The following is a 144,179-nucleotide window of genomic DNA, read 5'->3' as shown; positions in this document are numbered from 1 at the left end:
GAAACAAAAAGACCGTGGCGTACTGATTGCTGTTTACAGTTCACTGAAATGTGTTCGGCGCAACGACATAGAAAGTGTACTGGAGTCAATTTGGCTTGAAGTCAGCCTAGCGCATTGAAAAAAAAATTGTTAGTTGGAACTTTCTATGGTACCGTCGAATACTTCCCGTCTTGTTAATGAGGTCATCTCTTCTATTGCATAGCAGTGCAGAGTAATTGTTCTTGGCAATCTCAATACATCCGGAATTGATTGGGACATATTTCGATATTCCCATCCCAATCATTACATAGAGTGCAAGTGCAGCCTGTTGTTGGACTTTCTCTCCTTCTGTTTCCTTCAGCAGCATAACTTAATTCAGCAGCACCACAACTTCTTAGACTTTTGCCTCTCTAATGCACAAATTATGGATGTCTTTCCTTGTGACATTTCCCTTGTGCGTCCCAGTAAGTTTCACCTGTCGCTAAAGATAACTGCCTCCGCGTCAGCCCTGAGGCAGAGCTGTTCATTAATGAATCCTCTCACTTTGCTTTTAAGCGAGGTGATGTTGGTTTACGTGATTTCTTGTTTACCACCGATTGGTCACTGCTCACCGATAAAACCAACCGCGTCAGCCCTGAGGCAGAGCTGTTCATTAATGAATCCTCTCACTTTGCTTTTAAGCGAGGTGATGTTGGTTTACGTGATTTCTTGTCTACCACCGATTGGTCACTGCTCACCGATAAAACCAACGTTTATGACCAATAGATCAGTTTACGGAGCTTGTATTGAGCAGTATTCATAAATACGTTCCCCAGTACAGACTTAAACGCGTTAAATATCCTCACTGGTTCTCATCGCAGCTTATAACTGCCCTGAAGTATAAATACCGCGCACACAGTAAACCCAGAAGACCTGCGCCTAATGAGTGGAGATAAGAACTGCACTTGACTCGAAGTCTCTGCAAACTTCTGTATAAGAGGGATCAGGACTTATATATTGCATATTTTGAAAAGTGCGCCTTGCACCGGCCGGCGGAATTTTGGAAGTATACCTGCAAGAGCTCTAGTAAAATGTGGAGAGTGTTTTCGCCTGCTCGACTCTAGAGGAGCACAAGTCCAAGCAGTTGCGGGATGTTTTGCTGGCCATTTCTCATCCTTATGTAAAGTTTCAATATTAAACGCTTCTGTCAGTCAGCAGCACACGACGTACGGTTACTACATCTAGTGCTGTGTTATTTTATGAAGCCTAGCCCAGTACAGCAAGGTCCTGTATCCGAGGAGCCGCGGAAAACAGTGGCTGCAGACCATCAGACCAATGGCTGCAGACCATCTCTCCCAAAAATGGCCGCCTCCTGCGCTGGAGCCTCGCTTTGCAACAATATTCCTTTGAGGTACGTTACAAAAAGGGGAGTCTCAACGGTAACGCCGATGGCTTAAGTCGAAGCCCCTAACGTAGGAATCAGCCTCAAAATTGTTTGTTACTGATGTTTTTCTTCCTGAGGCAGGATTTTTAACATATTGCTTTTGTTTAGTGTTTCAAAGTGATGACATGCTTTCTAGTGCAATTTTCCAATTTGTGGACGTGTTCTGAGTGCTGCTAGACTACTGTAAGGAACTAGGCAGTGGTATAGAAGGGGAAAGAGCCTGGCAGGGCTTAGTGAGGGTTGTGCCGTGCTTGCTGACTGAGCGGTTGAGTTTCAGCGTAGTTCTAACGCTTGCCGGGAACGAGAACAAAAATGTGAACTCTCCCGAAGTCACTTTGCAGTGTCCCGTGCGAACCTGAACGAGAGAACGAGGCCTTCTCTGTGCGCTGCGCTCAAGAAACGTCGAGGGACGCCCGACTTCGGTTATGAGCATCATCGAGCGACATCCCTCCGGACAGCGGATGCAGTCCCCTGACCATCGGGATCTCCTTCCCCCGGCGGGGCGGTCTGTTATGTTTCGCCTACGACGCGCGGTAAAGCCGGCGCGGATGCAACGGACGCCGGGGCTTCGTTCAAAGCGGCAGACATTTTGGCCCGTTCGGCGCCGCCGCTACGCCTCCCTGCCAAGCGCGTCCAGGCATGTTCCAATGCCACGTGTCTTCATGTGCGTGTGTGTGTGTATGTGCATGTTGGTGCCCACGCTTGTCGAAGCGCGGCAGCCGGGGAGAGGAGCTCCCCCAACTGTGAAGCGAGGGGGTCTGACCGGCGCCGACACGACGTATGCGCCACCTTCTCTTCCCATTGTGCCTGACCGGCGCCGACACGACGGCTGCTCCACTTTCTCTTCCCATTGTGCCCGAGCGGCACAGTCACGTGCTCGTCTATAGAGGGGTTCCTTCTTGCCCTCAACTGCGAGAGTATAAAAGCAGCTGCCCCCGGACGCCAAGAAGAGGCTCCGATTTCTTCTGTTGAGTAACGTGCTCTCCCGTCTCTCTACTTCGGTCGACCTGACCGCCAACTCTTTGCGATGTTAGAATAAACAAGTTGTTTTGTTGTTACCAGTCGACTCATGCTTTGCCGGGACCTTCGGATGCTTCCAGTTGTACCCCAGGCCGCCAGGCCAACGCTACCCTTGGGGCTTGCGACCCAGGTGCAACCACGGGCGTCAGCGCCGAGTTCCCAACAACTCGTACCAGCGGTGCGATTACAACAACTGTCTGCCAGCGGTGAGATCGCGACAACGGAGGCCAGCAGCGAAGATATGCGGTTGACTGTATGCTGAGCAGCTCAACGACGATCCGGGAGCAGTGCAACGAGCCCTGTGTGATGACTGGTTGCCTGCAGCGGAACGACTGCGCTGAATACTTGGCTGCGAGGTTTGGTGAGTGCGGGACTTTCTTCTTCTGAGCTTTGCCAGGCTTTTGTTAGTGTCAGAAACAGAGCTGGTAATTGTGGTTGTCGTTGCTGCCGGGTTAGTTTGCGGCAAGACAATAGTAAGCAGTAGAGAAAGCAGCATTCAGAGCAGCCATGGATTTGAAGTCGTTGCGCAAACCGAAATTGTTGGAGCTTGCAAGAGAGTTGGGTCTGGATGTCTCGGACAAACTCAGAAAACCTGAACTGCTAAAGGCTATTCTTGAGTTAGAGGCTGAGGATGACGAGCTGTCGGAATGCCTTGAGACTATTGAGGAGAGGTCAAAAAGACAGGAGCGCGAACTTAAAGAGCAAAAAGAGAAACAGGAGCGCGAACTTAAAGAACAAAAAGAGCGAGAGCAACAAGAGAAAAAAGAAGAGCGCGACCGTCAACACGCTTTGGAAATGAAGCGTCTTGAGGTAGAGATGGAACGCGCTCGTAATGGAAGTCAGGCACACGGTGCAGGAGAACGAGTATTGTTCAAAATGACTGACCTGATGCGGCCGTTTAAGCTTGGAGAGGACATTGGTTTGTTCCTGGTTAACTTTGAGCGAACGTGCGAGAATCAGGGGTTCTCTCGGGAAACGTGGCCACAGCGCTTGCTCACTTTGTTACCCGGCGAGGCGGCCGACGTAGTCGCTCGCTTGAATAGAGAGGAGGCAGAGGATTTCGACAAAGTGAAATCGAGTCTGCTAAAAAAGTACAGGCTGTCAGCAGAGGCTTTCCGTCGGAAGTTTCGGGAAAATGAGAAAGGCAAAAGTGAGTCATATACAGAGTTTGCGTACAGGCTTATGTCAAACATGCAGGAGTGGCTCAAAGAAGAGAAAGCGTTTGGTGACCACGAGAAAGTTCTGCAGTGTTTCGGGCTAGAACAGTTTTATAGTCGGTTACCGGAGAACGTGCGGTACTGGGTCTTGGATAGGCCAGACGTTAGTACAGTGGCTAAAGCCGCCGAGCTAGCCGAGGAGTTTGTGACGCGTCGGGCTCGCGGAGCTAAGGACGGTCAAAAGGGTGAATTTGGCTCCAAGTTTGAGAGGCCAAAGTTCACACCCATGAGAGCCAAGGGGAACACACGTAGTGCGGATGCGAGTGAAAGCAGTGCGACCGAACCTAAGGAGACGGCGGCAGCCGAAGCCGAACGCAGAAAGGGGTTCGAGACGAGGCAAGCGCGCGTTTGTTATACGTGCCAGAAGCCGGGTCACTTTTCGGCGCAGTGTCCGGAAACAAAACCAAAAGTTGTGTTTTTGTCATTATGCAGCACTGACGAGAACATGAAGCTTCTCGAGCCTTACATGCGAGACCTCCTCGTGAACGGGAAAGAGTGCCGAGTGCTTCGCGATTCCGCAGCTACGATGGATGTAGTTCACCCCTCCTACGTAGAACCCCATATGTTCACGGGCGAGTGCGCATGGATCAAGCAAGCCGTGGAAGCTCATAGCGTGTGTCTGCCGGTAGCAAAAGTGCTTATTGAAGGACCTTTCGGAGCGCTTGAGACGGAGGCGGCAGTGTCATCTATGCTGCCCCCCCAGTACCCGTACCTATTTTCGAACAGGTCCGATCACCTCCTGCGCGAGAAGGGGCTTTTGTTTGGTGAGGCTAGCGTTCAGGCCTTAACCAGATCGAAGGTTCGGGAGCTCGCTGCAAAGGCGGTAGTTGCGGCGCCGACGTTGTCCAACAATGAAAAAGGGTCAGAGGCGCAGCAAGCTGATATTCAGAGCACGCCTGAACTGAATAAAATTGAGTCTGTAACGTTAAAGGCACCAGATACTGGAGAGGAAATTCCCGATGCGGGAAAGTTAGAAGAGCTATCTGCAGATTTGCTCATCGCGCCTACGTCAGACGGACTTAATAGGTTGCTAAAAGTCAGCCGGTCGGCTTTGATAGCCGAGCAAAAGAAGGATGGCAGCCTAGAAAACATACGCTGCATTGTCAAGGAAGGCATCGCCAAGAAAAATGCTCGCTTTGTGGAAAGAGGTGGGGTCCTGTACCGGAAGTATCTAGACCGCAGGGGAGTGGAGTTCGATCAGCTGATCGTTCCTCAGTGCTACCGTCAGGATCTGTTGCGCTTGTCGCATGGGGGTTCGTGGTCCGGACACCTAGGAGTTAAGAAAACTAAGGACCGTCTCTTGCAAGAGTACTATTGGCCAGGGTGTTTTCGGGACGCAGACCATTTCGTGAGGACATGTGACACCTGTCAGCGGGTGGGCAAACCAGGGGACAAATCGAGGGCGCCGTTGAGATTGGTACCGATCATTACGGAGCCTTTTAGACGGCTCGTTATTGATACAGTGGGACCTCTGCCGGTAACAGCCACGGGGTACAGACACATTTTGACTGTGATCTGCCCAGCGACAAAGTTCCCTGAAGCAGTGCCGCTTAAAGAACTCAGCTCAGTTGAGATAGTCAATGCACTACTGTCCATATTTGCGCGAGTTGGTTTTCCTGCGGAAATCCAATCAGATCAGGGCACAGTGTTTACTAGCGCTTTGACGACAACTTTTCTCGAAAGGTGTGGGGTAAAGCTGTTACACAGCTCAGTGTACCACCCACAGTCGAATTCCGTTGAGAAGCTCCACTCCGTCATGAAGCGCGTGTTGAGAGCATTGTGTTTTGGACATCAAACTGACTGGGAGCTGTGTCTGCCTGGGGTGATGTTTGCATTACGGACCGCGCCGCATGCGGCTACGGGGTTTTCGCCAGCTGAGCTGGTGTACGGTCGCTCGCTGCGATCTCCGCTTCGCATGCTTCGAGAATCGTGGGAAGGCAGGGGCGACGACCCAGTCGTGGTGGAGTACGTGCTTAAGCTCCTTGAACGCTTAAGAAGGGCACAGGAGTTGCCAGGTGAAGCAATGGCAAAGGCCCAGCAGAGGGCCAAGGTTTATTATGATCGGACCGCCAGGGCCCGTCGTTTTGAGGTGGGCGATGAGGTCATGATATTGCGCACATCGCTAAACAACAAACTAGACGTGCAGTGGGAGGGCCCAGCACGGATTGTTCAAAAACTGTCAGACGTCAACTACGTGGTGAGTCTGCCAGGAAAGCGGAAAGCACAGCAAGTTTACCACTGTAATCTGCTCAAACCTTATAGACAAAGGGAAGCAGTAGTGTGCATGATGGTAAACGTTCCCGAAGAGCTTCCGGGACTAGGCTCAGTGACGAACAGGGAAGACACCGGTCAAGTCATTAGTGACTTAATCAGTAAAGCACCGCTGTCGCCTGAGCAGAAAACCGAACTACACCAGCTCTTACAAGAGTTTCAAGGTCTGTTCTCTGAGAGGCCTGGTAGGACTTCTGTCCTTACTCATGACATAGAACCTACCTCCCCAGAGCCAGTACGATCCAAGGCGTATCGGGTGTCACCCCGCCAGAGCGATATTATGGAGGCTGAGGTAAAGAAAATGCTACAGCTCGGTGTTATTGAGGCAGGTGAGAGTGATTATACCTCCCCTTTGATTTTAGTTGAGGTACCGGGCAAGGAACCTCGTCCTTGCGTCGACTACCGCAGGCTTAATTCCATCACTAAGGATCAAATTTATCCGATCCCTAACATCGAGGAGCGCCTTGAGAAAGTTAGTAGCGCTCAGTTTATTTCCACCCTAGATCTTGTCAGGGGTTATTGGCAGGTTCCACTTACAGAAGAGGCTAGTAGGTATGCGGCGTTCATTTCACCAATGGGAACATTCCGTCCTAAAGTGTTGAGTTTTGGTTTGAAGAACGCGCCATACTGCTTTTCAAGCCTCAGTGTTGCGGGGACAGCAAGAATTCGCTTTACCGTATCTAGACGACGTAGCGATATTCTCCGCATCCTGGTCTGAGCATATGGCACACTTGCGGGCACTATTAACCCGCCTGCGCGAAGCGGGCTTGACAGTCAAGGCTCCTAAGTGCCAGTTAGCACAGGCCGAGGTTGTCTACCTCGGTCACGTGATTGGTCGGGGTCGTCGCCGCCCCTCTGAAATAAAGGTGGCCGCTGTGCGAGACTTCCCGCAACCGCGCACGAAGACCGATATTCGGTCGTTCTTAGGTGTCGCCGGCTACTATCAGAGGTACATCCCCAGGTACTCTGATATCGCGGCTCCCCTGACGGATGCTCTAAGAAAAACAGAGCCCCAAACAGTCGTATGGGACGAGACAAAGGAAAGAGCTTTTAGCGCCCTAAAGAGTGCCCTAACAAGCCAGCCGGTGCCACGATCGCCAGACTATACAAAAGGGTTCGTTGTTCAGTGCGATGCTAGTGAGCGAGGCATGGGCGTTGTACTGTGCCAACGGGAAAATGGAGAAGTAGAACACCCCGTCCTGTATGCTAGTCGTAAGCTGACCAGTCGTGAGCAGGCGTATAGCGCCACCGAGAAAGAGTGTGCGTGTCTCGTGTGGGCCGTTTAGAAATTGTCATGCTATCTAGCCGGCTCGAGGTTTATCTTTGAGACGGATCACTGCCCTCTCCAATGGCTGCAGACCATCTCTCCCAAAAATGGCCGCCTCCTGCGCTGGAGCCTCGCTTTGCAACAATATTCCTTTGAGGTGCGTTACAAAAAGGGGAGTCTCAACGGTAACGCCGATGGCTTAAGTCGAAGCCCCTAACGTAGGAATCAGCCTCAAAATTGTTTGTTACTGATGTTTTTCTTCCTGAGGCAGGATTTTTAACATATTGCTTTTGTTTAGTGTTTCAAAGTGATGACATGCTTTCTAGTGCAATTTTCCAATTTGTGGACGCGTTCTGAGTGCTGCTAGACTACTGTAAGGAACTAGGCAGTGGTATAGAAGGGGAAAGAGCCTGGCAGGGCTTAGTGAGGGTTGTGCCGTGCTTGCTGACTGAGCGGTTGAGTTTCAGCGTAGTTCTAACGCTTGCCGGGAACGAGAACAAAAATCTGAACTCTCCCGAAGTCACTTTGCAGTGTCCCGTGCGAACCTGAACGAGAGAACGAGGCCTTCTCTGTGCGCTGCGCTCAAGAAACGTCGAGGGACGCCCGACTTCGGTTATGAGCATCATCGAGCGACATCCCTCCGGACAGCGGATGCAGTCCCCTGACCATCGGGATCTCCTTCCCTCGGCGGGGCGGTCTGTTACGTTTCGCCTACGACGCGCGGTAAAGCCGGCGCGGATGCAACGGACGCCGGGGCTTCGTTCAAAGCGGCAGACATTTTGGCCCGTTCGGCGCCGCCGCTACGCCTCCCTGCCAAGCGCGTCCAGGCATGTTCCAATGCCACGTGTCTTCATGTGCGTGTGTGTGTGTATGTGCATGTTGGTGCCCACGCTTGTCGAAGCGCGGCAGCCGGGGAGAGGAGCTCCCCCAACTGTGAAGCGAGGGGGTCTGACCGGCGCCGACACGACGTATGCGCCACCTTCTCTTCCCATTGTGCCTGACCGGCGCCGACACGACGGCTGCTCCACCTTCTCTTCCCATTGTTCCCGAGCGGCACAGTCACGTGCTCGTCTATAGAGGGGTTCCTTCTTGCCCTCAACTGCGAGAGTATAAAAGCAGCTGCCCCCGGACGCCAAGAAGAGGCTCCGATTTCTTCTGTTGAGTAACGTGCTCTCCCGTCTCTCTACTTCGGTCGACCTGACCGCCAACTCTTTGCGATGTTAGAATAAACAAGTTGTTTTGTTGTTACCAGTCGACTCATGCTTTGCCGGGACCTTCGGATGCTTCCAGTTGTACCCCAGGCCGCCAGGCCAACGCTACCCTTGGGGCTTGCGACCCAGGTGCAACCACGGGCGTCAGCGCCGAGTTCCCAACAACTCGTGCCAGCGGTGCGATTACAACACCTTCCAAAATGCGGGATACGATCCAAAGAGTGGAATGGTCTAAATTTCAATCTATCATGGAAGAACACTGCGACGCCAATCCATCTTTCGACTTGGAAGACGCAATCAAGAGCGCGGTGCAAGACACTATGCATACTCTCACATGCTCTTCGAAGCTGACGGAATTTGATGTTGAACTAGAACGAGTTCGAGCAATCCGACGACGTGCTGAACGAAGATACCCACGTACGAAGACAATGGACGATTTACGGAACGCCAGACGCACGCAAAAGAAGATCCAGCGCAGGTTAGACAAGCTCGAATCGCAACGTTGGACTGCCTTCTGTGAGTCACTAGGTCCACGCAAGCCTTTATTGCAACTATGGAGAACGGTGCGCGGTCTCCGAACACTCCCCGTACAGCGATTCCCATTCAAGGTTCTTGCCCTCTCTCAAAAGAGATCGGAGATTGACGTGGCAGAGGATTTGTGCGCCAGATTATCCGGCCAACTCCCAGCTACCAACATTCCATCGCCTTCGAGTAGTTGTCCGTCACCATGTGATCCCCACATGGATCTACCACTCTCAATCCACGAACTTAAGGCAGCTTTAGCTTTGTGTAGCCGCACATCCGCGCCAGGACCTGATGGAATTTCCTACCGAGCTCTGTGTCACCCGGGGGAGCGAGCGAGAGGTGTTCTCCTTGAGTTGTAAAATGAATCTTGGAGAGATGGCACGCTACCAATAAGCTGGAAGACAAGTCGCCTTGTTCCACTGCTGAAGCCTGGCAAGTCGCCGTTGGAACTCTCATCATATCGTCCGATCAGTTTGGCGTGGGCAAAGTAATGGAGAGGATGGTCCTGAGACACCTGTAGTGGTACTTGGAGTACCACAACACCTACCCGGATGCCATGGCGGGCTTTCGACGTGGTCGATCATCGATCGATAACGTCGTCGACCTGGTCACCTACATTCAGCATGAGAAATGCCGTAAGCGTCTCTTCGCTTCTTTATTCTTCGACGTTAAAGGGGCGTATGACAACGTTACGCATGAAGCCATCCTCTCTGCTCTTGCAGAGGTAGGAGTGGGTGGTCGGATGTTGCAATGGATACGGAGCTATCTCTCCATGCGATCCTTTTTTGTAAGCACCGAGGAAGGCCATACTTGTCTGCATTATAGCTACCGCGGCGTCCCCCAGGGCGGTGTACTTAGCCCTGTGTTATTTAATCTAACTCTAGTTGCTCTCCTTGAGCACGTGCCAACCACAGTCAGGTTATCAATGTACGCGGATGACATCTGTATATGGACGTCTGCCGTAACACGCCTACAATTGCGAGCGAGTATTCAGTGAGCCGCCACCACAAACAGCTATCTACCTCCGTAATCGGGGCCTGGAAATTTCCTCCGGGAAATGCGCATTAGTGCCATTTACACCCAAATCCATGGCAAACTACAGAGTAATGATAAATGGCCAAATAATACGACGGGTCCGATCGTACAAGTTTATAGGTGTCATAATCGACAGGGACTTGTCATGGAGCCCTGACGTATCATACGTGAAAAAACGGTTGACAGGCATCTGCCACCTGTTCAAGTTTTTCGCTGGCAAGACCTTGGGAATGTCGACAAGTGCCATGATACAACTATACAGGGTGCTTTTTCTAGGATTTCTGCGATACAGCTTGTCAGCAATAGCCAACACAGATAAAACGAATCTACGCACAACAAAGTCTTCAGGCTCAAGCGGTCCGGATCTGTCTAGGCCTACCTCAGAGTGCTTCAACAGTGGCTACGATAGCAATCGCTAGAGACCACCTTGTCAAGACCCACATTGAAATTGAAGTGCTCAGTACCCATATAAGGCATCTAGCCAGGACTCCTCGTAACCACTTAGCCTCTCTACCAGCGGACAGACCATACACATCTTTCAGCCAAACGATAACCGCATATGATGAACCATTGCCAGCTTGTTTCACTCCGGCTGCGAGACCTTCGATTCCTCCATGGTGCCTCGCTCAGCCAAAAATCAACCTCATAATACCTGGCATCTCGAAAAAAGCTGATCTATCATCACCAGCCATTAAACAGCTCACGCTACTATATTTGTACGATAACTACCGTGACTCTACGCATATTTACACTGATGGATCTGTCCTTCCAAACAGCTCCGCGGCGGCAATCGTCATACCAACGAAAGTTAAAAAATCAAATTTAAGACGACCCATGCGACAACATCAACGGAAGCAGAGCTCTCAGCGCTCTTTACTGCCCTTCATTACATTGGTGATGAACCGCCACACAAGTGGAGAATATTCTGGGATTCGAAGGCGGCACTGCAGCCTCTACTGTCACCTTTACGGCTCGGACCGCACGAACAAATAATATTTCACATTACAGAGATGTCACACCTTATAAGTGATGCAGACCATGAAATAACCTTCCAGTGGCTTCCAAGTCAATGCAGGAATATCGGCAATGGACAGGCGGATCAAGCTGCCCGCTCAGCCTATAAGGAGAAGCACCACGTCCCATTTCCACTTTCTAGATCTGACGCAGCACGGAAGCTCTGCCTACTTGCTCGGCAGTGCACCGCGTCGCAATGGAATGAGCCACATTTAAGAAATATGCGACTGTACTCACTGGGTCCCACATTAAGTCTTCGAGGGCCATCACAGCTTCGCCGTGGAAACGCCACGCTTTTATATCGACTGTGGTTGGGCGTTGCCTTTACCAAAGCCTATGCATTCCGCATAGGGAGGACCAACACCGCAACCTGTGACCACTGCGGCTATGAAGAATCGATTGACCATATTTTGTGCGCTTGCCCGCAGTACATTCCACATAGGGAATGCAATCGCCACGAACTTGACCAGCTGGACGACCAACCGCTATCGGAAAAAATAATTTTACGCCATCGAAAGGACCTACCGTCACAGAAGGCCGTGCAAGCACTATTGGGCTTTTTGCGATCTACCGGCCTTTGTGAACGTCTTTAACTGGAACGCCTCTTGTGTGTGTGTGCCTCCGTGTGGGCGTGTTTTTTTTAACGTTTTCCCCTCTGTCCTCTTTCTAACCCCTATCCCCCATCCCCAGTGTAGGGTAGCAAATTAGAGACTGATATCTGGTTAACCTCCCTGCCTTTCCTCTTTATGTCTCCCTTCTATGAAAAAATCGTCAGGGAATGTCTTAGACGCTTGAAGCCTGCCCTATCTTGCGACCCTGATGGCATCCCCTCTGCAATTATAAAAAGCTTACGGCAATATATTTTCCACAGTATTGGCACCTATATTTAATAACTTTCTGAATACTTCCACTTTCCCTCAAATGTGGAAGACTGCCCGTGTTGTTCCTGTTTCTAGTCTGGCCCTAGTTTTGATGTCTCGAATTATCGCTCGATTTCTCTTCTCTGTGCCACGTCTAAATTTTTGAGCTTGCTCTTCCCAACATATTGTATTTCACTGTGAAGAACTCACTGATTCCGAATCAGCATCGATTTGTCACCGGCAACTCCACTATTACATATCTCACAAGCTCCATGACACGGACCTCCACGCCGGTACTTCAAAGGGGGCAGGTTGACACCATTTAGTGTGACCTCATCAAAACTTTTGATGTAGTCAGCCACTCACTGCTTCTGATCAAGCCAAGTCACGTTAGTGTTGACTTGTCAATTATAAATCTCTTGCGCCTTTATCTTCTTGATAGATCATATCATCTTAACGTCAATGACCAAACGTCTTATTTTTTAAATGGCAGCTAGTGGCGTCTCTCAGGTGTCAGTTTAGGCCCACTCTTTCTTTAATTTGTATTAATGACCTTCTTTCCGCTATTCGTAATTCTTCATTCCTTCGATATTCCGATGACATCAAGATTTTTATTGAAATTTATACTGTTGATGATTGTCGCATCCTGCAGTCAGACCTACTTTCTTTTCGAATGCTGTTAAGACCATAGTCATGATTTTCACGTGCGAAACAGCAAGCGCTTCTTTTTCTTAGTCTGTAGATTCTGGGCCATTGTGTAAAGAGTGTGAGATTTATCATCTCCATGCACTCTTTGATACAACCTTAGACTTTTCTACTCACACTAAATGCGATGCAATGCGGGCTATGTGCTCTCAGAGCTCTGTTCGCTGACTATTGAGAGAGTTCAATTCTCCTACGCCATTCAGCAAGCTGTACACTGAAAATGTCTTCAACTTGAATATGCGTCGGTCGTCTGGAATGGCATTCCTAGATTCAATAATGACATTATAGATGGGGTCTATAAAATATTCTAAGCAATTATCATCACCGATTCGCTAACACGGACACTGGACCTTGTTATAGCACTGTTTGATTATTGCCACTGCCCCTACTTCGCAGCCGACGTCAGCGCGCTGGCCTGTTTCTTTTCAAACTCCTTCACGATATCCTTACCTGCCCCAAACTCCTCAGTTATATCATGTTTCGTATTCCGCACAAGATCACCAGACAACATAGACCTTTCCATGTTCCTGCTTGTAATCACCAACACTCAACCGTCCACAGAATAGTCTTTATAACGGTTGTTTTCATTATCTTGATATTTTGATAACTAGCTGTCATCGTTCTTTTCCAAGCTTTGCCTTGTTGTGTATAGTTTCACACATTGTTCAACTACATTTCTCTTCCATTTTCTTTTGTATTTACTTTGCACTTAGTTGTATGCACACTCTTCTTTTCATAATTTTTTTACTGACATTCCGCTGTATTTTTTCTTTTCGTTTTTGGTTTTTAATGTACGCTTAGGGGACCCCCACACAGGCCTTAGTGCTGTTTCTGGGCACGTTATATGATTGATTGATTGATTGATTGATTGATTGCCATTATTACGCTTTGATTTATTTGTGACATATATCCACCCAATTTTCCCTCTACGTCCTCAAGAGTGCAGTTGTCAAAAGCTCTTTACAAGAGCGATTTGTCTTGGGCAGTGATTTATTCCTACTTTGTGACATAAACATTAAGCTGTAAACGTTCGAGAATTTTGTTTATTATTTGCATCTTCCTGAAATTTACACTTGAAAATTATGTGCACTTGTATCGTAAGATATAGCGTGCACTGTGCGCACCCAGTTTATATTGCGGCTTCTACAGCTCCTACAGGAAAATTTTTAACACCGCATCACTGAACTCGAATAATGTTTCTGACATGGGCTACTTCAGCTGGACACTGCGACAAGATTGTTCAGGTTGCATGGCTATAGTCATAAACAAATAAAGAAAACGACACGCAATGCACGAGTGGATTCGAACTCCGTCCTAGCCACTCCGCCTTTTTTCCCCCTTAAATTTAATTTACTAAATGCAATACTGCATGCAGGAACTTCACAAACGCTAGCCAGAAAATCACACATCAACGTTCCGAAAAGGACATAGAAAGCGCTATGCGTAGATAAGGAGAAGGAGAAGACGAAAGACACCGCGCAGAAGAACGGCACAGAACACAAATTTTATGAGCCGGTGAGCCGCCGCTGCAATAGCGGGAGCTAGCAGCTCGTGAGAAGCGAATGACATGATGAGTTGTGTCTGTTGTTACCAGCGCGTCGCAAATGGAACGTTCCCGCCCAGTGTGCGCGGTCGAGGCTTGCCTCGCCGCGCTAGAGCGCGAATACTCAAGCTGAGGGTTGGCTGCGTGAACGTGCACGAACGTCTATACAGACAAAGACGTGTGGCCAGTCCATCGTGTACGTCTTGTGGCTTCTGCGAGACACTTCAGCCCCTTATATTTGAGTGTCTCGCTTTCAGTGCGCAGCGCATGTCGCTAGTGAGAGAGTATCGTCTCCTTGGCCTGCGGTGTACGGCACTCGACGAATGTTTGCACCCCAGTGGTTGTGCGTCTAAACGTGATCAGGCTCATCGTGGTCTACTTACTTTTCTGGTTTGTAGGTTCACGTTTGTAGCGTCGAAACGTTCTGTAGTAGCGTGACTTTCAGTGACCGGCCCTACTATGTGTGATCTGTACTGTGTTCTACTTTATTCTTTAGATTTGTCCTGTTGCTCTTCATTTCCTCTTTCCTCCCCTCCTTCCTATGTTCCATTTCTTGTTGCTGTCACCTCCCTTCTAAAGAGTAGGCAGGCATTGTACCCCTTCCGGTGGCAGTTGCCAGCCTGCTCCTCGCTTTCCTTTTCCAGTTAATTGTATATATGTGTTCAAAACAAGCAATAATAATGCCTCTCCATCTGCTAAAGCTGTTAAAAAGAAGAAGTTCAAACAGGGATGTTAAACAAAAAAGAAAAACTACAAGCATTCTCGCACCCAGAACAATGGTTCCGCCGATACCCTACAGCAGAGAAAAATTCTGTGTTTTGAGAGCGCAGTGACGTTGTTAGCTGCCATGATTGGCTGACGCCGCGTTATGCAACTTACCAATAAACCAGCCCCGAGGTGAAAGAGCAAGAGTTTAAATAGGCGCGCGGTAATATGCGAAAGCCAGGATGGAAAAGAGGAGGAAGAAATAGCAGTGTGTCACGTATAGGATGCAATCGACCAACTTCACCGGGAAGCATGACCTCCACACCTTCTTCATCTTATTCTCGACAAGAGATTGATCCGCACGTATCTGTTTATTTTACTCGAAGCGATAGTCCGCGACAGCGTGTTAGATATGCTGCGCACAAAATTGGGCATCTGGCTAGGCAAGAACTGAGAAAGAATAGTGCACTCGAAGCGCCACGAATGGCTGATGCCGCGCTCTGTTGATGACATCGAATCAACACCAAGCTGAAAGAACTTAAACTAAGCCAGTGGTTTTCTATTAGTGGAAAGCAAGATAGAAAAGAGAAGGAAGAAGAAGCCACACCTCTCCACTTCTCGCCAACAGGCAGCGCCACCACCGAAAAAAAGATCGAGTCGATATTGAAGAAAGGTCATTCTCGATGGCATATTGCTGGTGCAAATCAGCGAATGTTTGCTCAAACCGACAAGACAATGAAGTGCGCGACACTGCGCATAATGTAGCGTAACCTATAGCGCCAGTGCTTCTCATTATGGGCCAAACTGCAATTTTTCTTTATAGGCGAAACGTCTAAAGCACTGTGTCTTGGAAATAAATATAAGTTACTGATCGGCATTTCTGATCACCATGTATTCACTTTTCAACGCCATTTGTTTAGACACCAAAGGTGGTCAACTAAACCAGCAGCTGCTTTTTTGCTGTGACTAATACAAACACACACAACTCCTTAACGCCTACTAACGCTCAGCGTGTAAGATTTGCCAGCGAGATACGATAAAGAGATTAAGAAAGAACGTGCGTACGAGTTGGCCATGACGATATGGCCTTGTAGCCGCTCCAACCCAGTGCGAAAATTACGCACAAAGGAAACGGAAGTGCATGTGATATCGTTGTAGTGCAGAAGCACCACTGCCAAGGAGTAATCTATCAATCGTGATTTAGTTCGCGCCAGCATTCGCAAATATAATAGTGGCGATAATTCGACCATGGTCACTGGCTATACGATTTCGCTAGTTGTCAACACTGCTTTTGGTGGTTTTGATTTTGTTGCGACTTCCTAATGGACAAGCGTAGCGCCGGAGTGCCTCTTGTGAAACGCGTTTCTGCCGCATTTTGAGTCCCGGAATTAATGACGAGATATGAATCTGACACGGCAGTAATAACCGCAAATGCGTCTTGACTATAACCCTGATTGCGCACATAACAAAAAGAAAGTAAAGATCACTGGGTACATTCGGTACGTCTATCTAATTATCGCTTCTACTCTTTCAAGTTCAAAGCATACGCGTCCTAGATGTGGGCGGCGGCTGTGGTAGCTGCAGGCAGATTTATCGTGGTAATCTACGCCAGCGGTGTAACTCCGCACGAGCGCCTTTATCTTTCACTTTGATCAGTGTAAACAAAACGTGCAACGAACGATTAGCATCTCTCCGAAAAAGAAGAAATTCACAAGCAGTTTCCCCGTAAGCTTATGATAGGCGCTTCTGGAAACGCGAAAAGTCACAGGGACGGATGTGAAGGCTTCTTCTCTTGGTATGCTGTCAAGCGCACTTTTTCTCTTTTAGCACGGTTGCACTGACATGACCGAATAAAGCGTTTCGGTTCTTCTGTCTCCTTCTCACTCGAGAAGAAAATATAGTATATACGCCACTTATCCGCCTTTAAATAGCTTGACTGACAAACACGCAGACTTTGTTCTTGTCAAGGATTTGGCGAAAAATCGTCTAAGACTCTGTTCTTATAGCACGTTCTGGGGGCTCCTTCGCGGCAAAGCAGCTTTACTTCTCGGGGCTTTTGTGGCGAAGTCCCAACGAACCTGGTGGGGGAACTAGTAGCTTCTTTCATGGTAGGATCACCATATTGAGCTACAGGTCTCGCAGGACACTCGAGAGTGACAGCATTCCTATTTCTCACCATGACAACGGGAGATGGGATTCACTCAAACTCAAGTGTGGAACCCATTCTTTCGAAAAACTGGCGACCGGTAGTGCATCACTTGTCTCAGTATGGGAAACCTGCGAATTGAGACACATTGTTTCATTTGGGACTGCTCGAAGCTTTATACAGCCGTTGGAAACGCGAGCTATTAAAAGTACTCGTACTTGATTTATTACGACAAGTCTAGCGTAAAGGCAAGCAGATACGATTGAAAAGTAAACTGGTCTCTGTACTACCTAGATTTATTATCCGAAATAGATAAAGTAACAATCCTGCAACGCTGATGGCTCCAACGCAATCTTTTCAAATCTTTTTCTCGCAACGTTTTCCTCTCTTTCCGTGAGGAAAGTTAACTTCTTGTGCCAGTCTTTCGTGCCAACAATGAACAAAATATCATATCGGTCATAGATGTCATGTCGTCTACACTCATCTGCATGCAGATCAGCAACTTGAAGCCACCGCTTTGTTCCAGATACGATGTGAAACATCCCTGAGTAGACCATAAATATGATCGCTTTGGCGCAAACAAGGAAGGACAGAAGGGAACAAGGGGAACGCCAATTTTCGACTGTTTATTCTCTATTGTATCACCTGCAATATATACAAGCAGGCAATTGTGCAACATACAAAACAGCTTCAACCGTGCAACACCCTAATCACAGCCGGCTATCGAAAAACGTTGTTCCTGCATACAAAAGGAATACAAGACGAACCTCGCTCTTTAACATAAAACGCCTCTAACAATTCCCGTGCCGTGGTGTCCCTGCTTCTTCCAAGAATCCGTATCTTGTCCAGTCGTGGCTCACACTGATGTGAATTGCAGTGCTTAGGCAAATGTGCTCCGTCTTTACTTTTCAGTGACAGCTCATGTTCCCGCGCACGCTCATTTACTTACGCATCACCCAGTCTGGCCAACATATGTCTTACCGCAAGACAGTGGAAGCTCATAGACGACTCCGGTAGCTCATTTTGTATACGGCTTGGCATGCTCTTTAAAACAGCCACGTTTCTTGCTCCCATGAGACAGAATGCGTGGACACAGCTGTGCGAGTTCGCGTGGCGCAGAGAATACGACTGGCACCTCGTGTCTGTCGGCAACCTTCTTTAAATTGTGGGTTGCACGGTGCATATAAGGTAAGACCTCCGGCCTCACCGTTCTCGGCGCTTGCTCAGCCTTTCTCCTGTTGGTCACTCTTGAATTTCTGGAGAAGCGACTCGGCAACGGCAGTAATGAGCGCGCGGGGTAACCCAGCGGAACACAGTCGAACCAATTGATTCCTAAAGCTTGCTTGCATTGCGTCAGGGCACGACCGAACAAGAACGGATTCAAGGCAATGTTTAGCAATGGCTCTCTTCCCTGTCTTCGAATGTGCCGACTCATATGCCAGTAATTCCTTTGTTGTCCGAGGCGAATAAAGCCAGCAGGTGTGACCCGTCTGCAAGGTGATGTTAAGATCAAAAATTGCAATGAATTGCAGGAAGGTAACCCGTGAGTAAAAACCATTCCCGCCCCGAAACGTCAAACGGCCGCCAAAACTTCACCAACAGTGGGCTGATATGACGCAATGGATTGTTGCTTTAAAACAATTTAAAAAATCGTCAACATATCTAAACACCTCCAAAACCTCCCCCCCCCCCATTAATATGCAGGTAGGCATGGTCAATAGTAGATAAAAAAACTTACAAAGCACAGGAGCAACACAGGAGCCAATAGAAACATCTTGTCTTTGTACATTACATACGTCATAAAATTTGATGAAGGTGACTTTGAGATAAAACTCGAGAAGATATCAAAAAGCATCAACAGACACACTTGCAGCATACTGGAAGGCAATGGCACCACTCCCGTCGATGCAACTGCTGACACATAAAAACAATTCATTGTGTGGGACACAATAAAACAAATCCTCAACGTCCACGGAAAGCAAGTACCCTATAGATGGATTCGTCTGCGGAAAGTGAGTGACACATGAAGAATTCCCCGTCGCTAACGGGTCATCAACAACAAGTGAATTCTTTAAGGTGCCTCATTAAAAACTGGTTAATTACATTCTGCCAAGTACGGCGTTCACTCGCAATTGTCCTAAACGGAACCCCTGGCTGGGGCGTTTTAGCCGTGAAGAAAACAGAAAGGGCGTTGTTCTTACAAGTTCTAATGGAGCATGCAAGTCTCGTCAGTCCCATATCTTTGTATAGAGCTGCAGCCTTGCTTTTCACTCTTGTTTCGCTGGCTCTTTTCAGCACGAAGTTCTTCTCCACCGCTTGTCTTAGCTTCAGGTTGTGGATATCCGCGGGCATTGCTACAAAGCCACCGCTTTTATCGGCCTTCAGTAGGCACAAGTTGTTGTGCTTGAAGAAGGCCACTATAGCCGCTGTAGGTTCCTTGTGGTGGACAGAAGGCTTGTCGACGGTTGTGGAAAGCGCCTCCACGCCCTCCTGTAAGCAGCGGTCCCTGTGCTCGACGTCTGCTTTCCCGGCAACTCGTCGGCTCATGGCTAACAACCCCTTTTCCAATACACGCGAGATGATGTTCTCCGGAATTCTAACATCTCCCATCACAACAAGGCTATTTTGAGCCGCGCGTGCAGGCCTCTTGGAAATGAGGCGGCGGGCGTACCCGAGCATTTGGTTCCACTTTGCCTCAGTAATGTGGGCTGCTCAGCGTTTAGCGGCACGAAACTTTTGTACAGCCAGCCATGCTGGGTCCAAGCTAAAGCACAGTGCACGAAGCCGGTCATATAATAAGCGCACTTGCCGCCACAGTTCCGGTTTCAAAACCTTGCGCACTCGCTTGGCCTGTCCGAACGAAGGCGTGACATCCCCCAAGAGAGCACTTACCTCTTCTGGTCCTTGGCCTTTTCGCAAATAGAAGGCGAGGACTCTTGCTCTGCAAGTCGAGTCACCAATGAAGTTTATTAGGGTGTCGACATTTGAAGCGTAGCTGTCGCATTTAATAAATGGGCCCACTGTACAAGAAATGTAATCCAGAAGTACATGTTGCTGGGCTAGTCGGTTCATATCGCTTTGGCTCAAACAAGGAAGGAGGGAAAAGAACAAGGGCAGCGCCAACTTTCAACTCTTTGTTATATTCTATCACGTGCAATATATACACGCAGGCGAAAGCGGAACGTAAAAAACAGCTTCAACCGCGCAACATCATAATCACAGCCGGCTATCAAACAGCCTTGTTTCTGCATGCAAAAGTAAAACTGATGTGTGGCTAATACAACATGAATTTCGCTCTTTAATATTAAACGCCTCTAACAATTCCCGTGCCGTGGTGTCCCTGCTTCTTCCAAGAATCCGTATCTTGTCCAGTCGTGGAACGCACTGATGTGAATTGCAGTGCGTAGGCAAATGTGCTCCGTCATTACTTTTCAGTGACAGCTCATGTCCCCTCTTGCTCAGCATGCGCGCTCATAACTGCCGTTGCCGAGTCGCTTCTCCAGTAATTCGAGAGCGACGAACGCAGGACAAGGGCTGAGCAAGCGCAGACAACAGAGAGGCCGGAAGTCTTACCTTATATGCACCGTGTAACCCACAACTTAAAGTAGGTTGCAGACAGACATTGGGTGCCATTCGCATTCGCTGCGCCACGCGAGCTCGCCCCGCAGTGTCCTCACATTCTTCCTGATGGGAAAAACAAACGTGGCTGTCTTAAAGTACATGCTAAACTGCACACAAAATGAGCTACGGAAGTCGTGCGTGAGTTTCCGTTGTCTTGGGGTAAGACATATGTCGGCCAGACTGGGCGATGCGTAAATGAGCGTGGGCGGGAACATGAGCTGTCACTGAAAGGTAAAGACGGAGAACATTTGCCTATCCACTGCAGTTCACATCTGTGTGAGCCACGACTGGACAAGATACGGATTCTTGGAAGAAGCAGGGACACCACGGCACGTGAATTGTTAGAGGCGTTTCATAATGTTACGTAGGAAGAGGCAGATGAAAAGCTATATACAAGTACACTTACAAGAAAATACGCCGCGCTTGGCCAATAGGCAACAGCCCGCGCTAGCCTCTAATCGTCGTGGTCGTCTTCAGACTGCTCGCCTCTTCGTCATCGCCAATACTTTTCCGTAGCAATATTAAAGAACGAGGTTCGTCTTGTATTAGCGACACATCAGTTTTACTTTTGCATGCAGAAACAAGGTTTTTTGATAGCCGGCTGTGATGAGGGTGTTGCGCGGTTGAGGCTGCTTTGTATGTGGCGCATTCGCCTGCGTGTATATATCGCATGTGATAGAATAGAGAATAAACAGTCGAAAGTTGGCACTCGCCTTGTTCCCTTCCGTCTTTCCTTGTTCGCGCCAAAGCGATCACATTTATGATCTACCCAACAATATGAAACGACTAGCCCAGCAACAAGTACTTCTGGATGTGAAATATGGACGTTTAAGATGGTGCGCAGATATACGCGTGACATAGAAAAGTGTGCTTCTCAGTAATTTATTTGAAATTAAGGATAGTATATAATATGCACAACGATATAATGTGCAATCTTGCGGACCGTCTGAAATATGCAGGTTATTCTGGCAACCTGAGTGATGCAACAATGACGCATGTTTTGGTGACTTCACTTGTCACCTTGGCATCAATTATCAACCAAGCCTGTTGATCTTGGCTCGGATTCAGCACCAGACTGTCGCTGAAATAACGCACTGCGCGCACTTAACGCAGTGGGTGGCGAGGTAATCGTTTGCTTCTTTCCTAACCTTGTTCCACCGACCAGTCCGCCTAATGTAAATTTTTCTTTAAAGCAGACGATTGCGATGGACTAACGCCACTTGGCACTAAATGAAGTTGTCGTTTTGCATACTGTGCGACTTGGGAACTTTCGCGAGCACATACGTGTCAACATCAGCAGTCTGGAAAGCTTCTGCAGGGCGGAAAATACAACTTTCACGGTCAGCCGCTACTCTGCGTCCTTAATATGCAAGACCTGATAAATTTACTGATAAGCCGCGAGTTTCTCTATTTTTGAGCAAGTATTGCTTTGTCCTGTTACCGTCTTCCTTCCCTTCTTTGTTGCGCTACATATTATCTTGTTAAATCTATTATTTTTCATTCTTAGTTCCTTTCGCATGATGCGCGCAAGTTGCTTCGTAATTCCTACTGATTCCTCAGCGACGGAAATTACCGTGTGGTAAGGCCATCCAAAAATCTTTTATTGGCCTTTATATTTGAAAAAAAAAACAAAATCGAAACAAAGAAAGTACTGCTTGGCGAATTGAGGCCCGATATCTTCATGACATTCGTAACGCTGACGTTGGTGACGCTGCTTTTTATAAGCTTTGAATGTATTGTAGATGTTTACCTAGCTGTAGCGGCTTCCTAGTCCTCGGCTGACGCCTCCCGAAAATGTGGCCATTAAGAAAAGGTTGTCTTTTGCCTGAAGTTCTTCTGCGTCCGTTGAATGTAAGTTTGTGAATGAGTTGTCAAGGGCCTAAAATGCGTTGAAATCTGCTCAAAGACGTTCATACACCAAAGGGAATGCCAGCCGAGCTTTAGCGTTTATCAAATATATCCTCGGCATCTTGTAGAATAAAATGGGCAGCTTTATCCTCCGAAAGCAAGATTTTGATTTTTCTTTAGATGAATGCTGCCTTCTTACCTTCATACGCAAGACAGTAAGGCCCATGCTATAAATGTATATGGGCCTGCACGTTTCAAGTAAGGCTGACCGCAACACACTTCCTCAAGCTTACTGGCGGAAAGTTGTAGCGCACTTCTGTAGGGTCGATGCTGGAACCTTACGATATCTTGTCCCCGAGTCTGGTAAGATGCAACCTGCGGCTGCTGGACCACACAAGCGCAAGCCTGCGTGTACTCAAAAGAGTGCTATTTTTAGCCCTAAGGACATGCCCCAGTCTTCCCAAGTGCGCATTCACAGTGGAATTTATCATCATGAAGCGTGATCATTCTATTAGAAGTTACGTAGCGACCGACACTCTGGGAAGAGCATATTCGAAACGCTGTCAGGTTATCCTCCCACCACCTTGCCTGTCACAAACACCTTTCAACCACATCATTGCTGCCATTCATGTCTAATACCCACCGAAATACATTCCTGCAGCCAGACCATAATCGAAGAAAGGTGCCTGCGTCCACCTGAAGTGAGCCTTACCATTCCGTGTACCATGAAGAAACCCGAGATGTCAGTTGCTCTCAAACAGGCCACCTTACTACTTATACACGAGATGCCAAACGGCCACCTACCATTTTAAGTTGATTATGTAACCACTGCTTCAAGTTCAGAAGCCGCGGTGGTGATCCCAGCAAGATCTTCCAAAATAGATTTTAAAAGTAGGTTTTTAAACTCATGTATTGTCAAAGACATCTACTGAAACTAGAGTCCTCCACACGGCTCTTCATTTCGCTAATTTAGAGACACCTTCAGAAGCCGCGGTGGTGATCCCAGCAAGATCTTCCAAAATAGATTTTAAAAGTAGGTTTTTAAACTCATGTATTGTCAAAGACATCTACTGAAACTAGAGTCCTCCACACGGCTCTTCATTTCGCTAATTTAGAGACAGCTCACCCATGGTCCATTTTCTGCAACGCCAAAGAAGGTCTAAAGAGTTTACTCCATACTGCGTGACTGATCACAGGTCCCGTTCGCGACAGACATAAGATATATCCACCATCGCGCAGTTGACAAAAGATATGACTGTTGAAGACAGAGACCGACTTCCATCGGATGCGCTTTATTGGCCGAACAGCTAAGATGGCGCTGGCCCCAGACCTCGCATCACGCCCCCGACTTCTCTTTTTACAGTTTTCTACATACTCCCGCGGCCGCGTTACACGTGTGCGCCTCCAGGAGGTAGGGCCGCAGTACAGGAAGTCAGACTTGCTGGACGTTCGACAGTATAGTATCAGGCATGACGCACAATGCCGTACATTCCTAGAAACGTTTTAACGGCACGGACGATCTTCCTGTCAGATGGCGCGTTTATGTCCATGATGATGACGAAATGTTGGGTATGTTAGTTTAGAGACGGCACCAGCTTTTTGTGTTAAGCACAGCTTAGGAACAGGTAGCATTCCTTCTTCCTCCGTTTCCAAAACCGCCGAAGAAGCTCCTCCCGATACAACACTACTCGGGACGGCTGCAGCAGCCGGGGAAGTTGCACGTCGCCGTCCTTCTGAATAGTAAATTAGCCACCTTTGCTCGAAGCCGTCGAGTTGTTGAACTCGGGACTACGGTTCCGAGCACTGTTTCCCAGGTGGTGTTCAGTCTTTTCACTGCGGTGGCGGTAGAAAGAGTGGTGACGACTGTGTCGCGGCACGTTCAGTGTCTCGCGCACTGCGTTCGGCGATGTAACTGGAAAGAATGTACGGCTAATCGCAGAGGTCGGCTTGTATCCGGCGACTGGTCTGTAACGTGAGATATGAGCGCGCTGCGCTTTGACTGCTTTGGCTTCGCGACATACGGTACGGATAGATGGGCGGTTGAGCCACTGGTTTCATGGGTGTCTTTGCCGACTGCAATCTCTGTATTATTCGCGATTCTTGTGATTTCGCTCTCTTCGGAGGCTCTTTGCTGACTTCTTTGTCACACTCGCCCGACACTCGCCGGATATCATTGAACTTACTCTCTTCTTTCATGAACACTCTGTTTTCAGCAATGGTCGATTTCACCACGGGCCTGTAGCTGCTTTTGATGTCCCTATACGAGTGGTCCATCTTGAGGTACCGCGTCGGCAACTCGTCCAGACGTCACGTGGAGTCGTAGTAGATAGACAGGTTGGACACGATTCCAGCTCTGGCTGGAACGAGGCTGAATGGGGTCCTCGACGTTCTCGTCCCGGCGGCAGGAGGCCAAATTGTGTTGCGACTTTCTGATTGCGGACGGAAGTTGAGTCCGTAAACGCGCGCATATACAGCTGAGTTGGCTTCGCAAGCGTTGTTGCCGTCCTCTCGGTCTCGGTGATGCCTACTACATCAAGTCGCCCCGCCTTCATTGTGTCAACACTTTCGTATGCGCCTTGCCTCTTCTGTTCACACCCAAGGAGTAGGGCAGACGTGCTGGTGTTCGAAGCAGGTAAGCCATTGGTGGGCCTCGATGGGTAGACACCTTGCAACATCCAACCATTAGCAGTCTATTGCACAGAGGTCGATGCTTAGGCGTTCTATTCATCCGGTCACTACACCCCAATAGTAGTCCGAGCCTATTAACACACTGATTGTCGGTCTCACCAGATTTCCCTGTGGATGCTCATCAGCAACAGGCATCCTGCGCTCACACAACTGTGAGTGGAGATCTTGCCCGATGGATGGAGTCTTTATTGCACAGAGTTCCGGTACCTGGCGTCTACTGTGATGTCGTGGGAGTCGAAAAGACTGTGCAGTTTAAGCCGGACACTTCGATAGCTGAAATGGGCGGAACATTTAGAAGCGCCAGACGTCAGCACGGAGAGGTCTTCTGTCCCAAGGGAAGACAGGTCGAGCCTTTTGGACACGTCGCGTCGAATGAACGTTCTCTGGCTGCCGGCGTGAAGCAGTAATCGAACTAACACGGAATTGCCCTTTCTGGACGCCCGCACTGTGGCCATTTGCAACAGGACTGCTCCAGACGTAGAACTTCCAGCAGGAGCACTTGTCACTGGTAACTTGTCCCATTTTTTAGTCTGATGGTTCACAAGTGTATCAAGGCTCTCGGCAGACGTTCCGTTTGCTGTCTTGTTGCCACAATGCGCAGGATGCTGAAAGATGATGCTTCGAGCAGTACTTGAGCCACGGCTCGAGTACTTGAGTACGTGGCCCAGTACTTGAGCCACGTAGCGTTGCGGCATACTTTCGTGCGACGTGTCCCTCTCTGCCACGTTTAGAAGAACAGTTCTTGCCAGTGTTGCGTTTCGCCTGCGACGCTCGGTTTTGCCGGCGCGACTGCGGCGGGGCGGCAGACATTTTGGCCCGTTCGGCGTCGCCGCAACGCTCCCCGCCAGGCGTGGTCTGTTGCGTTTCGCCTGCGACGCACGGTTTTGCCGGCGCGACTGCGGCGGGGCGGCAGACATTTTGGCCCGTTCGGCGTCGCCGCAACGCTCCCCGCCAGGCGTTTCCAGGCGTTTCCAGGCATGTTCCGATGCCACGTGTCTTCATGTGCGTGTGTGAGTGTATGTGCCATTGTGCCCGAACCAGGCGATGCGACAGCAGGGGGTCACCCTCTCCTTCCAGTCATTGTGCCCGAACCAGGCGATGCGACAGCAGGGGGTCACCCTCTCCTCCCAGTCTTTGTGCCCGACCGGCGGCAGTGTGCGTCACCTTAGCCCATTGTACAATCACGTGCTCGTCTATTGAGGGGTTCCTTCTTGCCCTCAACTGCGAGAGTATAAAAACAGCTGCCCCCGGACGCCAAAAAGGAGGGCTCCGATTTCTTCTGTTGAGTAAAGTGCTCTCCCGTCTCTCTACTTCGGTCAACCTGACCGCCAACTCTTTGCGATGTTAAAATAAACAAGTTGTTTTGTTGTTACCAGTCGACTCATGCTTTGCCGGGACCTTCGGATGCTTCCAGTTGTACCCCAGGCCGCCAGGCCAACGCTACCCTTGGGGCTTGCGACCCAGGTACAACCACGGGCGTCAGCGCCGAGTTCCCAACAACCGATGCCATCGGTGGGATCCAAACATCTGGTTGGCAGCGGTGAGATCGCCTCCGACTTCAAATAACTGTCTGCCAGCGGTGAGATCGCGACAACGGAGGCCAGCAGCGAAGAGATGCAGTTGACTGTATGCTGAGCAGCTCAACGACGATCCGGGAGCAGTGCAACGAGCCCTGTGTGACGACTGGTTGCCTGCAGCGGAACGACAGCGCGGAATTCCTGCCTGCGAGGTTTGGTGAGTGCGGGACTTTCTTCTTCTGAGCTTTGCCAGGCTTTTGTTAGTGTCAGAAACAGAGCTGGTAATTGTGGTTGTCGTTGCTGCCGGGTTAGTTTGCGGCAAGACAATAGTAAGCAGTAGAGAAAGCAGCATTCAGAGCAGCCTTGGATTTGAAGTCGTTGCGCAAACCGAAATTGTTGGAGCTTGCAAGAGAGTTGGGTCTGGATGTCTCAGACAAACTAAGAAAACCTGAACTGCTAAAGGCTATTCTTGAGTTAGAAGCTGAGGATGACGAGCTGTCGGAATGCCTTGAGACCATTGAAGAGAGGGAGACTGCAAAAAGACAGGAGCGCGAACTTAAAGAACAGAAAGAAAAAGAAGAGCGTGAACGTAAAGAACAGAAAGAGCGAGAGCAACAAGAACGTGACCGTCAACACGCTTTGGAAATGAAGCGTCTTGAGGTAGAGATGGAACGCGCTCGTAATGGAAGTCAGGCACACGGTGCAGGAGAACGCGTATTGTTCAAAATGACTGACCTGATACGGCCGTTTAAGCTTGGAGAGGACATTGGTTTGTTCCTGGTTAACTTTGAGCGAACGTGCGAGAAGCAGGGGTTCTCTCGGGAAACGTGGCCACAGCGCTTGCTCACTTTGTTACCCGGCGAGGCGGCCGACGTAGTCGCTCGCTTGGATAGAGAGGAGGCAGAGGATTTCGACAAAGTAAAATCGAGTCTGCTAAAAAAGTACCGGCTGTCTGCGGAGGCGTTCCGTCGGAAGTTTCGGGAAAATGAGAAAGGCAGAAGTGAGTCATATACAGAGTTTGCGTATAGGCTTATGTCAAACATGCAGGAGTGGCTCAAAGAAGAGAAAGCGTTTGGTGACCACGATAAAGTTCTGCAGTGCTTCGGGCTAGAACAGTTTTATAGTCGGTTACCGGAGAACGTGCGATACTGGGTCTTGGATAGGCCAGACGTTTGTACGGTGGCTAAAGCCGCTGAGCTAGCCGAGGAGTTTGTGACGCGTCGGGCTCGCGGAGCTAAGGACGGTCAAAAGGGTGAATTTGGCTCGAAGTTTGAGAGGCCGAAGTTCACACCCATGAGAGCAAAGGGGAACACGCGTAGTGCGGATGCGAGTGGAAGCAGTGCGACCGAACCTAAGGAGACGGCGGCAGCCGAAGCCGAACGCAGAAAGCGGTTCGAGATGAGGCAAGCGCGCGTTTGTTATACGTGCCAGAAGCCGGGTCACTTTTCGGCGCAGTGTCCGGAAACAACACCAAAAGTTGTGTTTTTTTCAATAGGCAGCACTGACGAGAACATGAAGCTTCTCGAGCCTTACATGCGAGACCTCCTCGTGAACGGGAAAGAGTGCCGAGTGCTTCGCGATTCCGCAGCTACGATGGATGTAGTTCACCCGTCTTATGTAGAACCCCATATGTTCACGGGCGAGTGCGCATGGATCAAGCAAGCCGTGGAAGCTCATAGCGTGTGTCTGCCGGTAGCAAAAGCGCTTATTGAAGGACCTTTCGGAGCGCTTGAGACGGAGGCGGCAGTGTCATCTATGCTGCCCCCCCAGTACCCGTACCTATTTTCAAACAGGTCCGATCACCTCCTGCGCGAGAAGGGGCTTTTGTTTGGTGAAGCTAGTGTTCAGGCCTTAACCAGATCGAAGGTTCGGGAGCTCGCTGCAAAGGCGGTAGTTGCGGGGCCGACGTTATCAAACAACGAAAAAGGGTCAGAGGCGCAGCAAGCTGATATTCAGAGCACGCCCGAACTGAATAAACTTGAGTCTGTAACGTTAAAGGCGCCAGATACTGGAGAGGAAACGCCCGACACGGGAAAGTTAGAAGAGCTATCTACTGATTTGCTCATCGCGCCTACGTCAGACGGACTTGATAGGTTGCTAAAAGTCAGCCGGTCGGCTTTGATAGCCGAGCAAAAGAAGGATGGTAGCCTAGAAAACATACGCTGCAATGTCAAAGAAGGTATCGCCAGGAAAACTGCGCGTTTTGTGGAAAGAGGAGTGGAGTTCGATCAGCTGATCGTTCCTCAATGCTATCGTCAGGATCTGTTGCGCTTGTCGCATGGGGGTTCGTGGTCCGGACACCTTGGAGTTAAGAAAACTAAGGACCGTCTCTTGCAAGAGTACTATTGGCCAGGGTGTTTTCGGGACGCAGACCATTTCGTGAGGACATGTGACACTTGTCAGCGGGTGGGCAAACCAGGGGACAAATCAAGGGCGCCGTTGAAATTGGTACCTATCATTACGGAGCCTTTTAGACGGCTCGTTATTGATACAGTGGGACCTCTGCCGGTAACAGCCACGGGGTACAGACACATTTTGACTGTGATCTGCCCAGCGACAAAGTTCCCTGAAGCAGTGCCGCTTAAAGAACTCAGCTCAGTTGAGATAGTCAATGCACTACTGTCCATATTTGCGCGAGTTGGTTTTCCTGTCGAAATCCAATCAGATCAGGGCACAGTGTTTACTAGCGCTTTGACGACAACTTTTCTCGAAAGGTGTGGGGTAAAGCTGCTACACAGCTCAGTGTACCACCCACAGTCGAATTCCGTTGAGAAGCTCCACTCCGTCATGAAGCGCGTGTTGAGAGCGTTGTGTTTTGAACATCGAACTGACTGGGAGCTGTGTCTGCCTGGGGTGATGTTTGCTTTAAGGACCGCGCCGCATGCGGCTACGGGGTTTTCGCCAGCTGAACTGGTGTACGGTCGCTCGCTTCGATCTCCGCTTCGCATGCTTCGAGAATCGTGGGAAGGTAGGGGCGACGACCCAGTCGTGGTGGAGTACGTGCTTAAGCTCCTCGAACGCTTAAGAAGGGCACAGGAGTTGTCAGGTGAAGCAATGACAAAGGCCCAGCAGAGGGCCAAGGTTTATTATGATCGGACCGCCAGGGCCCGTCGTTTTGAGGTGGGCGATGAGGTCATGATATTGCGCACATCGCTAAACAACAAACTAGACGTGCAGTGGGAGGGCCCAGCACGAATTGTTCAGAAACTGTCGGACGTTAACTACGTGGTAAGTCTGCCAGGAAAGCGGAAAGCACAGCAAGTTTACCACTGTAATCTGCTCAAACCTTATAGACAAAGGGAAGCAGTGGTGTGCATGATGGTAAACGTTCCTGAAGAGCTTCCGGTCGAGCTTCCGGGACTAGGCTCAGTGACGAACAGGGAAGACACCGGTCAAGTCATTAGTGACCTTATCAGTAAAGCACCGCTGTCGCCCGAGCAGAAAACCGAACTACACCAGCTATTACAAGAGTTTCAAGGTCTGTTCTCTGAGAGGCCTGGTAGGACTTCTGTACTTACTCATGATATATAACTTACCTCCCCAGAGCCAGTACGATCCAAGGCGTATCAGGTGTCACCCCGCCAGAGCGATATTATGGAGGCTGAGGTAAAGAAAATGCTACAGCTCGGTGTTATTGAGGCAGGTGAGAGTGATTATACCTCCCGTTTGATTTTAGTTGAGGTACCGGGCAAGGAACCTCGTCCTTGCGTCGACTACCGCAGGCTTAATTCCATCACTAAGGATCAAATTTATCCGATCCCTAACATCGAGGAGCGCCTTGAGAAAGTTAGTAGCGCTCAGTTTATTTCCACCCTAGATCTTGTCAGGGGTTATTGGCAGGTTCCACTTACAGAAGAGGCTAGTAGGTATGCGGCGTTCATTTCACCAATGGGAACATTCCGTCCTAAAGTGTTGAGTTTTGGTTTAAAGAACGCGCCATACTGTTTTTCAAGCCTCATGGATAAAGTGTTGCGGGGACAGCAAGAATTCGCTTTACCGTATCTAGACGACGTAGCGATATTCTCCGCATCCTGGTCTGAGCATATGACACACTTGCGGGCAGTGCTAACCCGCCTGCGCGAAGCGGGCTTGACAGTAAAGGCTCCTAAGTGCCAGTTAGCACAGGCCGAGGTTGTCTACCTCGGTCACGTGATTGGTCAGGGTCGTCGCCGCCCCTCTGAAATAAAAGTGGCCGCTGTGCGAGACTTTCCGCAACCGCGCACAAAGACCGATATTCGGTCGTTCTTAGGTGTCGCCGGCTACTATCAGAGGTACATCCCCAGGTACTCTGATATCGCGGCTCCCCTGACGGATGCTCTAAGAAAAACAGAGCCTCAAACAGTCGTCTGGGACGAGACAAAGGAAAGAGCTTTTAGCGCCCTAAAGAGTGCCCTAACAAACCAGCCTGTGCTACGATCGCCAGACTATACAAAAGGGTTCATTGTTCAGTGCGATGCTAGTGAGCGAGGCATGGGCGTTGTACTGTGCCAACGGGAAAAGGGAGAAGTAGAACACCCCGTCCTGTATGCTAGTCGTAAGCTGACCAGTCGTGAGCAGGCGTATAGCGCCACCGAGAAAGAGTGTGCATGTCTCGTGTGGGCCGTTCAGAAATTGTCATGCTATCTAGCCGGCTCGAGGTTTATCATTGAGACGGATCACTGCCCTCTCCAATGGCTGCAGACCATCTCTCCCAAAAATGGCCGCCTCCTGCGCTGGAGCCTCGCTTTACAACAATATTCCTTTGAGGTGCATTACAAAAAGGGGAGTCTCAACGGTAACGCCGATGGCTTAAGTCGAAGCCCCTAACGTAGGAATCAGCCTAAAAATTGTTTGTTACTAATGTTTTTCTTCCTGAGGCAGGATTTTTTTTAACATATTGCTTTTGTTTAGTGTTTCAAAGTGATGATATGCTTTCTAGTGCAATTTTTCAATTTGTGGACGCGTTCTGAGTGATGCTAGACTACTGTAAGGAACTAGGCAGTGGTATAAAAAGGGGAAAGAGCCTGGCAGGGCTTAGTGAGGGTTGTGCCGTGCTTGCTGACTGAGCGGTTGAGTTTCAGCGTAGTTCTAACGCTTGCCGGGAACGAGAACAAAAATGTGAACTCTCCCGAAGTCACTTTGCAGTGTCCCGTGCGAACCTGAACGAGAGAACGAGGCCTTCTCTCTGCGCTGCGCTCAAGAAACGTCGAGGGACGCCCGACTTCGGTTATGAGCATCATCGAGCGACATCCTTCCGGACAGCGGATGCAGTCCCCTGTCCATCGGGATCTCCTTCCCCCGGCGGGGCGGTCTGTTGCGTTTCGCCTGCGACGCTCGGTTTTGCCGGCGCGACTGCGGCGGGGCGGCAGACATTTTGGCCCGTTCGGCGTCGCCGCAACGCTCCCCGCCAGGCGTGGTCTGTTGCGTTTCGCCTGCGACGCACGGTTTTGCCGGCGCGACTGCGGCGGGGCGGCAGACATTTTGGCCCGTTCGGCGTCGCCGCAACGCTCCCCGCCAGGCGTTTCCAGGCGTTTCCAGGCATGTTCCGATGCCACGTGTCTTCATGTGCGTGTGTGAGTGTATGTGCCATTGTGCCCGAACCAGGCGATGCGACAGCAGGGGGTCACCCTCTCCTTCCAGTCATTGTGCCCGAACCAGGCGATGCGACAGCAGGGGGTCACCCTCTCCTCCCAGTCTTTGTGCCCGACCGGCGGCAGTGTGCGTCACCTTAGCCCATTGTACAATCACGTGCTCGTCTATTGAGGGGTTCCTTCTTGCCCTCAACTGCGAGAGTATAAAAACAGCTGCCCCCGGACGCCAAAAAGGAGGGCTCCGATTTCTTCTGTTGAGTAAAGTGCTCTCCCGTCTCTCTACTTCGGTCAACCTGACCGCCAACTCTTTGCGATGTTAAAATAAACAAGTTGTTTTGTTGTTACCAGTCGACTCATGCTTTGCCGGGACCTTCGGATGCTTCCAGTTGTACCCCAGGCCGCCAGGCCAACGCTACCCTTGGGGCTTGCGACCCAGGTACAACCACGGGCGTCAGCGCCGAGTTCCCAACAACCGATGCCATCGGTGGGATCCAAACACCAGTCAGTCAGCGTGTATTTTCGTCGGCTGACAATGTGACGTGGCACGTGGCAGTCCTTTATGGCGTAGTCACGGTGATCGCATAGTACACAGCAGGCAAGGTCGTCCGATGCAGATGCTGCGGCCAGCGCTTATGCTGACGGTACCTGCGTTGGTAGACCCGTACGGTTAGCATCGCCCGTGTCGCGCGAGTTGTTTTTTCGGTAGGGACCTTGAACGCGAAGCCTGGCTCTCTTTTCTGCTATCGACTTGCACCTGTAGGAACTTCATGACTTTTCGCACCTCCTTTTGTCGCAACCTCGAAACAGCAACGTCGTCGGCTTCAGTCTCCTTCATGCGTTGACGATATAGAATGGCGATATCTTCAGGAAGCGAGCGCATACGGACACGATTAGGTATGGGCGCGTATACTGACGCTGGAGCCCTGAGACTGTCGATTAAGCTTGTACGAAAGTGCACCTCTTTGTAGAACTTCCGCAGCAACGATAAAAAAGAGCGCTCGATGAGCGCGATGGCGAGCAAACATTCGATGTGGTCGTCAACGCCACACTGACACGACGGCAGCATCTATCCCGAAGCATTTTCAGCGCTACCGCGTAGTTCGCTTCTGCCAGGCGCACACCTTCCTTCTCGCTTCGTTGTTGCGGTTAAGTATCATATTTAATACGAAAACTTCTCTATGTCAGACACTTCGCTGTTATTATGGATCGTGGGCTCGTAATGCTTCCGTTAGCCCTACCACTCCCAAAGTTCACCGGAGAAAACGGGTACCTGTAGTTTTGATAGGGGGCAACCTCGTTGTATCAGTGCTCGGGAACTCGCTTGTGTGGCGGGTTCGCTCACAGCGCTCCGGGTGGCGCTGCCTCCGCGCGCGTTGCAGCAGAATTCAGAAGCAAGCGGACCCGGCTCATAATGGTGCGGATCTTGTTGCGGTAATCCAGAGCTACGGTGGCTTCCGCCTCATACTCGCCACCGTCGGGCAATCTTCTCGTTGAGCGCTGCAAGCGCCGAGTCCTTGTCCTGCGAGTCATCCAAAATAACTTGCAGGTCGGACGGCGAAGGATGCTCGACTTGTAGTTGTTCGGTGGCGGACGAGATGAGCTTTATAGCAGCGGCTCGAAGTACGCCTCTGCTGTGTCGCACTCGACCCATCGTCGGTGCAGGATGCCAGTCTTCTACAGGGTTTCGCTTCACGAAAAACTATGCTGTGACATAGATTGACGTCCGCCGGATGCGGTTTATCTATCGAACAGATAAAATGGCACTGGTACGAGACCTCGCATCAAGCTCCCGAGTTCTTCTTTTTCTAAAGTTTTCAGCAATGACTGTATTTCTATGAGTGTCTATTGCCAGTGTGAAATCCGTAGAAACGGCCTAGTGGACGGAGCCAAGCGGCCAGATTATTTTCGGTCACCAGGTGTTCTACAGGACCTGCACATAACTTAAGCACACAAGAGTTTTTGCTTTCACATTCCGTGGAAACACGGCCGTCGTGACCGGGAAACGAACCCGGGACTTCATTCTCAACAGCAGACCGCCATAGCTATTGAGGCACCGCGACGGGTGCGCAAGCCTAACGATGGATCAGTGGAATTCGACCGAGTATACAAGCAACACGCCCTAAATTCCTGGCTCCTAATTTACAGCTTTGTCTTCCACCCGCCCTCTCACGACGCGACTAGCATCCACTGTGCAGCTTTTAAAGCCCATCGCTGAGAAAAAATGGGGATCGTTGTTGACTTCTTCGCTGTAGCGGCACAAAACACTGCTTTTAGGATGGCTCCGCTACAGCTTCCCAGTGTTGCCTAACACATGTATGACTAATATGAGAGGACCACAACGCGTGCAAGCCCCAGCACTTCGTTTTGTCTCGGCCTTCTCCGTAGTGCTCCTACAGTCGCAACGAGTGCTCTTGCCACAGACCATCCGGTGTCTACACAAATAGCCATAAAAAAAACTCAGAATCCACGCGAGACACTTATCCGGCATTTAATTTCACCACCAGTGTATCCGCCCGGAAAACGCTAAGAGCACAGGATGCATTTTCCAATATTGTGACTGCTCACCTTCCATCGATTACACGAGATTTCAAACCCACAACTAGACCATCGACTCCTCTGTGGTATCTCAGGCAACCTAGGTAAGTTCTGACGTTCCCGGTTTTGGAACGAGGGCCGACTTTCCGCAGGTAGCTCTGAAACAAGTCACTTTAACACACTTACATTAGACATACGTACTGCGACTGTGTGCATGTGAATACAGATGGTTCGGCTACTGGAAACAATTCGTGTGGTGCAATTGTCATCCCATGGTGAGGGGCGTCGTTCAGGTTCAAGTTCTATCATACCACAACATCAGCGAGATATGAACTTGCTGCTATCAGAAGTGCTGTCGGCTACATGACTCAACATCAACCGGACCGAGGGGGGAGGGGGGGAGGTGCATATTTTGTGATTCTAAGGCGGGCCTCTAAAGTCTGCACAAGCGCGCCCTCAGCGAAGAAAGTCCGCAACGAAAATGCGAGAAAGAGCCTAAAAACATTATTCGCTTTAAAAAAGCACTTTAAAGCACGCGAAAACGTTTCTCGATGTGCTGACCAAATCATATCTGATGTTATAACCGAAGGTGAAGGACAAAAAAAAAAAAAAAGGATCCCTTTCCAATCATACTGTCTTGTGGACTGGTTGGTTCATACTTAATACCAGGCAACTTTAGCTAGACGTTTACTGTCCATTCGGCTCAGACCAGCGTATGCACACAGCAGCTTAGCGGGAACGCTAGTGGGCTTATAGTGTGCGAGCGGGCAACGCTCCTGCCAGCAACGGAAAGCAGAACGCTGACATGGATCCACCAACGAGCCGATTGATCGAAATGTGCCGGTGTGTCCTCTTCGCTTCGTCGTTTATCATTTTTTTTTTGCAGCTGAGCGCATTCCGCGTCTCTGAAAACCTAACTCTCTGCATACGCAGTCTATAGAAGAGCAGGCCGCCGTCGGCGGCACATCAACAGCTGGTATCCGAAATCGCGCAATCTTACCACCGCGCTGTTGAAAAATGGGCGCGCGTGCGCATTTCAGTGGCTACTAGCACCACCGGGCCATTTCATCATCAGTGGCAACTAAAGTGCTGATTACGCAGTGCGTTCCACCCACCAAAGACGGAGTGCATGGCTGTGCAAGCCTATGCAAATTGTGCTAATGAAGGCCTAGACAACGCGGTTACTTTGACTACTTGCTGGTGGCAGTGAATTGAAACATTGGGGTTCATCGGAATGTGGCAACTTGTGATTGCCCTCCCTTGACCCTCCAATGCATGCTCGACTGCCGCATAGTCTAACAAGGTGCCACACAACTTTACTGCGTCGTTTTTACAAGCGACTACAGTTTCCGTATTGGCATGGATACTCGTGCACTTTTGTAATTGCAACGAGACCGTTGTGGATATATCTTTATCTACTAGCCTTCTTATGATGAAATACAGACTTTTCGGGTGCCTCTTTCGGCTGACTGGACGACTGCGTCTTGCTTTAAGAGGAAGCTTTAGCTCGAGTGCTCCTATCTAAATACATCGAAAAGGAGAATTTGTTTTTCTCGGCAACCACTCCCCAAAAATTGACGAGGTTTGCTGCATATAAAAGAAAATCTTGAAATCTAGTGACTTTTGGTTTCGAATTTCCGATTTAGGCCATCAATTTTTTATTAAAAAGTTTCAAAAATCACAAATTTTCAGGAAACGAAACTATCACATTTACAACTATGTAACTCAGCAATGAAGAATGATATCACAATTGTGTTAATCGCATCTGATAGTACATCTAAAGCGGATAAAGTTGATACGTTACACATGAATCTCAAAAAATTTAGTGATATGGAAAGAAAGCTTTTGCAGAACCCTTGTACGCAACGTAACAAAGTCACGTAAGATATAAACTGACATACCGAATTTGTCCGCTTTCAATAATCTAGTGAATGCCGTTTACAGAACATATCTGTTCTTGATGCAGAGCTAATATTCTGTAAAATTCGTGCTTCTATCTTTTTTCAAACTTCCGAATTATTGAAAGTCTTTTCAGCAAGATTCAAGCCCTAAATCCATATTCCGCTTCCAACAGTCACAGGAATTCAACTTTCTCTTTCAAATACAACAAATTTCATTAATATCGGTCAGAGGGGTTATCTCAGAAAAACGTTTTTGCGTTTCACATGTATTTGAATAGGCCGCGTTGGAGTTGGGCCCGAGCTAAAGCTTCCTTTTAAGCAAGGGCTCGACTATCATCCGTAGAGAAAGCCACAAGAGCACCGCTGCGCTTTTTTAAAGAATACTTGGCTCTCCGGCCACCTTTGGTAGCGCATTGAACGCTGTTATGAGTATACGTTATCATCACTTGTTATCCCCTTTTCTTTTTTCTTTTTGCTTTTTTTTACCGGTTCTTCTTCCCTTAGTGTATAAGGTAGTAAACCCGGTGCAATATGGTCAACCTTTCTGGCTTTCTGTTTTTCTCTCTCGTGAAGGCTGCTCCAGGCGACGGCTTAGGAGACCGCTTCCTAAACTGCGTCCTTGACCCGTCAAAAAACTTGAAACCTTGCTACGCCCACCCCTCTCCGCCTACGTTGCTCTCCCACCCACGCCCTTCACACCGACAGAAACGCTGCTGGATTTCTCAATTGCGCAACAAACACCCGGTGAGTTGTCCGAATACCTCATACAGCCTCTATTATGACAGGAGTATTGGTCGTAATCGACATGTCTCTAACATATATGAGCAAAATACGTCCCGCTGGTAATGTTCTTTAATTATATGCGACTCCCGCGTCACTCTCAGATGCTTCTTGAGTGAGAATGCTGGCCGGTTCTCCTACGAGGAGCATCGCAATCACGTTCTGCGATTGTATTGCTGAACGAGTTCTTTCTTTCCTGTTCTTCTTTTTACTTTCATTTTCCATTCTTCTTGTCCTTTCAGCATTGGACGCCATGCACGAAGCAGCAGGGATTGGATGATAAGAAATGGCTAATTAGTAAAATCACGTTTTCGTCTGTATATCATGGGCTACAGTATGTAAACAATTATATCCATTGTCTATTCTTTCTACGCTTAATATTGTTGCCAGGCGGAGACAAGCACGAACGTTGTTTATGCAAGGTGAATGTAGAAGGCACCAGCTGACACTAGAACAGGGCGGCTGAAGCGTCCCAGCAACAACAGCACTTCTTCGTCATCGTCTCTTGTATGCAAGTCCTGTTCTGCATCGCGAGAATATCTTTCTACCCTTAGAATATTTAGAAAATACTGTATCAGGGGCCGTATATTCTGAGGATTCTTTCACCCGATTCTATTCGGTCGAAAAAGTAGATACTATATCCAAACCATGAAATTTTGTGCATGGTTAGGCTGGTAAAAACTTCGAGGTAAGGCACCTTCGGTAAGTTCCGTTCCTTTTTTTTTTTTCTAGTTTAAGCTGAAATAAGCAAAACAAAAACCGGTTGTGATGATCTGTATATTGAGCGTCCTAAAATCACCACAACCGCGACGAGGCCATTCACGGGGGCCTAATAATGCTTACATCCACTTCTCGCTGACAACACCGTTCGCAGAAATTGCATCACTCCGAGAAACCCGATAAGCAGGACCGCTTCTTTCAAGAATAGAAAGTAATATGGCGCGATTGTATTCAAGGCTTTCGTTCTCCGCCCGAAACCGCAGAACACGTCACGGTCGAGTTTCTCCCGCGGCAATGGTCGCTGCACGTGTCCTCGTTTGGGACACCGCTTAGGCGCACGTGTTTTGTGCCCCTCGGGCGCGGAGGAGTTGGCCTTGCCGACTATCGTCAGCGGGCACGCTGCCGCAGCAGCGGCCGCCACTCCATCCCGCCAGGAAGTGACGCGTGCGGCACTTCCAATAGACAATAACAACAACAACAAAAAACGAAGGCCTCCATCACTTGATTTCGACCTCGTACGCGTCGCGAGTATATCATATATACGGGCTCGCCGATCCCTATACACCTTCACCACGCACCGGAGGCGCGCCGCTCCATCCGACGTCGTTGCCAACAACATGGTTTTTTTCGCGTTTCTCTATCGGGGTCTTTTCGCTTTTTACATAAAATTACACTCGCCAGCGAATAAACTGGCCTTGGCAGGAACCTTTGCCTGTGTAGAAAATGTCACGCTTCAGTGGGACACAGCTTCGGAAGTGGCTTCGCGCAAACCAGCCTGTAGCCGACTAAGCTGGACGCATGCGCGCCCCCCCCCCCCCCGTTTGCTTCACATGTTTTCCCCCTTTCCCTGTGCTGCCAAACTACGCCATTACAGTGACGCTAATGTGGCCCGCGGGAAACAAAGTGTGCAGCCAAGTGATATTAACAAGGGCTTAAAAAGTAGGGGGCCCAAGCCACACTGATTGGCTCCAGCTAACTATATGCTATAGCAATGAGCAGACATGTGTGCTTGCCACAAACCTTAGAAAGCAAGGACACCATTGCTATCTTTGTATTTTTGCATTGCGTTATTCGCACGTATACCGTGCTAACTGCCTTATTTACGTATATAGGAAACCTACGGAACAGCAACCAGATATCTGCCAAGCCGAACAAAAAATGCGCTTTACGCGTTTATCGGCCATAAATTTGGCAGAGAAAAACTGCAGTCACTCCTCCATAGTGAGGATGCGACCAGTAACTCCCATGTTCCCAAGTGCGTGAGAAAATATTACCTGTTCCCAATATTCTATACGCGTTTTTATGATTTTTTTGGATCGTCTACGTGAAATGCTCCAAGTGCAGTGCAAATGCTCGTTTTCTCTTGTTTAAGGACTCCCGACATCTAAGCTAAGTCGTAATAGTCGCGCTTTAATCCTTTCGGGCTCTCACTTTAAATGCCGAGGAAGCACGCCTAATGTTCTAAATGCTCTACACTTTCTTTACCCAAGTCAATGGAGCTCGATCTCGCGCTCTTGCGTTCTTAGAAAACATGTAAATCAATCCTATAATCCATCAGCTGCCAGAAACAATACAAATTTGACATAATATTCACATAGAATCAACTCGCATGCATTCAATCTTCCCGGTTTCTTGGTTAAAAAAAGGCAGAAATGCTTTTTTGTCTACCTATCTGCCTATCTATCCTTCAGTAAGTTCAAATTATAAACAGTGCGCCTACAGTGAGCGGATTCATCTTTGTAGAAATTGCGGGCATCACTGCTTTTCCGAAAAACAATACGTACAGGTATGCATGCTGGTTTTTCTTTCTTGCTCATTGCTCGTGGGAGAAAAATTCTGATTACGACTTATAAACGGATTCTCAACAACGTATAATTCGAAAAGAAAGCGCAATTTAGTAAAAGACACATGCGCATTTAACGCACATTTCGAATGTATGTAAAGTGGAGCACTGTTGAAGCTGTTAATTAAATGCTATACAAGTAACGACATACAATTGTGTTTACTTTCGTTCTATGCAAGCTATAATCTCACGGAAAGTTTACGTTTATTCACCGACAAGGTCACAACATTATACTTATGCAAATTTTACGTTTATGCATTACACCACTTGCAAACTATGCCGAAATGTAAGCGCTAAATCAGGCGGGTGTACAGTGTGACACCTCCAGCAAGTGACGTCATGAGGACGAAGGCGATGCATGATATATGATGCTTGTCGAGAGAATAATGGTGATGACATATGTATGCACTGATAGATACGACAAATATGTAGCGACATTTAAGGTTTCTGCATCATCTGGTGTCCCAGTGGCCCATGCCCATTCTGCCGAATTGGCCAAGAAGGGGCGCTCAACCAGTGGTACATACTGAATGGCTAAACCAAAGAAAATCAATTAAATCAAAGAATCCGTTGAATATATTGCCCCATAGCATTAAAAGATCGACATGATTTAGATGTACCTATCTGACATTATATGGTCAGGTTATATGATAAAATTCATTTCGTATTACACAAAACAGGAGGCGCGCCTGTATACCGGCATTACTTTGTCGGTTGGCATACAAGGGTTATATAAGCCCCTTTGCTGGTATTTGCATTCGGCGCACATATGAGAACCTTCGTATATACCACATCTGCACATGTAGCAGCCAGCATACCGACCAACCCGCCAGCAAAAAGTGGCCAGCAGCAGCCACACCAGACGTGGTAAGGTAGACACGGAAAGGTTTCATTTAAAACAAAAAAGTGGGACTCTAAAGGAGGCCAAGGTAATCAAAGTTCCAGCCGCAAGCCAAAATAAGATCAAGGGAAAAATATCCACCCGTTAAATTCGCAGTAGTTCTTACAATCCAGTAGAAGCCTCATTGTGAACAAGAACTGACGGGGCAAAAGCTCGCCAGACGAATGCCAAGAATTTTTAATGCGATCTTACATAAGCTCGCTGATGGAAAATTTAATCACGGATGGATTCCCGGGAATGAATTTTCACCTCAGAAATGTTTAGGTGGTTTAAGTATGGTTGAGTTGTGTAAGGCCTGATTAGGCTACACTATAGATTCAAAGGCTGGGCTGGCTTTGGCCGGGTTTGGCTAAGTATACCTCTCCAAGTTGACAGGCAATGCAACACAGCCAGTAGGCAGCCACCTGTGGTACTGTTTTTTCTACATGAAGATTCGAATAAAGGCCTTCAGTTATTCATTGTGCCCAGTAGAAATGGTGTATCCGAAATCACTCAATAAAAATTATCAAATACTCTACTTAAATGCTAGTCTAAATGGCGAAGGGTGTCCGGTATGTGCTTGGCATTTTAAATGCTCATGCACATACCTGTATCATAGTTATGAAAACGTTTCCGGCGAGACCACAAGAGAGAGGTAGAAAGACGACTTTGATGGAAAAGGCAGAGAGGTTCACCGAAAGAGCTTTTCGTTTGTTACCCTGCACTGGGGGAAGGGTAAGAAGGGGGGTCGAAGCAAATTAAGAATTGCGGATAAAGGAAAGGCAGGCGGGGAACGTCTGGGATAAGTATATTCTCGCTAATAGGTCACTCTAATATAAACTTCAATAGTGCCTTGACCGACTTGTGGCGCGACGACTGTACAGGCCAGAGCTTCGGGACTGTCTGCTCGGAAAGCGGCCGGTCGTCAAGACGGGCCAACACGGTCGGGAGCGACTGCCTGCATGCGCTGCATTGAGGACAGTGGCGCAGTAACATGCTCGACACTTTCCTCGCTGTCGCAGTGGTCAAAAGCAGCACTATCTACCCAAGATTACAAGGATGCTTCTGCAACAAAACATTATGCCGGTTGGTTCTTGTCCGATTTAAAGGGGGTGAGCTTGTACTCAGGTTTGTCAAAATAAATACGGTATGCTTGCATCTGCGCGTGTGATTGCATTGTGAACTTTCTTTCTCAATCCCCTTCTCTCAGTGCGTGGGGGGGGAGAGGGGGGAGCTAACAAGAACCGTGCGCCTGCCTTTCTTTCCCTTCCCTGTCTCTTAATATTCGGGCTCCCTAAAAATATAGTCTGGGGATTTTTAAAAACTGCGGTCAGCTCCTGCCTGTGGAGCTTTTGTCGTAGATTCGCGCCCCTTTTGTGCAGCTCGGTAGGAGACGGGCCAGACGTTATCACATGGACGTGAAGACAGGAGCCGCATATGCAAGTGGAGAGTATGATGGAGATCTTATTTTGTAAATGGTCCCGCCAACTATATCCGAGCTGCGTAGCTTAGGCGCAATGTTTCGTACTTGCATGAATAAAGAAAGATTCCGTCGCTGTAACATATATAATATTCGCCCTGACTTCGTAGAGAAAGCACTGTGCCGCTACTTTAACTGTTTCTTGAGGTTCATCTGTTTTACGTGCTCGGTTGCTAGTCGCACAACCCTTCTCTAGAGCAGTTCAGTGTTTTACGCTCAGAACTAACTTCCAATGCCTGAATAAGTATCGACACTTAACATTATGTGTGCCACTTGATCTAGATATCAATGTAGCAGTATAATACTCATCACATGGTGGCTATTGATTTATTTATTTATTCATTTATTTACTTCATACTTTAAAAATCATTTTAGAGTTCTTTTTACATGTAGTGTAATCGAAACAATATCGTGTGGTTGGAACCCGCCGTGGTTGCTCAGTGGCTATGGCGTTGGGCTGCTGCGCACGAGGTCGCGGGATGGAATCCCGGCTACAGTGGCCGTATTTCGATGGGGGCGAAATACGAAAACACCCGTGTACTTAGATTTAGGTGCACGTTAAAGATCCCCAGGTCGTCGAAATTTCCGGAGTCCTCCACTACGGCGTGCCTCATAATCAGAAAGTGGTTTTAGCATGTAAAACCCCAGATTTTTTTTAAATGGTGTGGTTGGAATTAAAATCAAGATAAAGACAGTCATTGCCATACAACAACTTATGGGGGTGTGCGAGTAGTAATTTTTGAGACCAAATAGAAGGCGAAACGAACCTATATATAGTACCAGGTGATACCTACTGCCTAACGCCATGTCTACATTGTGTAAAAAATTTTTTTTGCGAGTGATCGTCGTTTAGCCGGAAAAGTCTGACACCCTGAGCGACACAACGTGCAAGTCTATTGTGGTTGGGATAAAACGTGTGGCATTTTTACTTTAATTTTATGTCTGGCAGTGCGCTGCCGACGACGGGAAAAATTCTAAAGCTATCCGAAAAATATTTGTATTTTCGAATTTCGTCTATTTGATTCCAGGACCGAATCAAATAGGAAAACATTCGATTCGTGATTCGAGAGTTTGTAACACTCGCCCACCCCTAAAATTTACAAAGACGGATTAGATTAACACATGAAATCACGGTTTCTATGCAGGAAGGCCCGAGTTTGGCAGAGTTCAGGTTCTCGGCGAGCTCTGATGACTCCCTCAGATTAATGAGCTAATGGTATCAACACATAAAATTCAAACCTTGGCACGCCTCCAGTTTCTTTGGCTTATCTATAGATTCACTCTTTGTTCATCATCACCTTATGGGTGGTGAAAAAGAAGGAGTCACGTGGCCGAACCATCGGTGCCTTTTTTTCATTTGTGTATCGTTCCACCCAATGCATTACCTGTGCAAGTAAGTTGTAGAAAAGAAATGTTACTTTCAGCATATTATAAAGAAAGCATCGGATTCGTGTGAGAATGTGCACGTCTGCATTGTTTGCATTCGACGGTGAATAGACGTCCGAAAGAGGAGACACGCCCCAGAGAGGCGTGGCAAGCGGCTTGCGCCGAGTGTGTAGATAGGTATATTGGGACAGTCACGGGCATTGTGATATTGCGTTAATAACGAAGAAGCGGGGCTGGCGCGTAACATTGCTCAATCTTCTGGGTTTGAAACGAGGAAGCGGCATGCGCAGGATGCGCTTATGTTGACATACATGGCTTCATCTCGACATTTTATTGCCTGCTACTTTCCCCAGCTCCGCGCTATGTCCTTGTTCAGTGCCTGCCGTAGAGCAGTCTCAGGCGAGCGATAAACTCAAAAACCCTGCACAGCACCTCAGGAGGTTGTTCGAAGACATAATGGCAACTCCAGGAGATGCTCATTGCCTATGGCGTACTGCTGCTCACCACCAAGTCGCGGGTGCGGTTGAGAGACACGATGGTATAGCGTTCCGATCGGCCAGAATGCGAAAGCGGTCATGTACCGGGCTTTCGGTACAGGTTAGAAAACAGCCCGCAGGTGGTGGAAATGAACCCCGAGCCCCTCCACGCCGTCTCTCGCAGCTCGTGCGTTGCTTTTAAACGATAAATTCTGTAAATTGACTTAATTTATGAGAATACACGAGAAGCTTAGTCAAATGTACGACGTAATCACCTTTCTCATGCTGTTTATCTTCTTCGATCATTTCCTTCTTTTTCCTTTCTTTTCCCCTCTAGTATGTGTAGCACGAAGCACCATGAGCTTTCGCCCTGGAGCGCTGAGAAAAGAAAAACAACAGGAGGAGCAGCCATGATGATATAACACGTGGTTGTGGGGAACGGATGTTTTCCTGCGTTTCATTTTGCTATCGGTCTTCTCTGATCAAACGAAGCAAATAAAAAAGACAATGATACTACTATGTCTGGTCACCACCGAGGCTGGCACCACTTGGTGTACACTTACCTGCGTAATATAAGCGGTTAAAGATGTATTTTATGTGCCTTCTCACTTGATTGCCGGCTACGTCAGCAAATCTGAAAGGCAAGCGAGAGCTGGGCTAGTTGGTGTAGATTCATGGTAATGGAGCACAAACAGACAGACGGAAAACCTAGATAAAACAAGCGCTTAACTGAAACTTCCTTATTATTCGAACAGATATATAAGAAAAGGGCAAAGCAGGAAGAGAGGAGGTCCATGTCATTTTCTCCCCTCTTGTTTCTTAGTTCACCTTCTTTCTTTCTGTTTCACCTTTTTTTCTGTATAATAATTCCTTGTTCGAATAAAGAAGCTTCAGTTTAGTGCTTGTTCTATTTTCGTTTGCTGTATCTGCTTGTTCGCGCTCCTTTGCCACGAATGTGAAAGGCTTTGGAAACAGCTGTCGCGAGCAAATGCACGTGTTGGAATTAATGAAGTGTTGCGCGATGTTTCTTTCCATTATATATATATATATATATATATATATATATATATATATATATATATATATATATATATATATATATATATATATATATATATATATATATATTATCCTTTTATTTTGTGGTATAAGTGGATATTATCAGTCACCATGCCAGACATATGTCTTGACTGTCACGAGCCGCTTCACGAAGAAGGACAGTGCTTGGCGTGCTGCGAATGCGCATTTATTTACCATGTTGAAATTTGTTCTGGAGTGGCACCAACTTCGTAGAGGAAAGGCAGATGCCACGATACAAGCTTGCAAATGTTCAACGTGCATATACACACAGGCTCGAGGCGGTCAGAGAGCAAGGAACAACGAAGAAGTAACTGAACTAGACCCGTTCCCCGCAAAATTACAGAAATACAACGAAACCTCGCTGTTTTTCTTGAAAAAAAAAAACACCGAATGTGAAATTAAGAAGACCGTAAATAGTGTTGTGTAAGCCATTCGCCAAGAAATGCGATCAAGTCATTGCAAAAAAAAAAAAAGAAAAAGAATTGCAAGAACTACAATAGCGCGTGAGAACGCTCGAGGTCATATGGCTAAAGAGCTAGAAAGTGGAAAGCTTAAACAAGAGTTAATTGACTTAGACCCCCCCCCCCTAGTAGAGACCCCCCAGTAGACTGATGACCCTGACATGCCAGACTTTTCTTAACAGAATGTTGAAGCCGCTCATAGGTTTACGTCCAACAAGAAATGCGATGATGCAGATGGAAAAACTAAACGATTTTGATAATACCAACATAACAACATGAATACCACATCTATTTATTTATCGCCTTGTTGGTACTATGTATATGTTCCGTCTTCTTCTTTTTTGAAGTTTTCTTTCTATGTACCTATTACAACTAATGTGCACTTTATTATGTAACTTTCTTATGAAGCTGTTCGACTTTGATGCACGCCCCCCCCCCCCCTTATGTAATGCCGTCGGGCCCTTAAGGTTGAATAAATGAAATGAAATGAAATGAAATGAAATGAACAGAAACCGGTTGCACCCATTTTGGTTCGCGTTACATCGCGCCAATCAGAAAACAAAAAAAAATTGGGGCAGCTTTGAACTAGTGGCGCGAAGACTGAGCAAACAGCGAGCTGGCAGCCCCACCCAGTGGCGTAGCAACAGGGGGGGCCGGGGGCCGTGGGCCCCGGGTGCAAGGGGCCAGAGGCGGGGGGGGGGGGGGGGTGTCATACGCCTGAAGACGCCCCTCTTTCTGCCGGCTTGACTGGGCGCAAATGGCAAAGAATGCTCCGGTATCCAGTAGCCCGAGCTCATGTACCCGATGCGTTGCGCCGAAGAATTGTCGGCTGCAGCTCTATCAACACCCCACGAAATACTTGCACGAATGTGTGGGCTAAAAAATTTAATTCGCAAAATGGTCGCTAAACTATTCGCCTTAGCGGAACGTTTCATGTGGGGTGCGCCCATGCCGTGCGTTCATGCTGGGAACAGGAATCGTTAAACATACAGTGAGGCGTTGTAAGGCGTTGAGGCTCTTGGGTCCCTCTTCCGTTCAGAACGCGCAGTGAAGACGAACAAAGACAGTAGCAAGAGGGCCTTCAACGAGTGCGCCCGGCTCTCGCGTTTACGGCGAAGCGTTTTATGAGAGCGACGTTGCATAAGTGCGGCCGTCATAAGTCGCGAATGGGATTCTCTGGATCGTCTTCAGACTCGGTGCAGCGGAAGAGTTTGGCGGCGTATGACTCTAGCGGCTGTATATGGTCGCGGGCGCCGCGATGTTCAGCTCGCTTTTACTTCCCCTCTCCCACTCGCTCCGAGAATCCTCTGCGAAACCTGCCGTTATGTTTCACGCTTTCCTTACCCTCGAAAGTTTAAGAAAACTGTTGTTGTGTGACTTCATGTCACAAGTACAGTGTCTGTGTCAGCTGCGCAGAATTTTACAAAAAAGAAAAACGTGAATTTTGTAAGGATATTTCCCGATATTCTATGAAGTTATGTGTCTTTTGTGATTACTAGGAATTCGGTAGCTTGAAAAGTATGGCAGATAAGTAATAACCATATCCTTAATAATCCCTCAATTAGTACTTATAGAGGAAGCACTTCAATTCCATAATTGAGGGCTCAAAGTCATATTATTAATTCCACAAAAGCTTCTTAAACAAAATCGTTTTGGGTACTACAACCTCCAGTACTTTGGCACTGCGGGCGGCGCCCAGTATGGCAGTAGCGAAAGAAATATGAAATACTGGACCAGTGAGGTTGATCCCTCAACCCTCTCTATTGCGAGTGCAGACCAACAGGTTTCGCTGGCACGGCTTCATCGCGGTCTTTTTTTTTTATGGTGACGCCAAGAATCGACGCGAAGCGTGCTCTATTCTGTTCCCAATCTTTTGGTGGTACCACAGCTCGGATAATCACGTTTGTTCGTATAGCAGCAAACAAAAACAGGGCTTTATTGATCAGGATGTAGAGAAATCGTAATTGTAATAACATTGGCACCCGCGCAGCAGAGAGGCAGGTGGTGTTTTCCGTTTTTCTAATATGGTGGGGAGATCAGCGTCACTCAGACACAATTTAATTTTCGTTTTCGTTCAGGGCTGCCTATAGACAAAATACTGCGGGCCGTAGTACCTACGACGATTTTTGTGAAGTTGTTAAAAAAAATTAAATTATGGGGTTTTACGTGCCAAAACCACTTTCTGATTATGAGGCACGCCGTAGTGGGGGTCTCCGGAAATTTCGACCACCTGGGGTTCTTTAACGTGCACCTAAATCTAAGTACACGGGTGTTTTCGCATTTCGCCCCCATCGAAATGCGGCCGCCGTGGCCGGGATTCGATCCCGCGACCTCGTGCTCAGCAGCCTAACACCATAGCCACTGAGCAACCACGGCGGGTTTGGGAAGTTGTTGTTGGCCAAGATATGAATGTCGGCCTTCAATTTTGCAAATGAAATGTTGCCGCTAAAATTGGTAGTTAAAACTTTATAAATTTTTTTTTACTTGTGACGTGACCCGTATTTGCGACGATGCCGCATTTGTATTGGTTGCCAAGCCTCACAGTCTGACCGAAGATGTGCACATGCGCTTATCACAAGTTATCAGTGCAGCACCCTGTGTTATTTGGGGCAGAAAAAACAGCGTGTACTGGCCTCGAGCTGCACCACTGGAAAACCTGGCGCCACCGTCGGCGTGACGTGCTATTAGAGATCAAGTGGACATAGCGGCCGCGTCGGCTGCTTCGGGAGCGCCGAAGCGAGCGGAAAAAGAGTTTAAGTTCCCTCGTTCGAGTGTCTCCTTTACAACGCTTTAAAGCACTACAATAGATAGTGGCTGCCTTTGGAGGCGCGCAACATGGTAGGCTACTGATCGGTGCCGCAGTGCCGGACGTACGCAACGGAGCTCGGTGTCAGCCTTATTCATACGTAGCCGCAGGACAACAAGCTGCGTGAAGCTTGGCTCGCGAAACATAAAACCGGCAAACAGTCATCGGCTACAACTCGAGTATGCAGCGAGCACAGACGCGAGGAAGATTTCTGCTATGGCGCCGGGTCTGCGATGTTCGAAAAACGCGCAATGAGACTCTCGCCCGAGTCCGCTGCCCAACTAATGTCAGGACGGTTTGGTCTATGAACTTGTCGATGCTATAGATACTGGCAAGTTCACTGGAGGGGAAAGGGAGCGGTAACAAGCACATTAAAAAAAAGCATGGCATATGGTCATGTTTGTGTTATGAATTAATGCACTGGATTACAAGAAAAGAAGCAGCGGGAAATCGCACGCTGAGAACACTGATAAACATATAGTGCGATGCAACTCGAGAAATAATATTGAAACGTCTAAGAATTTAGATAAAAAAGATTGAATTGTGGCGACGGCACATCACAGTCCTCGTTGCCGTCGAAGTCTCTACAATGAAATTATTTTTGAACAGCTCTGATAGCGCCCACGCAACAATGGTTGCGTGTATACTGTGAAATGCTCATATTCTGCAGCCTAAAGCCCATGGCACGGTGCGAAAACGCGCACGCGGCGAAAGCGAAACACTGCGCGGACAAGCATATGCAGACGCGTAGTCGGTCGCTGCGAAGCTGTGCGATCGCTGCATTGAGGCTTCATTCTATTATGCTCCATTTAGTTATTCAAACACTATAAGAACATATTTCACATAGTTTGCTCTCAGCGTCTGCGTACCTTTCACGCAAGAAGCCGGTTCGGGAGACTGCATCGCGGCGACCGCGCACAGTGGCGTTCACTGTACGTATTCGGTAAAGAGATAGCGTCTGTAAACGATTCTGTGCTTTCAGTTCGCCCAAGATTATTATTTAGGCAGTAAAAAACTTCTCCCGTTTCGAAAGTACTTACAGAAATGTCCAGGAGAGCTCCCGCGTGGTGTTTTCAGTGGGCGCTGGCAGCAAAACCTATGAGGAGCGCGCCGCGTGATCTCTCATACTACGCCAGCTTCCGATAGATGGCGACATCGTAACTCCTCGCTGCCAATACCTGCTGCATTCGCGAACTCTGGGAAAGAAAGTGAAGGAGAGGGGGACCCGGAGGACGTGCGCGGTATCCAAGGCGGCTGTACTGGTGCTGAAACCCCGAAATTGTCGATATCCTAGCCTTCCTCGACTACACCCGGGGGCGGGGGGGAGGGGGTAACAGAAGATCTATGGCCCCCGGGTGCCAGGTGACCTAGCTACGCCACTGGCCCCACCTAGGTTATTTTTGGTTCAGCCAAGTTTTCTGCGTGCTGTCGTAGTTAGTACCCCAAAGAGCAATGAACACTCGGTCATTAAAGTATGCACGCACACTTTTGCTCGGTAACGCGATATCCCAACTCCGGATCTTCTGCAACTCGCGGACGTTTCGCCGCCACTTCACCGGCGCGATATTCGGGATTGGACCAACGTCGTCGCGTCCGTAACGGCGCGACGCGCCGTTACGACGACGTTACAGAGTAACGGCGCGGCGGCTTTTCGCGCCGCACTTCCTCTTTTTCGGGAATGGGGCTGTTCTGTCGTCCCATCTCTCTCTTCATCGGTGACCCGGCTGTTCTGCCGGCAAGGTGGCGGGGCGGAACTGCTTTTATACCCCCATGGTGGCGTCAAGGCTTAGATCTGCATCTGCGCATGCGCGGCCTCCATACGGTGCGGCGAGGCAAAGCTACGGTGAAGCGGTGCCGGCGCTCACGATGACGTCATCGCTCGGCGAGGTTTTGCTGCGCACGTTCGCCGGCCTAACCACCACCTTAAACAGCATCGCTGTTAAAAGTCTATCGCAGTTCTATGTACCACGTACAGGTTGTCGCTCTACAGCGTTGTGAACACAATAGAACAAGTAGAGCTTGGTTACACAGCGATGCCAGCCATGAACTCCTTCGCACACCAGTTACGTTGGAGTAGTTGAGGCAGCTTCGAACATGATGCTACCAATAAGCGTTAGTTGGTCGCAGAGGCGACGCTCTAGATCTGTTCACCTTGTGAAGCACGTTTTGATATTCGCGTTTTCGAAAGTCGTCGTCAAAATGAAGTGGTCAACAATTTCGTGCTGTGGTGCGGCAGGAACACCCTTTTGGAAAACCTTTTTCCTGTGCTCCCTGACAGTATTCGATAAACAAACGAAAAAACAAACGTGGTGCCCTTAAATATAAATCAGATCAACATCATTGCACACACGAAACACTTGTGCACAATGATTTCTTTTCCGAAGGAAATTCCATGCGTTTATAATTTTTAGCTAAAGACAAGTGAAATTTCAACTGAAAGCACCCATTCTTTTTCAAGCTAGCCCGTTCAAGGCTAATAGAGAACTTTTTCGCTCCGGAAAAAAGAACTATCGACAATTCTCTACAGTTATCGGCAATTACAATGACAGCAAAAGCACAAAATCAGTCATGGAAAGTAAGACACATCACACAAGAATGTTACAATATTATACAAAATTAAAAAAACACGGTTAATCAGATAGAAAGAAATGCTCGACAGTGGTTTTGAAAGCAGCACTTCGCAATGGAGGACGGCAGGTTATTCCATTCTTTAGACGTCTTCACAAGAAACGAATAATAAAATGAATTGGTATGGGCGAAAGGAACATTTACTTTGTGTACGTGATCAGTACGTGAAGATAGGTATGAAGGTGCCGAAAAGAGCTCCTGTTCAAAATTCGTGTCGTGATGTAAATTTTGTGGAACAAATCAAGGGGGGGGGGGGCGATACAATTTCCTGCGAGAAGAGAGAAGAGGCAAATTAAGCGATAGTTTCATGGATGATACGCTGGAAGTACGATGGTAGTCTGATCGTATAATGCGCGCGCTGCGATTCTGGACCGATTCTAATGTGTTTGAAAGATGATCAAGGCCTGGATCCCATACCGAAGAGGCGTACTCGAATTTTGAGCGGCCAAGGGTCTTATATAGCAAAAGTTTTAGCGATGAAAGTGCCATGTAAACGTTCCTGCGTAAATAGCCAAGCATCCGGCTAGCATTGTTACATATGTACTCGATGTGCTTCTCCCAAGATAGGTTAGTCGTTATGTGTACTCCTAGATATATATATACGACGTCACTTTTTCTAGCACTGAACCTTCGAAATGGTAGTTGTAAACATTATTACAATTTGCGTTAAGTGAAATTCTTATTACTCTGCATTTGTTAGTGTTTGAGAGCATGTTCTATGAAGCACATCAAGCCGAAATATTGTCAAGGTCAGATTGAAGCATCGTACTATTATAAATTGCCCGGTAGATCACGCAATCATCAGTCAACAATTTAATGTGGGAGCTAATAAAATTACGCAAGTCATTTATGTAAATGAGGAAAAGCAACGGGCCGAGTACAGATCCCTGCGGTACACCCGAGTTAACTGGAGAAGAGGATGAGTTGCAGTCATTAGCGGTTAACAAATTGAGTAAATTTCTGAAAGTAAGTGTTGGCCCCTTTATCTCGCAGACATTTGTTCATTTTTCCACGTTATCTCCCCTTCTCTGCACGCATTTTCCCCGCTGCTCGAAAAGGTTAAAAAGTACCCCAATGATAGAACGACGGTTCAACCTTGTAGAGACCGTGAGAATGCATCGATAGTCTCGCATTTGAACGGACCTCAGGCCGGGTGCATAAGTAATTCCCTTCACCGATCCCTAAATTATCGCCGCTGTTAAGCGATAAGTGTGAGGAAGCGCATTGTCGCGCTACAAGATCAGTCTTCTTGCAGGTCGCCTATCGCGCAATGCGAATATGCGGAGCTTCTGCAGCGCTTGAACGCATCTAGCAGCATCTATTTTCCACTAACCTTATCTTTTAATCATCTCTCGAATTGCATTGTGTTCTATTTCAAGCATTCCTCCTATTTTACTACTGTTACTCGCCTATGTTCTTCGATAAATGCGTCGACGGTCTCCTTGTTGGTTTAGGCCGCGGTTGTCCGAGGGCTTGCCCCAACACTCGCAACCTTTCCCTCAACACAGACCCAACACCCGAACAGCAGGAGGCTGTTCTGTCCAGCTCAAACCACCAGCAATAGCTGGTGCGGCGGACTGGGCGGGCGGGTGGCGGCAGCCGTATACGTCTCTTGGACCGAAAAGTTAGAGCAAATCGTAAGCAAAGAGAAGCACCAGCTCGCGTCACTCATGTCTTTTCATTTATTTTAATAAATTTTTTTCCTCCTCCTGTACGAGGGCGACCACGCCAAGTCTGATCTTCAACGCTCACCTGACCATCTTCAAGATGTCTCGCCCACCTTCGAAAACTGTTCGAGCTCATTCACGCGTCATTAGGCAAGCTGACGGCTCTTATAAAATACTGCAGCTAAAATTTGCTGTCTGGGCAGACATTCTATCACTGTACGTTGATGGAACGACACAATGTGTGCGGACATGTTGTTTAGATCGTACTGGTGGCTAAATCATCTAACCTGTTAATGCCAAATGCCTATTCATAATTGTAGAAAAGATGGCGCCACGTACCACCAAGCGCCCATTCGTGTATGTGCGCTTTCAGGCGTGCAAATAAAATAAGTTATCATTATTTTCCGTACGGCCCTCGTTTATGTTTCTGCTTGTTTTATGGCCGGGTCCCCTTCGCACTACTCTGCGATGCTCCTCGTTCGTGATGGCTAATTGGCACTGGCTAAGTAAACAACAGCATGAAGCATGGTGCTAGGATCGAACTTTTTACAAAGGTGCGAGCAGCACCTGCAAATATTCATGAGCACATGAATAATGTCTACGGAGTCATTGCTCCGTCACATGAGACGTTAGAAAGATAAGCAGCTTCATTCAGGCACGTCAGGGCGTTCTTGGAAGACGACTCATCAACCTGTCGCCGATTTGTAGTAATCACTGAAGAAATGGGCTGGAAAGCAACAAATTTAGATACGAATAATAAGTGTGCGACGTTCTTCAGGTTACTACAAAGCTAGACGTCAGCGTTGGGTCCGTAGAAACTATCCTTCAGAAACATGTAAGTATTTAAAAAACTTACTCGTGATGGGAGCCTGAAGTGTTTGACGCCTGAAACGAGCAAAAATAGTTTATTGAAATGTTGCCGCGAATTGCTAGCCATAATGAGTCCAGATGAGAGGAGCTTTCAGAGGCATCTAGTCACTCTCAATGTAACCTGGCTCCAGCTCTGGGACCCCAACTACAAGCGAGTGAGTGTGACCTCAGAGCATGGTGCTATTCTTTAGCGCAAAGATGGGACAACCGAACAGAGAGCATGTCTTGCGGCTTCCGTCTTTGTGCTGGAAAATAGCCGTATGTATAGCCAACTCGACCAACAGTACATTATTCCCTAGCAACTAGCGATGCAAAATAATCAGGCAAATTGACTAGCGACACTGTCAATAGCTTTTTAACTATCGATAATATTATCGATAGCGTTACGATAGTTTCAGAAAGAAACCATTGATACTATTATCAATAGTGTTATGATTGTTTACTAACTTTTGCTATAATATTGCATTTGATAGCTTACCAGTTGTTGGATAGCGATATTGCTAAACGTTTTGCAATAACTGATAATCAGTAGTGCTCCGTCTATGCATATTGTGCAGAAATCTTTTGGCGAATATAATATAATATTTTTCTTTGCTGTTAGAATTGAAATTATGGCTATCATTTATTCGCACTGAAAGCTAACCTTCGTCAGACGAGACCAAGATAATTAGTTAGTTCTCTCTATTGTCAAATCTAAAAATGCAATTCGAATTCGTTGCAGCGCAGTTATATTCATTTATAAGGACTTTCTTCGTTTTGACTGAGTGCTTGGATGTGTTGAATTGAATTGAATTCAGGAGTTTTGCGTGTTAAAACCACAATTTTATTATGAAGCACATCGTATTGGGGACTCCGGATTAATTTTAGCCAGCAGGGATCTTCAACGTGCCCCGAATGTACGGGACAAGGGCGTTTTTCCATTGCGGCCGCCGCGACCTCGTGTTTAAGCGCAACACCATGGCCGCTAAGCCACCGCGGCGGGCGAGTCGGATGTGTAACGTAATGTGGGATTTAATGCTCTTCATTGAGTGCGCTGCCCATGTTTGAATTTACGCATACCCAGCGGCTGAGAACGTGTGTTCTGCTGGCACTGACACTGCATGGAACGCTCAAGTATACGTTATAGCCACTTCAGAGAGTGGCTTTTTGCAACTTTGGCTTGGCCTCCAGAATTGAAAGCAGTTACTCTTCCCTGCCTGCGGTTGCAATTTCCTTTACTGGTGACTCAGATCGCGTGATCTTATGCTATAAGTATGGAAAGCTATACCATGTGTCTTGGTACGGAGAGGTGTCCTTCTGCAGTGCTCTGTGGCGCGTGCAATGCGACAACACAGAGCGCTATGATCGTCACCGCAGTCTGCCTAGCACGTGCCACGCGATATGCAGTAAAACGTCGGCAAGATTATGTTGCGGTCATTGCGTGCGGTACGTTGCGTCGTTTTGTACTAGCCACGGCATCATTGAAGTTATTTGTTTGCCATAGATAATTCGATGGTGATTCATCTATCGATAGTATCAATAGTAATATGCATAGTTTCGCATCCCTACTAGCAACGCACAAATCTTCCTCCTCCCTTGAATGTGGACGCAGCCTGTGCGGTAAAGGTCATGGTCGTAATTTCTGATATGATGCTTTGTTAATTTATTTACTACCCCGCGAAACTACAATAACAAGTACCACTCATCCCCAAGTCCTGCTTGAATAGCTATTAGCGCCGAATAAAATATGGCGAAAGAAAAAATGTTGCCGCTGTACTCGTGGCTACGTTGCACAGTATGCTCGCCCTACAGGAATGCGTGTTAGAAACACGAACAATTGGCCGATTCTCCGATAGACGCCTTATGTGACACCTGTGGGTTTTCACATTTGAGAAAACACCTTCTATGACAGCGGCTTGTCATATTTTTTTTTTCGGAGGTTTACTCGAGAAACTAATCAATCAACTAAGGTTTACTCGAGAAATCAATCAATCAATCAATCAATCGTTGAATCAATGAATTATTTTTTATCGTTTCTGATACATATAATGACATGTTATTTTTATACAGGTAGGACTCCAGAACCCTTTCAAGGGTTGTGACAAGGGTCAGTTTTTCAACCGAAGAGATTAAAAATGAATAACAAGGCAAAAAAAAAATACGATTATAACAGTAGATTTGTTACAAATGCGCACAAAACTTCTTTTTTCCCGAACATGGTTACTATTGTAACTGGACGAACGCGAACAAGTTGTTTATATAAGTAAACTGGTGTGGATAATGTGATGCTATATACGGTAAGGTGTTCCAACGTTTCAGGGCAATACAAGAAAATGAATGTAATCCATAGTTAGTCCTTATGGAGGGTATGCACAATAATACAGTTGAGATAGAACGTAGTGAGTACGTGGGTTTTTGATATGCTAACATTATTGACGGGCATTGAACAGTGTTATGTATAAGTTTGTAAGCAAGTAGTAAAATACGATAATCGATACAAACTATTATGGGTTGTATGTTGAGTAATCCATGAGCATGTGAAACTGAGTGTTTTTTGTGTAAAAAGAATAGCACGTGGTGCTGTGTTCTGTGCTACTTTAAGGGGATTCAGCAGATGTACCCTCCGCGGTGGCTTAGTGGCTATGGTGTTGCGCTGCTAAGCACGAGGTCGCGGGAGCAAATCCCGGCCGCATTTGGATCTGGGCGAAATGCAATAACACCCGCGTTCCGTGTATTGGGGGCGCGTTAAAGATCCCCTGATGGTCAGAAATTAGTCCGGAGTCCCCCCACTACGGCGTGCCTCACAATAAAATCGTGGTTTTGGCACGTAAAACCCCAGAATTCAATTCAGCGTTGTCTAGTAGGTGGTAAATACCCTGGCGTAGGAGCACGTCGTTACACCACAGATCCTACTCGAGAAAGACAGAGAGAAAAAACACATTAAAGTCGCTTTCGATTCCTTTGGATCGCCTAATCCTCTTGTGTAAGGCGGAAGTGTGGCTTCCCACAACTCGACCTTGAAGACGCTACGAACGCGTACCCCGTTGCTTGGTTGCTTTAACCAAGGCGCGCGGGGGCGGGAGGGCAGGCTGATGTTGCTCGGGAAAATACCGCCGGTTGCAAGCCAGACGCAGCAATACAGTGAACAGCTGTTTTTGCGCCCTTTAATAGGTTTCCAGGTAGTCTCCATACAGTGGACATATTTAGCACGGTTGCTCGACAAACAACCCCGGAACACGAGCAACGATTGAGAAAAGGCCACCGCGTTTTACACGAGGAGGAGCACGCTCTCCCCGATCACAACTCGCTCGCAAAAAGCCGCTTTATGAATTGCCACGTGCCGCACCTAAGCCATGTATTGTGGAAACTTGAGCTGGACTTCGCCAATCACAGCGGCCGTTTTGACGAGGCGAGTATCAGCAGCTCGTGATCGATCGGTACCAGCGCTCCGGTCCAACACCGCCCTTTTAGGCGACCAGAAAACTAATCTTGGTTTAGCAATCAAATAACCGCTTCACAATCAACCACGAAGAGTGACGTGACGTCGACATAAATGGCCCCAAACAAACTGAGCGTTTCATACAAATAGGGTTTTGAAGTTTCAGTAAATAAATTCAGCAAATACTGGTCTCCACTTTTAAATATTCAGCAAATACTGGTCACCATCATTTCCTGAAACGCTACATTGCGATAAATAACCACGAAGAAAGAAGATATTAATAAGGTCCGGGAGGCAAATGACCCGCGCCGAGTAACGGCACCTTCGAGGATGACGTAGGCCCTCGTCGGGGCGCGCGAGCGCCCAACTGCAGGCATAAATAAAGTTTCTCCAATCCAATCCAATCCAATCGAGGGTGGAATCCACAAAGCTTCTTCTTCTTAAGAACCATTGTACACCGATAACTTATGGGCTCACTCAACTAGTCTGTTTGTTTGTTTGTTTGTTCCATATACCCACAAACGCAGAAGCATTGTAGAGGGGAGTGGGTTAAAGGTTATTGAACAACAAAGGTAAAAATATGGCAAGGTATGCAATAGAAATACAAGTGAGAGCAACATACAAAACCTATCAAAAGGTCAAATAGAACAAGAACGAAATTCAAGCAGGCATAAAAACAGGCATTCCAATGTCAAAACGGAAACAAAAATTGACTGTGTGGACAGGCGCCAATCCTTGATGAAATCAATGTTAGTTGGCAGGTGGTTCCTGTCTCATGGCGTGTGCTGAATGAAAGAATTCAAAAACGTGTTTGTGCGACAGGACCCCCACCCCACTTTTTTATAGTCGTCAACTCGCGATGAAAGGTATACGCAGGCGCAGCAAAGAGTCTCGCGGGTAAAAAAATGATGATAGTATAAGTTAGGAAACATGCATAAGCGAAATACCTTTTGGTATAGATGGGACAATGAGACAAGTGATAAATGAGACAATAATATACCGCCGTTTGGATGTCCCCCACGTACTATGCAGGAATCCCAATATACTTTGCGAGAATTTTTAATGAAAGAGATTCTCAGTGATCTTGGAATGTAGCACGAAGTGACACAGGCACAGAAAGGAGCAGACAGGACGAGCGCTAACTCTCAACTAAATTTTTAGTAAAACGAAGAATATATATATATATATATATATATATATATATATACATTTAGGTGATTGCAAGAACTGCGGCATAAGAACGTGACAAGGCAAAAAACATCAGTTAAACATATCAGGAGGTATGGAAGTCAAAGAAGGAAACAACACTCAAAGAAAATTACTTCAGATTAATATTTCTTAATAACATTGAGAATCTGAGATTACTCAGATTCCCATTTTTTGTGTGTTGTTTCCTACTTTGACTTCCATACCTCCTGATGTGTTTAACTGATGTTTTTTACCTTGTCACGTTCTTATGCTGCGGTTATTGCAATCATATATATATATATATATATATATATATATTGACACGTGTACTTTATCGGGCGACACGTTTCACCGCCTAACAAATGTTATCGCACAGCGCAGGACGCGCTTGCATGTGTGCGAAGTTTCTGGAATGTTATCGATGGTTCCATCCACTGTCTGTGCCTGAAACTTGTGTAATCTGATTGCATCTGTGCGCGACGCGAATAATGTAGAACTTTGTGGAAGGCGCGCGGGCCCCAGCGATTAGTCTGGAACGTTCGACGATTGACGTATAAAAGCCGACGCGCTTGACCCGTTGATCAGATTTTCGACGATCGCCGACTGTGTTCGCCGCTCTCGTTGTGCTTTAAGTGTAGCCTGTTTTGTGGGCACAAGTTCACGGTACTAACCAAATCAAATTGTTTTGGTTAGTAATAACAACATACCTTACAGTGTAAATTAAGCTTGTCCAGCAAAGAGACCGTTTTTTACGAACTGCGGGAGCGCCTAAGCAGTGGTAGGTGCTGGATTACAGATATCTTTGTTCCATATAGCGCATGGTTGAAGCATACGGCATCAACGTTTATAGATCTATAAACTTCGTGTGGTGTGACTGTGCGACGTCGTATTGCGGCGTTAGCCCGTTTTCTCTTTCTGCGAACCACCCCACGACGCGGTGTGCGCGACAGCAGCAGCCCACAGCAGCAGCAGCAGCAGTGGGCAAGTCGAAGGAAGAGGCAAAGGAAGCTTCGCTTTAGAAGTTCTGCCTCCTCCCCAACCTCCAGGGAGGGCCACCTCCGACGATGCGGGCTGGAGTAACTGAATAAAACTTTCGTCTTCTCGAAAGGAAGTTGTTGGCTTGTTTCTTCGAATCTTTACCGCTACCGTTGTCACATGATACAGTGCAAGGATTAATTTCGCATAATACTGCGCCAGCTATGTCGCATCACTGCTTCGCATTGTTGTAAAAACTGCATATCGTTAATGCGAAGTTTTCTCGACCTGTCCTCCCAGGTTTGGCGAGGCTGATGCTATCGGGTGGGTCAGTAGTCGGCGCTTATTTGCGCTTTCCAGATACGCTGGAGCCGCCGCGCGGATTTCTTCAATACCCGGGAGGGGGTGATGGATTTCCCGCTCACGCGGTTTCGGCAGCTGTGTTGGTGTTTTGGTACTCTTCGATGAACAACCGCATGTGCAGTGTGCCACAATGCACAAATCGTGCAATATTGGGAAGAGTAAGCCTGCCCCACCTTTCCAAAAGAAAAAAAAAACGGAGGAAGTTGCGGGCGATCGAGCTCCGCATTGGGAAGCATGTGAGCGAAGAAATGGTCGTATGCAGCGAGCATTTAAACAAAGACGACTTCTTTTGGGGCCACCTTAGTGAGTGTAATTGACTGTTGCTCAATGATTTCATTTTATTTTTGTGGCGAGCCCTTACGAAAATGGCTGAGGAGAAACGCCGTGCCTTTCTTTCCAAAGGATCCCGCTGCGGTCCCACGAAGCAAGAGTGAGACCTAGGGTTGGCCGAAGAATGCCCTCAATAGATTCCCAAAGTAAATTTAACTACGCAAGTGTCACCGTTTATTCAGTTTTCGGCCTGCACTCGCGCTGTTTCGGCAAATACTCTGCGACGGTGCCTGACGCTGCGTCGCGAGCATTGCAAACTGGAGAACGTATTCCCCAACTGTTCTTAGTCATTTTGTGTGGGAATGAAACAGGCATTCAATGCACAAGGCGCTCGCTGATATTTTATTTATTTTTTTTTTCCGTAGCGAAAGGTGTGTACCGATGGGAGGTCGAGCGCACGCGTTTCTGATTTTGTATTTTTGTTTGGTCTTAAAGCAGCTCTTCTATAACAATTTTGCAGGGAACAAGGGCCAGGAATACGTACCTGCAGCGGTCATTGAAGAACACTGCCCATGCGAGCTTCCCTACAGCCCGCGAAAAAGCTAATCGTGCTGAAAACGGGGCGCGCTGGCACACCTCATCGTCTCGCTCATATATTGTAAATCGGCACTACTGAAATGTTTGCGGGTTATCTGGCATTATTACCAAGCATTCCGCAGCTAAGCCGCTGCATGGAGCCATTTATCTCGTCGTGAATGCACACAACGTTTATCTTATATATGCAGCGGCATGGGGGGTACTGCGCTTTGTTTACATCCGAGCGCTACCGATTAACTGCTTGGTGTCAATTCTTGTACATAGCGTATAGATTACAAAGCGTAAGGAGAAATAGTGATCTTTACGGCGCCGGTTGCATTGCAGGCTTGAGTTTTTATAGTATGCGGCGGGCCTCTTACGGCGCTTGTCTGCAGGCAGAGTGACTCGATTTGGACAGCCGCGCTTGTCGTCTCTCGTAATTCACACCATATTATATGGCCAGCGTTAAACGTAACCTCTCCCTCTACAACACATCTCTGCGTTTCCTTAGCGATGTCAAGGATCGCGCTTATAGATACCAGAGGCCCGTAGGCCGCCTGCTTCTGGAGATGCGCACTCTTTCGGATCGCCTCCATCACCTCTATCCCCGCCAAATTGAAACATTCTCCGCGCCACCTACAGGCGCTGGAAAGTGCGAATATGACGCGTGCACCCAGACCAACAATGTAGCACGAGTAAGCACACCTTTAGTCTGCGTAATAAAACAAATTCCCTCTTAAAACGTCCACGTGTATTGTCGACTCGTAGGTATCTTTAATGCACACCGATATCTTATAGCGCATTATATTCGACGGATTCTTTTATTGATTATTTTTTATTTAGCCCTTATAGGTGAAATGATTATGATGATGTCGATTGTGTTTATTAGCATCCAGTTTGAAATGGGGCGAGAACAAATTGTCTCCTTGCCTGCTTGAATTAATCAGCTTTTACAACATCTATCCAAATCCATCCTTTTGCCCCACCGATCTCGATCTTAACTTTCGTCCTATTTAAACCCTCTCTAACTGTACCGTATCATTACCTACACTTGCAATGACTCCGGTTCTATCAATCTCATACCCGCTTTTCTTCCACCAATACTGTAATCGTCTCTTACTTATCTAAACAAACACCCAGTGGTAGGTGCCACTGAGTGTGTACCTAATGGCGCCTACCGTCATTGCAGGTAAGTTTTCCAGAATGCGTTTATGCCACTATGGCAGAAGAGGAACATAATACTTAAATGTAGCGAGATAGGTGTAGTATTTATCTGTGCACGAACCTGTCATCACCGTTGTTCACTCGACAAGCGTCATTCATATTCTTCGTCCTTGTGGCATCACTGCGTAGACGTCCCATACAGAGCATCTGCCTGATTTCGGGATTTGCATTTCAGCATAGCTTTTGACCGGGGCAGTACCTAAACATCAACCGCCTTTCTGAAGCTTCGATTCTTATTGAATTCAACATGTGCGTTAGATTTGCTTTTTTATTTTAATGCGAAAGCATTACATGCCCCATGAAGCGGAAAATCCAGCGTCCGTTCCGAAAATTCACTTCATCCATTCCAAAAATTTGGGTGGCCTACCCACAAAATTGACTTTGCTCAATGAAAGCACATGACCAAGTGAAACGTATCGCGCAGAAGAGTCATACTGATTTCGCATTCAATGCACATAAAAAGACCTAAGTGCCTCTGTAGCTTTTTTTTTTCATTGGCCGACCGATTTCGTTAATAATGCTCGCTTCCATGATAAGCAGACGCCAGCCCTTACGAACGCGGACGAACTGCTTTGTGAATATGGGCCTTGTGTTGCTTGTTGACGTGAAACGCTTTTAAAACCGGTCTGAGGAGGTCGCTTGCTAAAACCGCACGCAAAAAAACATGTTTTACTATAATCGTTTACATCTTTGCAAGCGTACAACCCACGCGCTTTGGTATCGTCCTGTAGAGGAAATCAGCCATTGCTCGATCATGCATGTGTGGCGTTCGCTGTTTGCGCCACTGTCGCGCCACGCATAATGCAATAAAAATTAAATTATTGGGTTTTACGTGCCAAAACCACTTTCTGATTATGAGGCACGCCGTAGTAGAGGACTCCGGAAATTTAGACCACCTGCGGTTCTTTAACGTGCACTTAAATCTACGTACGCGGGTGTTTTCGCCCCCATCTAAATTCGGGCGCCGTAGCCGGGATTCGATCCCGCGACCTTGTGCTCAGCCGCCTAACACCATAGCCACTGAGCAACCACGGCGGGTTGCATAATGCAATAGGAGTTGCCCTCGCGCGCGGCGTTCAGGGAGGCGTAGCTCGGTAGCACGTTCGTCCATCCGAGCGGGAATGGCCGCCTTTGGAAGGGCTCACTCTGCCACGGTAGGTGTAATTCGTTAACCTCAAACTGGTGCTCATCAGGAGTTATAGGGCGTACAAGTGCGAAATTTGTCGCAGACATTACAAGCTTCCTCGTCTATGGCGACGTCCATGCTTTCGACACGTAGGGATCCAGAAGGGACGCAGCAAGACAGACGAATAGCCCAACCCCTTCGACCACGACGGAACGCGTCCGTCTCCGCAGGGAGCGTATATGCGCAGGAGGTCGAGGCAAGCGCAGAAGTAGGGTCCCTAGAAATACTTTTTAGGGACCCTAGCAGTATTTCCAGGGACCCTAGCAGAAGCCCCAACTGTCTGCGAGGGAGGCGGGCTGGCGCGGTGCGGGACCGCCTCGAGCGCCACCAGTATAGGAGGGCCACTTGTTTACCCTAGCGTCTCCTGCAAGACAAACGGGCCCACTAGGAACATAGGGAGCGAGCCCTAGCTGTAACGTATATAACTTAGGTATGTGAGCTGTCTAATGCGTGCAAAAAATGTAACTTGTGTATTTGGTTACGTCATTTCTACCCCACTTCCCATACACGCTCTGAAGCACGCACAATATGTTTCACGTAGCCGCTGCGGCTGCGTCCATGATGCAGCCTACCCGTTCTTTTTTTTTTTTTAGATAACTGTTGACGAACGTGAAAGAAAGCTATATCAAAGTCGGCTATCCAAAGAGAATGTTAAGAAATTGAGGCTACCCCTTTCCCCCTCCCTTTAACACGCAGAGATGTCACGGACACAAAAGCATACTGTCTTAAAAAAACAGAAATGTAAGTTTCGACAATGCAAAAAAAAGATAACGATAACTTTAAGAAGCGTCCGATATGCACTCGCGTTAATTATTAGAAGTTGATAAATTCACTGTCGCGCGCGTGCACACGAGCGAGAAAGAATACGTGGAGAGGGAGAGAAACAGAAGAGAGGAAAGTCATGGAGGTTAACCAGATGTACACCCAGTTTGCTACCCTGCACAGAGGGAAGGGATTATAGGGACGTAAAGACTGAGAGAGAAGGGGGAGATAGACAGCATAGTTTCGCACACACTTGAAGGCACGCACCAAGTCTATAAACAGCCACCAAGACCTGCCGACTTGAGATACTGCAATAACGCTTTCGTCGCTTCTTGTGCCGTCGACGCGGACGGCCATGGTCCAAAGATTATCATTTCCGAAAATGGTCTAGAGTACACCGGGTTTAATGCTCAATCCGGAGAAGTTCACGCTCGACGTCGTACAGCGGAAAAATGCACAAAATGCGTTCCATTGTTTCTGTTGTTCCACAAGAATCGCACATGGGCGTATCCCCACTCCTATGCGGAACGAATAAGCCCTTGTATATGTCACCCCGTGCCAGAGGCAGCACGACAATGTCGCCACAGAGCGGGAATCTTTTGATGGCACTTGTAGCTTTAGGGATGGATCAAGTGTATGAAGGTGAGACTTCGGGAGCTTGAGAGAACACTAATATTTGTGTGTCATCGCTTTAGCGACGAAATGAAGTTTTTTTTGCAGCGTTGGTTCTGGATAAAGGGATCGGAACTCGTCGGGCTCCCAAATAGGCGGACCGGGCGGCCTCGTCATCCAGGAGACAGAATAGAAGGATAAATGGAAGGGAGGGACGTTAAAGGATTCTGGTTGGCTAATCTGAACTGGGAGAAGGAGAAAGGGCAGAAAAACTCCCAAAACAAAGAGAAAAAGTCAGAATGTGATGTACACTGGAGTGTGGCAAACCAAAGTGTCCTTTGGCCTCTAGCAGGCGACGCCTTCATTAACAACCATTACGTCGGCGCACAGGGGAATATCATACTGTCCCAATAGTGCTAAAAGCAAACACTCAATATAAGTAAAGCTCACAAGAATGTATAAATCAAACTGAGTTAATTAGGTTGCTGTCCACAAGGAAATCCCGTTGTGCTGTAATATAGGAAATATACGTGCCTAAGTGAAGGTTACAGACCAAGCAAAATTACGAAATTTTGCCATGAAAAAGAATGGTAAGAAAGAAAATTACGGGCTATATATATATATATATATATATATATATATATATATATATATATATATATATGGGTATATGTATACGCCACGCCTTGTTATATGACATGCGGTATACGCTGGCTATGTTGCCGCACCGTTCTATCACTAAAGTTGGTCATACCTGGTCTTACATTCTTGAACACAGTTATTCCTCTTTAATTTCGAGAATGACGTCCAGCCCACAAACAAATGCCATGAAACGAAACACCGACAGCGCATTACTTTTATGTTCAATCTTCTCAGACTTAAATGTCAAAAGTGCGAAACAATAACATAAACCTGGAGATGATGTAATTTTTTTGGGCGCGGTTGTGGGGGCACCACCTCCGAGGTCGGTCCACGACAGAGGCCGCGTTTGTACCACAAGGCTCGCCTTTGTGAACAAGGCTCGCCTTCCCGATGAACGTTACGGTTACATAAGCTACAGTTGCCGGGAAGCGTGAGAAGCACTCAGGGATCTTTGAATGCTACTTATTTTGAGGCATGCGTCAACAGCTTCGAAAATAAAAATTATTCGACGCTTTCTTTATATGTGTACTGCGGAGTATACAGGTGTATACAGGGTATACAGTTACACACTGGAGCAAAAGTAGACGGCCACAGGTTCCATAAAAGGCATACATTATTTGCAGCTATTCGTGCTATCTTTACATAAAAGGTGGTAATTTTTAAGCTTTACAGAATAAAAAAAAACGCCACTTCCAGATAACATAATTCTTGTCCTTGAGCTGCATTGCTGGAAGAGCCGGACATTACTAGCACAAGAAATAGAAACACATTTAAAGTAGGTCACATAAACTCACTAATTAACTTCTTGATTCATTACTTTACAGCAACTATTGCCTTCTACGAGGTGCAGCCCGTGAGCTTACAAGACGTATCTACTTGAAATGAATACCCAGGATGACACCAGTTTCGAGATATTATTTCCCAAAGTGTGACACGAATTACATGGGCGTTAAAGTTACTTTTGTGCTTCAATGCATAAAAAGAGCGGTTTCTTAAAAAAAAGCAATTTGATCATGACTGCGTTTTTACGGCAAGTTTGATGGCGCGTCACTCAAAACTGGCGTAATTCTGGACATTCACTCCAAGTGGATAAGTCTTGCAAGCTCACCGGCTACAATTCGTAAATTGCAATAGGTGCAATAGGTGCAATAGTGCCGTACATTACTAATTAAAAATATAATTAGTGAATGTTTTTTAATTAGTTGAGCATTTGTTTCGTGGAGCAAGTAATGTCCGCCTCTCTGAATAGTAGTCCAGCTCAAGGACTAGAATTATGTTATCTGCAACAGGAAATTTTTAAATGTTCCGTAAAACTTAAAAATAGCCACCCTGTATAACATAATGTGCCTCAGCGCGCACTGCATGTATAACAGGTTAAGCGATATACATTACAGAAGTCAGGAGTGCTGTCAAGATGTTTTTACAGAAAAGGAAGGCTATACCATTATCACCAAAACTACAGCTTGAACGGACGACCCTGGCAATGCAGCCAGAATTTATTTCTGAACTGGACAATATGAAATTGACAACAAAATGTAGAGTTCTTATCCTCTTCACTCGACAGTTCCTAATAAAAGGTGCCGTCCTTGCTTAAAAAAAATACTTTGATCTTTTGGAAGTGATTAATATTTCTCTAGTAACCGTTCTCTGATACACATAGAAAATAAACATGCTATAAATGTCATAAACGAAGTGTAGTGCCTTGTCGCAGTGACTGCTTCGAATAAGCTGTTATCTGACGAATATAAGGGCAGAAAATATCGTCTCGAGATAGCGCATATATCGCATCGAGCAGCGAAATTCTTTAAAACAAGAGAAACGAAACTGGGGAACATTTGTTAAAGATTGCTTTTGTCGGCAGCTCCCATAAAACCATATACTAGAGTAGCAGCGAGCTGACCAAATTAAATGCGACTATCCTTAGAATAAGATGCTCCAATCTAAATACATGGGAGCGGAGAAATCGTTTTTCTCAGCAACAACTGCACCAAAATTGATGAGACTTGTTCTATTCAAAATAAAGAGTTGAACTTTAGTGACTGTAGCAAGCAGACTTTTTGTTTAGGCAGCCAATATTGTTTTAGAAAAATTGTTGGAAATCTCAAAACTTGTATAAACGAAACTATCAAGTTTACAACTCTGTAACTTGGCAGTGAAATATGATATAAAAATTCTGTAAACCACATTTCCCAATGCGTTTAAAGCAGACAAAATTGATGAATTTTACAGCTATGTTAAATATCTTACTAATTTGTGGATAGAATTTTTGAAAAACTCTCGTAAATATTGTATTGAATTCATTTAGTCTCTACGTTAATATCCCAAATTGCTGCTCTTTAGATGTTCCAACAGGTGCAGTTTACAGAACTGCGAAATCTGTTTTTGGTGCAGAGCTAAGAAATTGTAAACTTCGTACTTCTATTTTTTTCTGACTAACAAATTTTAGGGAATTTTTGTAAAAACGTTTAGAACCTAAACCAAGAATCTACTTACTACAGTCAGTAGAAGTTAACTTCTCTCGCAAATGCAATAAGCTTAATTAAAATCGGTCGAGAGGTTATGTTTTCTGCGTTTTACATGTATTTGAATAGGTCGCATCGGAGCTGGGCCCGAGCTAAAGCTTCCTCTTGCATCAACCCGTTTGAGTTTTACATACGATTATACCACCGTGTTTTTAGCTGAGCAGTGTTGGAGACTGCGTCGCACTGAGGGTTAGCGGAGCGGTGGAACTAAACTAAGTATCAATATTTTGTACGGACGCCTACACATGATCATGTGCACGTATGGGTCAGAAAATGCCATATTATCTCCACTGCAATCTCCATTATAAGATGCAAGAGAAGACCTGTAAACGTAGCAGATGATCTTGATAGGTTCAATCACGTTCAGTATAAACTCATTTGAGCGTAAACATTACCGCTCATTATGAACGCTAATAGTCTGACCAAAACGTGTTGAAGATATAAAAGCTCTGTGGGCTTTGTTTTTGACACAGCCAAGGTCCATTTTGCTTGTATCCATTCGACGCGTTCTCAGGCCCGCATTTTGTAAAAAAAAAAAAAAGAGAGAGAAGAAGAAGGCAGCAAGGGCGTAGCCACATCTCTTTTGCCAGCACCGTTTTTTTTTTTTCTCTGAATGCGAGAGACAGGGATCTCACGTGCTGTTGCGCAGTCGCGTGACCTTCGTAATGTCATTACTGAAGTTCGCCGGACACGAGACCCCGCGCTGTGCGTGATGTCCCCGCTCGATTCTTGCCGACGGACGCGAGTACTTCTGGCGTCGCAGTTGCTTGGCAATGTGCACCGCGAGCCCGCGGTGAAGAAGCAGAAGGGAGGGGAATGGCGGAAAGAGAAGTGAGTCATTAAACGGCGACGGATAATCGCGCATTGTGAATTTCTGCCGTGCCAGCTGCTGCGCGCCAACCGGTTCACTGAATGATCGCCCATAGACGACCGCAAGAAGAAGGGGAGAAAACGCGCGCGCCCGCCCAATGCACTAGTGTAGCCCGATGGCGCTGTATTTGGCTTCGACTGTTCCGCGCGGTTCGTGTGCTGAAATCGCCCCTCCGTTGGCGAGCATCCTGCTCGGACTTCCCGGAGACAGGACGGTGACAGCCTCTTCCACTCGTCTGTGAGGCGCGCCGTACGTGCGAGGCAACCTAGCGCCGGCTGCGACGTTGCTGCCGGGCCGCTCTCCCCGTTCTTGCTGAAATTTCGATCCCACGCCCGTCGAGAACGCTGGGCACCATGCGCAGCGATGTCGAGTACGCGGTGTTCGGCGCGCTCATGTGCGCCAACCTGGGGTTCGGGCTCTACTTCTCCTGCGCGCGGCGGGCGCGCAAGGAGGCCACCACCGAGGAGATGTTCCTCGGCAGCCGGAGCCTGCGTACTCTTCCGCTCGCCGGCTCCGTGCTCGCGTCCATGCTTTCGGCCATCGGCGTGATCGGCTTCAGTGCGCACTACTACGCCTACGGCTTCCACTACCTGTGGAACTTCCTGTCAGCTCCGCTCATCGCGGTCATCGTCTCCAAAATGGTCATTCCTGTTCTCTACCAACTGAGGGTCACATCCGTGTTTGAGGCGAGTATACCTCGACTTTCTGATGGAATTTTGGTCAGCACCGTGGGACGTAACATGCTGCCGTATTTCGTTAGGATTGGACGAGTGCGCGCACTGACACTTGGCAAGAACTCGCGCCAGCGTCCAAGCGCATGTCAGTGCGTGCTGCACGACGCAATTTTTCAATTTTAACTCAACGTGCGCAATATCTATCTGAAAACAATTGCAGTGTTGTTTGCTGTTACTCGCGGGGAAGGAGATGAGCCATCCCTTTCCCCGCGAGTAGGTCGGCTGCCTTGGGTTATCACCGGCCGTCTAGCGCCTATAACATGTGAATGGTGAAAAGAGAGTCGGCTGAATTAAAATATTTTTGCCCGTAAGAACTGCGCATCTGTCAGCAGCCGCGTTCACTGAGAACATGTTTCGATATCATAATTTGGTCGATGCCTGTTCTTACGAACCGGCTTTAGCGTACGACCTGCTTTATGAATACCAGCCTATTATATGAACCAATCACGACAGGGTTTGACTTCAAACGCGCTATAAGTAGCTGTCGTCACTGCACGTCGCTGGAGCCAGTCTGAGGGACTTCCAGTAGCAAAGGTCCTCGCCAAACTAGATCTCAGTTCGTTAAGCTGATCGCGACGTGCGGTGTCTTCCTTTTTTTTTTCTTTTTTGTTGCCATTACGCAGCTCTGTTTAGTTATTGGCCAGTCATGTTGCTATATACAGGGTCTCTCACGTAACTTGAGCCAAACTTTAAAAATATACAAATGACACATAGCTGGACCGAACCAAGGTAATGTTGTTTGCCGTCGGCTTTGAGATACTGACATTATTTTTTGCATTCCGTGTAATTATATAATTAGTCTTTAATTATTCAGCTTCTCAAACGTTAGAATTAGATTAAAAGTATCAATGAAAAAATTGTGGCGCGACTGGCCGCTCGAGGAAGTTTGCGTGTATTTGCGGGCTTCTCTCATGCTTGGAAAAACAATTTTATGCAGCACGTGTGGAGCGACAGAAAGCTGTATCGGGAGTTCTTCGTGTTGCTCTACGATTTTCTCATTGACACTTTTAATCTAATTATAATATTTGAGAAGTTGATTATTTCATTCAAGCTAATTATGTAATTAGGTCGAATCTAAAAAGAAATAATAATCTTAGTATCTCTAAGCGACGGCAAACAAGATTACCTTGGTTCTGTCCACCTACGGAGCATTTGCATATTTTTAAAGTTTGGCTGAAGTTACTTGGGACACCCTGTTTATAATATATAGAAAGAGAAAGATTTAATGGATCCTGGAAAACTTTGCTTAGCGGCATGCCTTGCTTGCTCTCCCAGCTGGATAGGATAAAGAATGAAATTATGTTCACACTTCACAACAAAGATACGCATCACACACCAAACGCAGCACTTAACACTAAAGTGTCTCTACGGAAACAGACAAATGACTTTGTTGCTCGAGATACAAAGGTAGTGCTAGTCCATGAGCCAAGGATGTGTCTTGATTGAAAGAATTACAGTTGATGTACGTGTATGTTGAGTGCGGACATTAAGGCCATTCTTTGTAGTCTATATAGTTTGCAAACGCAGAATAGGTAGGCTATATGTTCCCGCACTTTGCATGATGGGCACAGTGGTTACGTTGTGCGTTTGAATTGAAATAGGAAATATGAAATCCGAACACTACAGGTAACACAGTAAATCATAGTATCGGGTCAGTTGTTGCATGTAAGCTTCAAGTAAAAACTGCACAATGAAATGTGGACATTAAACGTTTGTGTCGTTTCTATGCCCCCCCTTTTTTTTGTCCTCGTTTAATTGAGCCTTTCTTTTTTTTTTTTTTTGACGCCGAAGTTCACACTCTGTCATGTGGGAGATGGAGTGGTAAAGCTGTACTCTAATGTTTTTAAGAATGATCAGAGATGAGATGGAGATGGACCTAACCTTAATTTGGCGGACCTCGTGTCTGTGGTTATTTCTCATTCCTTATAATGCAGTCACCTAAATTGCCATACCAAATTACAACAAACACTAAATAAATGAATAACTCTATTGAGTTGTCAGCAGTTATCACACCACCCTAAAGCTAACTCAAACTCCTCAATAAATATCGCCTGTTTACCAAATAATGATACACATAAAAATAATGAAGGCAAACTTAGGGGAAGCAAGAGGGTTAATTATCTAGGCTAGCGGCTTTGTCACTGGAATATTCGGCAAATGGTTCATGGCCTAGTGCACCGTTGCCAGAAAATGTTGCCAACATATGAGGTGCGCAGAAAGTGTAAATCCTATGGGTAGTGTTTTGCCATAAACGGCAGCTAAGGCTGCGGCACACAAACCCGAATGCTGGAACGCGCGCTTTTTTGTCTTCGTTTCGTTAAAAAAATCACCTACCTTGAAAGTCGTCGCCCGCTACACTGACGCCTTCTTCTCAAATGCCTCCTAGGAAAAAAGCCAACAAAAGGAAAGAAGGTCTCCAATCCACGCTCTGAAAGGAGTTGGACAGCGAAGCTGTAAACGATAACTAAAGCTTTTACCCATTGCGACGTAGCTTGACATTATTCACATGGCGACAGTCACATGCACTTGACCTAATTATTAGCCTAAGACATTTCGACGGCCTGCGACTTGGATTGCGCCTCTACTTCATGCACTGACACAGAGTGAATCAGAGAGAATAGAAATGCACTTAATCATACTTCCGCCGCCCCTCGGAGGCACACTGCTTTTCAGGAGTCCTTACTACGCGTCGCTTTCCCATGGCACTGTCACAACACAAATCAGATGCTAGGCGGGTTCTTCATTTACGTACGAAAGTGTGGTTACGTCACTCCCTGCTTCATATGCTGAAGTTGCCTCAACTGCAGCCTATGCAACCATAATCTTTACCGGGAAACGCTTGTGGCGAACGCTACGTGCGCAAAGGCGAGCTTTCCGGTGCTTTGTTTCTTTCCCCCGCATGGCCAGCGCCGCCGCTACCGCGGATGCGCTGAGGTGAGCGCCCTCTGCTGGTGCTGCAAGGAACCCAGCGGCGCAGGGGTGCGCACCTCCCGAGTGTTTGCCCACGGAGGTGACAGACCCATTGGGAGGAAGAGCTATACGACTTCGCTGTAGAGGTTGTTACGCTCAGCGTACCAAATCATATGAAGTAACAACATTAGCCACAGGCCATCAGATATAGTCATTGAATTATCCCGATTGATTTCATACCCTTTTGTGGTAAACCATCATTTATAATTGTTTATAGAGCGCAGCTCTTAAGCGCCAGTTCCTGCGTCGAGCATTGGCGTCGGCATCCCTCGTTACCAAGCAAAGGAGCACAACGAAGAATGAAAGAGCGAACGCGGAGCGCAGCAGGGGATGAAAGACGGCAATAGTGAAGAGAGCGCTAGGAGGAATGCCGAGTATGAGGGTATGGCGAAAGCGTGAGAAGAAAAGCATAGTGCCGCGCAAGACGGGCTCTGCGGCGACGATGGCTTCGAGATAGCGCCAGAGTAGCGCGCGTCGTCTATTCACCGATGACGCCACCGACACCGTATATGGAAACAAAGCGCTGCATGAGCGGAGGTCTGTCTGCGGCGGCAGCTGTGAATCACGCCCATGTGTCAGCCACGAGCTGCCTCTGGCGATCTCCAGATAAGCGAGGCAGTTGCGCCACACTTCGCTACGTTTGCAAAGTGCCGTACGAAACAGATTGTCCGCGCCAGCCAATATATCGCGAAATGAAAACACGTATAGAGCGGGGCTCATATCTCGCATTAGGGAGTTTGGTAATCGTCGGTGAATTTTTTTTTTAAAGCGAAGCTTTCATTTCCTCTTCCTTCCATTTTCCACTGCTGATGCTGTCGTTGACTTGCACACCGCGTCGGGGGGTGGGGTTCAGAGCGTGCATATAAATGAAAGTAGCGTGGCAAAGAGAAAGGGCGACACGACAAACTCGTTTGGATCTTTCCATCACGTCGTCACAATGCCCTCTCGATGGCTGTAAATATCCGCGACCCCTAGCAAGAGCATTGCAGAAACTGCAGCGCTTACCTTCGTACTAACGCGCAACAGTCCAGAGAGGGAGGTAGATAAAATGGCAACAAGAGGTTAGGGAGAGGGGCAGAGAATACGTATAAACGACGCAGCACGAAACACTTGAATAGCAGCCGTGCCACTCTTCGATTGCAGCGAGCAGGGGAGGGGGGGCAGTGTAGGAAGCAGGGAACGTAAGAATGCAAGGAAACGCTACTACTAGGCACGACAGCGGTTGCGGACAAACTGGATAAATTTAACATCAAGGTACTGCACGGTACGCATCTGCTATATCTGAAAAACAAACACCCTGCAAATCTGTCAAGCGGACAACTGAAGCAAAACGTACAGACTCAAAGCCGCATTAACGAACCGTTGAGCCCAAGCGACACTATACGTACGGCTGGACCTCATATCAACACTTCTCAACCCGACGTCGAGGGGTCCGATCGTGAAGGCGGCACCTGCATTGAGACGGGGCCCAAGTAAAAAAAAAAAGAAAGAAAACGCTCGTGCGCTTAGATTTAGGTGCAGGTTAAAGAATCCCAGGAGTTAAAAATTAATCCGGAGTCCGCCATTACGGCGTGCCTCGTTATGACGATCTGGTTTTGTCATATGCAGCCCCACAATTCAAGTATTGTCTAAGATTTCTGCCACGAGGCGATATGCCTTGTGAGCCAATAGGAATGCTGACCTGCTCAGAGGTTATGAACAAGGGCGCACAACAATGCTTCAAACAAACACGTCTCGCTGTGTGTCCTGTGTGCTACGCAGACAAGCAGAGCATTGGTGACCCGCCGTGGTTGCTCAGTGGCTATGGTGTTAGGCTGCTGCGCACGAGGTCGCGGGATCGAATCCCGGCCACGGCGGCCGCATTTCGATGGGGGCGAAATGCGAAAACACCCGTGTACTTAGATTTAGGTGCACGTTAAAGAACCCCAGGTGGTCGAAATTTCCGGAGTCCTCCGCTACGGCGTGCCTCATAATCAGAAAGTGGTCTTGGCACGTAGAACCCCATAATTTAATTTTTATTTTAAGCATTGGTGCACGCAAGGTAACGTTTAACGTCAGCTCACTACTTTCGCATTGCATTAAACGCTGAATAAATTATACATTCAGTGTCAACATCACCGCTAATCATCGTCAACCAAAGCAAACAGCACAGAAAGCTTCGCTGTTTATTGGCCTGCAAATAACCACATCCTGTGTCCGATAGTGTTGCCATGTATTTTTCTTTCTACTCGTCCTGTCTAATTGCCTATGCTTTGTTTGGGTTGCTTTAATTATTTGTGTTTATAAATGAACTTCATTTTAACGCGATAACATTAAGTGCCCCGTGTCGCACAAAATCCGTGCTCGGCGTCGGCCGTCGGCGGCGTTGTCAGTCAGAAAAAAATCACGCCGAACCCCAACCACGCAGGCCCTCCGCGCGGCGCATAAGCGTTACTGAAATAATTGAATTTTTCAAAGTAAAACGCGTCAGAAAATTCGTAATGTCCTACTTACACTAAACCTACAAACAGATAGCGTCGAATTGTAATTTGAATATACGAGAAAACATAACTCTGTTACGCGGAAACTCAAACACAAGCACCTTTATCCTTGCTTGCAGAGGTATGAGCCATTGACGAGTCACTGCTTGTAGCACCTGCCTTGCGGGGGCGTGAGCCATTGTTCGGTCCTGCACTGCCGCCGGGATCGGCCCACCATTGTTTTCTATCGGGCTCCAGGTCACAGAATATCCGGTGTCGGCGTCAACGGGCCCGATAATGCTATGGCGTTCGCCTCTAAACGGCCAAGCCGAAGAGGAAGTTTTAACTCGGTTGCTCCTATCTAAATGCATGCAAAAGGAGAATTCGTTTTTCTCGGCAACCACTGCACCAAATTTGGCGAGGTTTGTTGTATTTGAAAGAAAACTTAAAAGCTAGTGACTGTCGGTTTCGGATTTCTGATTTAGGTCGTCAATTTTTATTAAAAATTGGCGAAAATCGAAAATATTAAGAAAACGATATTATCAAATTTACAACTTTGTAATTCGGCAATGAAAAACGTTATCACAATTATGTGAATCGCATATGATAGTACATCTAAAGCGGACAAAATTAATATGCTACACATGAATCTCAGAAAGTTTAGTAATATGGAATACAGCTTTTGCAGAGCCCTCGTACAGAACGTAACAAATTCACGTAAGATATAAATTGACATAAAGAATTTGTTCGCTTTGAATGATCTAATGGATGCCGTTTACAGAACCGCGATATCTGTTTTTGATGCAGAACTATTAATTTGTAAACTTCGTGTTTCTATATTTTTAACTTTCAAATTTTGAAAATTCTTTGTACGAAATGCAGGCATTAAATTGAAATTCCGCTTTCAACTGTCACTAGAATTTAACTTTCTCTCTCTAATGCAACAAATTTCATTAAAATCGGTCCAGGGGTTACCTCAGAAAAGTGTTTTTGCGTTTTACTTGTATTTGAATAGGCCACGTCGGAGTTGGGCCCGAGCTAAAGCTTCCTTGTAAGCGTCCTCCAAGTTTTAACTAACACCTCCACCTATATTGATACCTTCTAAACCGGGCTTGTGGGAGTACTCTGAAAATTTTTTCTTAATACTAGAAACACTTGACGCCTGGCGTCGCGGCGTCTGGCATCAATTCCTAGGGTTAGAATTGGACGAGCAATATGGTTTTATTATGCTACGTACATAGTTACAGCAATGTCTTTACAAGTTCACATGCAGAGGCTGCATCCGAGAGGTATAGGCCTGAGCTGGCACGCCCTAGCCTGCTATTCTGCAGGAGGAGTGATGACGAACGAATGAATGTAATGATGCTTCTGAAAGAAGATGTCAAAGTGCGGCACACGCAGGAGCACAACCCTACGGCACTTTGAAACGCGCAAGACCCAGACAAGTACCACGTAAAATGTCAAAAATGGCCTTTGCTGGCAAAGCGTCGCATTTTGTATGGTCGTGAGTGTGAGTGATTTGGATGAAATCGAAAATGTTGGCAACAATTGTGTAGCCGGGTTCTCCGCAAACAATAAATTGTACGATGACCAAAGGATGATAACATGAGTGGACACACACACACACACAAAAGAAACGTTCCGGCAATGAAGCACATTTCATAAACGCGCTCAAATAGTCGATATTAAAACGAAGACCAACAAAACGGCACATTCTGTACTTTCCGAAATTAAGCACAAGTCGATCAATCAACCTAATTGAATAATATAAAATCAATAAAAACACAAGGACATACTGAGTGCTCAAACAGAGACACAATGTCACTTTAAGCGAAGAAGGTTACTACAGCTCTCAGATTTGATCCCAAAGCTGTGAATTTAACTTCTTTGTAATGTGTACAAGTTCTTTCCTGTATGGTATAGTAATGCATTCTGTGGAATTCGCAATAGATGGATGGTCTTTAGCAGTCTCAGACATTATATGTGAAAAACACAAAATCAACTCCAAACCCTTAGCCGTATTATGCGAAGCGCAAGACGCAGTAAAAAAGCACGAGTGGGCATTTTCGAACACAGATATAATAATCCCCAGCATCCTTACAGTTGACAATGTATCGACACAAGGTAGAAGCGATCAGTTGTGCTAATTACCAATTATAGCAAAGTACTCACTCCAAAGGGAGTGTAAACTGGCTCTTAGGAACGGGTCAGAGGGCGACTTGTAAAGTCATTGGCCGTTCTGTCATTATTATTTTACTCTCATTTTTGTTGTCAATATTAAATAATTTCTTCGAAGTGTAATTGGGACGTATAGTTATCGCGTAGAAAATGCATACACAAACTCGAAACATTGTTGGACCCTATGACATTCTGGTTAGTGCCAGATCCACGGAAGGAAACTATTCTTTTTTTTCTTTTGCAGCAACAAAACATACGGCGTACAGAAGTTCCTCAAAGTAATATTTTAGAAATACACAGGAATTCCATTACTCACAATAATAGGTATTCGCCCATTTAATAAAAACTTCTAAAGCGCCGCTAAAAAGGTAGTAGCATTAAGATAACACAGAATAGAAGTCCAGATTAGATCCTCAAATTTCGATTGTTCTCTTTCCATAAACATTTCTATAAGCAGGCAGGTTGAAGTGATTATTAGTGTAGGCACTCGTATCCAGCGTAGGCAATGTAAATATTCTCAGAAAAGATATACAAATTTTAAGTAACATTTTTCTCTGTTTTAAGTAACTTTGTATATGTTCGTGAGTGTCAATAGTCGAAGCGCTTGAAATAGAGGTGTACTGTAATCGGTTGACTTCAAAAGCGTTATAACTTTTATAAGCATTATTACTGTTATGGCCTTTAACTTTTTTCAAGGTGCGACCACTCGACCACTCATATATATATATATATATGTTCCTTATCTGGCATCGAGCGTGCTTACTGGCGTACCTAACTTTTGAATCCCTTGAACGCCATCTCCACGACGTCCTTCACATATAGAATAGACTTGCATATCTTTTAAATCAAGCGTAGGTAACGAACGCGCCGTGGGCGACCTTGAGGGAATAATTTACAATGTGTTTCAAATCACCGAACGTCGATAGCCAGAAAAAAAGATCTAACTTCTCGTCCAACTTTTTCTTTCTTTCTTTCTTTCTTCTTTTTTGCTCCGCTACGACTGCGGTGAAGCGTGTCCGTCGATCGGGACGAACATGACAGGGGAGACGTACACGCGGAAAAAAAAAAAAGAGAGAGATTAAAGCAAAGCAAATTGCGCAAACCACAGATTGTAAAACTCTCGCGTGAGGGCTGACAACTTACGAATGGCGCCACGACGTCCGATCGGCAGCAGGCAAGACTCGTTAACAACAACAAAAAAAAAAACTAATCGCACCGACGCAAGGAAAACACAAACTCTACTTCCGCTTTTCTTTCTTTTTTTTTTACAAGGCTGCAGAAGGCAGAAGCAAATCATTCGTGTTCTGCCAGCCGCTGCAACGCGTGAAGCAATTCGGGCTGCGATAAGGGGAACCGTCAAGGCACGTCAATTTCGTGGACAGCAAACTATAGCGTCCCGCCGTTGCGCAGCTAGTTGTTTTGTCCTTGTACGCACAAGGCTGCAAGCAGTTCGAATGCAGTCCACTGGCGTCAAGAAAAGAGCGAGTGGGGTGGTGCCTGCTCTCGCGACAGCGCTTCATAAAGTTGTGCTTGCGACGGACCATTTCTCGTAGGCAGTGTTCACCGCGAGCGTAACGTCAGCGTACAGGATAACCGTCCAAGTGATTAATTTCGGAGCGACAACCGGAATGAAATTCTTTAGAAACGCGTTATTCACTTTAAAAAAGAAAGCTATTCGTGATGGAAGACAAAAGCTTCGAAGTAAATGCTGGCTGCGGTTCGCGCGTTCTTATTTGTCTACAAGTTTCTAGATATGCGTATACACCGTGTATCCCACCTAACGTGAGCCGAGCTATTCCAAGAAAAACAAAAAGAACACGCGGTGAGAAGTATGTTTTTATGACCTACCGCGCTCGGTCGCCAGACCTCTAACGACTAAATACCGTAGGTCTTATATTTGTATCTTGCAAGGTGTTCTTGAAGTATTTTTTTATTTGTTTATTTGAACAGCTTCCCTAACGTTAGCTGGGCACATAGTATAGCGAGCCCCAAGCACTCTTTCCGGAAGAAACTAACAGGGACAAAGATATAATATCGACATCCATGACGGGCCTATATTGCCTATCCATTAAATAAACCGAGAGATCTATTTTTGCTCTGATGCCTGTTGTATCTTACAAAAAGCATTGGTTCAGGGGCCCTACAGAGTAAAACTATTCCAATCTGTTTTAACCCGCTGCGGTTGCTGAGGGGATTTGGCGTTGCAGCGCTAAGCACGAGGTTGCGGGATCAAGTCCCGGCCACGGCGGCCGCATTTCGATGGGGGCCAAATGCAAAAACACCCGTCTACTTAGATTTAGGTGCATGTTAAAGAACCCCAGGTCGCCAAAATTAATGCGGAGTACCTTACTACGGCGTGCCTTATAATCAGATCCTGATTTTGGCACGTAAAATCCAATCATTTAATTTTTAATGTTTTTATTCCAATATCCAGACTTCATATTTACGTAACCGCCGACGTAAGCATCGGGCCTTTACCCACCGCATTGTTCGAACAGTCCAGTCAGATGCTCTCCTTGTTTGGATGAGGTCACTTTTGTTGGATTTCAAAGTGAATAGCATCGCCTACTTTCACAGGAATTTCCTATCCAAATGACTGACAAGAGGCGAAAAGTCTGCAGAAGAGGAGAGGAGGGTTCCGGGTGGAGGGGTGTTAGCGCAGGGAAAGTAGATAACCGGATGAGGAGGATGGTGCCGCAGTCTGGGATTGGCTCGCTTCGCCTTGCTTGGCTGGTAGAAAATTGAGGCGGCGTGCAACGAAAGGTTAGAAATGTCGCTAAAACGGATCCTCAGAAAAGAAGAGGTGGCATAGCGATGTCGTATACGATGCCGAAAGGGCTCGACAACGTTACGCCGCCACGTAAAAAGATGTTTGTTATACTGAAATAAATCAGTTTTCGCCGGCAGCTCCGAGTAGCAAGCGACAGAGCGGTCGGTATGCAGACGGCTCTTATTTCTTTCGGAACGGGGGATTCCGAAAACAGTTCAGTTGTTTTCGCCATATTACTGTATCTTTGATTCGTACAAGTCATTTTTACGTGCTGAGTTTTCGTGGTTTTGTGACATCGCGTGACGGACAGGCGAAATGGGCGCAGACCGAAAAAATTATGACCAATATAGGAGTGCTAATGTCAAGCAAAAAGAAAAGTGGAATCAGAAATAATCATTCTTTTGTTCGGCCTAATTATTGCGCACACGTCATAGCAAATGGCTAGTTTTCGCTGTTTTTGTGACTTCGTGTGACAGACAGGCTAAGGTGGGGTAGCCCGAAAACTTTTTGACCAATCCTGGAGGGCTGATTGCAAAAATGGAATAGAAACTGTTCGGAATAACTTTACGTTATAGCGCTCCAGATCTGCCATCACGGCAGTAAGTAGCCTGTTCGGACCCTTTAAAGGTATCCACAAGAGGGAAGCAAGAGACTTTTTGGTAACCTCCTCTAGTTTTACGGATAAAATGGCCGCCATTAGGAAGGAATATACATGACAGAAACTCAATCCACTTACATTTACAAAACGCTTAACAAAGGCAAAAATAGAAAATATGTTCTTTTGTCTGTGCTAACCAGCAATCCACCTATAGGTAGTCACAAAGCGCTTGAACTCGATTGCTACAACCAGTTATCATAGCATCTACGGTATAGACTTGCATGAAAACCGCCACCCAGGAATATTCCCACGCAAGGGGCACCACCTCTGTGCTGGGGATTTATGCAGCGAAAAATAGCTCGTTTTTTTCACAGGGCTATTTCCTGTGGCTGTCTGCAGTGCACCTAGTGTAAATTCAAATGAGGAATCCAAAGGGCAAATTTTCAGGTTATAAATGAAATATTTATGGGTGTGGAAAATTCATACGCTAAAAAGAAAGAACTGAAAAAAAATACGTGCACATGTACTATACTTGCTTGTTGTGCAGTTTGAGTTAAGTGATTATTGCATGCAACGCATCCACCGTCGTTAAGTAAAACGGGCGCACTGCTCTTGGACTTGTGGAATACCGCGCTCCAACTCACGGGTGAGCTTTTAGGCAACATTCCGCTATTTTGCCAGTCCCGTATCGCTATTCTTTATTTAATTTACTTTGCAAGCAGATGCTATTTAACCGTGATGTCGGATGTATTATTAGCAAAGGCAGCCGGCGAATGGTAAAGAGCCAACTAAAAACTTCGTGAATTAGGCGGCTGCCATGATGCAAGGATTCGTCTCACTCGATTCCGTTCATTAATTTTTTTTAATAGTCCTCCGTTCACGGCGTGCCGATAGCTGTGATAAGGTGAGTGTGGTGCCGGTCGGACTACTAGCGAAGCGCGAAAAGGAATAGTATTGGAATAGAATCGTTACACTATCCCGTCCTAGGATGCATAATGAGCCAAGTGTACGACAAACGTTGAGCTTTCGCCGCACTTTTTAAATGGCCGTAATACTATTCGAGGATCTCCGACGCTTGATCGCACTCCCAAGCAGCCGTCCAAATGCGATATCTTGCAAACTGCGCCGCATACAACATTTTCCTTTTACGATCCGCACTAGGACGAGTTGCATAATCCGTCACTTCTACGTAACATCCGTGGCGGAGTGGTTGGAACACCTGGCTCGCACACGGATACATCTACTTCTATGCAGTTTTATTGAATTGTGTACGCAGGTAAATTTGTTACCAAGCCGATTGACTACGTAGATGCAGTTGATGACAGTAATTGATCACATATATAGGACTTCTCGACAGCACGTTAAATTCCTCCCGCGCCATTGAAGCTGCATTATGAACACGTGACCCGAGTTCACTAGCACAGGCGCCGGTCAAATGTGATAAAAGTAGAGGACGTACTCAAAAATTGAGCGTTTTCTGCCTAACCCCCAGCATTCTGTACAACGATGTAGGTACGTCAATAAGTAATGTTTCAAGTCAAATAGACGACTTATAGACAAATAGACGACGTTGACCGGCAAAGTATCAATGAGCGCACGTTTACTCTACGTAATAAGACAACACCATCAAGACATAAAACCATAATACCTGCACAAATAATGTCGGCTCATAGGTATCTTTAAAGTGCGCAGACCTGTTAATGGAATATGCACGATAACAATTGGCTTCTTCGATTTCCTTATATTTATTATATTTGGCCTACCCCATCCTTGGGCCACGCAGTAAGTGCCAGTTATTCGCCATTCATTCATATTGGGTATGTGTCACCGTGTTACAAGACCACTGTATGGGTATGTGCCACTGTGAACACATGCCTTAAATGCAACCGTACATGTGTCGTACTTCTCTGTGCCCCCCATGCACCTCTCATTCTTCTTCCCTCTCCTGGCCTCACGCATCGCTGTCGTCCTCGTGACAGAGAGTCAACAGTTGCGGGTGACAAGATTGTGTGCGTGTCATTCATTCCTTATTGATGCTATCTCGCTAACTCAAACAACCTTCGCGTCTTCTAGATTGCAACATTGCGTTGGACCTGGGCGGTTTTTATTAGCATAGGTGCCGGCGGCGGTCAGCATAGTGCAGTGTCCGGGAAGGCCACGCACGCTGCACCCAAACGTTTTCTGATCGTGGCAGCAGGTGACACGACAGCGATTGCAGCACATGGGAGTGTCCGCTTACGCAAAGCTGCTCCGCCATCTGAAAGAGCGGCACGCGAGGACGTGCGCACGCTGGTTGCAGGGCGAGACGCGGCGAAGACATATCAAAACATGTAGCGAAGGTTTAAACAATTACTTGGTAAGGACTAGTGAGCAGCCAAGAGGAAAAGGAGCGTGAACGTATAACAGTCGCTTGCTCACGTTACCTGCACTATGCCTGTTTTTGTTTAAAATATATGAAGCCTGGCTGCACGCTAGTAATAATCGGATACGTGCGTATGTATGCGCACTGTACTGTAGGGCGTCTAACCGAAACTCCTTTCTGTTGGGGTTCAGGTTCCCCTCCGGACAAGAAAACAGAACGTTATCAACCGGTTCAAAACCGTTTTATTACTATTCATGACGGATTCAGCAAAAAAAAAAAAACACTTCTTTTTAACTAGTATTGAAAACCTGGATTTTAAAGCGCGTGGCAATGGTATAGCAAAATAAACATTTACGTTTATCTGCGCAATATGATCGCGCTAATTTGTTGCAAAAGTCCCCAATTTTTATCCCTGTTTAGCTTTTATCCTATATGTATGAAGTCAATTCAAGTTTTAACTGGCACATATATTCAACACCTTTCACGGACGCCCTGATTCTACATATTCAGCTGTTAGATATAAATAAAGTAGGAACGTTTGCAGCACATTGCAGCTATCACGAAACTCCCTAAGGAAATTCCACTAAACAACATTTCACTTACCGTGCTCAGGTAATGCGACTTCAAGCTAGTCATTATTCAATGCTACTCGATTTCTCAAAAAAAAAAAATTATTGGTCTGGAGCTGCTGCGCAGATTCCTACACGGCCGCCGCTGTGATAGCTTTGAGGTTCTCGGGAGGATCACGTGACAACACCTCGCGTGTCAGCCGCAGAGAGTGCAAGCTGGAAGCAAATCACTGACGTAGCGCTGCACTATTATCCTTTTCAGACCTCGACGTCGTTAGCCACGGCTGAATCGTCTCTTTAAATAGTATAAGCGAAGGCAGCGGGCCAATGCAACCTACTGTGAAAACACCTATTATGACAGTCTGTCGAATAGTGGCCGACCATACTGCTCTCTTGCATACATATTGTCTTTATTAAACTTGTTTCGGTAGACCTTGAACATCGGCTAGTCTCAGTGGATCGCGACATTTGATAAATGCGGCGAACATTTTATTGCGATAGCAATTATACGGACAGTCCAGCCGCATTTTTGCCGTCGCCGCCTCCGTGATGTTCCGTATAAAGTCCGAGGGCGATAGCACTATCGCCACGCATCGTATGCTGTGTGTGCGAGTGAAAGCACGCGAGGGAAATCGACGATCGCAGCTCAGTTAGCCGCGCGCGAAGGAAGAAAGCGGAAAGCAAATGCGCCGTCTTCCGTCGCGCGAAATGCCGTGGTGGGATGGGAGGTAGGGAAGGGTGGGGGGGGGGGGGGTAGGGGCGCGTTGTACTCTGGCAGCAACTGCGCATTTCGCGACTGCGCACAAGGGGAACTGACGATTGCGGCTCAACGTCGCGCGCCATATATGGAGGAAAGCGGGTATGCAGCGCGGGAGGGAGGGCGGCTTCGACTCCGCCAACAAGTGCGTACTTTGCAAGCAAGCGCGTGGTCGCGTGCGCTGTACCTTGAAACAGATCTGCAGAGGGCTGGTACCTTTGTGCGCGCTGTGTTCTCGCCGCTCTTGAGTTGGATCAATAGAGTGCACGAAGGTCACTTCGCTCGCTGCTGCTGCTGCGCTTGCGCGCACCTGCGTTTTCACAGCGAGTGTCCGCGCTCGTCGAGTGTGGTGCGTTCATGTTTGCTTGCGCGCGCTGACACTAGGCTTGTTTATTCAGTTCGTAAGCGAATGTTTCCAAGTCTATACGGCCGATAAAACTACTATCCTTACTTCGTACAGCTGTCTACTAATTTCCTATCGCAATCAATGCTTCGCATTTCGGGTGAATCTGTGACTTCTTGTTTCCTTATTTTCATGCGGCGCACTCGATCACAATTTTTCAATGGTTTCTAACCTTTCCTGAGAGTCGATTGGTCGCAGGTGGAAAATATTTGTTATTTAAATTGATAACATAAAGAACACTCATAGACTTCATTTCATTGTTCAGTACTATAAGCACATAACCAGTGGTGCCAACCAATGTCACGTCTAAGGGTATAAGGGTGTGACCTTCGTGGGTCTCGAGTGGCGTTAGTGTCATCTGGGAAGGAGTCGTTTTGCTGGCTGAAGGTTGCGCTGAAGGCTGCGCTGACGAATTGTTTCATGTCAGTCATGGCTTGTTGTATGACCTGTTGCAACATGTGCTTGACATTGGCCATAAAATCTTCCTTCATTCTTTTTTTGCATCTCTGCTGTCAGGACAGTCGTCATTTCCCTTATACCCGTCCGGCTCGTACAACAACACGTGCCCTCACCGGCGAGGCGGTATCAACTAATCAGGGTCAGGAAACCTAAGAAACGCGCTACCACACCGTTCCCATAGTGGCAATAGAATCGTAGAGGGAACCGAAAGAAAAGGCGCGCCCTCACACATTCCTAAAGCCACACAACCTCATACACCAGGTGTAATAGCACTTCAAGAAGTACACCGCATTCCCACCCTCACTGGATACAATGCGTACACAGACAAGCACGAGACCACTAAACCACCACTGGCTGCTTCACTGGTATCCAAACAAATCACAGTAGTCGAGCACACGCTTGACAGCTCCCATATTCCGCATGTTCCGCATATACCGCATGTTCTATAATAATAATAATAATAATAATAATAATAATAATAATAATAATAATAATAATAATAATAATAATAATCTTTATTTCAGACAACAAGGTCTCGGATACAAGGGCAAAAGGCAGACGTGCTCTGCCTGACGGGACCCAAGCACCCGAATACACAGACTCAGAGCATGTAGCAACAGAAAGAACATAATACACTACCGTCACATACACAACACAGTCTTATGCAAAATAAACAACCGAACAAGGTACAAGCTTTTACAATCTTAAAGGAAAATTCGTACAAATTAGGAACCCCATGATCATAAAAAATTCTGTATACGCAACTTATTGATGCGTACGGGCGACCTACTGCTGAGCACGAGGACCCGGGTTCGACTGCCTGCCGTGGCAGCCGCGTTCCGAAGGGGCTGGAATGGGAGAATGTTCGTTTAATTGGATTTTGGCGCACAGTAAAAAAAAACCTATGGGTGGTCTAAATTAATCCATAGTCACTCACTACGGATCCTGTATTGCTTCGCGTTAATAAATAATAATAATATTTGGGGTTTTACGTGCCAAAACCACTTTCTGATTATGAGGTACGCCGTAGTGGAGGACTCCGGAAATTTTGACCACCTGGGGTTCTTTAACGTGCACCTAAATCTAAGCACACGAGTGTTTTCGCATTTCGCCCCCATCGAAATGCGGCCGCCGTGGCCGGGATTCGATCCCGCGAGCTTCGCGTTAAGTACCATAATTTAATGTCATTCAATTAACTGTAAATGAAACAGGTGTAAAAATTTACATAAGGTAAGCATACATAATTGTGGACTGCAAAAAAATTCGAACTTTGTTAACTTTATCTTAAGCATCCTTGATAAATTTTTTTACTAGGTAAACATAGGTAAACATTGTATCGTTAGCTTTGGCTAGACAGTTGGGAAGGAACTATACGTACGTACAGTCGACCGAGTCTTTACTAGAGCGTTATAGCTCAGCGAGCCAGCGGGCCCAGCGGGCCAGCGTCGACGCCACAGCGCCTGTCTACGCTGGCCCGCTGGCTCGCTGAGCTCTCTAACAAACAACACTGCGCGAGCGTCCATTGGCCGGCCGATCAGCGCCTTCTAACCGCTCGAAGCGACGAGATCAGCAAGAGTACACTCTTAAAAAGTTTGCACCCTTTGGGGTGTATATCTGCCACACAACGATAATCGTCATGCGCCTTGATGCGTTTCCTTTCTTTAACGCTGCGAGCCCGATACTTTCCAGCAACGAATGGAATGCGCGTTATCAGCATGACATAGCATTCCCGACAGGAAAGTAGTGGGCGCGGGGTTTTCAAGTAAGGAAACGCATCAAGGCAGATGACGATTATCGTTGTGTGGCAGATAAACACCCCAAAGGGTGCAAACTTTTGTTAGAGTGTGCACTCTAAGAAGAGTTTACCCCCTTTGGAGTGCCCCTTCTGCCACACAACGATAATCGTCATCTGCCTTGATGCGTTTCCTTTCTTTAACGCTGCGAGCCCGGTACTTTCCAGTAACGAACGGCATGCGCGTTATCAGCATGATAGCATTCCCGACAGGAAAGTAGCGGGCACGGCGTTTTCAAGAAAGGAAACGCATCAAGGCAGATGACGATTATCGTTGTGTGGCAGAAGGGGCCCGCCAAAGGGTGTAAACTGTTCTTAGAGTGTAGCGAATGCGCACCAGGTTCACTGGGAGCCGTTATCTCCGGTAAGCCGGGGAGCTTGCACCGAGTTCATCGTGCCAGAGGCTGTGTCGTGCCGGTGGAAAGGGCCTAGCACACGAAACTTGCGCTTCCAAGCTTCCAAGCTCTCTATACGAAGGACGGACAACAAATCCACAGAGTGGATACCATCAGGGTCCTCGGACTCTTGCTGGAATTTCGCGGGGGCAACTCACAGACTATAGCCCGCATTATCTCCAAGACGGAGAATATGCTTCGGCTTATCCTCAGGATCTCGAACCGCAGAGGGGGTTTAAGCGAGAGCAATCTCCTCAGACTCTACCACAAGTTTCTGATGAGCCACGTTAACTATAGCCTCCGCGTTGTGCTGGTCTAAACGGGATGAGGCCAAAATTGACGCCCTCATGCGCAAAAGCATCAAGCGCGTGCTGGGTTTACCACTTTCTACCAGCACCACGCGTCTAATGCAACTAGGCATGCACAACACCCTATCAGAGGTAATCGAGGCCCAACGAGTGGCCCAAATAATACGACTATCATCATCGCGAGCGGGCAGACGCATCCTGGAATCCGTTGGATGCGGTCACCAGGAAATCACGGAGCGCAACGTGACCCTATCACCCGTGGTCCGAGATTCGTTCAAGGTAGATCCCATGCCACGTAACGTCCACCATCAATACAATGTAGGGCGCCGGGTAGCCAGGGCTCGTTCCCTGTTGAAATCGGCGGCGGCCACTCCGAATCTGGCATGTTTTGTTGACGCCGCCCAGTACGAGCGCTCTGATCACTATGCCGTAGTTTCAGTTGACTCCAATGGCACTCTCACTAACTCAGCATCCTTGCGGAAGGTTTCTGCAACAGTAGCCGAGCAGGTTGCTATAGCTATAGCACTGAAGCACCCTCTACGTCCCAATATCTTTACAAACTTCTGGTCTGCAGCCCGGGCTTTCGCCTCCGGCTCGATCTCAAAGGAGGCGGCGGCCATCCTCGGCAGCGAGGGGGCTGCTGGTTTTCATAGCATCAAATGGTTCCCAGCCCATATAGGAATCAATGTGGACTCTGAGGTTTTTAACGCCAATGAGTTGGCCCATGACTGTGCGCGAGGTCTTACACACCGCGGCGGTTCAGGTGGACTCACGGGCGGCGACTTAGGACTGTACAGGGATTCACTTCTCACCTTCCATGAAATCTTGGCACATTATCAACTCGCTCGACGGGCCTTTCCGCTACAACACCCTAAACTTAATAGACCACAATCATCGGCCTTTCGCATGCTACAAACGGGGTCATTCTCCTCCAGGGGTCGATTCAGTCACTTCGCGCCTAATGTAGAACCCCACTGTCCAGACTGTGGGGAGGCGTACTGCTCCTTATCCCATATGCTCTGGCAATGCCTTGCGTTACGCAGCTCATCGCTAACCACTCTAACCGACTGGGAGGCAGCCCTTAAAAGCGCCGACCTCTCAGAGCAACTACGGGCTGTCCAGAGGGCCTGCGACAGGGAGGAGGACCACGATCTTCCTACCCCGACGTGGGTGCGGCCCGCGATGGCTGCGGGGACTCCCTGAAAAGGGAGGTACCTAACGCTGTTCCTCAGGACCATTAGTAAAGTTCTTTGTCTGTCTGTCTGTCTGTCTGTCTGTCTGTCTGTCTGTCTGTCTGTCTGTCTGTCTGTCTGTCTGTCTGTCTGTCTGTCTGTCTGTCTGTCTGTCTGTCTGTGTCTGCGCTTCCAGTGAACTTCCTGCGCATGCGCTATTCTCGCTGATCTCGTCTCTTCACGCTGTTATAAGGCGCTGACCCACCGGCCAGTCGACGCTCGCGCGGTACTGTTAAAGAATTGGTCAGCTGCACATCCCCAATCAACACTTGTATGCCAGACAACAAAATATGTTTGATCGATAAACGATGCTATTTCGAGGAATTATTTACATCTTGATTAGGAGGGAGTTCGAGGGGCTCATGCTATGGTATGAGACAGTCATACTACGAAATCCCATCTCCGCCATATCATGTTTAGCAATTTTCTGCAGTTCGCGCAAGCCGAAGGGGTAAGTGACAAGTAAGTGGCGCATCCCCATTCCTGACTGTATATGGCCATAAAATAGTTCATTCCATGAACATTTGTTCCCTTGTGCTCAGTAGTATAATTAGCGCTTCTTTCTTTTTCTTCTTTTTTCAGTATCTAAGAATGCGATATGGAAACAAAATAGGTCTTACAGCCTGTGGCATCTACTTCTTCATAAGCGTGAGTACAATAATGCGAGAGAGAGAGACTCCGGCGTTGTTGAAATAGCGCAAGAGCCGACAGCCATTGTTTTGCCTCGATGTTGACTTCAGGTAACAATCGGGGCGGTCGCCTTATTTACAGCCTCTGTTGCGGTCTCAACAAGTGAGTATGAAACGTTTTTCTTCGCTCAATTGAAGGAGACTGTGCACGCGCTTGGCAGCTGTCAGTGAAATGGCGTGAAACTTGCATCCACAGTTTTCAATGCGTCCCTATCTTGGAGCACTGTCGGCATCGGCATCGCAAGCACCATCTACACTTCGCTGGTAAGCAAGCGCAAGTATTTCAAATTGGCTGCGCTTTGTTAACAAGCATGGCTATCCAAAATTTTGACACTAAGCTCACATTGATCTTTGTTAATTTTAAGACAGTAACACAAGTTTTGTCTTTACCCTGTTTTTGACGCTCACATAAAAGAACCTAGTGATCATATTAATAAAGATATTTCACCGACTAGCTTTTCAGCTGCCGCGGTTGCTTGGTCGGTCGGTCGGTCGGTCAGTCGGTCGGTCGGTCGGTCGGTCTGTCCATCCGTCCCTCCATCCATCCGTCCGTCCCTCCGTCCGTCCCTCCGTCCGTCCCTCCGTCCGTCCGTCCGTCCCGTCCGTCCGTTTAAAAAAAAAACTATAACGCCAGCGGATCGGCGTGGCATGTTTTAAGAGGAAGGTTTAGCACGGGTGCCCCTATATAACTACATGTAAAAGGAGAATTCGTTTTTCTCGGCAACGCACAGCGCCAAATTTGACCAGGATTGTTGCATTTAAAAAGAAAACTTAAAGTCTAGTGACTGCTAGCTTCGAATTTTCGATTTAGGTCGTCAATCTTTTATTAAAAATTGGAATAATCGCATCTTCACTAAACGAAACTATCTAGTTTACAACTCTGTAACTCAGCAATGAAAAATGATATCGCGATTCTGTGAATTGCATCTAATAGCACACCTAAAGCGGACAAAATTGATATGTTACAAATGAATCTAAAGAAATAGTAATATGGAAATACAGTTTTTGCAGAACACTTGTACACAGCGTAAAAAATTCACGTAAGATATAAAATGACATACCGAATTTGTGAGCTTTCAATGATGTAATGGCTGCCGTTTACAGAACTGCGATATCTGTTCTTCATGCAGAGCTATTATGTGTAAACTTCATGCTTCTATATTTTTTCAAACTTTCGAATTCTTGAAAATCTTTGTAACAAATTTCACGCCTTAGATCAAGATTTCGCTTTTAACAGTCACTAGAATTTAGCTTCATCTCTGAAATGCAACAAAGTTGTTTAAAATCCGCCCAGGCATTACCTCAGAAAAATGCTTTTGCGTTTTACATGTATTTGAATAGGCCGCATCGGAGTTGGGCCCGAGCTAAAGCTTCCTCTTCAAGAGAGATTCAAGAGAGGCGCGCTGGTGACGTGTTACCACGTCACCAGCGCGCCTTGACCGATAAGATACGGCGACGCGACGCCGTGGGGTGAGACGGGTTGTCGTGGGCTAAAGTCCCTTATCGTGGGCGAGACAGTCGCGTGACGAGCGGGCGTGCGGCTGCCGCCGTCTCGCTCTTGGAAGTTGGCGCACCGTTCGTATCCGTCACCCCCAATTGGGCTTAGCTGCTGCGCGCGCCTGCCGGCCTTGGTGACCGCTGCTGCTTCCTCGGTCTCTCGCAGCGCAGCACGTCGGTGGCATGCGGCGTTGGCACCGCAGGCTGCTGCCGCTTGCTGGCTCGGGCAGCACGTACCGCTATGGTACATTACTCGCAGCGCAAAACTCGAATAACCGCTCAGCAGCGTTGAATTGGACAATAACGCTTTCACATTCACAACTGGTAATAACTGCTTAGGTGTCGTCAGATTTTTTTATAGCTAAACTATTTAGAAAGCTATCATAACAAAACTTCAAAGGAAACAAAAGGAATCGTAAATCAGGTCGAGAGCGGACACATGATTCATGAGGGCATCGCACCCCTGAATGCGTAGGCGAATGCAGTTGATGGGACAGGTTTATAGCAGGCATGCACAGGAATATTCTCGTTAAACGCATATTTAATGCAACCTACTTGGGTAGATTAAGCGTTTGCGACTTTGCAGGATAAATGAAAGCTTTAGGTTTAAGAGACATTCACAAAAACTTGTTCGCTTGCAGTCTTATTGTCGCCCTCAAGCTGTTGCCCAAGAAACTGAGGTAATGACAATAAATTCAGCTAGATGTCATCAACTATTCAATGTGCACGCTGACCTTAAAAAGAGCCTGTTCAGCAAATCCTTCTACTAAGGTGCAGCTAAATCCACGTTGTGGTTGTCTTTTTACTTGATATATGTACTTGAATTAGTTAATAGAGCAATGGTTCGAGAGAAGACAACAGAGTTGTCTAAAAGATCAACAACCACTTTCACTGACGTTCTTTCGTAATCTATCGGTTTCAAGTGATAGACGTGTGTTATTCTTTCGAAGGCTTGAGTTGTACTGTACCTTACGCGACGTCACATGTACCGAGCTGCCCTTAGCTAAGCTGCGAACAGAGAACATCATTGGCAACCTTTACAAATCATTACTCGGGCTCTTTCTTTAAGCCACTTACCCCCCTCCCCCCCCCCAATTGTTCCGAATACATCAGTAGGTGTTCCCAGAAGTAGTGATGCAAAGAGCTAGTGCACTTGCCAATGATTTTGCCCACAATTACAAAAATAGATAAGGTTACCGCTCATTTTCTCGTGCTCCAAGTGGATTCCTATAGTACTCGTTGGAGGGCTAGTCTTTTCATAGTGAACAATTTCAGACCATAAGACTAATGACCACTTAGCACAAAATGGAAATAAAAAGGTGTGGGGACAAGGTGAGCGCGAACGTTCGACTGTTTATTTTGCTTACAATGAAGGCCAATATACGATGTGAACATTTTCAAGTTTTATGGAATTTTTGCAAATCGCCTATTGCAGACAGCATAATTCTAGTCACTGAGCTGACTTATTCAGAGAGGCGGACATTACTTACACGAGAAATTCAAAACATGCAACTAATTAACGAAAACTTACTAATTACTTCTTGATTAATTACTTTACAGCATTTACTGCAATTTATGAATTGTAGGCGGTGAGGTTGCGAGGCGTATTCACTTAGAATGAAATCCCAGAATTACTCTGTTTTGTAGATAAGCGCCATCAAACTCTCCGTAACAATGTAATGTTGTGCCACCTAACTTTTTACCGAAGCGCTCTTCTATGTATCGAAGCAAAAAAGTAGCTGGAACGCCCATGTCATCATCATCATCATCAGCCTGGCTACGCCCACTGCAGGGCAAAGGCTTCTCCCATACATCTCTAACTACCCCGGTCATGTGCTAATTGTGGCCATTTAACCCTGCAAACTTCTTAATCTCATCCGTCCATCTAACTTTCGGCCGCCTTCTGCTACGCTTCCCTTCTCTTGGAATCCAGTCCGTAACCCGTAATGACCATCGGTTATCTTCCCTCCTCATTACAAGCCCTGCCCATGCCCCCCCCCCTATTTCTTTTTCTTGATTTCAACTAAGATGTCATTAACTCGCGTTTGTTCTCTCACCCAATCTGCTCTCTTCTTATCCCCCCTTAACGTTACACCCATCGTTCTTCTTTCCATAGCTCGTTGCGTCGTCCTCAATTTTAGTAGAACCCTTTTCGTAAGCCTCCAGGTTTCTGCCCCGTAGGTGACTACTGGTAAGACACAGCTGTTATGCACTTTTCTCTTGAGGGATAATGGCAACGAGCTGTTCATGATCTGAGAATGCCTGCCAAACACACCCCAACCCATTTTTATTCTTCTGATTATTTCAGTATCATGATCCGGATCCGCGGTCACTACCTGCCCTACGTAGATGTATTCCCTTACAACTTCCAGTGCCTCGTTACTTATCGTAAACTTCTGTTCTCTTCCGAGACTGTTAAACGTTACTTTAATTTTCTGCAGATTAATTTTTAGACCCACCCTTCTGGCTTTTCCTGTCCAGCTCAGTGAGCATGCATTGCAATTGGTCCCCTGAGTTGCTAAGCAAGGCAATATCATCAGCGAATCGCAAGTTACTAAGCTATTCTTCATCAACTATTATATCCAATTATTCCCAATCCAGGTCTCTGAATACCTCCTGTAAACACTCTGTCAATAGCATTGGAGACATCGTATCTCCCTGCCTGACGCCCTCCTTTATTGGGATCTTGTTGCTTTCTTTATGGAGGAACTTATGAAGGAACGCCCATGTATTTCGTCCCAAACTGTGGGAAATACTATCTCGAAACTTCCGACATCCTAGAAATTCTTTTCAAGTGGATACGTCTTGCAAGCCCACCGGCTACAATTCGTAAACTGACACATGTCACACAAAGTAATTAATTAACAAGTTAATTAGTAATTTTTTTATTATTCGAATATGCGTTTTGGTTTCTCGTGCTGGTAACATCCCCCTCTGTGAATAATCCAGCTCAACGACGAGAATTATGCTATCTGCCACAAACGATTTTTTTTTTCATTTTCGTAAAACTTAAAAATGGTAACCCCGCATAGACGCATTCACTGCACAGCGTATAAAAAAAACTCCACACGCGCATCACTGCACGCGCGTCAGGCTGTCGATAAAACGTCCCTCCGAAGGAAAAAAAAAGGCAACTGACGTGTCCCTTATACACGACGCACCAAGCTTTAGCTCGGGCCCAGCTCCGACGCGGCCTATTCAAATACATGTAAAGCGCAAAAACATTTTTTCTGAGATAGCTCCTGGACAGATTTTAATGAAATTTGTTGCATTTGAGAGAAAAGGTTACATTATAGTGACTGTTGGAAGCGGAATTTGGATTTAGGGCCTGAATTTTATGAAAAGGATTTTCAAAAATTTGAAAGTTCGAAAAAAAATAGAAGCACAAAGTTTACAGATCCATAGCTCTGCATAAAAATAATATATCACGGTTTTGTGAACGGAAACCATTAGAACATTGAAAGCGGACGAATTCGATATGTCATTTTATATCTTACGTGAATTTGTTACGTTGTTTACAAGGGTTCTGCAACAGCCGTATTTCCATATTATAAATTTTTTTAGATACATGTGAAAGACATCAATTTTGTCCGCTTTAGATGTACTATTAATAACAATTCACGGCATTATATTATCTATTTTCGTTGCTTAGTTACATAGTTGTAAACTTGATACTGTCGTTTTCCGAAAATTTCCGGTTTTTGCCAATTTTTAAGAAAAAATTGACGACCTAAATCAGAAATGCGAAGCCAACAGTCACTAGATTTTAAATTTTCTTTTAAATACAACAAACCTTGTCAAATCTGGTGAAGTGGTTGCCGAGAAAAACGACTTCTCCTTTTACATGTATTTAGATAGGAGCACCCGAGCCGCAGCCGTCCACACTTGTACCCAGAATCCTTACCTTGTCTAGTCGTGGCTCGCACTTATGTACAGGCGCCGAAAAAAGTGGTATACTCCACGCAGCGGGAGTCAGAGCAACGGCAGACTGCATCGCAACGCCATCTACAGGCAGCATCTGGGATCGAGACAGCCAATGTGTGCCCTTTATTATCTTCAAGCATGTCGCTTGACTCGTGTCAATGTTTCGTGCTTCAGCTCGCCAAAATGCCGAGCGACGCCGCTGCAGTAGCAATCTGCGTGGAGTATACCACTTTTGTCGGGGCCTGTACATTGCAGTGCGAAGGCAAATGTGCTCCATCATTCTCCATCCTCTAACCTTTTTCGTCCAAGTGGCTTGTTCCGATGGCGCTGTAGTTCCGGGCGTTGACCTCCTTTTTGAATGCGGTAAGCTTGTTCGCTTCGCGCCTAATATCTAGAACATCAGTCGCAACTGCAATCACGAACGTCGCGGTTAACAGAACCTTTTGAAAAAGTGTTATCATTGTGTCTTCACTGCTGCCTCATATTTGCTGTACGGCGTAGTTAACAATCGTGACAACATCATCACAGGGAGGAATGCGAGGAGTCGTGTGGACCGACTGCGTTCAATCACTGCTCATATTAATGGCTCCTATCACCGTCGTTACCAAAGTAATCTACGACTCACAGTATCAAGGCGAGCGACTGCGACCAGCAAGTGACTTCAACATAAAGGAGTACATATTTGAGTAAGCATTTTGCAATGTCATCTTATTTCACAGTTGTGAGTAAAAAAAGACCGAAGTTAACTCTTTCGTTTTCTCCGTTTATTTGACCAGTGCCAGCCTGGACTTTACAAAAGACGAGAACGTCTGGGCCTGCATGATTGGGCTTTTCATCCACAGCTTGTTTCGCTCGGGCATGGATCAAGTAGTCGTCCAGAGGTACCTCGCCGCCAGAAAACTCAAGGAAGCTCAAAGGTGCGATATGTGAGCAGTAAGCTCCCCCCATTGTGACTTGTTGCGTTATAATTCATAAGGAATCATTTACAGCGTTGAAACGACCCCAAGCAGAAACGTTAAGAGGAAGCTTTAGCTCGGGTGCTCCTATCTAAATACATGTAAAAAGAGAAATCGTTTTTTTCTCGGCAACCACGGCACCAAATTTGACAAGGTTTGTTAAATTCAAAAGAAAACTTAAAATCTAGTGACTGTTGGTTTCGGATTTTTGATTTAGGTCGTCAATTTTTTTATTAAAAATTGTCAAAGACCGAAAATTTTCAAAAAAAAAACGACACTATCAAGTTTACAACTCTGTAACTAAGCAACGAAAATAGATAATATAAAGACGTGCATTTTATCTAACAGTACATCTAAAGTGGATAAAATTGATGTCTGACACATGTATCTCAAAAAATTTAATGATATGGAAATACAGCTCTTGCAGAACCCTTGTAAAAAACGTAACAAATTCATCTAAGATATAATATGACATATCGAATTTGTCCGCTTTCAATGTTCTAATGGTTTCCGTTTACAGAACCGCGATATCTGCATTTTATGCAGAGCTATGAATCTGTAAACTTCGTGCGTCTATTCTTTTCAAACTTTCAAGTTTTTTTAAAATCCTTTTCATAAAATTCAGGCCCTAAATCAAAATTCCGCTTCCAACAGTCACTAAAATTTAACCTTTTCTCTCAAATGCAACAAATTTAATTAATATCGGTCCTGGAGTTATCTCAGAAAAAGGTTTTTGCGTTTTACATGTATTTGAATAGGCCGCGTCGGAGTTGGGCCCGAGCTAAAGCTTCCTCTTAAGGTTAGCTAGTCTAATAGAGTGCATCTCTGGTGCAGCCCTCTGTGAGCTGACATGTTTGACCTGCTAGAAAACGGCGCAAAAATGAGACTCGTTGAGATGTGTCACCTAATTGTAGAAGCACCTTATTATGACGCCAAAGATTATAGCGTGCATTGGCTAAGGCTAATGAATTGCTGATTGCTAAAAAGAAATCGCACGGGATTCTAAATTGATATAATTCATAGCTTGGAAAGCTTGGGCGCATTTTTTTTCAAAAAAAAAATAAAAAGTAAACGCAGAATGCAGAGCGAAACTGGTAACAGCGGAGAATTACTTCACTGGTGAGAGGTTGAAATAGGGAAGTTTTGCTTTAGATTAGACATTTCTCATCGAATTTGCAATCGTTTTCTGCCAAAAAAATGACGGGAGAATTCGGGCAGAGCAGCCTGCTTGTTCAGCCCGACTTGGTGTTGGGTTTCACTATACCTACGTACATGCCATGACTGCGAATATAGACCAAGACACCTTGAGAATTTGGGCATTGTTATTCTTTTTATCACTAATGCTGCCAACTGCTTCCTTTAAAGGTAATTTGCTTTAAGCAGTACGGACGTCGAATGCTTATTTTTGTTAATTAGTGTTCCACGCTACGGCTGATGTCGCATTATTAATGCAAACGAGGTTGGCCCGAAAGATTTCCACCATGGCAGCATTCGGTTATTTGGGGCTCAATGCTGCTTTGGGGCTATCCTTCGTCTTATTCTCGTTCTATTGCGCTTATTGTTCCCGTTATTCTGGTTTCACACAAACAATTATTTCAGATGTTTCTTAAGTATTCGTGTTTCTGTGACTCTTGTGTCCGTGCTCGCAAATGTTGTGCTTGGAACGTGGCACTCATGAGGAATCTCATCTACAGCTGTAAAAGAACATTTACATTTGTGAACTCCCAGGAACATTTGCTTTGTACGTAAAATTTGGAATCGAAGTCACTGTTTTTTTCTAATCGTAGCTTCTGCGTGACAATCGCTCTGAACACGATTATTATGTCAAAGACGTGGATCAGTCAGCGTGACCTATAGGCGCCAACATCTCTTTAAATAAAGCTATTAAAAAGAAAGCTCTGCTCTAGCCCGCTTCAACTCACTACTCTGTTCTCTCGATAAAACAGCAACTCTCGGATGCCTATATGCATTCGTTGGCTTTAAAGATGCCAAATTCTCTTTTCTTTTAGACGTCAGTGCAGTCTGGGACACAATTACAGCAATAAAATTTGGGCGGAAGCTGTCCAATCCACGCGAGACTTCCTGGATCTGTAATTGCATCACCTGAACAGACACGCCTTTATAGCGACAGGCAGCTTTTAGCACATGGGCGAGTGCCAAAAGTTCCGCCCGAAGGGCTGGTCCCAAATTGCGACAACGAGACGAGCCTAATGCTTTTAGCTGCAGGGAGTGGTCACCCTTGAAGCTGAGTGAGGCAGTCCTGAGAAAGAAAAAAATAGCTACGTTTCCAGATTCACTGGAGTGAGAGATTAAGAAGAGCACAGTCCTCAGCTGAATACAGCCATACAGCTGCTGAAAAGGATGAGAGGTGCAGACACTGAGAAACAAAATGCGCAGAGTCGGTGCAATTGAAATCTGCTCGGGGAAACGCATTTAAGGAGTAATCTGTACCAAGCGTCGAGTTATTCAGCAGTCATCACTAACTCACAACATTCCTGCTCCATGCACCTTGTTTCGTGCAAATGTCGATGCTGAACTACGAAACACAATAGCTCATTCTTCATACATGAACTTAAGGAAGCCATGGTTTGTCAGGATAGTGTCTCTTCTGGCGACAATGAATTGGTTGGGCTCGTAGCTGGTTCGCAGCTGGCAAGCTGCTACCATCAAACACTCGTGCTTCTTTGGCTTACGGTACCATCAGGGTGCACCGTGTGTAGCAATATATATATATATACATATATATATACATATACATATATATATATATATATATATATATATATATATATATATATATATATATATATATATATATATATATATATAATTACAAAGCGTCTTCCAAGACGGAGTTGTGCTTAAGATCAGGTGAAAGCCTATAGGGTGATAGAGAGCGTATATTTAAAAACAAAATATGCGGTTTTACGTGCCAAAACCACTTTCTGATTATGAGGCACGCCGTAGTGGAGGACTGCGGAAATTTTGACCACCTGGGGTTCTTTAACGTGCACCTAAATCTAAGTTCACGGGCGTTTTCGCATTTCCCCCCCATCGAAATGCGGCCGCCGTGGACGGCATTCGATCCCGCGACCTCGTGCTCAGCAGCTCGACACCATAGCCATTGAGCAACCATGGCGGGTCATACTTAAGGAATTGCTGCCGTTTAGTGAAAAACATACGCCGAATTTACAACGGATTTCTTTCGTAAGTTTGGTTTTCAATTAGCCGGTCGCCTTCTCTCATGGTACGTCTAACATGTCACTATATTGTTTTTATTGCGTAACAGCTTAGGCTATGTGTACGTTGCATAAATCACAAATTTACAAATGGCGCGATTGTAAACAGTATCGCGGAAAGTACATGCAACATAACATGTGACGCTATGAATACTATACGAGAACATTTTCGACGGTATCCGCGTTACCGCAGGAAAGAAAAGAACAGCTCACTGTCACCAATGGCAACTGCAACATCCGGTAGCCGGTACTCTTCTCGTATCCTTGTTCTTAAGAAAGTGTGGCTTTTTGTGCGAGTATGCTAAGAAAAATTTTTTCGTGAACTGTCATTATATTGTGTCTCAAGATACTGCATGAGAACAAACCAAGCCTCTTTACCAGTATTATTACCTGTTCAGTTAGCGAAAGCGTGGCTTTTTACACAATGCTCATCGTCCAGTGACCTCAGGCGCCCCTTGAGCAAATGCACCACCAGTAATCCACTACTTCTGCAGGGTGCGTGGAACGAGGCAGCACGGCCGCATCTCAGGCCGAATAGTTCACTTCCAGGCGTATCACTCAGACAACGGACAGGCTAGTCGCAAACGGTACCGGAGTCATCACTAAATCCGCAAAGTAAACCGTCCTGGGAGTATGATTTTACAATTGACGAACTCAAATGATGAGCGACCTTTCCAACTATTTTCGTGCGCACAAAGCGGAAGCGGAAGTCGAAGGACCAGAATTGCGTGCCATGCAACTGTTTTATTTTCCGTTGCAACATCGCGGACAGCTAAACATGTCGATGAACCACCGATAAATTAATTGTAGTTTTATGAATTCGAATTGAGGCCATAGTTTCCATTTGCTGCATAGATTTCTTCTGGGAACATATGTTTCTACATAACGGATTTTATGTTCGTGAAGAAGAAAACAAAAATATTCCGTACTGAAAAAAAAACTATAACCTTGTGATATGCTGCAGTCAGTCCTGGAGTTCAAATAAATATTACGTAATTAACACTTCCCATTTCAGCATCAGCTGGTAGTTGTTGATCTGCTGGCCATTATAAATTCGATATATAGGACCTGGATCATCAAAAGATTCTATTCCATTCCTATTCCTTACCGCGCTTGTCAACGGCCTGAGCGGATCCCCGCCTACATTATCACCACGATTTACCGGTTGTGAGCGGTGTATGATAAGAAAGGAATAGAATCAAACTGAAGTAATCGCTACATTATACCGGCCTAGGCTTTTGTCTGCTTGCTTCCTGACGAGTGTGCTATTAGCATTTTTTGATGATCAAAAATAGGCTAAACGATAAATTTTTACCCCATTAGTTGCTAAAATGGCGCTGTCTTCAATATTAAGTTCGTAATTATCTTGAAAACATTTATTGCAAACGCTAACATAAGTTAACGTTTGCAAAAACTGTTTACGTGCGAAAAAAACGGTTTTACGTGCCAACACCAGCATCTGATTATGAGGTACGCCCTAGTGGGGGACTCCGGAAATTTGGACCCACTGGGGTTCTTTAAAGTGCAGCTAAATAAGAAAATGGGTGTTTTCGCACCCATGTAAATGGGGCCGCCGTGGCCAGGATTCGATCCCGCGACACCGTGCTTAGCAGCCCAACACTGTAGCCACTAAGCAACGGCGGTGGGTTTTGTTCTCCTCTCCTTCACATGTTGGCGCCGCTGTGCATTCAGTCGCCACTTCGACCACGTGTACCGTGTTGCAGCACATATTGAATGGGACCACACATTTCCATGTTCTACAAAATGATGATCCCACTTCGCAGCGGAAATGAGTTTCACGCAGTAGCTCTCGAGTACCCACGCCTCCTTTTTTAACAACTTGATTTGACTGATTGTCTGGAACAATATTTTACACGATCGCATAGAAATAACTGGTAACAGCAGTGTCCTTTTTTTGTATGCTCGCATGCGTTCTGCCAGTCGATGTAGGAATTGTAGGAAAAAAATGTAGGAAAAAGGAAAGCGGGAGACAGTCATCTACGAAGATTTCTTTGAAGCCACATTCTTGAGTAAAATGGCACCGCAGAAGCGCAAAGCTATAAGACACCATGCGGCACTGCCATTTATTTGACGACATGTAACACGCGATGGGTTAGTATTTGAAGCGCTTTGTTTTTTTAGGTTCGCAAGCGAAAGCATGAAGCCTTCCTGTGTTATTCCCTTTTGTACCCGAACTTTCAATGTGCTGCAAGAGGAACGTGTATCAGCGGCTGTGATCTGAATGCAAGATTATTCTCGCGAACCATGGGTGCTATGCAGGAAGGTTCGTGTTTGGCAAAGTTCGGGACTTCCGCGAGCTCTGACGACGCCCTCAGGTGAATGAGGTAACGGTATCGAGACATAAAATTCAACCCTCGGCATGCCTCCAGTGTCATTTGCTTATCGAGGTGCACTCTCGGGTTTTCACTTGGGCGTTACGCCATGAACGACCGAAAAAGAAGGAGTCACGTGGTCAAACCGCCGGCGCTTTCTTTCATTTGTTTATCGTTCTATATATTATGAGCTTTGCAAGTATTACCTGTGCAAGTAAGTTATAGAAAAAAAATGTTTTATGGTGCACATTTATCATGCACTTATGGCTGTTTATTAGCATTTCGAAATGTGCCAGATGTGCAATGAATGTGCTTTTAAAATATTTAGGGTCCTTCTACTCTGTGAACGTGGATGACCAATGAAGCTATTTAGCGCGGAATACACAGGTGACCCAGAATATTGAACAAAGGTCTGTGGTCATCGTGGCGATATAGGTACGCACACATATTCGCGTATCACCTCTGTTAATAAATGCGTCCGTCACGTAAGACAACGAATAGCCCATGCCCCCGTAAGAACGTTTCATAGCCCCGTAAGCGCGGCCTCCCCATTACGACGATAGAAGTGAAATTCTACGCTGGAATGATCCAGCTGTGGAAGACGACGCTTGAGCCATTGCTGATTATGATAGTGTTTGCATAATGGATCCAGCTGTGGGATAAGACGACGACGACGAACGCACTAGCGTGTTTGCGCGGTTTGCGCCGAGAATTTTTTAAAAGTCCTTTTTGAAAAAGTTGTAAAAAACATTTTTTTAAAAAAGACATCTATTCTTACGCGCGTGGCTGGGACCTCTTTGGGTCCCACGTGTGACAAGTGTAGTTCAAGGGCGCGTTACAGGTCCCTGAAGCCCACAGGGGTATGTGCCATTGAACTGGGACCCTTTCTGCACTATCACAAGGATCAACCTACATGGCGTTTGTTGCTGTAAACATTTTTTTCCAGTTCCTAGCTACAGACAGCTTCGCTGTATGAATTTCCAATTTATTACGTTTTGCGTTGCACCACGAGAGAACGGTGGATAGATATATCCGAAAGAGGAGAATTGCCCGTGGCGCGCCCCAGAAAGCCGAGGCAAGCTGCTTGCGCCAATTGTGTATATAGATAGCGGCCAGTCACGGTATGTTGCGATATTGCGTTGACAATAGACGGTTTTAGCTCTGCGCGCGCAACAAACCCGCGGAGGCGTCAGTGCGCGTGCGCAGTACGCAGGAGCACGCACGGTATCTTGCGTGCGCCTGCAGCTTTTCAAAAGCTGCGTAGCGTCCGCAAAAGCTGCGTAGCGTCCGCTGCGTGCTCAGCGGCTCTTGCGGGACGTTCTGGCGCGTTCTCGCGTGTCCACGAGAGCCCATTTTTCGATATCGCTCTTGCCCAAGATATGACTCCGGCTTGTGGTTTGACTTCGTGGCGGCTGATATTGGCTACACAATTTCAGAAGGTGGCATATGGCGGTGTTGAGCAGCACACTACCGGTTCCTACTCGCGCAAGTCAGCAATCCCCTTGTCAGCTTTTGCCTCCGGCCAACTATTGCCGTATCGTGCGCGCGCGCTACGCTACGCACGCACAACTTCGCGCCCTGCGCACGTGGGTGGCTGCGGACGTCCAACTAAAACTGCCAAATAGTAAGCGGCGCTGGCGCGTAATCACACTGCCCAGTCTCCTGTGTTTGAAACGAAGAAGCAGCGTGCGCAGAGCGCGCTCGTGTTGATATACGTGGCTTTATCTCGACATGTTACCCTCTGTTTCTTTTGCGTGTTCGCGGCATCTTTGTTTGCCGAGTTCCGTCGAGCAAACTCAGGCGAGTGAGAAACTTGGGGGAATCCTGCATAGCACCTCTGGGCCCATATTCGCGAATATATTATTACGGTAGAATTGTTCATAAAAGTAGGTATCCGTCAATTGTGATGTCGAACATATAATCAGCATTGACGGCTTACCAATGGTAAACAGTTCGCGGAGGTGACGCGAAGAGGTAGCCGCCCTGTCCGCTACTGGCGTCGCTACAAGATCTCGCGAACGAAATTCTTGGTGAATTCTGCTGATGCATGTAAAACCTTGTAACGCTTGCGACTTCGTCGTATGTGTATATACGTATAGTTTCACTCACGCATCCGTTAGATGTTAAACAGGACGAGCTACGGTCTTTACCACCCACTGTAGCTGCTGACCTTTTCACCTTGCTAATGTAATTTAACCCGATAGAATATGTAAGGCCAACAATGTTTTAAGCGTTCAAATTTATCTCGTCGTAATTGCCGCGCTACTTTCTTTTCTGTGCTGCCGAGTTTCATCGAGATCGCAAGCCCTCCTTAAGAAAAGCAGCGAGAAAGCATCGAACCGTGGTTTTGATAAGGGGCAATAGAGTTCTCGCGTCGTCCCAGGAGCACTCCACGGCGCTGTATGCAACCGCCAGGCAAGTTGTTTGACGGCTCCTTGAGAGCCTTGCCGACTTGAACACTTCGTACCGTCATATTCAATGCCTCGACTATAGTGGGCAGGGAGCCGTCTTTCACAGGTGAACCATTTAGACAGGAGAGCCCCGACGTGCCTAAGCACGAGGCTGGCACGTCAGTTTCGGCTCGAATAATATGCACTTGACAAGTGCCATGCTAATAGATACCTGAAGGAAGCAGCTGTAAGCGAAAATAATACGCGCCAAGTCAACTTTCTATTACTCCATAATTACGTGCCGGTGCTGCCGGTACCATGCATGAAGACACTGGAAGCGTTGGGAGGACGGCGTTCATATGCGTTGGACTACGAGATAAGAAATCTGAAACGACAATGTACACCTGGCACAATGGTATGCGTCGGCGGACTGAGGTGTCTTCCTTCTAAAAAAGAAAGAAAAGATAAAAAAATCAAGAAACACCATACAACTGAAAGGCCAAAAAATAAGCAACCGCTTCGCAACCTCCGTTTTCTGAACCTTCGTTTCCGACGTTTTCTTTAGATATATTCCTAGGGGTGGCCAGCACAACCCGGACGAAGCACAAAAGGAAGTGGAGGATACGAGTTCGTCCGGGTTGCGCTGCCCACCCCTAGGAATATGTTCAGTCAGCTACTCGCCCCAGCTTGCTGTGGTAATTCAGTTTTCTTTGGTCCGACGCACTGTTCCATGCTGGAGAAGATAAAAGAAGCTTCGAAAGCGTATTTAAAAGAAGCATTAATTGATCTTACGCTTAAAACTGCGCAGAAGAAGAGTAACCAGGGATAGAGATAAATGAGCTAGGAGATGTTTTTTTTTTTTTTTTTTTTGATAGAAACCAATTATGGAGCCGGTGCTCGCAACTGCCGTACTTTTCACTTCCGGGAGCTCTGTCTGGTTGGTGTGCAGAACGACTCGTCGCTCCGTTCATCATCAAAGGGGAAAAAATGCTTACACCCTTCTTAGTGGCGTTTGCGAACGAGATTGTCCCGTAAGAATCATCAGCAAACATCTTCGGTCCATGGCCTTCAGGAAAATAACACATCGCTGCACTCGCGATAGTACAATTCTTCGAGGATACAGAAATAAAAAGAACCTTACTAAATCAGGTAACCGTTCCTTTTGTCTATTTATTCTTATTCGTGCTCTTTGTCTGCTCGTATTGTTGTTCTTGTTCATTGGATATGGCAGATGTTCTTGCTTACGTGTTTTCTTTTGTTTCTGTGGCACTTGTGTCCGCGTATGCGAGTGCTGTGCCGGAAATGTGGCACTCAAGAGTGACCAAATATGAAATTGCCCAAGAACGTTTATTCTTTGTGAACATTGACGTTGTAGGGACACTTATACTGTGCGAACCTTTAAATTGCCTGAGCATGTATATATTTGTACGAGAGCTTTGTGTGCGCAAATGTTCCTGTGTTTTTTAACAATTGTTGTTGTTATGAACATTGTAAGCACGGCTAACATGCCAGAAAAGAGTATCCGGCGCCACATGCGGGCACGAGCCTCTCCTTGAATACACTTTAAAATATAAAGAAGAAAGCACGAGCTTCTCAGTATAGACAACGCGTCTAGCCAACAGGCATATAGTGAAGGCGCAGTCTTTAGGCATGGTAACCATTGAGAACCTGACTGCTGGATTAATGACTTAGCGATTAGACAATATTCACTTCTGTCAAAACAAAAGTGAGGCCTTTGCAAGATAAGCGAAAGCGTATGTTGTCGCTTAGTTTGCATTCAAACATAAAATTATTTGGCCATTGTGAGCGGTTTCGAAGGAAGAATACACTATTCAGCATAACTCCTTTGGAATTCACGTCACCGGGTATCCACAGAATGTCACTCATCATTCGGCAGAGTTCTGTTCACAGACCAGGGCGGCTATCTTGTACGCGTTAGAAAACCCGACGTTTGGTTTCATCTCATTTCATTTCATTTCATTTATTAATACTGTCAGCCTCATTCAGGGGCTGTAACAGGAGTGGAAAAAAACGAAACTGAACAGCAAAGTAAGTAGTACAGAACATATTGAAAACCATAGTTATACATTGGTTAAGAGAAAAAAAAAAGATCATCTCGTGAAATGCACACATAAACAAAAACAAAAATGCATCACTCAGAAATCAGAACAGCAATCTTATACAGCAGCAATCTGACCTCATCGCCCTATGCTCATCGCGTGAATCTCACGCGATTCGTCTCTCACAGAAAAAATGGCTGCACTGTGCGTATTAGGTTTGATCATGTGACAACATCCGCTATGACCGGGATCACAAAACTAACGCCCTTACCACGGCTTCCACTCATTCTTCTTATACTTCCCCCAAATCCGCTTCGCATGGTACACAGTGACGACTGAAAATACGGCATGATGACCTTAAAATTCTGAATGTGAATGCCAGAAGCCTTGTTAATAAGTTTACTAACTTTGTCTCCTTGACCGCTTTTAGTGCTCCTCATATTATCAGTGTTACCGAGACGTGGTTACACCGTGACATTCTCGATGCTAAAGTTACCCCACCTGGCTTTACCGTTGTGCGCTGCGACCGAACACACAAACAAGGTGGTGGTGTAGCTCTATTCTTGCGGTCCGATCTTACCTCTTCGATTATCTGTGGTCCTAATGAAATAGAATCTGCGTGGTGTAAAGTGCCTCTTGGCAACTGCTCTGTCGTTATCGGTGTAATTTATCGTCCTCCGGGGTCCAACGTTGAGCAACTTACTTTTTAGAAGCATTTCTTCATAACTATGCATGTCATGTTCCAACTTAGTTCTGCTGGGCCATTTTAATGCGCCATGCATTTCGTGGTAATCGTGTTCTATCACTGGCTACGATTCTTCAATCGGTAAAGAACGAATAAATATTACCCTCTCATGTAACCTAAAACAAATTGTCACTGAGAATACCAGAGGCCACTATATTCTAGACCTTGTATTTCTTAGCGGAAATCTTGTTGAAAATAGATATACGTGTGACGTTGTCGATGGAATTGCTGATCACAAAGCGGTACTATAGTTCTTATTAATGTTCCTGTACCTGAAGCTAAATTTGTTCTTCGCACTTTCTATGACTTTACACAAGCTGATAACCAGTCTATCAGTAATTTTCTTGCTGATTCTATTGCGGATTTCGAGCACCGCAGTATCTACGACGATGTGAATAGTTTGGTTGAGTTTTTCAGTTCTACCGTACGTACATGCGTCAGCCGCTTCGTTCCACTCAAAAGAAACGTTGACCTGCCATGGATGACCAGAGAGATAATTCACCTTTCTCGCCGCCTTGCTAGACTTAGACGACAAAGACGCACCGGTGGTACTCTAGTAACTCAGACAATTAAGGATGAACTTCGAATAAAAACTAAAGCAGCCAGAGAGTTATTCTACGCCATCAGTTTACCTAGTCAGCTAAAATTAAATCCTAAAAAAATATGGCGTGTGATTTCGCCTAGTAAAACAACATCTCAATTCTTCATAATAAGCGATGTTTCCACTAATGATCCTCATGTTATTACAGCTGCTTTCAACTCGTATTTTCAGTTAGTCTTATCTGCATACAACTTAGAAATCCCTCCTTTCGGGTTTAGAATCACGGCGTGCTATCAATAACTTAAGTGTATCTATGTCAGGTGTCTTAAACTTAGTTTTAAACTTAGATTCTAAAAAGGGTTGCTGTTCTCCTAAAATTCACAATTCCTTTCTCATACGATATGCTCTCTGGTCTAGCAGGTTTCTTACAGTGATATTTAATAAATCCTTGCAAACAAGTACCATTCCATCAGCATGGAAAGTTGCGAAAGTTATTCCTTTGCACAAGTCTGGGAGTAAAAAAGACCTATCCAACTACATACCGATTTCCTTAGCCTCTAGTTGCAGTAAACTTTTAGAACATGTCGTCTAAAAACATATTATTCAGTTTCTTGAGGCCAACAATATTTTAACAATCTTCCAGCATGGATTTCGCAGTGGCCTCAGTACCATTATGCAACCATCTTAATTTGCTCATGACATCTTCCAGCACTTGACCTAGGCTTTCAAATTGATACCATATTCGTAGACTTTTCCAAAGCCTTTGAATAGGTGTACATTAATTCCGACCTTCTGCATAAACTAAATAGTATTATAAATAATTCCAGTCTAGTTACCTGGATGTCTAGTTTTCTCTCAGATAGGTCGCAATACGTATGTTTCGATTCTGCAAAATCACCTACGGTGGCCGTTACCTCTCATGTTCCGCAGGGTTCTGTTTTAGGCCAGCTTCTCTTCTCCCGTATATAAATGACCTACCTAAGAACGTGCTACCTACTAAAATGCGTCGTTACGGCGATGACTGCGTTATCTATCACACAATTACCAGTCATGAATATCACGCCATTCTGAATAGAGCATTTTCCAACTTTTGCACTTGGCGTAACGAGTGGCAGATGAACATCAATTTTCGCAAAACTGTCTCTATGTCCTTCTCGACACGTACTACACAACTGCGTCTTCGTTATTGTTTCAATGGTATTCCTCTAGAACACGTTTCTGAATATAAGTATCTTGGCATTCTATTCATACACGATTCATCCTGGTCCAAACATACTGAAGCAACCTGTTCTAAAGGTCTAGCACGTCTAGGTTACCGAAAGCGTTCTCCGCGCTCAGTCCCCAAAGAAACAAAATTGCTTACTTAGTGCGGCCCATCTTGGATTACGGGTGTGCCATTTGGAATCGATGCCTGAAATACGACATAAAAAAAACTTGAATCCGTAAAAAAAAAGGCTATTCGATTTGTATACCGGCGTTACGACAAGGACTTCTCCCCCTCTTCTAACCTTCCCTCCTTTGAACCTCTCTTCGCTAGTTGAGCGGCGTAATGTAGAAAGTCTTAAACTGCTTTACACCACTGTTAACTATGAACGTTGCTCATCCTTGGAATACATCAAGTTTGCTAAAGCGTCTAACACACGGAATTTGCACCTTCTAAATATAACACTCCTGCACACTCGCACTGACAAATTCAAATATAGTTTTTTTTTCCCGATCCATTGAATTGTGGAACCAGCTTTCCCTTAACATACGAAAACTGACACCTGACAATTTTGTTAATGCAATCACTGGTTCGTGCCCATGATGCCTAGGACCATGTATTATGTACCATGTTTATATGCGTATATGTAGGTATTGAGACGATTTTTTTCTTTTTTCATATTTTGTTCACTAGTGCTTTGTTGTGTGCTTTGTACCTTTAGAACTTGTGTACCTCTTTTTTGCTGTGCGTGTGGCACCCTTAATCTTGTACCCCACTCCTGCGATAACCCTCTTAGGGTTGCAGTATGTATAAATAAATAAATAAATAAATAAATAAATAAATAAATAAATAAATAAATAAATAAATAAATAAATAAATAAATTGTCCTGGGCCGCGCCGATATCGCGGCCTTGTCCAATCTAGGCCAATCGCGTGAGGCGAAACCGAACGTCGGCTTTTCGATCGCGCAAAAGATAGCGACCCCAGGGAATACAACGGCGGACATCTGCAGTACAGCCTTACGCTAGGTAGCACATAAGGTATATTGGCAAGTTTCCTGCTCCTAAGCTCGCGTACCACGTGACGTCTGGTGTTTACAGGATGTTTCATAATCGCCGTCGCTACCGTGAGTAGCACTGGCGAACACTTCCAGAGCTAGGACTACCACACATACACAAATGCCCAAAAAAGCGGACGGCGGAAAATAGCCCCATAGCTCAGTTGACAGAGCATCGTACAAGTGATAAAGCTGTGAGTTTGGTACCTACAGACGGCAAGTTGTCTTGCTTGTCTATTAAATAATCAGCCACCTAAATGCCGATTATACCAACCGTCCAAAATAAACAGCGACTAAGTAATGTAAAAAAATGAAACAAAGAAAATGTATAGGATGAATACAGCCTGAAATACCCCAGACATAACCAGCTCCTCTACATTCATTCATTCATTCATTCATTCATTCATTCATTCATTCATTCATTCAAATAACTTTATTCAGTACCCTGCGATTTGGTGTGGTGGGCCTGGACGCCGCCTGGGTTTCAGCCAAGGGTTGTTGGCCCTTGGCAGCTTCCTCGGCTCGCTCGACGGCCCAGAGTTGGTGCTGCAGGTCCGAGCTGAGCAATGCAGACTCCCAGCGCGCGCGGAGGCTGCCGCTGTTTGAGGCTGCATCACTGTTACCCTGTATTGCAGCCGTACATTCCCATAGGATATGCTCTTCTACATGAACAGCCAGAATATGATGCACCGGCAATACTCTAACGTCCAGTCACATCGCTCGTTATCAGAACAGTCCCCACCTGTGCAGTCACTTCATGAAAACCGAAACAACAAAAGAACCTTGCTCACACCGAATAATAAAGCACGTCACTACAAGTACGACATGCAAGAGATTACAATATATTTCACCAAGCAATGCAGTAAATATTGGCACAAGTTCCCATGAGCGTTCCACAAAGTCAGATATTCTTTTTATTAGCCTGGTTGGCTACAGGTCATAATCTGGGAATGGAATTTCGTGTAACTTACTTATGCATGGAAGCCCGTTTCACGCAGATACTGCAATAGCAACCTATGAAATTCCTTGTCCATGAGCCATCGCTCATAGTCGTCAGGTTGGTCAGTCCTTAAATTCACAGCTAAGTATATTTTCGCAGGCTATATTTTTTCCGGGGAATGAGTAAAGTATATGGTGGATGGCCGGCGTCCGTTGCAGACGCCAGAGTGCATAACTTAGGATATTGGACATTGTATTAATATGGTTGAGCCCAGGTACAACTGATGACAGGTTTATAAGGCCACCCCAAGGCGGTCTCCCGAGACAGACTCTCTACACCTGTGAAAAATTGTAAAGGAACTTAGCAGACACACAGGGGGATGAACGCACGAGCGACCTGCAGGAAGATACATTTTCAGGCAATGATGACAGAGCTGAGGTCCGAGAGAGCGTAAAGAGAAGCAAGCAATTACAGGTGGCGAGAAAGAATGGACATTGTGGCCCACAAGGTAACTGCTGTGTTCATGATCACCTGCCTGAATTCAGTGGACAGTGATGTTAACACTTGAAGACTTAGGTCTATGAATCTGCTCACACATGTGTAGCACGTCTGCTGGCTGTTTGAGCTGCCAAACGGCGCTGACATTGTCAGTATAGATGTGGGCTTCGTTGACGTTAGGCAAGTTGACGAGGGCTTCGATCGCCTCGTGCATACGCGTAGCTTAGATATCAGGATTTATTGGACTTAAAATTATTTGTCCTCCTTTTGGGTCAATCGCCGCGTTCGTGTAGAAAAGATAGCGTCCATTTGGTATGGTCGTCTCAATTGTTGCAATCGGCTGAACCCATCGGCGGAGCTGTGTTGTCTTAATTGTGGTAATCACCGTGTAAGATCGTCCAAATTCATACTTATGACAAAATCTTCATGTCTATAGGAATGGAGCGCCGCGACCACCGGAATGTGGCGTCAGTTAAGCTTTCTTGCTTGCTGTCGCGGATCAAAAGCCTAAGAAATGTTGTTAAGTAAGGCATGGCTCTTGTAGCATTGGTATAGGTGCTAAGCGAAGCATGGCTGTAATTCCTCTCATGGCACATCTATTGCTCAGCGCAAGCCTGGGCCACTTTTGAGCGGTATATCAACACAATCACGATACATCGTCATTCGAAGAGAAGGCACAAGATCACTAGCTATTAGGACGTCACGAAGTGCTGTGACAGCATGCCTTTATCAGGATACCTATCCAGCCGGACCAAGCGGCTTCGCGAGGCCTGTCGCTGTCACTGGTATTGCGGGCACTCGATGATCGGATGTTCCAGACTCATCGAGGATGTCACAGCAGCGGATGACCGCTTCTCGAATCTGTGTAGGAAGTAACTCGTGTAGGCCACCACCGGGCGCAGTCAACGTTTGAGCGTATCAAAGGCGCGATCAATGCTTTGGTAAGTTCTTGGTATTTATAAAAAATTAAATTATGGGGTTTTACGTGCCAAAACCACTTTCTGATTATGAGGCACGCCGTAGTGGAGGACTGCGGAAATTTCGACCACCTGTGGTTCTTTAACGTGCACCTAAATCTAAGAACACGGCTGTTTTCGCATTTCGCCCCCATCGAAACGCGGCCGCCGTGGCCGGGATTCAATCCCGCGACCTCATGCTCAGCAGCCCAACACCATAGCCACTGACCAACCACGGCGGGTGGTATTTGATATTGAATATTCAATACGGGTCAAGGTGTCCAATGTATCCGTCGCCTCATTTCCTTCAATACCGACGTGGCCCGGAATTCACTGAAGATAGACTCGATGGTAAGCCAAAGATGCAAAATGTAGTGTTTTTGATATGTCATAAGGTAATAAACAACAATCTTCTTAGCACTCCGATGTATAGTTTAGCGCTTCCGGAGCCGTCTTCGTATAAGAGTAGACTAGCAATCTACTAGCGCAAGCGCTTTCCAGTATAACCTCACTGCTCAAAATAAATGAAAGAGTTCGGTAGTCGTAGATGACCTCTGGTGAGACAATTGGTAACTTTTGTTCACACAATCTTTAAGGACGTGAAACGCCCCCGTCACGCATTCGTGTGTTACCCAAGCATCCATGAAATCAAGTTGCACATTCCTCCAGTTTCATTTTCCCTCTCTTTATTGTTTCTACTTTTCAATTGAATAACACACTTAATTTCCCCTCTGCTTTTCCTTGCCTAACTGTCTGTTGGATTTATTTAATCTGTAGGCATGTGTATTCTGAAGTTATTGATAAAAATAGGCACTGTGCCAGAACGCATTCGTTGCAACCCACGTAGCTGCCGCAAATTGGTGTCGGCAGAAGAAAGCGCTTGCCATTTGCAAATGTAATGAGTGTCCCTATCCGGCAATCACAGCGAACCCTGATTTAGAAACCTGTAATTTTAGCGCAGGCCCTATTCGAATATCATCACTCAAGCTCTCCCGCCATGAAGCAAATTTAGTACGTCGCATGTTGTTGGGCGTCGCGTTTATGGACGTTCATTCATTCCTCATTGGAATTGCAACAGCGCCGCATGCCATTCTTGCGGGCGTGACGGTCAACGAAAAGCTCTGCGCACTGTCACCAGCCACTTATATGGTAGACCATTCTCGAAAGCAAGGACCCTGGTAAATGTCGCAGAATAACGCTAGTCTGATAAAGGCTAATAAAGCACTGCTGTGCTTCTGGAACACAACTGACCAACACGAGCGCTTGTGACTATATATACGTGAGTGAACTCTATCTACTTTCTTTTTTCGTATATTTCCTTCCCCCTTGCCCTATTTCTACGTGTAGGATAGGCAACCGGACGCAACCATTGTTGAGCTCCCTATTTTTTCTTCTCAGTCCGTCTCTATTTTTCTTCTTTTCGTGAAATTATTGAAATATCAAGCTCATAATGATAAAACGCTGCCATATGTATGCTGAAAAGCTGAAATAAGGAAGCGTCGTGTGTAAGGATCACGCGATACTCAAATTCCTTGTTCCATGCCTCTGCAAACGCCTCTGTGTGGCTGCCCAAAAGAAAAAATAACTAGCCAAATTGGGGAACGTCATTAGAAACACGCCTTCGAGCTGCTTGACAAGTATGTGGTTCAATTGCAGCAAACTGCGAGTCGGTATTAGGATGGCTAGTAAGCATAAAAGTTGTGTCAGTTTGACGCCAAAAGAAATGCGTAGCTAACTGATGCCTCTAAAACGCACATTATGAATTTGCTTTAAATAGTGCACTTCTGATGTTCGGAAGAAGTAATGCGACTATGTACGATGTGGTAGAGCTATGACATGCTTCAACCAGGACGAACGCAAAATGTTGCGCGAAGAAACGTAAACTTGCATACCCATGCTTCTATGTGATATTGGAAAGATCCTCATCAAGGTCATCATGTAGGCTGAGCCGCGAGGCAGCCAGAAGAATATTGAGCATGCATAATCCCAGCTTTATATTAGCAACTATTTAGTTGCAGTGTTCTGGTGTTGCCGAGATGCACTCTGACACAAAGGGTGTTGTGCTACTCACAACGACGGACAAAGGGAAAAAAATATTAAAGTCATTTGTGAAGACTGCGAAGAAGAGACTTCTGTTCTGCTAAACAATATAAGACACAAATTAGGATGACATTTTTATGTGAGCCTTGGAAGCCATGGAGTCATGAGTATTTCTTTCTAATTTTTCTTTGAAATATTCTTGAAGGTCCATTCTGTTCAACGCTATGCCTTTTCGCACTTTACCAGTGGTCCAGACGGCGCTCAGCCTACGTTTTCACCAATGTCGGTCGGTCGTGAGCTGCGAATGATAAGAGAATAGAATCGAACAAACGGAATCGTTACACTATACCGGCCTTGGGGCCGCACTCATACAGCTACCGTGTGAACCATGGATATATCGCATCACTCCTACAATTTCGCCTGGTCAGTTATTCAGAAACCACACTGGGGGCTTCTATTAGCATTCTTTGCAGGCCGAATTCTGCTGAGTGGTAACATTGTAACATTCCGCTGCCGCATTAAAATATCTGACCGTTGATGAAGTGGAATCTTGGGCGAGACACAACGGAGGCGCTGTGTTGTGTTCTTTCTTCTGTCTTCGGCTTTTGCGCTGCGCAGTCATGTCGATCTGACCATTGGCAATTATTAATTTTTAAACGGAAGCTCACATTTAAACGGAAGCTTGGACATTTTAAAGCATGTCTTGCATGCTCCGAAGTGTTCATTGTAATCATATTTGGATAGTAACATTTGCCATTGGTAAGTATTTTTTTGTATTCCAAGCAATATTGTATGCCAAAATTGTGTGTTCTAATTGCTTTTTTTTTCTTCCTTCTTTCTTTCGTTTTTGGGTCGATAATACAGCATCACCTACATCGGTGTCACGTTAAACGCCTTGTACAATTTCATCATGGCCGGCATGGCTGTAGCCTTAGTCTACTGGTACCGAGACTGCGACCCACTTCTGTCTGGTGCCATCACCAAGCTTGATCAGGTGACTTGTGGTCAAACCATCAGAACATTTTGTTTGCTTCTTTGTTTGCCTCCAAGAGTGGCTCACATATAATTATGTTTCTTTTCCTTTTTTTCTGGTGGCAATCATCGTTAAGTAGTGTTTCTTGAATGGTACAGACATCGCAAATCGTACCTTCCATTGCAGTTATGTTCTCTCTAAAAAAAATCGATGTCCTCCTTAATCTGATATACTGATGTGTGTGATTTTGCCTGAATACAAATGCTACCACCTTACCTTGCTTATTACTAAGTTTCTCACTTACCAAATTATTGAGTGTTTACAGGATAGTGAGCGTCTCTCCATTGTGCAATCTTCTTAGATACTTAGCTGTTCTTATTGCGGTGGGCCCAGAATTGCAAAAAACGAGTTTCCCCATTGAATATTACCAGCAGATGCTTCATTTCGTGAATGACACTCAGGAATCGTAATAGGAGTAGCTTAACACTCATAAAGAGCATTTTTCAGCCCAAAGACATTTTTCATATAAAAAGTAGGTACCAGCCCAATTATCACGCATTCGGGGTGTGAATGCTTTAGGTTATTGTCATAACGCAGCAGAGTCTAAACCTTTCTTTGGCAACGCGTCCATAACGGCGGCTGTTTTGATAGCCTATTTTAGTTATTAGTTAATTGATTCGTTAACAAGATTTGCTTACTAACTTCGTAAATAACAAAATCATTTGCTTTAACTACATTTCATTACCATAAATAGCAGGTTACTGCTCTAGCTAGAATGTATTTTCTAATAGCAAAGACAACGAATAAGGTATTTCGCCTCCTAATTTACTGCTACTGCGTATTTCATGACCCTTTAACGTATTCAACGCACACACCTGCCGCAACCGCATATTCAAATTTTATTGTTGTGGTCCGCATGAGAGACAATAGAATTCCACTTGTGGAATATGTTACGATGCCACTGCTTCCTCTTTTCATCAGATGCTACCTTTCTACGTGAAGGAAAACCTGGGTGACTTCCCAGGCTTCTCTGGACTCTTCCTCACAGGAGTTGTCAGCGCAGCCACAAGGTACGGACGATGTCGCCAACTTGACCTCCAAGCTTATCGATGAGACTGTTCAAGCTAGGCTCAAAAATAATAGAGAGTTTTAGCATGTCCGTAAACGCATTAACCTTCAAGGAATACCATGTTACCGATGACATGAACGGCAGATTATGATGATTTAATGGCATCCCCTTTGAAATGGGGCAGTGACAAATACTCATCTGGTCTGCTGGAGTTAATCAGGTGTGTTATACATGTTTTTCATTCGAGCATATTTTTATACATCTCCTTAATCTTCTTTTTCTCTTCCTCAAAACTTTTCTATGTACATTGTACCGCTACTTATGCCTGTAACGGATCCAGTCGTATGAGTTGCTTCCCTGGTTTTTCTCCACCAATAGTCTAAATAACTCTTGCTTATCTCGATTGCTGATCGGTTGATGCTCCTGGCCACTTTATATCCAAGCGCTTCTGGAAGGTGTACGTTACCTCCGGGTCTCACTGGGTAAATCCGTTCGCTTTCCATTAGGAAGTGCTGAGTGGTCTCCGGATTTTTGCTGCAGCATACACATGTCTCATCTTGTTGCGAATATCTGCTCCGGTATGTTTTCGTCCTTAGGCTCAATCCTCAACTAGCAAGGCACTGACTGCCCTTTGCGTTATAGCACAGATTTTCCCAGCTAATTTCTTTCTTTCCATTCTTGTAAATTGCTATGGTCTTCTTTGTCTCCATTCTTTGTACCCAATTCGCTGTCTCTGTTTCTCTCACTTTCTTTCTGGTGACTCCTGGCTGTCCATTTACAGTTTCAATTACCCTGTACTTGGATGCCAACTTTCTTGACCTCTTCCTTCATTCTGAGTCCACGCTTTTCAGGTACGGATACATGTGCACTTTAGCCACACCTTTATATTTATCTATGTTCCTGAGTCATTCTTCAAAACTAATTTTGCTCTGCGCTTCTCTCACTTCAAAAGAGGCCCAATCCATGTCACCCTGCACTGTTTCCTTCGTGATTTTAGTATGGGTTCCCAAAGCCAACCGGCCTACCGATCTTTGGTTAACTTCCAGCCCCGATAAGATATCCGATTTTAAGCACAGAATGGCATTATCGAGCGTTAGCGCTGGCATCATTACTCCTTTCAAGGTTCCACACTCCACCTCATATTTACTGTGGCCCCAAAGTGCTCTGTGTTTCATTATTGCTGCATTCGGCAGCAATAATGAAAGATGTCGCTGCCAGCAGCGGCGCTGGTAGCGATACAACAACAACGCGTTACACAACAACGCGGTAGCGATAGCGATCCAACAACAACGCGTTAGACACGTTTTCGTGTTACGTGATTGCTCATGTCCAATAAAAATGAAAAAAAAGGAAAGGCTGACTATTAGGCATTACGCGCTTACGGACACTCTATACAAACAACCTAATAGAATGTAGTTGATTACTGCTGTAATAGTTATGTCTCTGGTTGAACTCTCAGCTACCAGCAACCTGGTCGCTCACGTTGACGTCGCCGGTAACAACGCATTCCGCAAAGGTCAATAATACATTTCCGTACAAGCTAAAACTCCCTAATGTAGCTTACACGTAAAGCACTTGAAATCAGAAAACAACTTCCATAAATTATATATAAAGAAGTTTGCCACATATCAGTGAGACCTTCCCTTGTTGATAAAGTGGTTAGCAAGTCTCAATGAACAACAGATATCATTAATGATTAAAGTATAAAAAAACGACGAGCAGTGTTATATTTGGCTACTCGCAAACCCACTTTCTGTTGCGCTTTATGTTTCCGATACTCATAAAAAGACGCTTACGTAGTCTCTATAACATGCAGGGAAGTTACGTCGTGCCGATGGCATGGCTGCAATTTGGTCAGGGAGATTGCGCTTCGTTAAGCGGTCATTGCAGCAACTGTGGGTTGATTTGTTGCCGAAATAACACCGTTTCGATAATTAGTGTGTGATAGGATTTCACTGGCGAACCAATTAGATGGTGTTCACAAATGCGTGAATACAGCCGCAGGGCATTGTTGTCGATATTTAACTCTTTTTTTTTCTAATCACTAAAAGCTAGCGCTATTCACCCTCACATCAGGAGTACATCGACAGGCGGACACACACAACTTGTATGACAAATCGCGATCATTCTTTACCTAATTAAGCACAAATGAGCCATTGTCTTTTCATTATTGAATGTAAAGCGCACACGTTTGATGTTGGAGACCCCTGTATCAAAGGACTTTGCACTACTTAATATATAAATGCACGCGTACCATACTTTATTTTTAAAGCCACGTAGTCTGCGCAATAGTCGTACGAGGCACGTGTGTATGTGCTCAGTTCAGTAATGTCAACGCGTGGCACCGCATCACCCAGCAGATGAATTAAATCGTGACCAAGCTAGGTGCCATTAAAGTCAGTGCGAAGGGACTTCGCTTTACTACGACGCAATAGATGATGAATTGAATCTCGGTTTACAAGATAATATTTCGAAAAGGCGGAACATATGAGAAGTTTAAGAGGAAGCTTTAGTTGGGGAGCTTCTATGTGAATACATGTGGGAACGGAGAAATTGTTTTTCTGCACCTAGTTCGATGTGGTTGGCTGTATTTAAACGGCGAACTTGAAATCTAATTTAAATTGATGAAAGCATATTTCCTATTTATGCTGTACATATTTTTACTTGAAAATACAGAAACTTGAAAACAAAATTTGATTACAACAGAGTTTGGAGAGATTACTCAGCAATAAAACATGATATCACGATTCTGTAAACTACATCTAATAGCAACTCTATAACGAACAAGGTTAGTCTATTATACCCCGCAGGATAACACTAATTTGTGTGTAGTATATTTTCAAAGTTCTGGTAAGCATTATAACAATTTTATGTAAGCTGTAAATTAACAATCACGTTTGTCCGCTTTAGATGCTCTAACAGCAGCAGTTTACAGAACAGCTATATCTATTTCTGGTGCAGAGTTACAGATTTCTAAACTTCATGCTTGTATTAATATTCTTTTTTTTTCCAACATGATAATTTTAGCAATTTCTGTAAAAAAATTAGGTTCTAAATAACCATTCTGCTTCCTAGAGTTGCTATAAGTTACCTTCTCTTAGCAAATTTTATTCAAATCGGTCTAGCGGTTGTCATTCTTTTTTTCGCTTGGCTGGCCACGCAGCATAGCGTCAAAATGAAATTAAATATAAGTGGTTGTCTCATAAAAGCATTCATCTACCTTACGTGTGTTCGAATTGCAAAATTCGAACTGACCCCGAGCTAAAGCTTCCTCTTAAGTGGCATAATGTCCACATTTTCCACTGCAACAAGATGGAGTTTGTCAAACATTTAGGGTCGTGCATATGATTAATATGGTCCTTACTTTTGGCTCCGTAGAAAGCAAAGTTTGGTAGATGTTCCGCATCTTCCCTCGAGGGACCGCGCTCGGCTGACCTTGAATATATGTGCACTCGAAGTCACAGTCGTCATCTGCATGTCTGAGATGAGGACAGAAGCCCAGCGCATGCTGTATGTTTTCCGTTGAGGCACTTCGAGTTCAGTTGAAGACTTAAGAGTCATTTAGACCTTTCATGCCTAGGCCGACATTTTGTTTAGAGGTAAGTGAACATCGGCGAATTAATTATTTTGAAGACTGAAGCAGCTACTGAACAAACGCGGTGCACAAATCACATCATAGGGAACAATAAACAAATAGGTTCCTCCTTGCAGAATATACGTCTCCTCTATTGTTCACGATGGCCGTTTTCATACAGAGCCAGCCTTTCAAATATCATTTGCCAAAGAGCTGCAGCATTAGCTACGTAAACCTCTAAAAACCGTGGGGTTTGAGTGACAAGTAACGTTAAGTATTACGTCCTGTCGTTTATTTTTTACAGCACTGTTTCCTCTATCATCAATTCCCAAGCTGCCGTGTTTTATGTGGACGTGGTTTCGCAGTACACGAAATTCACGTCAGCACAAGCAACCGCATTTACGAAGAAGAGCGGTAAGACTTCTTTTTCATTGGCCCTTTTTACACGGCATCATACGCCGCTGTTATCACTTAGTTCAATGGAGACCACTTCGATAAGTTGTCGCAGTCTTCATGAACCTGATAAAACAGATACGGGCATAGTATTTGCACATCTTGTTTTTCTTAAAGGCTGTGATGACATAAAAATTGTTGTCATTCAGAACAGTACCGTGAACAACTTTCAAAAACACCTCTCTGTTTTCTTCATTCTAGTTTTAATGCGTAAGCTTTTTTTGGCGAGTACCCCAGCAAAATTTGTCTGTCACGCGAAAAGTGTGATGCCTTGTACCTGCATAAAGATTCTTAGTTTGACAAGTTAACGCATTTAATCGTTTTAATAGTGGAAATGCAGATGATTGGTAGTTTTATAAGCGATAAAGAACAACTGAAACCAAAAAGAAAAATTGATCACAGAGAAAACCGTTCTCGTCAGCCGCCTTGAAAGCTTATTTTTCCGCATCACGGGTAAGAGTGCAGAGAAGCCTACTGTGGTACTACTGAGTGGAAAAATAAGAATAACGGATTGGTACATGTGATAATAGTTTAATAATAATAATAATAATAAATTATTGGTGGTGTTAAAAGATTGCTGACGTCGCCGTCGCCGCATGAAGGTCGTAACAAAAAAGGCAAAAGAGAAAATAAAATAAAAAAGGAAAAGCAGCTGTGCTGAAACCGGTTGTGACAGGGTTCGGCTCAGTTGATACGACCGCTATGAAGGGGCCATGCAGCTTCCTGGAAACTTATCTCCACACAGTGCAGTGCACAGATTTTATTTCTTTGGCACCAAAAAAAACGATGGGTAGACATACATAAGCTAGGAAAAGCAAGTAAGCAAAAGCAAAGTAACAGCTAATCAAAATAATGCTTGCGCGTTAGTAGACAATCCTTAGAATTTCTGTGACACATGTTTGTTCTCCTTTTTTTTTTGGGGGGGGGGGGGCAGAGGCACATACATGTAATAGTATTGCAAGCAACAACGAACATAACCAGGAATTAGGAACCTTACAACAAAGAGTGGAGCTTGTCCTCTCCACTGCCTCGCGGCGCCCCATTATCTTTAACATTCAATATTCAGCTATGACGCAAGCAGTGGCACAGAGCACCACTTGCCATAAATTACTAAGGTGAGCTAAAATAAAGGTACAAATGTCGCAGTTTCGCCTGAAAGACAAAATAAAACATCGAATGTGGTACCAAATTATTAGACAGCTATAAGAAGTAACGATAGTCGCTATATCAGCAGTATAAACGTATAAACATTCGCTTACAAACTAAATTAAATCGATGACCGGTGACACTCGCTGTCAATACGCTAGCGTGAGGAACAGCGGCAGCAGCAGCGAGCGAATCGCCCTCCGTACTTCATCTCACTTCAACGTAAACTAAGCTGTGAGAACACAGCGCACACGAAGCCATCAGCCCTCGGCGTGCCTAAATTTTCTACTCACTGCAGATTACTTTCAAAATAGGGCCCGCGCGTCTGCGCGCAGTCGTGCCGTGTAGAACCGCTGCCGAAGTAGAACGCCCCCCCCCCCCTTCTGTCCCTCGCGCGCACAATGGAAGACGGCGCGGGTTATGCCCGCCTCTCTCCCTTGTGTACGCGAGATCAAGCCACCATGCTTGTGAGCTCACCCTCGCACGCTTTCACTCGCGCCTACAGCGTACGGCGCGCGGCCGCAGTCTTATCGCACTTTAACTTCACACTGAACATCCCGGAGGCGACGGCGGCGGAAATGCGCCTGTCTGGAATGTCCATATAATTGCTATAACAATAAAACAGGCGTCCCGCGCGCCGATATCGATACCTACGTGCATGCGTGTTGCTAAATGTAGATGATGTTTGGTAAAACTCACCATACGTAATTATGTTTTTATTGCTCGAAACAATGTTTGTTCTTAAATTTCACAAAAGCACCATATGGCAGAAATTAGAGGCAAAATAAGACTAATTGTTGCGATACAAAGAAGTTGTCGTGAAAACGAAGCTTCTAGAGTGCTGGAGCACTGTGCTGCGGTGTGTCTGCGCGTGCGTTCGTGCTTGTTTCGCGCTGTCTACATGGCTCAGTCTTCTGTTTCTGAGCCTGCGCCATGGAAAAGGCAAGACGGCGCTGCTCGTGCGCCACATTTATCATTGCTTAAAGTACCAACAAACTATATGTGCCCTACACAGTACGTCAAGAGAGCCCTCATTGAAAACAGGTAGCCACATCCTGTGGTCTCTTATTGTTGAGTGTCGGTAATGCATGCTCTGGCCATTATCGTTAAAGCCCCCCAGCGCACGCAGGAGATCAGCGCTCTCGCACTCTAAAGACATCCATGAGGGGTTTTCTACTGCTCCTCAAACCCATGCTGCTTGAATAAGCCTACTCTGACAGCACATTCGGACAACAGCGCCACAAGGGTGCAGCGAGCCATGTAACACGACACGATTTGTTAGCAGTTATTCTGCAACGCTATAATCATAAAGTCTTTGAGAGAACTCAAGTGTGCAAGTGCATACCGGGTTATGTTATGGTCTTGATTTGAGTTCGGTGTGTCCGTCTCTTTGTCTCCAGCCCTATTCTTTGGATGTGTTCTTACCGCTTGTGCTGTCGCAGTGCCTCATCTGGGTTCAGCAGTCCGGGTAAGCAAGTCTTAAGCAAGTGTATATTTTATTTAGTTCAGGCGGTCTGTTGCGTAGCTTGGATACTTCAGAAATATGCCCAGTGTAGCTCTTTACATCCGGGAATACCTGAGAATAGCAGTGGATGGCGAGCGGTGAGATATTCTTATCGTCTGGTAGGCTGTTATTGCTTCGATACACCACTCGAAAAAGTACCTGGCACTTTTTAACTCACGGGCTAGGTTTTACAAAGAAAGCATGTTATTACTTTAGAAGAAGGAGATGCTGTAGCAAAATAATAAGAACCAAGCCTAGGCTGTTTGCGCTCTATTTCTGTTCGTCTCAATCAAAAGCATTCCTTTGCAAGACACAAACGGGGCCCTCTATATAACCAAACAACATTTTCAGTATCGCGAGGTTAATAACGAACAAACTGATTCCATTTGCGCACCGTTGCAACATAATCGCAGGCTGATAACCTGCTAGACATTACTCTTAACACAAAGGTAAACATTCGGGAGATACCTGCCTGGTTAGGGACAACTGAAAAAAATAGAAAGAAAACTCCAATCAAATTTTATTTTTAAAACCCGACGTTTCGGAGGCCGACCGGCTCCTTCTTCACGGGTGAGATGGCTCGAGGCGTAGCAGTGCTTATATGCGTTTTTGGCGCTTTGACAGGCGCACAGACACTTTTCGTAGACCTTGAGCGTAAACGGCAAGAATTGCTCCTGGCGAACGATTGATGTTACCCGGCCTCTTCTCATTGCGCGAGGATTCCAAAAGGAACCGCCGCCCGGTGGTTGTTTTCTGTCTCCAAAACGGCAGCGCCGTCGGGACAAATCCGGTGATCAAAAAGCTCGCAGTGTTCTGCCACAACACTGCGTTCTCTGTTCAGGTGGAGAAGGTGATTTTTGTGTTTACGAATTCTTCCCGGGAAGTTTTTAGCATCGCCAATATACGACGCGGGTCATCCGGTGCAGGTAATCTTGTTACACAATGCCCTGCGCCTTTTCGACAGGAACGCGGTCTTCTGGACGCGGGAGGAGGCTGCCGACCGTAGAGAGAGGCTTGTGGCTGACGTCGACCCCTTCCCTCGCATGCACACGGGCTAATGTCTCGTGACACCTCGACCATGTGGTCTCGAGACGCGGCGCAGTTGCCTGGCTGGTGCGGCAGCTGCCGTCTTCCTTTCATTCTCGTTCCGTCGGCAGAAGGCGCGGTGAATAAATGCCTTTGTGTAACCGTTCATCCCGAGGTCATGGATTACCGTGTTCTTTTCTTCCTTCTGGAGAGGCGGAGAGGAACAAATCGTTTCCGCTCGCTTGATTACGCTTCGGACTGCAGAAAACTTCAGTCGCCGCATTTGCCATGGAAGACATCGAAAACCGAGCGCTTTGCACTTGCACCCCCAAGCGAAAAATGTTTGTATGCTACGTGGACGATTATTTTTGCATGGTGAAGTTATCCGAAGGAAAATTTGCTTGCGCACTTGTACTCCACACAGCCGGCTATACAGTGTACATGGAGCGCAAAAATTCTGGCTCTCGCTTTCTGAGCTGTCCTCCTGAAAAGAGAGCGGCCGAACCTTTCCTTTTCCGTATTTAGAAAACCGACACATACAAGACGATATTTTCGCATTGATTATAATCACCCTACCTGCCAAAAGATTTCTGCAGTCCGAAGCGTAATCAAGCGAGCGGAAACAATTTGTTCCTCTCCGCCTCTCCAGAAGGAAGAAAAGAACACGGTAAGCCATGACCTCGGGATGAACGGTTACACAAAGGCATTTATTCACCGCGCCTTCTGCCGACGGAACGAGAATGAAAGGATGACGGCAGCTGCCGCACCAGCCAGGCAACTGCGCCGCGTCTCGAGACCACATGGTCGAGGTGTCAGCGAGACATTAGCCCGCGTGCATGCGAGGGACAGGGGTTGACGTCACCCGCAAGCCTCTCTCTACGGTCGGCAGCCTCCTCCCGCGTCCAGAAGACCGCGTTCTTGTCGAAAAGGCGCAGGGCATTGTGTAACAAGATTACCTGCACCGGATGACCCGCGTCGTATATTGGCGATGCTAAAAACTTCCCGGGAAGAATTCGTAAACACAAGAATCACCTTCTCCACCTGAACAGAGAACGCAGTGTTGTGGCAGAACACTGCGAGCTTTTTGATCACCGGATTTGTCCCGACGGCGCTTCCGTTTCGGAGAGAGAAAACAACCACCGGCGGCGGCTCCTTTTGGAATCCTCGCGCAATCAGAAGAGGCCGGGTAACATCAATCGTTCGCCAGGAACAATTCTTGCCGTTTGCGCTCAAGGTCTACGAAAAGTGTCTGCGCGCCTGTCAAAGCGCCAAAAAGGCATATAAGCACTGCTACGCCTCGAGCCATCTCACCCGTGAAGAAGGAGCCGGTCGGGCTCCGAATCGTCGGTTTTTAAAAATAAAATTTTATTGGAGTTTTCCTTCTCATTAATTCATTTCTCTGAACTGTGCGCATGAATTATGCCATGTGAAATGTCCGAATACAGTTCGTCGCCTTTGGTGCTGCCTATATACCAGGATTAAGCACTCAATGCTATGTTAGTGGCTGTACATAAGAGGAAGCTTTAGCTCGGTCCCGACTCCGACGCGGCCTATTCAAATACATGTAAAACGCAAAAACGCTTTTCTGAGATAACCCCTAGACCAATTTTGATGAAGTTTGTTGCATTTGAAAGAGAAAGTTAAATTCTGGTGTCTGATGGAGGCGTAATTTCAATTTAGGGCCTGAGTTTCTTTAAAAAGATTTTCGAAAATTCGAAAGTTTCAAAAAAATAGAAGCAGGAAGTTTAAGCATTAATAGCTCTGGATCACAACAGATATCGCGGTTCTATAAATGGCATCCATTAGATCATCCAAAGTGGAAAAATTCTGTATGTCAATTTGTAGCTTACGTGAATTCATTACGTTGTATACAAGCGGTCTGCAAAAGCTGTATTTTTGTATTACCAAATTTTTTTAGATTCATGTGTAACGTATCAATTTTGGCCGCTTTAGATGTACTATCAGGTGCATTTCACAGAATTGTGATATCAATTTTCCTTGTTGAGTTCCGCAGTACTAAACTTGATAGCTTCGTTTTCTGAAAATTTTTAATTTTTCCCAATTTTTAATAAAAAATTGAGGATCTAAATTAAAAATTCGAAACCAGCAATCACTAGACTAAGTTTTTCTTTTAAATACAATAAATCTTGTCAAATTCGGTGCAGTGGTTGCCGAGAAAAACGAATTCTCCTTTTACATGTATTTAGATAGGAACACCCGAGCTAAACCTTCCTCTTAATAAAAGAGAATGATTGCGCACATCACCGTAACCTAAAGATGACTTTTTCCTGTGAAGTTGGTTGTGAGAAGGTCAGGAGAAAGTGGAGGTAATTCTACTTGTTCAGCTGACTGCTTAACTTAAAGCGCCCCTCACCAGGTCTGGCCATTTTGAGCTGACAAGCGCAGAGCATACAATGCGCGCTAACGATCGTGTTTACAAAGAATTACATCGCTACGCGCCGCGGAAAGGCCTGAAATGTCAATCCGAACGCCATTTCCCTCTTCACTCGCGGCGAATCCGCCCGGAGAGGGACGGTGACGTAGTCGGGCTCCTACGCCTACGTAATCGTGTCCGCAGCGTGACGTAGCTCATGGTGACACGTGACTTTGAGAATTATTCAAGGCAACGTCTGTTATTTGTGTGATCTGTTGCTTGAATTGGCGAATTGAGGTTAGGGAAATAATAAAACGCACAAACAGAATGTCTGCGTGTTTTTTATCTACTTCGCACCGAAGCAAGAGCGATGTACTACCGTTTCGTCTGCTTGTTCCCACGGTCGTGCAGTCGCGTGCGCAGGTATCGAAACTATGCCATTTTTTACCGTGTTCCAGCGCGTAATCATGCTCTGCAATCCACCTGTTGTGCTATAGTATTCCTGTAGCACTGAATTATACCGCTAGTCATGTGTCCTTGTACACAGCGCACAAAATCGTGCGCTGCGCGAAACGATAACGGCTCGCGCGCAACGCCGCCAGCGGGTAAACCAGCGGAAGTGCACATCGCCGAAAAAAAAGAAAGCGAGAAGAAAAAAAAAGTGAAGGCAGGGCCCGTGACGTATGCCTCACGCGATCATCGAGGTCTTGTATGGGAGAACGCAGGAAAGGAATTCCGCTTGCGAAGGCTAGACGGGGCGAGTGTAGAGGGATTCTCGCTATGCAGTGGAGCCCGCCTGCTGAAATCATGGGTTCGCGGCACTGAAATATTTCTATCGCGGCTGTTAATGAGCCGATTTGAAAATGTTTTGATCCAGAACTCTCCCTAGAAGACACGTAACAACTTCCAGCGTGTAAGCAAAATTTGCTATGGAGCATGGTGAGAGGCCCTTTAAGGACGTCGTCTATAGGCACTTATTATTCACTTGTTGATTTCTTTTGATATAGGGAAATGGCATGGTGTGAACATAGTGGCGTTTTAAATTGCAATAGAATGTATTTAAACCCGTTCCTTAATTCTGCATTTTTTTTAACAGTGTGGACCACAGTTCACCAGAAACTGGCGATTCGGTTTATCAGCTAGGAGCTTCTTCCACATGTAGCGACCACTATGTTATATGGAATATATGCGACGTCAAGAACCGCGTACCATGGCTGCATGCGCATTATGTGCAACACATGGCATATCCGAGTGGCTCGGTATTGCACATACTGAGCCGATGACACGTTAAGTAAGCAATTATCAGGGTACAGTGTTATGCGGAGCCCTCCCAGCAGCTGCAAGGTACGACTTGTGCTCGCCTTGTGCGACCTTCGCTCTAAGCGAAGACCACACCGGTAGCAACAAGACGCCGACATCGATATTTAGCTGTGTCGTTGGTAAGCATACGGTGGAACTGAAATACCGAAGTGCAATACTATGCCGACAACAATACCGACATGACCGACAAGTGAAATTGTCGCAGTTTATTCATCTCTAGGAACGACAACGCTGACAAAAAACAATCAGCCGAGTGGTTGTTCTTGTTGTTTAATGAATGCAGACAAATGGCCCAGTAGGCTGCATTAGAACACTCTGTCCTAAGACGCCGTTAAAAAATAGAGCCCCCCCTTCTCCATTTCCCCACATAATGCGCGCACACATATCACAAATACCGAAACGTGCTAAGGCTACAAAAAAAAAAAAAAATTACGGCTCACCAATAGAAGCGTCTCATGCGCACCTGCGTCAAGTAATAGAAGTTCATGTCCACTGTGCAATAAGAATTCTATTTACGCAAACACACGATTGTCATATTGTTTAAGTATAGCCATGACAGCAAAATAAGAAATAATGAATGTAAGCACAGTTCTCACGAATCTACAAACTACGTCCACACGGAAATCCCGCAAGGCTGATGATTGTCGCTTAAACGGTACCGCTCCGGGAGACCGACATAGCTGAGCGTAAGCTTCGCAAAGACCAACAACTCTGCCTGAATACGAGCAATTTTATCGACTTTATCCACGCTTAAAATAAATCAAATCCAGCTTCGGTAGCTCAAAGGTACCAGAAACCGGATCTTGTCAGCTGCATAATAGAGACGTTTGCTGATGTCCTTGTAGCATGAAGGTGAAGCCTATTGCGCCCACTAAGTTTGAGTTCGCGGAAGAGTCGCTTCTGGGCACATATCAAGCAATTACAGCTAGTATTAGTACCGCTTGATTTTTATCGTTGGTCCTGCTGGTTTGAAAGAAATATTTTTACGCCATGGGGAGCACACACAAAAGGTGGGAATCCCCGCGGTATGCGGTGGGCGTCAATAGGTGGCTGTCAGAGTTGTGTAATTCCTACAACTGCACTCAACAGCGCTTCTCTGAGTGAGATCAATCAAAACATTTCAGTTACATCTAGTAAGATCTATATTTAGTTATATCTAAATATGCACGTTATTTATTTTCAGCGCAGCCTAGCTTTTATTCCACGTGGAGCGAAAAACAAGAAGTGCCCCGTATAATGCAGCTATAAATAAACGAATGTCAGCAGCCAGTACATCAGCGAAAGCGGAGGAAGGTTGACAGTTTATGACCTCATTAGGTGCAAATGCGCTATAGAGACACCAAAATACCAAAACGTTTGGCAAGTACATCAAAACAAATACTTTATCTCTGAAGCATTCAATTAACTTACATTTTAATGTGGGATCGTTTGATATACGAAGAACGCGGTGAAATGAAGAGCTGCAGTGTAAAATAAGCTGTCATCGAACCTTTAACTATTGTTCACATTGACGACATTCTCGGAATGCGATTGTTTCAAGCTTTTCGTACTTTTTTATTCGAAAGCATCAAATGGCTCATTCAGTTAAAAAAAATTACCGACGATTACGTTACTTCCTAATGCGAAATTTGAGCGCAGCAAATAAGCTGTTTCACTTTTTCGATAGATTGAGGCAAAGAAATCGAGCAACACATGTATGCGCTATCACAGAATTTTTTTTTATTTTTCACACGTATTCCTTTAACAAAGACTCCACGAGGTAAGCTTCTGCTTCGGCGGCACGCACCTCTGGATTCTGACGGCGACGGCGCTGGGCCTCTGCTCTGGCAGCTCGTTTAGCAGCAGCAGCAGCAGCAGACGGAGGACTTCCATCGGTCGTCTCGCTCATGGCTCAGAAAGAACTGGCAGATAATTTCGCAGTGGCGAACGGCAGCGGCAATTTCGGCTCGGGCGGTGCACATATACAGATCCGCCGCCACCGATCTGGCTCTCTGATTGCCACCGCACAGGGCGAACGGCAGCGGCAATTTCGGCTCGGGCGGTGCACATATACAGATCCGCCGCCACCGATCTGGCTCTCTGATTGCCACCGCACAGGGGTTGCATTGGAGGAGGAGCGAAGAAAGGAATTAAGTTCGAGCCGGCGCTTTGACAACCGGAGACTCGCAGGAAGAGGGGGGAGGGGGGCGGCGTGTACACCCAGCGGCAAACGATGGGGGCAGAAGCGCGCGCAGCAAGCGGACAACACGATAAAGGGAGGAGGGAAGAGATAGCAGCGACTGACTGATGCCGCTGACGCCGATAGTGAGTCAACCCCAGCTGCGGAGTTGGTTTCAGGGACAACGCCGCCGATGCCGACACAAACAATATGATACCCCCGCTTCCGCAGCGCTAAGAACCAGGTCTAGCCGTGGGAAGGTGGTCACGTATTCGCCGACGTGCCGGGGCCTACGTGAAATAACCGGCGCGTCGGCAACTGAAGAGCACCCTATCCGCCACACAAGAACAGGGGGGGGGGGGGACCCTTTCCTCCTCTTTCTGCATGGCGGCGACGGTGTTCTATGCAGTCACGTTATCTTGACTCTCTAGCGGCGTCAGCGGCATCCAGCGGTATCAGTCGGTCGCTGCTAGCGCTGGGGGGATGAAAGGGGGGCGGAGCTGGTTACGAGGCCGACGACAACGCCGACGACGACGCGAAACCCAGGAACGGACGCCAAAGAGCTGCGCTCTAAAAACGGCGTCTGTAGCAATGAACCGGCACCTGAATTACGATTGGCTGCGACGTCACGTCGCGTGCGCCCCTCGAAGGAGCAGAGCGGGGCGAAAGGGCACATCTGCTGCCGCCCTGGCGCGCCAGGTGTGGCGTGAGGGCATCACCGCGACGACCTCGGAGGTCTGTGTTATTCGCGCGTACCTCGTTCGCGCAAGTTCTCGCCTGTGTTCCAACTTCGCCTCGGTAATCTCTATAAATAAATTAATATGTCAAAAACTGCAAATATTCGAAAGCAAAAATGTTGGCGGTAGTGGGTTTCGAACACACGACCCCACGCTTAGATGCAGAGTGTATTGCCCACTGAACCTACACTCTAAGAACAGTTTACACCCTTTGGCTTGCCCCTTCTGCCACACAAGAATAATCGTCATCTGCCTTGATGCGTTTCCTTTCTTTATCGCTGCAAGCCCGCAACTTTCCAGTGACGAACGGCACGCGCGTTATCAGAAGGGGCACTCCAAAGGGTGTAAACTGTTCTATGCTGATAACGCGCGTGCCATTCGTTACTGGAAAGTTCTGGGCTCGCAGCGATAAAGAAAGAAAACGCATCAAGGCAGATGACGATTATTTTTGTGTGGCAGAAAGGGCAAGCCAAAGGGTGTAAACTGTTCTTAGAGTGTAGATAGAAGGCCTGTCCGCTCTGTTTGACGCCATCATGCTACTAGGACCGAGATTCCCATTGCCAAGCCCAGTGTGACGAAAGCGGTGACGTCAAAATCACCGCGGTTTATTCGGGAACAACCCCATTAGATTCTATGGCAGTCGGGCAAGGTAGCATGACGTCGCGGATCGAAGTGCACCGGCCTTGTGCCATCTAGGAGGCGTTGACCGAGCGTCTCAACGCGCTCGCTCGCCCGCAAGGGGTGCATAACTGGAAGGACCGCTCGGCAGTGTTCAATTGCACATTAATGCTTTCGCATTCACAACTCGTAAGAAGTGCCTAGGTGTCCTCGGATTTTTAAATGAAGTTTCAAAGCTAAACTAGGACCTTGTGGTAATATATCAATAACAGTAAGATATCCGTAGCCTCTAGATACAAAATAAACTACCTTTCCTTTTTTTTCATTCAAGCTTATTCTGGTGCTGCACAGTGGTGGGACTGCACCGTTCGTTGGACTTTTCATCTTGGGGCTTGTTTTTCCGTGGGCCAATGCGAAGGTAACACATTGTTTTTATTATTATTATTATTATTATTATTATTATTATTATTATTATTATTATTATTATTATTATTATTATTATTATTATTATTATTATTATTATTATTATTATTATTGAAAAGGTATCAGGAGAGCGGAAGACCGGAGCCCAATTGGATTGCGCTCTATGAAGGGAACAGAAATGTAGCAATCTAAAAGGAAAAAGCAAAAAAAAAAACTAGGAAAGATAGAAGTCCGCTTTTCCAGTTTCTGTGACCCTAAGAATTTGACAAAATTACATTTATCCCACTGGGTCTGATTCGAAGTTTTATGATAATGCGTATATACGTGTTGTCTTAGGGTATCTCCACGTAGTGTTCTCGGAAGGCTTCAAAATTAAGAATGCATCATGGGGTAGTATAAATACAAATCACGCGACGCAACCTTGCTTTTTCATAAATATTTTAGATCAGAAAACTGGTATGGGCTATCTCAGTACGATCTCATTATACCTCCACTAATCATTATATTGTCTTTCATGTAGACCATTCGGATGTTGATGACTTGAGCGTTTCGAGTTTGTCGTGTCTCGGGTTACCCCGGGACTTGCACAGTAGCCGCACGCAGTTACGGACCACGATGCTCACACACGTGCGTGCACCAATTGGTGGTTTGCAGGGCGCTGCTGTCGGTACGTTAGTTGCTGGAGCTCTGCAGCTGTGGCTGATGTTTGGGAAGATCAGCCTCGGCATTCATTCTCCCAGGATGGGCGTCACTGTAGACTATTGTCCGGTGAATGCCACTTTCCCTATAACAAGCAATTCTACCTTCATCGTCGACGAAGCCTCGTCTGTTGACAGGTGAGAAGAACTGATTGGCTCGTTGGCCACTTAGTGCTCTCTTTACTTCCCTACCACCGGATTAGGAAAGGCACCTAGACTAAACGCACAATCCTCGACTCCTACGAGTGGAAGGCAGCGTAACTTCTCAGCTGGGTACTCAGCATGATTCACTAACGCGCCACATCAATTTCTGAGTTGACAAGTTATTTGTCAGACATTCTGTCAGATAAAACAGACAGAGGTATAATAATCAGTGCAACTAACTACCGAGCAGCTAGTTAATCTTTCTGTCTCCAATAGGAAAATTTCATAGCCGCTGATGTACTATCCCGTTTTTTAGTATTCTTATAGGTCCATTCAAGACGAACGGTACATTCATAACCAAGCGTATGACGAAAACCACTATAAAAAGACAACTTAGCATTGTTACTATGTTATAATAGTGATGATTTACTATAGTGATAGAATTGCTTCATAAAGTGTATTTTTTTTTTCAGTCTTTCAGGTCATCAAGAAAACAGTTTGCTTGGCTTCTATCAATTTTCAGCCTACTGGAGCTTAATATTCACCACTGTTCTCACCATTTCTGTCGGCGTTACAGTCAGCTTATTAACAGGTCAGTATGGTAAAAAAGTGGACCTTCCATTCGCCTCAGTAAAAAGGCGCTTGAAGGTTGTTCCTTCTTGAGTTCTGGTGTGTTCAATTCACTACACTCTGGCACGAAACAAGCCCTTCGATAGCTACTGCTATCGCCTGACAGTAAGAATAAGAACAGCTGTGCGCGTCATGCAAGCTTGGAAAGACCGTTGCGTCAGCTTCCCCGCTATGACGAAATCAAATTTCGTGAAATCCAAAGACGGAGGTCCACTGGTGGTGGTGACTGGTGGTGGTGACTACAAATGACCAACAGTGGAAAAGGGATGTCCCTGACACCAACGTTTCGACAAGGGTACTTGTCTTCGTCAGGGAAACGAGTGCTTTCCTTGTCAGCGTGTATACAATAGCTCACTGCAATAATTGGCTCCAGAGCCGCCCTGATCACTTCAAACGTCGTGAAATGACGTTAAAAAGTATGGATTGTAGGAAGTTTGTTCTTAGCGAGAAAAATGAGTCTTTTTCCACCCGAAAAATAACTTACAATAACTGCCGGCGTATTCATTTCGAGTCTGCCCCTTGCGAACAATGCAGTCGATTCTGTGCTGTCATTTACTAGACTGCATTTCGAACAATTCTGATTTATTGAATCTAGGCGCCTTGATATAACTGTCTGTTTGAATCATTTTCCGGCTAGAGCTATAGTGGCACTGAAATTAGACTTATTTCTAGAGTTATTTCTTATTCTTAAAATTTGAAACGTGGGAAATATTGCGTAATCCCATATTTTAACTGTTCACAATCAGAAGCCACAGTATACTCCCTTTGGCAAACATTGCCACTCAAGGTGATACGCTGAAACCAGCCACGGTACATCAAATGCATATCATCTATTGATAGGAATCGCCTTTTCTGACGGTCATGGTCTAAGATACATCTGAGAAGCTTCTCCTTCAAAGTTCAATATGACATCGAGATGGTGAGAAAAAGGTGAGGAACTGGGGGGTGAGGAGGTTAGGGGGGTGGCTAAAACAGTTGTGGGTGACCTAGACGCCAACGGCTACAGAAACAGGACGGTTGCGCGCGTCCTACACTTGAGAATCGAAGTTCAGAAACACTGAACAAGCCATGCATGAATAGTCTACAAATTTTGTAGGTCTAAAGCCAGACAACATGAATTCACGCGCAAGAGAGTAAAGGTTTCTTGTAGCTTCCATTATCGATATTGAAATGGCAATGGTTCGAATATCTTTAGAAGCATATTAATTCTTACTGCTGATTATTCAGTAATGAAGCATCAGTAATAATGAAGCTTGTACTGCACGCAGGGGGGAAAAGGACTTGCGCCGAAAACTTTCCTCTCACAAGCAAAGTTGCGTTGAGGTTATGGAGGAAATTGAAGCTACTACCAAAGGCAGAGGTAAGTTTCATATCTCAGTGCCGCCGTCACTGTTTATGCAGCTTGTCGACATGTATAGAAGTTTTCATTTTCCTTTTTTTTTACTGGAAACAGAAAACAAGTACCTGATTTAGTTATTTCTCTAAAAAGCAACTCCCTTGTTTAAAGGGACCTGCGATATGGAAAATCATGCTCATCATTAATTGCGCTACCCTCCTTAAAAAAACGAAGCACTTACTAACATAACGCCTTTCCTGCACTGCAATGTACGCCATTAGGTTCCTAGTAATGCACAGCTATTAATGGTGAGCTTCGTTGCAATAAGTAGGTCAACCTTACTGCAGAAACAAAAAAATAGACTTCCCTAAGACTCGTAACACATATGCTGCTTGCTCGCACACTGCAGTTTTTTGCGATATGATCCCTAAATCACACGCAGCATTGTACTAATGCTTAAATTATAATGTGCCAATCTTACACTAATTATACTATACCATAGCAATATTTATGATTCCTTCATGAAGCAATATTTTAACGCCGTTGCTTCAATTTTACGGCGTTTTATGCAGAAACACCATCTCCTAACGCATAATCTTCAAATACTGCGGCTTTGTCTTGTAGCAGCCGCAAGCAAACCTCGCCAATAACGACACCGGCTGTCGTGAAATTGTTGGAAGTTTCATATGGAATACCAGAAGCTCGTCCGTTGTAAATTAGTCTTTTCACTTTTCAAATGCGCGCACACGAATCCTTAAAATAGCGAACTTCGATAAATCAGAAGCTGGTTGCTTATCAAAATCAGCAACCGCCCATAAAACTAACAAAATCATTTTGATATGCAATCCTTGGCACGTTGCAACTTTTTCGGGGCACCAAGCAGCTCGCAGTTACACGCTCACAAAACGCTCGGCAGCAGGCACTCAGTAGCCTAAACCCCTCGCTAAATGAAACAATGCTTTACGATAGAACTTCAATTCCAGTGATTTACGTGGCAAAACCATGATCCGATTATGAGGCACGCCGTAGTTGGGTGCTGCGGATTAATTTTGACCACCAGGGCATCTTTAAACTGCCCCGGGTGCACGGGACACAGGCGTTTTTGCATTTCCCCCATCAATATCCCGGCCGCGAGCGGCCGGGATATGATCCCGCGACCTCGTGCTTAGCGGCGCAACAGCATATAGCCGCTAAGCCATCACGGCGGGTACGACAGAACTAGTATCACTTCTGCAGCACTAGCTTTACAATTTTTTATGGATAATTGCAGCACGCGATCTTGAACACGGACGGTTTCGCCGTAATAGCATATTTCTGTATGAACTAGAGTACAACTCACCCTTCTGCGCTGTCGTGCATCTTTTTCCAGGCCGAGATTCCAGCCCAAGTTGAGGAAGACGAAGACGAAAAGGACATCCTGCGCCATGAATTTAGACGAGATGAGTCCTTTAACTCGAGCGAGAGCAACGTATAATTGTTATCTCTGGAGGCCCGCCAAGACCAATATTCGGCACGGCTAGCGACCAGTGAACTTCAAAGCATTGCACGCTTCCAGTCGTGCGCTCAACTTACTCCTCCGTTTCGAGTGTTTCTTGATCGCGAATTGTTGTTTGCCAAAGTTCGGCTAGTTCGCCTAAGCCGGAGAGAAAGCTGCAGTCGACAGCGACTTCTACTTGGCACCGTTGGCCGCTCACGGAACATAAGCAGCAGTGGTCATGTTCCTCAGTGATGAAAGGAACGAGTAAACGTTGTTTGTTATTTGTTATTGCATGTTATATACATATATATATATATATATATATATATATATATATATATATATTGCCGTATCTGTGCGGCATTCGGAGAATGTTGTCCACTTACACAAATGAAATAAAAAGAAGACGTACAACGAAGAAGCCTGCTATCGTGCTCCATCTCTCTCTGTCCTTGATTCGATTTTATGCGTTCCTTTCTTTTTTTTTTTTCTTTTTGCCTCCAAGCTATGATATGACAATACATTTCTCAAAGGCAACGCTATAGATATGTATACGGTGCCAGCCGAAGGAGCCGAGGCTACCCCACTTGGCGTTTTTCATGCGCGGTCAGACAACCGCAAAAATATACCATATAAGAATCCATTTATGATACCATACCTGCCGCGGTGCAACATGTATGTCACAAACGCTGGCTATGTATCACTTCTACAACAGTTACCTTGATTTTAATCCGCTAAAACAGGTTTCCTCACGAGGAGTAGATAATGGTATTATATCAAATTTTTGTATTTCTTCACAGAAACGTTCGGCAGTAGCACGAGGACTTAACTCTGCATTTTAGATTCTACCAGCACCATTTGCTTCTTTAACTGCTTCTCAAAATTAGGCGGCTAAAAATATCACACGGTATTACGAGCCAAAACCACTTTCTGATTATGAGGCACGCCGTAGTGGAGGACGCCGGAAATTTCGACCACCTGGGGTTCTTTAACGTGCACCTAAGTCTAAGTACACGGGTATTTTCGCATTTCGCCCCCATCGAAACACGGCCGCCGTGGCCGGGATTCGATCCCGCGACCTCGTGCTCAGCAGCCCAACACCACAGCCACTGAGCAACAACGGTGGGTGAGCCTTTATGATATCTTATCGTGGTTATGGAAGCACATTCCGATGGGGGCGAATGCAAAAACCCCCGTGTCCTTAGATTAGGTCACGTTAACGATCCCCAGGTCCTCAAAATTAATGTGGAGTCCCCCACAACGGCGTGCCTCATAATAAGATCGTGGTGTTGACACGTAAAGACACAAAATTATTTTTTTACAGAAGCGCAAGCTCTAATAGCTGTACAGAATATATATATATTTTTTTCATGATGTGCATTACCAGGTTCTTTTTTTCTGCTGCGTGCTTTTGTTCTGATGCCTGAGAAACAGGCAGCTCAGTGTGTTGCCATTAGCCGGTGTGCAAAGATGCTGACAGCCTAGGTATGAATGGCGAAGTTTTAGTAAGCCGTGAAGCTTTGCCTGTTTAGTAACAGACCAAGTATGCGTGCTCCGAAAAATTTTAACCAATCGTGGAGAACTAATGGCAAAAAAAAGTAATAGAAGTAGTTTGGAATAACTTTACGTCACAGCGCCCATATTTTGAACAGCTGTGTATGTCACAGCCGTCGATTTCGACTTCCTTATGGCATCGTTCTTCAGTCGGCATCACTATGAAGCTATAGATGCTATAGATTGAAAAGCCGAAACAATGCAGTAGAGAACTGATGTCGATGCGAATAATTCTTGCTCTTCAGGGTACATAAAAGAGCAGGAAACTGGTGAGCCAAATGAACAAGGTGGAGCTAAGAAGTATCTGGCGATTTCGTTTCACTCGTAAAAAAAATTGCGCGAGAGAAAACTGGCAAAACGCCAAAATTTATGCGTACACGTGCTCAATTTACCATAAAGTTTTTAGTTTTAGCGATGCCTAAAGGAGGAACGAATAATTCTGGTTCCACGAACTGTGGGAATCAAATTTTGTGGAAGGATAGCCTGGTTTGGGATTGCACACATTGCTACCACTTAGTGTTCTGGTTACAACATATCCGTGAAAAGCGGGCCATCTTATGTGTGACGCAAGCGTGTGTGTACACCGACCAGACAGCGCAACCACTACGTTGGTATGACGATGGCGCGTACGACGACGGCTAGACGACGACACAACAACGATAGCACGACGCCTCCTCGGCGCGCGGTTTCTTCTGCGCCTCCGTGGCAGCACTGAATACTTGCCTCTGTGCCATGGGTGAAATTAATGCGCACGCAGCAGCTCTCACCTTTATAGGTAAATTGTTGCGATGCACTCTGAAGCGCGCTCCAGTCAGAACGCTACGGGGATACAATATGTACGAGGTGCTCCGGGGTATGTGGAAAAGTGTAATGGTTCCAGGACTTACTTTTGGAAATGCGGCTGTTTGCTTGAAATCAGGGGTACAATCAGGACTCGATGGGAACCAAAGGTGAGTGGGTCGCCTCGCATTGGGCGGTCACGGGAAGACTACAAATGAAGTTGAGCATGGGCTGGACTAGTTTTGAAGTGAGGGAAGCTCGCAGTAAAATTGATTAAGAAGAACGACTGAGGAATATGCAAGAAAGTAAATGGGCTGGGAGAATGTTGAGGTATCTGTAGAGGAAAAACACTGATTCTCAGTTTAGAAAAAGTACTAGGAAGATTATCAGCAAGTGTGCGGCCTGTAGGGTGGGCAACACAGCAACAAAGAACGTCAAGTGGAAAGTCAGAGAGGCTGAAATAATCTCATGGGTGGCGGCAATGGAAAAGAAACCTGCCATGAGTAACTACTTAAGAGGAAAAAACTAAATCAGGAAATAAACAATTTATGATAACTCAAAGGGAAGCTCACTACTTTTCGAAGCGAGATCAGGATGCCTTAGAACACGTCCCTAATGGACGAGATGTAAGAACTAAAAAGTAGCATGTGCTTGCTGCGGTAAAGCTAGGGAAACGATGGAGCATGTTTTATTAGAATGTGAAGACATCTGCCCAGCGGTTGATTTAGGCACCACTGGCCTCCTGAAGCCCTTGGGTTCAGCTAGAGCAAGGAAAAAGTAAACATGTCCGCAATAGAGATTAGTAAGAAGCGATTGGAAGATTGGTGGAAGAAAAGTAGGGAAACGACAAAAAACGGAGACGTACAAAAGCAAAGTTCGCAATAGGGGGTCAGAAAATGTGGTTGTGGGCGTTCATAGTGTTCTTTTTTCTTTTTTTCTTTTCCAACTTATGTAGGACATTAGGCAGCATAATGGCAAGAGCTTGGTGACGTAACCCACCGCCCCGTTTCAAAGGGGACGCTCATAACATCCATCCACCCATTTCTTTCGTTAGGCTTCGACTCGTTCGAAGCGAGTAGTGATCTCGAAAACACCACAAGGTTATCCATAACGCTCTGTTGTCGAAGTGGCCTGATACTAAGCGAAAGCCGTTTACACAGTCATTTGCTACGAACGAAGTGAATTTTACAAAAGCAACGCCAAATTCAATTCGAAGCGGGCAGCCGGGACCGCCGCCACGTTTCACGCAAGGACGCTAACGCTAAATCTGAGAAAAAGCGCACGTACGCTATACGCTATGGGTCGTTTAGCGTTCTGCGCATGCGTAGTGACAACCCACTATTTTATAGCGTACGCTAAACTAAAGCCGTCTAATATCACAAAAGGCTGGGCTCGGTCAGGTCGCGCTCAAATACGTTCTTCTTCAGCGTCAGTTTGCTTTCAAAGAGTTTACCTGCAAAACATTTGTGCAAAACAGAAGAATGTTTAATAGTTATTAGCTCAGCTAGATAATCTCGATGACTGGCTGCAAATTACTCATTTCCGTTAGCCGCCGAAGATCAATCATTGAAAATTTAATTATCGTAGCTTCGTTTACTACGCAAACAACTGCTCAACTTACTCCGTATCTAGAGGTTACCAGTTTGAACACTCGAATGATAACAATAATGTCAGCAAGTTTGACATTGCTCTATTAAAGTTTGGCGCCGTTAAAAAATAACTGCCTGGATATTCATGATGCAGTACGCTTCTGATAAAGCAGGTGCGAATGCTTGGACGGGTTTTCTTGGCGCAGTTCAGGTTCAACTTAAGCACATGTGCCCAACAATACACTTCTGCCTTTACGACGGACTCTCCTACGTTATAGAAGAAGCACTTCAGCGCTATGATATATCACACAAGGTATGCGAAAACATTGTTCGCGCTCCCGATTCCATATATGAGCGTTGGTGGCATCAGGCTCGGTTTCCTGGCATCATTAAGAATAAAAACAGCTGCCTGGCGGAAAGCAACGGGAGAATTTTTGTGTGTGTTGTTGGAACATGTGTGTGTTGGAACAGAAAGTACTGAAGTATTTGGATGAGTGCTTTGCGGAATATACTTTAAGTGTCCATTGTTAACCCATAAAGAAAAAAAACACCACGTGCACGCAATGGCAAACGGAAAATAACACCTCAAAAGCAAAAGTCGTGACATTTACCACAAAATCTGACCCCGAACCTTGCCATAACACTCTAAACAGCATGACCATAAAATCGGTACCTGTCATAAAATATTTAGGAATCCATTTAGCATCCGACCTTTCGTAGAACATTCAGATAGTCATTCAGTCATTAACAAGGATTCTAAAACACTCGGATTTCTCAGACGCAATCTGCGTTTAGCTAATACAGACACTAAGTCTTTAGCATACACCACATTAGTGCGCTCGCAGTTGGATTACGCCTCTTTGATTTGGAACCCCATACCAAGCATACTTAATAACAAAATTGGAGTCTCTTCAAAACAAAGCCGCTCGATTCATATCGAAGAACTACTCGCGTACGGCAAGTGTGACTGAAATAAAGAAATCTCTCAAGTTACCTCTTTTTGAAAGACGTCGAACGCTTTCCATTCTGTCCTTTTTCCACAAATTATATCACAGCCACTCTTCCTTTGCTATGTCCCGTTTCACGCCAGCGCATCGCATATTCCCACGCATTGACCACCAACTCAAAGTCAAACCCATCTTTGCAGGCACTAATCTCTTCTTTCATTCACATGTCATCCTAGCCATCCGTCAATGCAATCTTCTGCCTGGCACCATTGCATCTGTCATTGATTACGAAGCGTTTGTAACCAGCCTGCAACGTCATCTTGAGCTGTAACCTTCATCATTCCCCTCCCCCCATTTTACATATGTGTGTATATATAACGCTACTCTCTGTAAATGTTTGTTGATGCTTGTTGCTATCTGTCTTTATATATTGGGTTTTCTTTTTCACATGCTGTTAACGGCCAACGACTTCTGTACAGATCGTAGTGCTGCGTTGTTTTATGCTTACTGTTGACCCCCCCCCCCCCCTTGTAATGCCTTCCCGGGCCTTTAGGGTATTTGAATTTTTAAAAAAAGTGCGACATGAGTTCCGACTGAGTACCCGTGGTGGAAGCCGCCCCAAACCACACAGCTACATTGGCACACGAAATATTGCTTTATTAAGGCGAAGGCCTGAAGTGGCTCGTAGAAATGGCTCATACCCGAACAAAGAAAGCGGGGGGACGCGTCTAGTGCAGCGATACAAAGTAGAAGAGTGATACAAAAAAAGTAGATGAATGGTACAAAAAATACCAGCAGCAATGCCTCATTCCTGAAAAAACTGACATAATCAGGAATGGCTCATACCAAACCTCCCCCCCCCCCCCCCCTGAGCAAGTAAAGTTGCAATGGCTGAATATGAATGAAGAAATAAGAGAGAAAAAAGAACGAAAGAAAGAAAGAACAAGAAAACGAGAGAGAACAAAGAAAGAAAGGACCAAAGAAAGAAAGGAAGGAAGAAAGTAAAAAAACATGAGCCATTCAACTCTGTCAAGGTAGCTAACCAGCGAAGCTGTTTACCTTTTCCGATGCTCCTCAAGGGAATAACGGTCATTATTTCTGAAGCTCCGAAAAGGTGGAATTAATGAAATTAGGCATTTACACTCTGATAAAAAAAAAGATTACTGAGCTGAAAAAAGAAATTGCCCGAAAGCAGGATTCGAACTCACGTTTTAGCACACGACACGGAGGTGACACATAATTTTGAACAAAGGTACGAACTCATTTGTTGTCATGATAGGTCGTCATTATTTCCCCCGCAACTGCAATCATATTCTTTAATAATGTCAAATCGATGCAGGTACGCCACTGGCTGGTCGGTTGGGCCGGATCGGTGTGGCATCGCAAGGGATATGACTGCAACACGGGACGCGTAAACCGCTCCCTTTTCGGTACCCACACATCCTCATTGAAATCACTGACAACGACAACAGGGGTAGTGTCATCGCAGCTAACTCACGCAAAGTGAGTATTTCACTCGCAACTGCAATCATTGTCTTTGATAATGTCAAATCGATGCACGTACGACCCTGGGTGGTCGGTTGGGCCGGACTGGCGTTGCACGCACGTGGAAGGCAACCGTGAGGTCGACAGGGTAGCTCGAGGATACACTACATACCGAGCACCCTCCGCCAATGACCTCGAGGAAACCGAGCCAGTCCCCAGGGAATACTTTGCTATCCTAAACCACTATAAGGGCAGCAGGAAGCGGTACCCCGCGCCGCATAGCTCTCTCACTAGAGAGGACTCCGTAGCTTGGAGGCTGCTACAGACGGGTGCATATCCGAACTTAAACACACTCAGTAAAATACAACCCACACAGTACACTGACAAATGCCCATGGTGCCAGGAAACACCCACGCTCTACCATATAACGTGGGCCAGCCAGAAAACAAATGCGGCACCAATAATACCAAACCCGAGTGCGGAGCAATGGGAAGGAATGCTCTCCAGCGACCGTCATGACGTCCAACTAGGGCTGATCCGAAAACAACAAGGGCAGACGACAAGCGAGAGGACAATTCCTCCTTAACCAAGACTCGGCGAACCGCGAACGCTCAGCTTTTGTGGACGCGGCTCCATACGCGGGAAACAAAACTTTCGCAGTGGCGGTTGTGGACGGCCGCGGATCCACAAGACATGCAGCCACGGTAATCGCAAGGAAGCCTGAACAGGCCGAACAGGTTGCGATCGCTGTTGCGCTCACCGACGACAATCTTTGCCATATCTACAGCGACTCCATAGCCGCTATCAGAGCTTTCCAAAAGGGCACGGTCTGCGCACAGGCTCTCAGAATTGTTACAAAGAAAGAGATTAAGAAACACGTCATATACTGGTTCCCGGCACAATTAGGACCAAAGATCGGCGACGTCCCCAACCTTAACGAGGCGGCACACGAGGCTGCGCGCGCGCTCACACACCGCGCTGCTTCACCCGACCACTCGGAGACAAGGACGCCCACACTACATACACTGAAATCACTAAACACTACTACCTACAACGAGGAGAGTATAGCACGCCACACCACACGCTCACTCGAGCTCAAGCGGTTACACTCAGAATGCTACAAACAGACACATACTCACGCAAAACAGACTACACCATTACATGCCTGAGCTCTACGGCAAGTCTTATTGCACCAATTGCAATAGATCCCTTAACGTATATCATTTACTCTGGCCGTGCTCGCAAGCTCACATAAACTACGAACAGGACAAGCGCAAGTTTGAAGAAGCAATCCGGAGCGAAGAACTCGCTCTCCAACTCTGGGCCGCACAGCAGGTCCACAACGCCGCCAGGAAACTCAACCTCCCGGTTCCGTCGTGGGAGACGCCCACTCCATGAGAACCCAAAGCCTCGTGGCCTGCAGGACCTCGAATAAAGTTGATTTCCTTCCTTCCGACGGGCCCAGCTAGCAGCGGCATCCAGCGGAGCCCTGGACTAGGGGCAGACGGTCATTGATAAGAAGATGGAAGACACCATCTGACTCCGCGAAATTCATCAAATGTTTCTAGAGCTCAATAAACGTTTTTCCTCCTCCTCCTCCAAGTTAAAATGCACGATCCTGAGCCCTTCAGTCGGTGCCCATATTGTTCAGCGGAGAACTAAATGCAGCCGAGGGGTTCGTGCACGTATACTGTTGCGACATTGAGGTGGTCCCGTAGCGCTCGTCATCCGTTTCGTGACAGAGCGTTGTCAGGATTGGGGTTCAATCCCATCGCTCGTGATCCGTTGTCAAGATTGGAGTCCGGCATGGATTCGAAGGTAGCTGGCCCATGCCGTCGTCCAACTTATCCAAGCTGAGGACGTTGATGAAGGGAAGGACTGCTTCTCATCGAGAACGAGGAATATGGGTTTATTTACAGTATTTATATCAGTCTAACGTGACTGTTTGAGAAAGTACATCAGTCTAACATGTCTTCTTGAGAGAGAGTCTCAGTACAACATGACTGCTTAAGAAAAAGTGTGTCGAGCATCCGCACAACAGCAGTTTTTAAACACTCGGTCTTCCCGCGATACAAGGCGACGCGAACGTTCGTTTAGTCATCGCAAACTAGCCGCCTCTCCGTAGGACGGTTTACACACCCACATACACACACACACGTGTTCATGGTCCGAAACCGACACCACACGAATTTCATAGAACTCGGAGCCGTTCCGGGTCGCGCGTTGTCTTGCGTCTTGGTCGTTGCGTGGGAAGGAGTGTCCGTCGGCGTTCCCGCGGCAGCTCCCCCGCCCGTAGGAGATCAGGTCCGCTTTGTCGTGTTGCGCACAAAGCCTGCTTCGCCGAACTCATTCAGTCACATCGCATCCTAGCTGAAGCGACCGAGAGTGGAGGATGCGCGTATTAATATCGACACAAAGTCGACTTAGCCACGCCGTGGCTAGAGGTTGGCGGCGATGCTCCGGGGATGTTGCCTCCACAGTCGCAACATCCCGGGAAAACTTTGCACTGCAGCTTGCCGTTCTTAACAGCGCTGCCAGCTCTCTAGTCGGTAGCGAAGACTCCGAGTCAGGCGTCGGTGAGAATAACAAAATGGACTTTATACACTATATAGAAGTCATTATACAGGATAAGATCGGTTCAGCACGGGGGCCGAGAGCTAATCAGCAAACGCGACTGCTCCCGCACGGCGACGTCCGGCGAGACTCCAACGCGTAACACACCTCACTCCACTCGAGAGCGGCCCTCGGCTCATGGTGGTTCGGTGGATCCGGTTCTCAAGGCGGCAGCGTTGGGGCTTACAAAGCCTTGAGAAACGATTGTC

General features: G+C 46.2%; 1 protein-coding gene across 1 annotated transcript; it reads left to right on the top strand.

Annotated features, from left to right (window-relative positions):
* Positions 1–68,374: 68,374 nt before the first annotated feature.
* Positions 68,375–135,287, top strand: LOC142570928 (sodium-coupled monocarboxylate transporter 2-like). The gene is made up of 15 exons (XM_075679230.1): positions 68,375–68,973; positions 88,856–88,921; positions 89,014–89,065; positions 89,159–89,226; positions 94,912–95,069; positions 95,160–95,300; positions 114,207–114,336; positions 115,297–115,385; positions 119,263–119,372; positions 121,958–122,025; positions 130,626–130,712; positions 131,372–131,553; positions 132,033–132,151; positions 133,458–133,549; positions 134,895–135,287. The coding sequence occupies exons 1-15, from the start codon at positions 68,641–68,643 to the stop codon at positions 134,997–134,999; spliced, it is 1,800 nt and encodes a 599-aa protein (XP_075535345.1). The 5' UTR covers positions 68,375–68,640; the 3' UTR covers positions 135,000–135,287.
* The last annotated feature ends 8,892 nt before the right edge of the window (positions 135,288–144,179 follow it).

The sequence above is a fragment of the Dermacentor variabilis genome, chromosome 1 (genome assembly GCF_050947875.1).
Source record: "Dermacentor variabilis isolate Ectoservices chromosome 1, ASM5094787v1, whole genome shotgun sequence".
NCBI classification, from domain to species: Eukaryota; Metazoa; Arthropoda; class Arachnida; order Ixodida; family Ixodidae; genus Dermacentor; species Dermacentor variabilis.
This window is presented reverse-complemented; position numbering and strand designations above follow the sequence as displayed.

Coding starts and splice junctions, on each gene's coding strand:
- LOC142570928 (XM_075679230.1), top strand. CDS start 68,641: ATGCGCAGCGATGTCGAGTACGCGGTGTTCGGCGCGCTCATGTGCGCC. Junction 68,974..88,855: donor GGGTCACATCCGTGTTTGAG/GCGAGTATACCT, acceptor TTCTTTTTTCAG/TATCTAAGAATGCGATATGG. Junction 133,550..134,894: donor AGCTACTACCAAAGGCAGAG/GTAAGTTTCATA, acceptor ATCTTTTTCCAG/GCCGAGATTCCAGCCCAAGT.